Source organism: Strigops habroptila, chromosome 10 (genome assembly GCF_004027225.2).
Source record: "Strigops habroptila isolate Jane chromosome 10, bStrHab1.2.pri, whole genome shotgun sequence".
In the NCBI taxonomy this organism is placed as follows: domain Eukaryota; kingdom Metazoa; phylum Chordata; class Aves; order Psittaciformes; family Psittacidae; genus Strigops; species Strigops habroptila.
The window spans coordinates 1,549,966-1,661,326 of NC_046359.1; the positions used below are offsets into that span (position 1 = coordinate 1,549,966).

General features: G+C 39.8%; 1 protein-coding gene across 4 annotated transcripts; it reads right to left on the reverse strand.

The window, feature by feature from the left end:
• Positions 1–7,952: 7,952 nt before the first annotated feature.
• SNX9 (sorting nexin 9) lies at positions 7,953–105,246 on the reverse strand. 4 transcript variants are annotated; one of them, XM_030498869.1, is made up of 18 exons: positions 105,134–105,246; positions 51,959–52,045; positions 49,533–49,607; positions 48,521–48,643; positions 34,219–34,402; positions 33,290–33,443; positions 31,781–31,865; positions 30,823–30,948; positions 30,406–30,523; positions 27,460–27,590; positions 25,916–26,019; positions 23,571–23,674; positions 20,768–20,845; positions 15,242–15,318; positions 14,483–14,572; positions 12,929–13,043; positions 11,280–11,371; positions 7,953–10,001 (listed from the first exon to the last, which is right to left on the reverse strand). In XM_030498869.1, the coding sequence occupies exons 2-18, from the start codon at positions 52,034–52,036 to the stop codon at positions 9,954–9,956; spliced, it is 1,782 nt and encodes a 593-aa protein (XP_030354729.1). In that variant the 5' UTR covers positions 52,037–52,045; positions 105,134–105,246; the 3' UTR covers positions 7,953–9,953. The 4 variants fall into 4 exon arrangements, with proteins under 4 accessions (XP_030354729.1, XP_030354730.1, XP_030354728.1 ...); XM_030498870.1 differs by lacking the exon at positions 105,134–105,246 and adding an exon at positions 94,729–94,993; XM_030498868.1 differs by lacking the exon at positions 105,134–105,246 and adding an exon at positions 71,633–72,231 and having other exon boundaries at positions 33,290–33,440.
• Between the last annotated feature and the right edge of the window lie 6,115 nt (positions 105,247–111,361).

Below are 111,361 nucleotides of genomic sequence, written 5' to 3' on the forward strand. Positions count from 1 at the left end.
TACTGCTTAATATCTACACAGAGAGTGATGCAGCATGTATGTTGGCAATTTTTACCAGTGAGCATATGACTTGACTTATCTTCGGACAAATTGTGCACACCTCTGTTGAACATCAACAGTGAAAGCAGGGTTCATGATTACCCCATATCAGGGGATATGGTTTTGATGGGGTGGAAAAGGTCTTCCTGTAGCTCGGTAACCAACTATAGAGAAAACACTAGAAAGAGGCAATCCCAGATTGCCTGTTGTGGGGTTTCTCTAGTCCACAGTGGCTTCCATTGTCACAGCCAGGGTACTGCAAGATACTGCCTGATTCAGCAAAGTCATTCTTACCTTCATTCTTAAGAAAGAATTGAACTGTTCTGTTGATGCACAATAATTGTAAGAAGGAAGAATAGAGTTTTCCTGGTTGCTCAGAATCTGTGAGTTTCATTGTTGAGATATTATAGCTAACCAGAAACGGATGAATACAAGGGTGGAAAAAGCGAGTGTACAACAGAAAGCTGATTATGATATAGAAAATGAACCTGAAAGCTGAATAATTTAAAAGAATAAAAACCATCCTTGTATTTTTTAGACTACCCAAGTTGTAAAAAATTTGGAAAACTTGATGAGAAAATGCAGTTGGTCAAGTCACAGCAGGGTTATATATATATATATGGACAATTTTGATGGTGCAGTACACTTTATTTATTGAGGAAAATGTTAGCTTCTGATCCCTCTTACTATGATTCATTTGTAAATGAATTCTGTTAACATAAGAATCTTTGGTTATTTTGTCCTATTGGGTAATAAAGACTACACATTAGAAAAAAAAGGAGCATATGGTGTAAATGAGACCTATAATGAGACATTTAAAAATAAGGAGTGGGAAGAGAGAGCAGGGAGAATGGAGTTTCCAAGCTCAATTCATAACTCTAATTAATATTAATTTATTTCAAACTTATTGAACTAGAGTAGGCCCTCAGTGTGATCAGACATTCAAGGGAGAGTATCTTCTATGGAGTTCAGCATCAAGCATTAGTAGGAGTTGTTTGAACATTCATAAGGATAATAGAGCATGTTAATTTTCAGTGTCGGCTACTTATAGCATTTTATAATAGGATTTTGTTAGTTAGGTGAGCACATGTTCTGCCTTCTCAGAAATACACATATAACAACTACAAAGGCTGCTATCTTCAAGCAGTCTCACATTCCAGTTCTGTTTTTAAACACAGTGTGTGGCAGCAGTGATCTGTGCCATTAGCCTGGTAGAACACAGCAGCTATCTAGCAACCAGCACCACCACTCCACAACTATTGAGAAAAGTAGCCTTATAGCTCTACAATAAGTAGGTTGATGTCTCCCAGACCTTCAATATAATCCCAAACCCCAGTTCTCGTATGGGAAACATTCCCTAAGTGTAAAGTGCAGGATTTATTTGTTGCATCTTTCTGAAGATACATGATTTCCACCTAGTGCCTTTGATAATGGGCCACTGGTTGAATGCCAGATAGTAACCCACACAAGAAAAAAGGATTCAGTAATCCTCTCACAGCAACCCAAACTGTCTTGCACACATAGATTTGCATTTCTATTCTCACATGTCAACATTTTTTCCATTTTAGTGGTTTCCAGTGCAGCATATGTAGTGCTTTTAAATTGAAATTAGGCTTGCTTCTCTGATTTCATTTTATAAACAGATGCTGTGTGGTATTGTGTCTCCTCATGCATTAGAAAGCCCTGTCCACTAATTTTCAGATTGGCACTCGCTTTCTTTGTCTTTTAAAAAGATGGATGCAATGACAACTTTCCAATGCTGCTCTTACAGAGTAGCTATCTTGAATAATATTCCCTGCATATTTTGGTAGGAGTTCTCTCTTTACTCCTTCCAGAAATTTGAGATAGACTTTGTCTGGTCATGGAGATTTATTGCAAACTACATGGAAAGGCCAGAACTGGTGCAGATCTTTTCCACATGGAAACACTGATGCACAGAGTTCATAGCATGCCTGAATAAAAGCAGAGATGCTCTGTGAGTATAAAATGCCTTTTAGAAGACAGAGTAACTAAACTCAAGTTTAATCTTAGAAGATGCTGCTCAGAAAGCTGCCCTGATACAGGAACAGAAGTCCTGGATGGGCCAGGATACAACATATTGAAGAGAAAGCATTATAAAATGACTACTCTTAAGGAATCTGCTGCCTTAAGAGACAGATTTATGCATGTTGAGTTATTAGTTTATTTTTTTCTGATTGTCTGCACTGGAACTGTTGCCTAGTGCTGGCTTATTGAGTTTAACTTGGTGATGGCTGGAGTCCCACAGGAAAAAACTCTTAACGTATCCTGGGGCAGATTTCTAGTGCTGGTTACTGGCTGTGCCAGAAGCCAGCTATGGTGACTTAAGGCCATTTTATTAGACACTAGCACTAGATCATTGCAATATAAAACTAGCAGCTCGCTCAGAGTGGAGCTGTGCCAGACAGAACCTACAAACACAGCTTTTCTGAACTCAAGTCTTGTCACAGGGACATGCCCTCCATCCGCTCTGAAACCACTGCAGTCCCTGCAAGCTGCCCTTTTCTCATGCTGATTTTACACTACATTCCAATAGATCCCAACTCCTGCAGCCATCCTGCAGATTTATTTTACAGGACAGCAGCCTTTGGATAGCAACCTTCTCCTACTGATTGCAAATTTGGTTTAAATTTTGGAAGACTTTCATAAACACTTGCGTCGTGGTTTTGTTTGTTTGGGGTTTTTTCCTTTCTGCCAAGCATTAAGACTGTGTTTATAAGCAGCAGATAGACTGGCACTAGTTGTTACCTTGGTAAAATTTATCTATTGCCAAGTAAGCATAAACATATGAGGGATGAAGTGTTCTACAGAAAAAGTCCTTGCTGTAAGTTGGGTAGGTGTGATTTGGAAAAGTGATTTGGAAAAGCCAGAAAAGTGTCACTATTCTAACAGGGAAGACAAATGAAGAGTTTCCTTACTTCTCAACTTTCCTTGCAGGCATAACAAGTCCTGAGCGGTGCAGTCCTGGTGGGAGCAATCAGACCTGAACAGTCTGGGGCAGCGCCAAGCTTAGCAACTCCATCCTAACAGCAAGCAACCTGCTGTATATTTTGCTACTATATTACAACAGATGCTACATTTAACTTTCCACTTCCAGCAGTTGAGTTTTTAAACAAAATCTTTACTGAGCTGAAAAATACTGGTCAACTAGTTGGGAACTTGTCAACAATAGAAGACTACCCCTCACCTCTGTACGGCCCTCGCTTTTGAGGCACCTTCCTCTTTGGCTGTAGTTCAACTTGGTGAATCATTGTATTATTGGATGCACCAAACTTGACAAGATGCTGTGCTTACGGAGAATTTGGTTAAAAATAATAAATATAAATAGACGAACATTGGATAACCGGTGGTGCTCTCTTGTTCTGTGCTTCTGAAGGTCTGTGTTTCCAGCATGCCATTGGACATTATAGTAGCAGGTTTAAAAATAAGGGGGGTTCTCACATCAACATTTCAAGGGGTTTTTAGAAAAATCCATGCATCAGAAACCTTACCACTGCAAACTATCAGGAGCTCTGGAGTTAGGCATCAGCTGAAGGGGCTGAGGAGGGGGGAAAGCCCAAGGGAGGAGAAGCAGCTGGGCAGGGGTCTGGGATTACAGTTTTGAGTTTAGGTGAATTTCAGAATCAAATTGGTTCCTCAGAACTAGCAGTTGGGTTCCATTCTCAGCCCTCCTACTTTCTTGGCGTGTTACGATTCATTTGCCCTCACTTTCCCTATCAGTGAGATACAGAGAGAATACTCACAAATCCTGCTACAGGTGTTTGACAGCAAAAGGTACCTTTCCTGGCGTAAGGCAGACATTGCTCGTAGGCAGGAAGAAGTCTGAAGAAATGCAGACACTGAAACATCAGACCACAGGACGCTCCCTTGGCTAGACACCCCGAGGCAGCTGTGTTTTGGTCCCAGGGTACTTGACCTGCTTTGGTTTCGATAATGTGCAGTGCTCTTCCTCCCTTAAGCTCAGCACCATGTTCACACGCACAGCCTTTCTGTTGGTCACCCCTTCCTGTAAGCGGGGCTGCACAGCCCGCTGACTCCACACCCCCTTTCACTGATCCGAACAGGTTAAGCTCATCCTTTCCAGGTAGCCCAGCACAGAGGCGTTTTCCTAGGAGACGTTATGGCTGAACGTGTGTAAGGGCTCCAAAGCGCAGTTATTTCTGGCAGAGACCCAGCAGCTAAATAAAATTAACTTAACCACTGCCCCCTCTCTCCCTTTGGGCAAATTTTTCCAGGAAACCTTGAAAAGGAATTAAAAACCTAAAAGGAGACCTTTACTTTTATTTTTTTCTTTCTTTCTTCCCCCTCCAGAATCAGACTTTCTCTGCCTTTCCAAGCTTTTCAGACAATGTCCTTCCACTGTCCCAGCCAAGCCTCTAAGCTGGCCAACAACAAATGCTCTCTCCTGTATCCCTCGCTCCTCCCTTCCCATCTATCAGTTCTATTAGATGGCCAAAGAACCCGCCTGGTTACCTGGCTGATCCATTTTCTCAGTTTGATGCCTTTCTTCACAGACTCGACAGCCCACAGGGACTAGTACAAATGCTGCATGTCCCTATATATGTGCATACACACGTACCACTTGTCCCCTATTCCTTGCTTTTGGCGAGTACCTTTGGGAATAGTCTAATAACTACAGTTATGTAACTAACATCCAATTCAAAAGGAACCAAAGCACTCTGCAGAATCATTAGAGTTGGAAGGGACCTCTGGAGATCATCTAGTCCAAATCCCACTTAAGCCTCCACAATCTTTCTGTATTTTCTGTTATTTTTATACGCCTACCCTTTGTCATTATTCTGTGGAGATAACCTCTAAGAAACCTTTTGGAGCTAGCAACTTAGTCATATCCTTACAATTCTGCTCCATTTTATTTTTTAAATTGAAAACTATTTCTTGGAATAGAAATTCATAGAATTATTTGTTTGTTCGGGGAATGACATTTCAGAAGATAAAAATACACCAGTGAAGAGTAACAATTTTAGATTTGGATCTACTGAGATTTAATTGCAATGGAAGGCAAAGTGAATTAAAAATGACCTCAAATTGATGGATGCTATTAGCAAATCATTATAAAAAGTGAATAGTTTTTAAAGATGCTAGGTATAAGAGGAAACCTAAGAGTAGCAAAAGTCTGCTGTTAACAGAAAACATTACATATGTTACACGTTCTTGCTTCAGCCCCAGTAGAAAAATATGGGACTTACAAAGATATATTTTAATAGGAGAATACAGCCACAGGCCAGAAGAAGGGAAGAACAGTGTTTAGTAAATGTGAGAAAGCTGGCTTCAGATTGACAAGGCTGGTTCAAAGAAACTAATCGAGGAGCAAGCAGTTTTTAACTCTGTAGATGACAAGAACCTAGAGTTCAGGAAGTCCAGGAGGAAGGCAGTAGATACCGACTTTCATCAGCAAAGATAGATACTGCAAAGGTCCCAAAGCCACAACTGATGTGCAAAAAGCCATTGGGGGGGAGGCAAGAAAAAAACGCAGCAAAAAGCAACAGTTTGTTGAGAACAATCTGTGTAAATAGTCAAAGATCCTTCTTCGACTGGAGGATTAACCTACTTAAACACAGGGGGTACAGAGATACAAACAGAAGGGTTTTAGGAAGAATTTTGACAAATTTCTCACATTCAGATCTCAGAAGAAATTCAAGAGAATGTATTCTAAATGTGGTGACTACTAGGTAGGCATAAAACAAGTTGAAAACTGACACCAAAAGTCTATAAAATAATTGGAATATAACATAAATTTGTTAAAAGCAAAGCAACCTGCATGACCCCAACTAGCTCTGGATTACAAGTATGGGCGGAACCAAGTATGGGAAATTGAAAGTGTGGTCGGGAATTGTATTTTAGTTGTGATAGATGCACGAAGATCTACATACAGTATTTGGCCACTGTATGGAAGTTACGCAGCCAGGCAGGAATACAGCAAGGTGACATGGGCATAAACACCACAAACTGATGGGCCAGCAGCATGACTATTGGAAGAGCGAGAGCTACAATCCTCACCCTGGCATGTACTGACAGAACTAGTATGAGCAAGAGAACAGGCTCATTTTATGCACCCAGAGAAGAAAGGCAATACAGTTTAACATGAAGAAAAACTTCTAGTATGTAAACATTATTAGATATGTTGGTTAACTGTTCTAGTTCATGAAAACTCAAGCTCAGATGTAGTATTTCATGTGTACAAAACCTACAGAAGTGATGATGCATGCAAAGGAAAGCTTTTCAAGCAATAACATGCTGATTTACTGTGAAGTACCATGCTGGCACATTGTGGAATCTCCAAGATTCCAAGAAAACATGTATTTGTGACTCAAGTGTCCTTTAAAATAGTAAGGGTATAACTGATGGATGGGTGGGAAACTACAGGATGGGTGGATTGGTCTCCAGCCAGTGTATATGTTTCTAGTTCTATGAGGTTGTTTTTGCTGGGGATTCTTTAGACAGAAAAGGGTTTTTTTCTGCACAAGTGGTTACCTTTCCTGTTTTGCACTTGTTTGTTATTATATCAGTTATCAGTGTCACTTTTATCAAAAGAGTTATAGAAAAATATTGAAAGTATGTACAGGGAGAAAAACCAAGTGACTGAAGACCTCCCCCCAGCTTGCCTTCCTCTGGTGCACGCTCACGCGTCTCAGTGTGAAGCCCCACGAAAGGCAGGAGCAGCTGAACAGGATGCGTGCCTAGCGAGCACTTTGCCTGCTGCAGGCAGCTGCAGGCCACGAGGCTGGGGAGCACACTGGCCAATCCAGACTGGCAGAGTGGCTTGAGTACCTCAAATTAAACCACAGCACAGCACATGCATCTCTTTCTTTATGGGCTGTTAGTCTGAATTATTCTGCTGCACTAAGCAAGAATAATTTTGGCAGCAGTAAAATTGATTTATATTATTTAATCAGAATTTACAGAATAAGTATGTTATGGTAATACTTTCTCAAGTGCTTTGTCATAGAAAACAGAAATTGCTCAGTAAGGTAAAAATGTCAGTTCTCGGGCAAAGCTATAGCCTCATTACAGCATTAAAGAATACTCTAATTGCAGTAGACAGTACTCTTCCAAAAACATACCATACATTGCAAAAACACCACTGCCTGCTGCTGCAGTCTAATCCCATGTGGAATTAACTGCAGACAAGAAATACAGGTAGCATTGCCCTTTCTATAGCTACATTTTTAGTGTTGAAAAACAGTAACAGAATAAACAATCAAAATACAAAGTTAAACCCAACAGCTAGGGCGCTTGATGACTTTTACAAAGTCACTGGAATAATGCCCATGTTTGGCTCACCCTCGAAGAAAAGCATAAGCCAGGAAACAGTATTAAGGCTTTTTGATGCTCCAGAGATCAATTACTCAGCTATGACAAACAGAATTCAGGAGGGCGCTGCTCAAGTCTTACTCCAACTTGTTATTCTTGTTTTACGACTGCACCTTCAGTGTGAAGGTTTTCTGTTGCTCCCAACTCACTCAACCTAACTATGCCACTATTGATGTCCAATTTAAAAAACAAATACCAAAAGACAATCGAATTCCTATTCTGGGTCAACACCATGCCGACGCAAAGCCAGGAATACACAGTAGCACTGTGCTCTACTACTTATTTGCAGTCAGGAGGGTTCTATCGGCCATGAGCTAGACTGACCTGAATAATGAAAGCTTGCAACATATGCGTAGCCTTTGCCGGTCTGCAGTCACTAGCACTATTATACCCTTCAATTGGGATGCCCGCTTCATGGAAGACACATGGATGCTTTCTCCTTCCTCAGCTGGCCAGTGTGTGTAAGCTGATGAAAAGCTATAAGGAGGATTTGTCTCATGCTGCACCACCCTGTTAGAAAGCAACGTGACGATTTCAAACCAAGACAAAAAAAAAAAGTCTGGTGGATATACATAAATATTTATTTACCAGTTTTAACTTCATTTTACTAGAAGTCTTTTTAACAGTTTCTCTTTCGTGCCAAAATGCTGCATCTCTGACACAGTTGCTACTGACATAGCTTTCCTGCACTGGGAATGCACAGCTTACACTTAGATTCCAGAACAACCCCTTCAAGGTAAAGAGCCTTCAACTTTAGTGCATACAGAGCTATTTAAAGATTGGTAAAAAGACCCCCACCTCCCTTTCCCCCTCCCAAATCAAGAGACTGTTACAAAGAGATTTCATTACCAAAAAGTGAATATACAAATGCTAAAAAAATGCTGGCTTGAAAAGGTGATTTCAGAATTTACTGTACATATTGTAACAATTTATTATAGAAGCTGCTTCTACATGCAAGCAGATCTTACATTTGGTGTAGAACATTTATACACATTCTTTACAATTTGTACATATTTAAATGGCTGTATCAAACAACACTAAAGCTATGGAATTTTGGAAGCGAACAACTAAAACTGGGAGGAGAAAAAGACAAGGTTTATAAAATGTGAACAAAACCCGAGACACTGAAAAGCATCTAGACTTAGGCTTAGTCTGGTTTGGTTTGGTTTCAGGTTATTCAGGCAGGCCCAGATTTTCCTTCTAGCACACAAAAGTAACACCAACGCAAAACAGAATAAGGCAACTATTCAACCAGCAGACTGCACCCGTCCCTTAGAATGGCTTATTGGTAAAATGCCTTGGTTTGGTTTTTTCCTTTTGCTGAAATGTTCGTTTTCCAGGCACATTTTAGCAAATCCTGCATTTTGGCTTTTGTGCTTGCTTACGGCATGAAATGAATTACTGCAGTTGGTGCCCACTGTGAACAGGGTTGGTGGTGGCTTTTTGCTTTGAAAAGCCTAGGCCTCAAATGGCATTTCAGTCATATGAAAGAGGTCACTGGCCCACTTGATAAGAGATGATGATCAAAGCACAGAGTTTGTGTGATAACTAATGATGTTATTCGGTACTTTTGTCACCTTTTAGTTTGCATTAGAAGGTAACAAAAAGTTAACCCAAGCCAATAGCATACAATACTACTACATGAAGACCTGAGCTTAGTTGGAATTTGGGGACGTCTACTAGTTCGGGTTAGATGTAGCAGTGTCCCCTCTGCCGAAGGGCTTCAAACTCTGAGGGGTAAAAGGGAAGCTGCCCCTGTACAGCACTGAGGAACACCAGTGCCTTATGGCATAACATTGGGGAGTGTCAAAGTGCTGGTATGGAAAACTGTTTTCACGCCTTCCTGAATGGCTCATTCCCTGTTTGTACTTTGTCTTCTTACACAGTGCATAGCAAGAAAGAAAGAGCCTGACATAAGCTCTGAGGTGTTGTGCCACAAGTACAAGATTTAGTTAGAAGGAAAAAAGAGAAAAGGAAGAATGAGTGATATTTACCAGAAGTCATAATGGGAGCAGTATGCCATGGCTGCGTATGGGAAGCAAAACCTAGAACAAAGTGTTCATTCAGGAGATTATCATGAACATGTACCAGAAACATACACAAATATAATTCCTCCTGGCTACTGAATCACTAGAGAGCTGGATTGCATATAATGAGTATTAATCCTCTCAAGCTTATCTGCTTTCCCACTTAAAAGATATAAATTTGTAGATCTGATGTTGATTAAGAGTTTTTGGAAGAACACCTGATAGATGCAAGTCTGCATGAAGTCCATGGCAACATACCAGCTCAATAATTTAGAGCCCCATAACTGACAGCATTATCTGGCTGGCTTTACTTAAATAATGATACAAATGGGAGACCATTCAAGATAAGAGAACCTTATGATTTCAGCTGATAAAGTCAAATTTTAAAGAATTCTTTTTTTTTCTACAACTGATTGTTGCTGTTGGGGTTTTTTGGTGGGTTTTGGCTGGCAAAGGCTAACAAGCTTTTATTAGCATTGCCACAGAATCAGAAAAGCACTTCGGAGTTGTTCTTTATTGTTGACTATTCCTTATTCTCTACATCATAGGAAAGCGGCTGAGTGCCTGCCTCAGCTTCTGTGCAATCTGAAACAAAGAAACAGAACATATTAAATACGCAGTCACTTTATGCACAAATACACTTACAGGTTAAGAAATTAATTGTTCCCTCATTTTCTTGAAAACTGCAGTTTTTACTGCAGATTCTGTATATTATAGAATGGACTCTCAAAGCATTCCATTATAAAGGCTTTTCTTCTCATGTATACACTTTCTGCCTTGTTCATTTTGTGCTCTCACCACTCAAGTTGTGTTGGAGAAGGTATTGCAGGCTAGGCTGTCCTCTTGCCTATCAGGTTATCTAGCACTGCACTATGCAGGAGGACTACAGGCACAAAGCCGTATTTTTCATGAAATCAATTTCCCTACTGAAACAAGGCTACACATCAGAACAGAGTTCCTGTGTTCTCATGGTAGCCAGCAACATCACACGTGTGAACATGGACTTTGTCCCTCTACTGGGGGAGAGAGGACTGGTACAAGGAGACGGGTGAGGCTGCAACCAGAATTGGGATGGACTGGACAAAAGACTGAAAGAAGGTAAGGGGAAACCCATGCCTAACCCCACCAGATGTGTCAGAGAAACTGAGCAAGGTGACACGATGGGGGACCTGAATTTCTCATCCACTAAAGATACCTCTGAAGCCCCACTGGCACCTTTTACTGCTGTGAGGGGCAACCAGTTGGTTATATTACTCCTTTAAGTGATGGAAGCCAGGCTCCAGCACACTCAAACTCACATGTTTTACCAGTGTATCACATTAGAAAATTTGTTCTTGTTTTTCTTTTAAAAAAAGGAACACATGCATAAGAACAAATTTAAATAGAACCAAGGTTGTAGGTTACGTGATCAGTGTTAACACGTTAAGTTGCTTAAAGCACTCCAGTCCTGTCTACCCCAACTTGTATACATCAGGCTTTAACTTGCATAAGCTTCCCTTCATCCCCCATTCCTATGGGAGGGAAGTTTCATTCAAATGGTTTCTTGATGTACTCAGTGCAGCAGGTCTTACTGCATACGTAGTTCTAGCATTGAAAAAATAAAAGTAAAAATCAAGCTGTCAACAATAATGTTTCTCTCCACTGGTTTTTCAGTCTAATATGACAATCACGTACATAGGATAGTATCTATAGGAAAATACTATTTCAACTCATTTTTTGTTTTTATTTTTTTACATGTACAATTCTTGAAATATCTGCCCTCTGACAGAGGCTCATATAAAAAGATGAGGAAGTACTGTATTTCTTATAAAAGTGGCAGCATGGTACATGCCAGGAAAATGGCACTGAAATACTACCCCTTACCGTTTCATAGAACTGTGCCTGCTGCTCCAGATACAGACGAATGACGCTGTTGTAGTCATAAATCCGGTTACTGTGGAAGTGATTCATCTCAGCTGCAAGTAGAACCAGAAGGCAAATTATTTAAGAGAAGCATTTGTAATTAGGAACAGTTTCACTCAGTTCAGGTTAGTTACTCTGCACCAAGCTCAATGTCCAGCCCTGTCACCATAGTTACTGTTCTCATGCTTCCGACAACCTGTTTTGCCTGCAGCACTCAGGTTACGATGGAAATGCTTGTAAAATTGGTAGGGTGTGTATTACTCACTGATAAAATACGGATGTTTCCTGGATAAAGCCAGGTTCTTGTTGCAATACTCAGGTGTACAAAGATTTGATGTAAAATACAAGGAGGACTTTATCCTACTGAGGTAACTGCTCTTTCCTGAAGTGTTTCCAACAGATTTTGGCTGGACATTCAGATTTCCAAGGGTATAGATGTCAAGCTGTAAGCCACATCTGTAAATATTTAGCTCCAAAAGAGATACAGCCAGTAGCGTTTGACTCATTCTTGACTGAGGCTGTTTCAGTAGAAAACTGAGAAACAGCATTACTGAATCTATAACACCTTTCACCACTTCCTGCATCTCTTGTCAGATTGTAGTTATGGCCGAAATAAAAAATTATATATATTTTGAGATACCAGCAGCGGGAGAAGAAATATTCTAGATTGTAAGAGTTATCATAGAGGTCTCTTCTGTGATTACCACTTACACAGCACAGTCCTCTTGCACCATTGTGACCAAAAAGAAAGGGCCGGGGAGTTTTCTTGTTTGTTTCTGAAACCATTTTTGTGTGCTGCTCTGACTTTGCCCTGTAAAACACTGAGTACTCTTGCCTTTAAGTCAGCTAAAAAAGATGCAACTCCCTCAGCAATGAGTCGTCCCACTGAAGTCAGTAACAGGATGCACCTGAGGACTTGATATCCTGCAGGACTGAGCCATGACTCCTCACTTCCCCAATTTTTAAGTGCGGTGTGCGAGATCTCATATTTACAACATCTCTAACCTAAAGAGGAAAAACTGCATCCAAAGAACATGCAGGAAATAAGATCTTATGTACAGCATGAATCTCAACAGGATCATGTCTGACTAAACCATGAGTCAAAAACACACTTCTGCACACGATGAACTGCTTCCTGCATCAGGGCCCATGCTTTTTCTTTGAGACATTATCACTTCAAGAATGAAAGAATCAGCCGGGGGTGATTATTTGCATTGTGGGTTTGTTTTGTTGTTTTGGGGTGGGATTTTTTTTTTGTGGGTTTGGTTGGTTTTTTTTAAATTGCGTTTCCAAAACACGTATTTTCTGCAATATCAATATGAGATTTGAAAGAAAACAATACACAAATAACTGCAGTTTTAGGAAAATCTAAGCAGATCACATAAAAAAAAAATTAAAAAACCTAAAACAAAACACCCCCCACACCTCCCCAAAAAAAACCCCCAACAAAACCAAACAAAACAAGCAACAAACAAAAGAACAACCCCAAAAAACCAAAACAAGCTAAGCCTTGCTCTTATCACACCTGGCAGAATAAAGATTCTCTTTCAAAGTTTGTTACTTATTTCAGAGGTCTACAACATTACCATTTAGTCCAAAATTTGGTTTACCTTGTAGTGCATAAGCCATGGTGCTCACACGTTTCACCATGTTCTGTTTGTCTTGTGGCGTTATTTTACTAGTTGCAACTAATTTATCACATTCTTTCACTCTTTCTATTGCTCCCTGTAAAAATCAAATGCAGAAAGATTAAGAGTAGTCAGCTTAAACGTCTTTATAGTCATCTAAAATGCCTTTGGCCACATTTTGAGCTTGCACACTATACACATACAATGATGGTTTCTGCCTTCTCATGTTTTCACCTGGAGTTTGTTATTTCACTCTACTGATTTCAAGAGTCCCAGCAGCTTGCAAACAGTGACTTCAAACACAGGCAAGAACACAGTCACTAGGAAATTGAGCTTGGTAAATGACATGGATATTCACAGAAAGGACAAAAGGACCAAGTTTTGAAATACAGCTGACCAGCACGACAGACATCCAAAAGCCTCAAATGCCTGTAGAACCTTATTTGCACATTATACAAGATGTGACAACAAACTATGTTCCAAGAGACAACTCAATGCAATGTATAACTTTTGATTCAGGAAAATCCTTGTGTCACAAGCATATAAACAACAAGCATAAAAAGAAATGCCTCCCCCTTCACAATGTATTTATGCCAAACATTCAAGACAATTGATTTACACACCTCTTGGGAGTAGGCTTATGTTTCAAGTTTTAAAAACATTTCTTCTCCTTTTCAGGTATTTGTCCCCAAGGACATCGTAAGTGCCCTAAGAAAGACTACACAAAACTGATATGCTTTCATCTTTGTTGCTCTCATAAATATGGCCTTGCTTTATACATTTAGCACTTCAAGGGGTAAAATAAATAGATACTTGTGTACTTGTTTTATAGTTCAAAATTTTTAGTTTCCTGAAATATGTTACAGTAGGCACCTGAACAGATGGAAACCTCTAGGACCAAAAAAAGGCCAGACTATCCCAAACTAGACTCAATGGCTAAGTTCACTGGTTTATTATTTGATGACTTTCCTATTACAGAGAACAAAGGGGTTGGTTTTTGTTGCTGGTGATATTTTATTTTGGGGTTGATTTTGAGTTTTCTTGGTGTGTATTTTTTTGCCCCTCCCCTCTCAGAAGAGTTAGCTCTATTCTCTGTTTTTCAATATTAAAAAGAAACTTCTAGTCAGCGCATGATTATTTATCATGAATCAGTAAGCTAGCCACGTAAGTGTACACAAGTTTTCCCTACAATACTGGGATAGCTTAGTATCAGCTACTATGGAAGACTCAAATACTACAAATTTAAACTACTGGTATTTGTTACATTGGAACATGAAGTTAACCTGAAGAAAATAATGAAGTTTCTAGTGCTCTACTACAGCAGAAAGTCAGGGTACTGTCAAATCTGAAGTTCTAGCTTCCCTTCCCTCAAGTACTTTTTTATTTTAAACATCAACACACCAGTTTCACAGAAGCTTTCAGAGTTTCTGGAAGCAGGGCCAGGCTGCTGCATAAATGCAGCGTACCACACCACTGCTTTTGTTGCTGTAGATCCTTCTACCACCCAACCCTTAAAAGGAAAGGCTCCTCACATACCTTATGAGCTCCTATGATGTCAGGAAAGCAACCAAGAAATCCTTTATATTCATGATTTGTTTCCATCAAAAAGTGAAGATCTTTCTTCGGCTAATTAAAAAAGCATAAGCATTAGTAAAAGTATCTGTGGTGTATTAACATCAGAGAAAAGAAACTATGATGCCAAAAGAGGGTGAGGGCAACAAAAAAAAGGAACGAAAGAAGAGGAAAAAACCACCCCATACTAAGATTACTTAATTAATACTTCTTGTATGTTGCAAGTTTTTCCACATTTAAAGGAGTCCTTCTGAAAATATAAGCTTTTTGGAGTAAAACACCGAGCACCAGTTAGCAGATGCCTCTGTTCTTTGTTTTACTCAACACTAGCTTACGACATGAAGGGTTTTGCCTTGAATTTTCACTGAAGAGGAGTTACCAGTACGGTCTTATTACATGTACAAATATTCACATGGGACAGGTGAATGCCCTCAGTTGCCGACTTGGAAAACTGTTTTAAGAAGATCTGCATTTTGGAAACTAAGTTTAATACACAAAACATCAATTTATGACTTGAATACTGACACCAAGAAACACCCTCCCACCACATCCTAAGTTGACACACAGTAAAGATGAAAGCGCATTTAGAAGTATTAATAGTAATTTCATTTAAGTGGTATGCAACACTAGCAGTTATGTTTTAACAGAAAAAAGGAGTCAGAAGTGATCCAGATAGGTGATAAGTTTGTACACACTACACCAATGCATTCATAATACTCCCACCTGATCTGCTACAAGAGTGGCGATTTCCTCATAGGTTTTCCCTGCTTCTGTAATTGCTCCATTGAGATCAGATTCTCCTAAAAGTGAACATCAGTGTTCAAATTACAGCAAGTGAATTGCAGTAAGAAACTTGCCTTGCTTCAAGGCAAGTGTCTAAAATAGCTTAGTCTACATGAATAAATGCCTAGTCAGCATTTTATAGCCAGCAGGAATAAAGAAGTTAGAAAAATATTAAAGGAAAACTGTGAAGATCTCGTAGAAAACAAATACTAAAGGGACTACATAAACACTGTTCCACCACAGTACTACCACTATTCACTTCCACATTTCATAATTATATGTAGCTTAAATACACAGGTATTCCTCCACACAGGACAACAGGAAGCCTACGAGAATGGGAAAGAAAGGAGAACGAGGAGGATCACACCAGAAGATAGACTAACAAGGCTGAAGAGACAGCTGCTGTTCTGATTTTTAATAAATTATTTTTATACCTGATAAGCATAAATTTTCTATGATGCCCTATGGAGCACTGATGCTAGCCCAAAGCTCACCAATAGTCCTAGACTGTAATTGATAGGAGGTCAGAAAAGCAGGAGGCCCAACTAACATTCTTCCTGGCCAACAAGATTTCTGACCCTTTAGGGAACTCTTGGATAATATTTCCAAGCTCTGTAAGAATTGCTGGTTTTGAGAGTGAGTTTCTAACTTTGATCCTCATATGAAATAGATCCAAAGGCCCCACAAACTACACTTGAAAATACAGACATCACCACAAAGCCTAAGCTAGACACCACCACAAGCGCTCTGTATTACTGGCAGGACATGGCTATGTGGGACAAAGATGGAAACAAGCCTTACATCCTTGCTTTTTTTTCATGCCACTTCACCTTCCCAAAACACCACAGGTTTTTTCCATCCTTGTTAGCTTGTCCAAGGCAGGAAGTCAACAGTACGGAAAGCAAATTCAGGTAGAGAAAGGGGAAAGTATAATTTGCAGATGCTGAATTTCAGTTTAAGAAAAAAGAAAGATTTTTCTCATCCTTTCAGACACATCTCAAGATTAAGCCACAGTTAGTCTCTTATGAACACTTTGTATTCATTCTATAGACATTGATCAGTGTCCTAATTCAAAATCAACCAACATTGATTTCATTAATGATTAAATTGAACATTAAAGTATCTTCCTTTACTACAACATACAAATATATGTTAGAGATTTATTAGGCAGGGTTCCTTCACTTTAGAATGTCCTAAAGGAAAGAAAAGGTAATGATTGAATGTTGCTTCAGTTCTATTAATCAAATCTTACTTTCGATTAGACTGGTTTCATAAAGGCAAAAGCTTCGAGGGAAAGCTACTGATCCTAAGAACCAGTAAGTCCAGCAACAAAAACACTACTAAAAAAACCCCAGGTATTTTTCTTCTTTTGAGCCTGTGTGGATAAAATAAAACCAACATGAAATGCCGTTGTGAGATCCAAAAGGTATGTAACTCTGAAGATATCCTCACACTGTTGTAAAGCAATAAAAAAATTACAGGGAGTTCAATTTCATTATTTCAGAATTCCTCACATCTGCTCAGAAGTAACCTTGAGTAACTTTGAAGTAACTGCTGCTTAGATAACTGACTCCTGTATTTTGGAACAAAACATCGCATGGCTTTAATTAAGAGTCAGAAGCCAGGTTGGTCTAGATGTTGCTGTTCATTTCATAATGTTATAAAAGATTATGACTTTCCTATCTGAGCAGAAAGAAGGAGGAAGAGTATTGTATTTGAGCAGAAAGAGAATCCTCCCCTTGTATGCAAAGCTCACTCAAGGGATCTTCACAGATCGGAGCTTCAAAGAATCTGGACAAACCCTCCCAGCACTGATCCTCTTTCATTTGGGAGCAGCAGGGAACAATTCCAGCTTGTAGAAGACACAGGGTGCATTAAGAGTTACTACTACCAGCAGAGGCATTCACACTCCTCCAAAAATGGGGCTAAGGGATTGCATACTTAAAAGTTGTTCCAGGCAGTAGATCCCAGCAACAGACAGGAACACAAGTGGTAAAATGGTAAAAGAATATCAGCTTCTCTTCATTCTGAATCCTTTTGTTCTACAAGCTCTTTTCCAGGTAGTGCCAGGGCAGCCTTAGAGTCAGATTTCATCTCTCACCTGCTGAGAGTTCTAATACATGTTATCCTCCAAGTTCTAATACATGTTATCAGCAGTGTCATGCCATGCTCAGTCAGTCACTCCCTACACCAGGCCACCTTGCCAGAGAATTCCAGCAGCAGATTGCTCCCAATCACTGTTGTCAGCACAGGTTTTGGTCAGAGTTTTGTTACTTGGACAGCGCTGAGTTTCTAGCATTCTCAGCTTCTGAACCAATGTGAAGCTGCAAATGGGCTTCATAACTCAAGCCATGAAAGCTGAGCTGGGTCCCAGTGCAAGGATATACCAGGACGTCAGGGGTTCTTTAATCAATGGAAAAGCAGAAAGCCCCATGTGCTGGTGACATTTATAACAAATTTAGGGCAGTGTGCATTATGTATAAGATGTAAAACTATGAGGAGTCTTCTGGAGATGCATCTCTTGGCAGTTCAACTGCTTAGTAAATGCCAGTGATTATCACCTCTGAGGGAATACACCAGGCACATTGAGGCAACTAACAGTCTGTAAGGCTTGACCGGTACAGCAGAATTTTTTTTGTCAAGAAGTGCTTTGGATTTGTTTTCTTTTCTTTCAAAGCACGTTTTAACAGAATCCAGGAGTAGGAAAAAGATCTGATGTACTAGGAAACTATTTAACAAGTACACCTCAGACTGATAATGTTCAGCACACAAGCAGCTTGAAAGGCAAGATATGCTTGTTGCTAGCTGGCAGAATAGTGAAACTTGCCATGTAACTGCCTAACAAGATTCCTGAGGGGTGATGTAGGATTAGGAGATCTTACTATCGTTGAATGGCATACCACAGACTATTCATGTTTTCTTAATATAGGAACAAGACTCGCCCAGATTTGGCGCCGCAAAAGAGAAGCCATGCTATTTAAGGTTGTGTACCCAAAAGCGTCATATGATGCAATAAGATTGGTAACATAGTGCCAGGCTGCAAGACACTTCCAGGCGTATGCTGGAACTGCCCAATATGCGTTTTTGGACCAGGATCATACTTCCAAACTACATGTTCTTCAAACTGATTTGACAGTACATAGGCCCATGGCCAAGTTAAATGAGAATCTCTCAATGTGTCCTTAATAGTTTTAAAGATACCCTTGTCTCTGCAAATATTGGGGGCAGACTCTTAATATGCACTGTGGCTGGAAACTAACTGATAAGGCTCACTCTGCAGCATAAGAAAAAGAGATTGAGTGAGTCAAATTAACAAGTGCATCTTGCCTGGTGCCATCTTAAACATTTTAGGCTGGAAATCAGAAGAGAAGGCAGTAGTAATTCACCACACAATGCTTTGCAGAGCAAGCAGGCAGCACTTGAAAGAGGTAAAGACAGTAGATACATCCCATCCAAACTGTTCAAATGAACCATCTAACAACGTATTTAGTATGTCAGAAATCAGCTACCAGAAGCTGCAAATATTCATGTCATCAAATCAGTTGTTGCAATCTTCAGTGGCCTATATGCTTAAACTTCCAGAACTCGTTAAAAAAAGATGAAGAGATTCAGCTCCCAACAGACACTGAATCGAGTGCCTTTAAGTATGGCTGAAGGTCCTGTTCCTCTTCACTCATAGTCTAGAAAAATCATAACCCACACTCAGCCTAGCTCGTACTGCTTCATACTTCTTTTAAATATTGGGATCGGGAAAGCTGCACCCTATCAGTTTAATTCCAGGTGCTTACATCTCTTGCATAGAGTCTGCTTAATCCACAGACCTGTACCTGAGGCAGCCAGCAAATTAAATTGTACATGAACAGCAGGCAGAACAGACTGAGGGCAGCAGTGATCAAGTAATTTAAAGTAACACATGCACTGCACTTATTCTCTTTTCCTGGGAACTCAAATTAAAAAGCAAATAATCCCATATATTATTAATCATGAAAAAGAAAAAAAAAAAGAAAAAACCACTGGTGTACCAGTTGTTCAAACAAGCAAAACATATGGAATCAGGACAAAGGCATCAGAGCATTTTCCTCAGCAAGATACCAGGGTACAACCAGGTACATCTGGGCCAACAACAGAAGAGAAACAGCCTTGCCCAGTTCCCAAACATCACGGGATCTATTTTTTCATACCATTTGAAGATGCTGGAAATCAAACTGAAGCTTTCATTTGTAAGGCTGATCTGCAATTTTGCATCCTAGCTTTAAGCCATACTGCTTCCCTTTACCCTGGCAAAAGAACGTGTGTTATAGTTCAAGCAATTTTCAATCTTTTCTCAAGAATTCTTGCAACAGGTTGTATGAAGCAAGGATTTCTGGTTTTTCAACCCCTGCTAAGAACACATAACTATGCAAATCCCCTACTTGGTTCTCACATCCAAAAGTAACTTTTCAGGCATATGATATGCTCCAATTCTAACTAAGCAGTTGTCCTGTTGAAGTACAGGACAAAGATGAGAATATCTCCAGTGTTTCCAGCAGCAGAGAACCTGAGTTTCAGAAGTGGTTGCATTTTAACACATGGTATATGGGGTAAAAAGCCTTAAGAGTACAAAGCAAGAGACAGATGAGTAGTCAGAGAGTAAGTACTGGTCTACTAAAAGTCTTAAGATGGAAATATTTCAGAGAGTCTCTATGCTGTAATATTTAAGGTTTTGTAACAGAGCAATTTTGCTGTTAAGTCTAAGGAAAAAAGTACATTTGATAAGAAAATCCCAGAGAAAATGGACTCAATAAGCTGCCTCTGGGATACAAATAAATATTTTCCAGTTACCTGGAAAACATCAGCAGAACATCAAAGCAGAATTTTAAGTCTGACCTAAAGACTACATCTTAGGAGAACTGTGAGCAATTGATGCCCTCCTTTTCCCTCCCACAACTTTCATACCTAACTTGACAGGCTCTATTTTTGGGCTCTTGAGGAGAAGAAAAAGTGAAGGACAAGAAAAGGCTACAGTAGCCAACCCTCGAGCCCACATAATGGTATACAAGAATCTTGTAATAAGTTTTCCATTCATGTGGAGTTGTTGTTTTCATTAAGTCACACGATAGTTCTGTGACAGATATTTTCAAGGCCGCATTTTCTCCCGTTTCCTTTGATCTCACAAAGAATGCTACAGCTACAGCATGTTCTGTCAGTCAGGCCAGTGATCAGATTATATATTAATGAGATTAAGCTAAACTCCTCCACCACCAACAACCCGCCACATGATTATACAGTGAGAGAAAACAAGATGGCAGACTAAAATATAAAAAACCCTGTAATATACACAGGGAAGCAAGTTTTAAATATTTTTTCCAGAATCATGTTCGATATCTAAAGTTCAGAAAGGAAAGCATTAAGATCTCTTACAAATGTAGAATGATGTAATCAAAATATCTTTTCTTAAGTAAAGTCCAAATGAAGCTATAGATGTACCTTGGTATCCACTAGTGCTGAAGACCAGTGCCAGGCTCTGCAATGCTTTTCCTATCTTCTGGTATTCCTTGGGTAGTGCTAAAAGTGGGAAAGGATGGAGAAGAGAGGGAAACAGAAGAAAAAACCCACAAGGGTAAGTGAGACTAAATCTGTAGCATTTCCAAAACTTGACAGAAGCAGATGTCAAAAAAACCAACAAAGTTTTACATTTCCTTTAGTGAAGCATTTACAACCACATTCTTACCCCCTCCCCTGCTACAGATGTTCTAAAACTGGATAAAGCAATTGCAATCCAGATTCTTGAAAGCCACAAAGAGTTAGGGAAACAGTGTGTGACTGCTATAAAAAGGGAAAAGAAAAAAATATCTCACTGTACTCATAGCTCAGTCCTCCTATGCATACAGTGAGGTGTTTTTCTCCCCCTCATGAGCAGAATTTATCCTCCAGTGGGGAAATGCTGCAGTGATATGTAGACTAGATCTCATTAATATTTTAAGGAAGGAGATTATTATACAGACCTATAATACCTAAACTCTCCTCAAATCATGGATTTTTTTATTTAAAGGCACTAGAAGCCAAAATTATCTAGGGATAAAAATTGATGCAAGCATCTGAATAATAAAATTGTGTTTTATAATCTATTTATTCAAAATGTATGCATAAATTGCTTCCTCACAATGAAGTCAATGAGCTGTGATTTTTGAATGTGTTCATTACCACTTTGAATATCATCACCCCAGAGGCCTAAACAGCAATCTGAAAAGCAAAAGCAATTCTTTATAAGCTACCTATGCTAGCAGAAAAGACACAAACCCACAAGCAGATGTGCTTTTTGTTGTCAAATATTTGTATTCAGAGAGTACACTGCCCAGGTAACCAGCAGTTTTTTAGTTGTGTAATCCCACACAATATGATCTTCCCAGAGGAAGAAAAAAAAAACACCCCAAAAAAGCCACCACCAAACAAAAAACCACACCACAGAAAACAACACTTCCAAACCAATCCCCCCCAACCATGTAATTTTATTGATTATCTTTGAGCAAGCTTTTGCCCAGAAGCTAGGTTATTTCTGACAACTAGTATACCATTCAGAGTACTAGAGTTTTGTTATCAGCCATTAACTCGTTACTGAATTCCTAGCGGAAACTTCAGCAAAGCACATTTGGTTTCTTATCCCTTGCATTTAAAATGTTTCCACTGTCAGTCACTTTAAATATCATAGAATGTAACACACATAACTATTGCTCAAAAAGTGCCAAAAATACTTCTGACTAGGAGCTGAAGGGAACTTAAAACCTAAGAGACTACTGAAAATCTTCAGGTTTGCATGTCCCAATTGACCAGTCTACTTTTTCTATTCAGTATGAATGTCTGGAAAGTTAAAAGTTAAAATTTTTAGCACAATCACGTGACTTACTACATTTATGTTAACTAATAGCTTTAAGTATTAAAAGAGTCATTCATTCTATACCCAAAGCACTAGTGTTGTAAGTTTAGGGAGATTTTAGCAGTGAACAGAATACTGACTTTTTTTCTGTAAGCACGAGTCACAGCAAGTCCTAAACTACTGTGGGTTTGATCGTTGCTTCTGTAACTGCAAAGCAATGCTATTTTTCTAGTCTCTTCTGAGCGACCTTATTACTTCTCCCTCAGTACTATTTCCTAGTGAAGTGAGATCTGTACAGTGTTAAAGCTGTGCCCCGTGATAGACTATTTTTGACCAGCAGGAGGGTCAGTGAAATGTAGAAGGAAACCCTCTTATTCAAAGCAGTGAAACATAAATAATTTAAAGCTCACATCCAGCAGAGGCTAAGGTCCAAATGTAATCACTACCAGAAGAGACTGGGCTTCTATACTTCCCACTCCCTCTGGTTAGCTGCAGATATTCAACTGCAGTGTTAGATTAGAAAGCAGCAAAGAGATAACTCAGGTGCATGTACTCCCCAGTCTGGGGACAATGTGTTTTTTCTCTTTTACAGGAGTTAAAATGAGAGGAAAAAAACCCCCAAAAAACAAAAAACAAAACCAAAAACAACACCAAAGAAAAAATGGAGGAGCTTTGAGGAGATTTATGTGATAGGTCTTTAGTCGCCAGACACTACAGCCTGCCCTGAAGTGTTTCTTATTATGATCCTCAGCTGTAGTACCTGCTTCCTTTCAATAGCTGCCTTGTGGTGGCCACAAACACTGAACACTGCTGTGGACTAGGAAATTAGAGCCCAGGCAGAGTCATAGGGACTTGGTGTGAAGTTCTGCAACCCTAAATATCTGTGGGAAGGAAGAGAAGATAGGAGAAAAAGAATTGGGCTAAAGATTAAGTTAGAATCAGGTAGGTTTTTCTTTTCTCTATTTTTTTTTTTTTTAACTCATGTCATTTTTAAATCACTCCTCCTGGCATGCAAGAGTCCTAAATAAGGGGTTAATAAAATGCAATGATTCATGATTTCATTGGATAGGTATACTTTGCCCATGTCACTAAAATGTAGATAAATGACTAATATATGAGAACATGTCCAACAAAGGCTTTAGCTGGATTACTAGAATGATTGAATATTTTTAATGCTATGGGCAGGGACCAGATATTTCTGTTATGAGAGAAAAAAAACCCACCCCAACCAAAAACATAAACAAAAAACTTGCACAATTTATATTCTCAGACACTGAAAGCAACCAGAATGCCACACAAGTCTCGTGATAATTTAGGATTTCCTTTAGCTTTAAAAAGGTGCCTTGAATTATAAACACCACCATCACAGAGAAAAGCAACACAGAAACGACTGCTTAGTTCAGAAGAGACACTTACGCCCTGTACACCTCTTCCAGTGCTCTTGTCCCACTGTCAGCAGCTCTCTAACTCCATCATCCATTGCTTTGGTGAACCTACCCACTGCATCACATTTCTGTTCTCTGTGGCATTTGGAAAAAGCAAAAACAAAAAGCAGTTAAACAGATGCGTTAAGCCAGCTTTAAACACAATACTGAAATGTTTAGTAGTGTCACTAGGTCTTAAAAAAAAAAAAAAATAATTAGAGAAATAAATTAATTCCTTGAAATCTCTGCCAATTCATCGAGGTCAGAATTTCCTTCTTCAGATATAGGCAATTTTCATTCTATTTCCCCCCCGTTCTGTTAAATACATGGTACTGGACTACCACGCTTACTAGAGTTACTCTCAAAAAAAAAGCTACCAGCCAAATATCCTCCCTAGTGAGACAAAACAACACAACAGGAAAAACTAATTTGAGGAAAACGCATCCCTAGACCACTTAAATAGAAGGATCCCACATTGATATGAAACGAGATGTTAGAGCAACAGATGTAGCAAAATTCATAGCACAATGAACAAATACAAAGAAAATAATTGTTCCAGATATGTTGTTAAGAGTCTAAAATAGGCAAATAAAAATTAATATAGCAGTTCCTCTAGGGAAATACATATGCATAACTTTATATAATATAGACAATACTGTGTGTTCAGTTCTGTCACAGAGAGGGGGAAAAAAAAAAAGCGATGTTCAGAAGAGAATTCTGAATTTTTACCCCTCTTTAAGCATGTTTTCATGCAGCTATCAAAGCTTCCCATTAACATAGCACTGCATATACAGCAATGCTTTGTGAACTCCACAGAAGAAAAACAGACACATATTTTCCAATTCTCAATGAGAATTACTCAAACTGCATCAGATCTTACAAATGCTCTCAGCCAAAGCCTGTGTGAGACAGCTCTCACAGCAAGGCAACCTAAGTGACTCCCAAGAGCCAGTGCAGCAGCCCTGAAGAACCAAAGAACTATTCAACAAGCTGGTCTGCCCACTTCCAGGACTAACATGGCTTTCAAAACTGTGTTCATACAGACTTTTACCAGCACCCCGAGACATTCCCAGGCACTAGAACGCCACTGACAGGGATGTCTGAGGGGTTACAGCCACTCCTGCAATGCTTGGAGATAGATCCCCAGAACAAGCCCAGGCTGCCAGCCCCAGCCCGGGAGACGGTACCCTCTGGTGAGTGTTCCATGCAAGCTGCTTGCCTACCCCTCACCCTGTTTGGGGACAAACTCTTTAGCAGACCATATGCTGGTTGTTCCCTGCCAGGGTTCTGTATATAAGACAGTCTCACTCTCTGCTGCACCCTATGTACAAAATGCTCTGTCTGGTTCACCCCTTCAGCTTTTATACCACTGGGATATATAACACACATCACTTTAAAAAAGTAGTCAAGTTTGAAATTCTCATGTTTGAAGTGGAAGTGACCTAAAAAAGCCCATCTTTTTTACTAGAACAGAACTGCTACAAACAGCTATTATATCCATCTTAATATGCACTGTATCACTTGGATAAAGCCTACGCTGGGACATTTCCAGGTGTAGGTACGCTACAGCTTTGCTACTACAAGCTTTTCAATCTAGTTTATTCACAGCTTCAGACACAAACCATTATCCAAGTTTCTATGTTCTACAGCAACAAGGAAAGCATGTCATGCATACTACATACCTTATAAGAAAAAAATGACTAAGCCTAAAGGAGTGAAATAAAGGCTGCAGAGTAAATCCAGTCTTTCACTCTATGAAGCCAAAAGGTGTACCATCAAGAGAACTATACATAAAAACTTCCAGATGAATACTCCAAAAATGTTGTAAACTCAATTAAAATGAGATTTGATAATTTAAATTTTTAATAGCTTTCCATGGATTCCAGATATTAGAATCATACTCTATGTGCATTATATACAAGTATTCTACAGAAGCATTGTTCTCCTTGATGGTCTACCTACAGTTATCCTAAGCTACTTAGTAAGTCTAGCACACTTTGGAAGTGTTTACAATTGAAGGATTAAAGATCAAAATATACTTCCATACCAATATAAAACAACACTCCATAGGACCTGCCAGTACTTTCTCGTCTACTAGTTTTGCATAAATTGTTTTAAGATCAGTATTCAGCCACTGAAGTCAAGAGGCATCACATGGAATTACACCAAGTTTTGGAGGAATTGATATGAAAATCTCACACTCAAACAATTTTTCAGCTCTGCCTTGACAAATACCTCTTCAAATCCACGAATGTATGTGCACGCTTACTATTCTAGTTTTATATTAGCTTGGTATATCCACATGCATAAAGTCCATGCAAAAAGAAACCACCTTACATTTCTACCATGTCCAAGTCAGGAGCTTCTGGTTCCATCGTGGAAAAGATCAGGACTCCCACAGTTTCATCTTTTTCTGCCTTCCGCTTTCCAGTTTTCCACTCCTTGAGGAGGAAAAAACCCCCAAACAAACAAAAAACCCATCAAAGTTTGTCCACCACTGTTCATGCATGTACTTAAGCAGTAAATGAAATGTTGAGAAGTGTTATCCAATAGACCACCCAGAAATTAAAACCCTTTAAATGGAAGTTTCATCAGAGCCAAGATTTCTTAAAGCCTTCACATCTCCTCCTTGTGCACTTTGTTTTCTAGATTCTGGCGTCATCAGACCTTTCTTGTATATTACTGAAATACAGTGTAAGAGCAATTATATTCAAGCTGTCTGTGTAAATGTAATAGCGCTGGTATCAGAAGTTACTTAAGAAAATCATGAGACTATTATGCAATTTTTATCATAAGTTCTTAGTGTTAACAGATAAAGTTAGAAATTTCACACGTATTGCTACATCTATTCTGTTTGTATCAGTTCACAGGTTACATACTAAGAACTGCTGACTAGCTAGCACAATTATTCAACTCTCCACTGGCCATCCAAATAGCACTTTACTAAGATTGCTAGTTATTATGTTATTAAGCCTCTACTTACAGGATCACAGAATAATTCCGGTTGGAAGTGACCTCACGTTTGTAGTCTAACCTCCTAGTCAAAAATGATCATACGTGACCTTAGTTACTCATGGCTTTATCCACCCTGGTCTTAAAATCCTTCAAGGTTCATTTACTTTTTCAGCAAAATCTATGCGAGTTCAGAAGTAAGACTGTTTTGAGGAGAAAGCAGCAGAGTTTCCCTGTTTATTTCCTCATCAACAGATACCAAAATCAGTAACAGAGCTGGAGCTCAGTCATGAAGAAAATGTTATTTACTGTAGGTGAAGATATTAAAACCTCTTTAAAAAAGCATAAGAAAATGCTGGGGGAGGGAGAAGCAGGGGAATAAAAAAAGGTCTGGTTATATCAGGTAAGACTGCAGCATAATGCTATCACAACTTATTCTAGTGAAAATTGTGGGTTGTTTTTTTTGGGGAGAGTAAGGAGGTGGTGTGCTTGTGTGTGTTTTTAAATATAATACAGGATTAGATGCATCCTAGATCTGCTACAAAGTAGCTTCTGTTATGAAGGCAGTATCAGAGGACCACAGTGATTAATAAATCCAACAGAGACAGAGCAGGGCACAGCCTAAAGAGTTGTTATAATTGTTCCTATTCTGCTGGAAGACACAAATGGTCCTTAAGAGACTAGCAACAAAGCTACTTTAAAGAGCACATCCCTGTTGGAATGGCATATAGCATTTCACACAAGCAACTTTATGCCTCATTTTGATCAATCAGCTCAGTTAATAAACCCAGCAGATTTTGGCTCGTCACTACTGCCCACAGGGGGGCAGACACATGGAGGCTACAACGCTGAACTCCCAGTTCAAAGGGGATGGTGAGGGTGGGGAGCAATTCTTCAGTCTTAGTCTGCGTGTGACCTTTATTTCCTACCTTCTCATCTCGGAAATTGAGAAACTGCTGGAAAACTTCACTTTCTGAGACAACGGGATGGCGACACATCCTCGTCATCCAAGCTTGCAGTCTCTCCATGCGCATTTTGATAAATTCCTCTTCAAAGCGCCCTGTTATACATTGAACAATAATTGTTACATTTCTACTCTAGTACTCTCAGCTTTTTTTTTTCCCCTCAATTTAACTTAAAATAGAAGCTGTAATTCATCTGGTGAGTTATTATCCGTTTAATGACTCAGAACTTACAAGAAGGAAATATGCTGACAAATCAGAAGAACCTTAAATTACACTTTATTGATTACTGACCAAGAGTACTCCTCCATTTTAAAATAGCCAGGAAGTATTAAAAAAAAACCATAACACACACACACACATAAATCAATTTTTGGAAAAAAAACCAAACCAAAAACCTAATAAACTTTCAGATAGAAAAGTTAGGTATTCAGATGACCTAAGAGAAGCTAGGCATAGGCTTGAAATGCAGATATTTTTCTGACAGTCTAGTAAATCTTTTGGTCAATTGTCTTTCTCTCTCCCAAAAACGACAGAGAAAATGAAACTACTTACTTTCCAAGTTGTCATGTCCTTGCTAACAAAGCACTGAAATTAGAAATCTCAAAAATATTTGAAACTGGACTGCTCAAATACAAATCACTGATTCAAAAAGCAGCACCTTCCATAAATATATTTCTATATAGGTAAATTAATGTGTTGGGAAAAAACCCTCAAAAAATCTTAGTAAATTTTATGTATAAACCAGTTACAATACATACATGTAAGACTGATTTTTTTGGTAGTGAAGAGATTTTAAACACAAACTATTTTAAAAGTAACTTTTCTTTTTTTTTTAAACCAGTAGTGCATCATCACTGTCTATTCTTAAGAACCTTTTAGCTTTAGCACAAACTGTGCCTTCTTGAGAGTGTTTTCCAATAAAAAAAAATGCATGACATCAGACTTCTTAAGCATACAGTGAATAGGATGTATTTGAAAGGAATGAGAGATTCCTCCAGCACCCCACTCTTCTAATTTCCATAGCAGTGCAAATGACAAACCTTGAACGTGTGTACTCCTTCAATATAACTCTACTCTATAGTTACTATGGCAGCAGCTCCACAAGGTTGAGTATTTTATGTGGGCATTTAGGTGGGTGTTGTTGTTTTTTTTTAATTGCAAATATGGGAACTCTCAAGACTAGTAGGTAAAGAGCCCAACTAGTGAAAAATGAAGTTTGGTTATGGGTGCATTTTATCCATGGTAAAATGCAAATTTTTTACTGCAAATTACCTAGGAAAAAAAAATTTAACCCTTCCATCTCCCCTCAAAAAATCAACTACTGTGGAAGAGACATTCTATAACCTTCAGTAATACTTGTTCCATCTTTACCCCACACTGAAATCTCAACAGCATTCCTGCAAGGAACGCAAAGAAACACAACAGTAATTTGGAAGTTATGTACTGGTCATTAGGCATATCATCATCAGTAAAAGCATGATCTTGAGCAAAGTCAGTCTATGTGTAGAGCCTTGCTTTGCCAAGATCAATGGACAAAAATACTTCTCTAGACAGTCTTCAGAAAGAAGCTTCTTTAGCACAATGAAAGATAAGCACCATCTTTTTCTAGTTTCTCACTCCAGAAAATGAGGCATGCTTTTTTTTATTTTTGGCATGAGGCAAACTATTCTTTCACACAGACTCCAGAAGACAGAAATCCACAAGCAAGGTTTAACTGTGATGCCAAAGTCAAAACTTTAAGATATAGTTACGATGAATTCTAGAGACCCCATCAGGTCTTCTGGTTTCCTTTTAGTCCACATGCATGGTTTAAATAAAAGTATTGGCAAATTCTAAACATGAGGCTAAGGGAAGGAAGTCCCTTCCTCACTTTTCAGTTTCCTTGGCATTTATCCCAGCAACTACATCAATGCTTAGCTTTCTTCAAACACAGCAGAGCTGTGGCATTTCAGTGATGCACGCAGCCATGTGGTTGGCAACGTTCCGGCTTTTGTATGTTTGTTTTAGACTGGTTGTCTTAAAGGCTGTATACAAATCTTGCCAGAAAACACACAAGTGGAAATAGGCAAAAGTAATGCATTTTCCTCATATACAGGTGTCCATTCTTTTCTTCACATGCACTCGGGCATACTGTTGTGTGGCAAGGAAGCCAGAGACTACTGAAAATGCACAATCATTGCCATAATCAATTGCAATGACTGAACTCATGAGCATTTAAAGGGTCCTATCACACTTTTCTTGAAGTCAGAACAGAAGATTTCCATAAGCTTCAGAGAGTTTAGTCAAGCTGAACTGATATCAAACCAGAGCAGAATGTTACACAAATGAAAGATGCTTTTTAAAATCAAGTGTGAAATCAAGCAACAGGAGAAACAGCTGCAACATTTTACTTGTGAGTAAAAAAACCCCAGTTTGTCAGGGTTTTTTACTCACAGGAGCTTTGCTCCAGGAGCTCCTACAAAGTAACACAATCAAATGTAAAAAACACCTCCAAGCCCAAAACCTCACCAAACACCACCCCCCACAAAAAAAGCCCTCAAAAAAACTATTTCTCCAGATAATCAGCAAGTATGGAACGTAGGTATTTATCTCTTCTCTCCAATAATAAATATTCTCTTCTGTAGTAACTAGGGATTTTTCTAGTTTGGTTTTGGTTTTAATTACTTCTGTTTTTAAATCACCGGACTAGATAATTAAACCTGAGTTCTGAAATTATGCTTTTAGTGCTGACATTTTATTATCAGTAGACCATCACAACTCATCATAAACTTTGAATGGTGAAAGGTTGGGGTCTTTTTGATACCTTCTTTAAAAATAATGGGAAAAACAAAGAGTAAGAAATAACTGAACCTTGTCAAAAAGTGATCTCCTTATTTCCCATCCCATGAATTCGCAACTGGGAACAATTACCTGTTACTTGCTTGTCTGGAAGAGAAGGGATTGGAATGGCTAATCCAAATTTAACCAGGAGACGCTCATACAACCAGTCAAAGTGCTTGTATCTGTGGTTGACAGACCGATTAGTGTTCTGCAAGAGAAACGTAACTCTGAACTTGTGACAGGCATTTACAGATAGTGACATGAAACAAGTGTGACCAGAATAGTAAATACATGGAATGTAAATAAGATTTATGATTCAGAGCCTTGAATCTGTAATTACAGAAGAACTTGAAATGACAGAACAAAGTAACTCTTTGGGAGAAAAAACATGGTGACAACCATGACTTACTATTATAACACTGCAACCAAGTCACACTAACTGTATTACTTATATGTAAAAATGACCCACATTTGCAAGACAGAAGATCCTGTTTCAGATACACTTACAGTGCAGGTCAGCTGATATTCAATGTAGCTCTTGAGACCATACATTTTAGAACCTTTTTTGGGATCTGCCACCACGCAATCAAATGTAGAGGTAGGATAAACCCACATTGGGCCATAATCACCAATCTGTAAGAAATTGCAAGTATTTTTAAATATATCAAGTTGTAACACCTGCAAACAAGGAGACAAATACTTTCTCTCTAATCAGTGGAAACTCTCAAGTGAAAATTGAGAGATCGATAGCCAGAAAATTGAGGGGTTTCTTGCAGCCAGAGATGATTGACCACAGTTGTGTTTATCTTCTGTATTTCACATTTCTTCCCAAATAGCAAAGGAGTGGTGAATTCTAAGGTTTTCTACTTGCACTACATTTCACTAGAACAGCATGTATCCAGAAGAGGGTTTTATAGATAAGTTGACCTGACCATCATGACTGAATACTGCAAATCTTTATGAATGTAGTTGCTGTTTATTAGATAGCTAGCTAGATAACCAAAAGACAATGTAATGCATTCGCTTTTCCTCTGAAAAAGGCTTATTTTCATGATCACAAGTAATATAGATCCAGCATGAGGAAAAAAAAAGTTCCAAAAATAGTAATTAAATCAGCACACTTAAAAGAAAGAAGGTTTTAAGACTTTACGCTGAAAAATTCCTCAATGATAAAATGTAGTCTACCGCAACTTCAAAACACTTAAATGGTATGTGATTGGGGTTTTTTTACTACAGTTCTATTTCTAATTATATGTTCAGTATCAGTTTCTTCTGACCCAAATACATATAGCAACCCTGAGGCTGAAAGTTAAATTGGGGAAAAAGGAAAGGGCGGGGAGGACTAAAAAAAGCCCCCGAAACCCCCGAACGCAACAATCCATAAAAAACCCAAAACAAAAACCCCCAAACCTAAAGCAAAACACACCACCCACACACAAAAACTACACACACACCCCCAACTTACAATTATGGGAATTTTCTCTTTGGGTTTTGCTAGCTGCTTTGCCAACAGATACTGCTCCATCCCAGGTTTTGCAAATCCAGGAAATCTAACAATAAAACAAAAGGATACATTTATTCTGTATTTTTCTTCATTTGACATATGCAGAATTACCTGCCATCGCAGGAAAAAAACCCTTAGTATTTCTCAAGTATAGAAAAGAATTGATACGGATTACTTGAACAACCAACAATTTGTCCTGAAAAAGCAAAAGAGTTTTAGGGGCTGACAGCCAGCTTTTATTTGTGTAATACAGCCTCCTTCTTCAAGGCAAAGTAGTTATCTTTGCCCTGCAGCCCATCAGAACAAACGTAACAGGAGGACACAAAAGAACATCTGCCACTCCTCTGCAGTCCACCCACTCTGGAAATGCACACACAGAGACCCTCATGCATGCCACCCTGCCATTTCAGATTATGAGGATTCAATCACTGAAAGGATGACAAACTGCAGATTTATCAAGTGCTTTTAAACATGAGTTATGTTAAATAATTTATCCACCAATTACAGAGAAAAACTACTGTAACGTTCTTAAAGTCTGCATAAAACATTATATAAAAAGCAAACGGCGGTCCTCCTAATTAGGAAGACGCTTAGCCCTTAAAGTACTGCCAAGCTATTACCTGCTTGCACAGACATGAGGAGTAGAGTAGGACTTACTTCACAGACAGATAATGCTCTTAAATAAGGTATGCTTATACTGGTTATACTAAATGGTTTTGCACTATGTCGATGTACGGTTGCAGACCTGGACAAAACGTCCCCTGATGAACAAAATAATGACTAGCCACACAGAGCCAGTTGATTTTAGTTACATACCCAAGGAGACCATTATGCTACAATACTTTTCCACTCTGCTTTCATCCACTTAAAGATTATGAAACAGCAGCTTCTCAGAATAACATAGTTTTAGAGTAAACAAACATTAAGTTGTAACATGAGATAATGCTAGTATAAGCCTGACAATGCTTCATGCTTCTGGAAGATTTTTATTTCTAACTCAAGCTTTCTGTGGCTCAAGAATCAACGTGGGTAACACACGAACACAGGAGAGCAGAATTTTTTCCTATTCCAAGCGACAAAAAAGTGCTCATGAACTCTGGGGCAGCAGCTCTGATCAGTCTCTCTGTACGGACAAGCCATCGATCACCTTTCATTTTCACTAAGCACGCACATAGTGTTAAAGACAGTTAAATTTTAAAGACCAGTAGGTCCAGAAGTTCAGATTTTGTAAAAGTGTCATTTGCCTGTATAATACCTCCTAAAATTACACAGCTTTGTCATGTACTTTCAGGCTTTCATGGATCTGTGGTGTCTGATCACACAGGGAGAATGCCAAACTACAAACTCATCTCCTCTTCTACCCCAAAACTGTAGTATTTACATAGAAGGTTGAATGGCCACACATTTAAACATCTTGAAAAATTCCAATTCTCTTCAATATATACACATTTGCCCTCCATCTTCCATTACTTGTTAAGTGGTAACTTCATAGCGGCTGCACGAGAATTTCCACGCTGGACTCCCCCAGCCTCTGATGCGTCAGTCTCCTTGTAACTGAGGTAAGACGGTGAAGCTGATTTTGGGTCATCCCAGTCATCATCCCACTCATCGTCATCAGCAGCTGTTGAAGCACAGGAGAGGGCAGGGGGGTAGGGAAAGGAGAAAGTTAAATATTTTATCTTCAAAAGCAGAAGCAGCTACCTCAGGACTCGTACGCAAATAACCGATGAGGCAAATATATTAAGATCTAGTTCAGCCTTCTGTTTTATGATTCCTCCACAACTACAACCAACTCCTCCACCAATACAACCTGCAAAACACTACACTAGAAATCCACTGGGGGAGAGACGGGAAAAAAAAAAATAAATAAAAAGAAAGAAGAGATGCTGGTATGTTAAGATGAATTCAATAGATGAATTCCATATTCACTGACTCCAGGTTAGCATTCCCCAGCTGTATGTTCTCCTCGTAATTTAGGCTTTTACTACAAAAATGTAGAGAAGCCTTCTGAAAGGCTAGCCACTTCCTAAAATTAAGGATTTAAGAAACTACTTCTTCAAAGGCCCGAGGGCACAAATTCAAAAGTGTTTAAAAGCTCCAGTGATGCAAGCGGAACAACATGCCTCAGAATAGATCACGTATGCACAAGACTTTGGCTTGCCATGTTTCCATACAAATTTGAGAGTTTGAGGTGTCTGTTACTGTGGGTCTGATTTAATTTTATTTAAAAAGCCTATTATTTTAGTGTTCAGTTTACCCACGTGGCAATGTTCTACTAGGAAACTGGTTTTGTTTTTAAAATAAGCCATTTTTCTATAGTTAGGAAAGATTAAGCAATTCTTACCTCTACTGTCCACCTACTCTAATTTATTCAAAAATAAAGAGCATTATTAGTGCACCTGGTCCTTGATATGCCTGTGGATGACCAAACGCTGCTGCCGCCTCCCAGTTATTTGAAGCACTGTTTCTCTGGCTAGCTGCACTTTCAGGTTTTGTTGCCCAGCTGTCAACAGCGTTTCCGTTATCCCAGTTCCCAGACTTCCCAACGTTCCAGCTGGACCAAGGATCATTGTCATTGTTTGCCTACATTGTATAAAGACAAAAGTAAAGAAGAAACTGCTGAAGAAATGAGCGAAGACCACATACTTCCTGAAGTCTGATTTCCTGCTGATAGAACATGAGTTTGCATTCAGCACTTGTTTGATTTAGGAGCAGCTGCCAAATCTTACATTCCCAGCCACACAACTCTTAAATACAGTACGCACCTAGATGAACTGATCAGCTTTCCAGCAATGTGACATCAATGCATACTAATAAGCGTGTTACACCTCCTCAGGGAAATTAAACTATTTCTTCCAACAGTGCTAGGAAAAGCTCTTACTCATGGTTATTATTTTACACCAACACCATAAGCATGGTGCATATGAACTATTAATTACATAAAGCCATGGACTAATTAAGCACATTAAAAAAAAAAAAAACCCTCAAAAATCAAGGATTACTTTTTTCCAAATGCTTATTTTATCAAACTCAGATTAGTGGCTACACTAAAAGCAAATCATAAATTGCCCACCCACACCATCACTCTTGTTGTGACAGTTAGGGCCAGCAACCTGCTCAGCTTCCCTGTCAGAGCTTAACGCACTCACAGTGAAGACGAGGGAAGGAAGCAAACATCTGCCAAGGAACAGTCTGGCATCTCCCTGTAGACCTACTCTCTCAGCATAAGCTTCTGGTGAAGGTAATCACACATACCCTTCTCCTGATGCTGTTGTGGAGGTGGAAACCTCAGTGCAAGACTGTAGAGCAGACATATGTCTAACTACTGCATCAATTTGTCGAGTTCATCTGTCAGTAAGTTGGATTAATAGCTTAGCATGCTCCTCAGATCCTTGATTTTAACACTACACTTTGAAAAAGAATTGACTACTTAAGTGCAGTCTGCTCCAGACTGAGTGCAGAGACTAAGAAAAACTGCACACAAATCAAAACCCACACACCCAAAGCATAGGAGGAAGAGGAGGAGAAGGGGAAGGAAGGCAAAACAAAGCCTACAAAGCTTGCCGTGTTCAGTAGAGGGAAAAACTGGGTTTTTTAAAGGAAAGTCTCAAAACCTACAGAAGCCAGTGCATAGTTTTAAATCATGAAACATCATATAAAAAAAGAGATACCAAATATAAATTAATTTCTATTAAACTAGAACATGCACATGAATCTTGGAACATACGCCAGTACAGAAAATTTAATAAAATTCTCACTAAAAAACAAATTATTCTCCGAAAAAAGTGTTCAATAAGTTTGTTTCTTAAACAAAAAAGGTACAGCTACTCCACGTTCAATTCTTCTCCACTAAAAAGCCTCTCCTCTCATTTCAACTTTGAGATACTATTTTGGACTAAGAGCTCTTGCTTTGGTTTTTCTTACAATGAAATTATTTGACAGATTTTACAGAGACTATCAAACCTTTAAGACTTGAAAATGCTGTTGATATCATATAACACCTGTTCTTTAGGTCCAGAATCCCCAGGATCTGGAAATTAAGACCAAGCCCCCAAGCTGGGGGGAAATCACCATTGAGAAGACTCACAACAGTCAGTGGGTCTCTTGGAATTGATGGAGTGAGAGACATTATGAGGACAGCTTCTATACTGATAGTTTGGGAGACTTTTTTTATTTCTTTTTATTTTTTAAGATGAAACTGATGCAAGAACAAACACTACTCCCTAAGGGAGTAATATCATTGATGTCTACCTAATTCTTGGACAGTACTACACTCTCAGTGTACAAAGAAGTTGCTGGTAGTTTATCCCAGCCTGCTCTTCCTATGATGTTCACCAGTTAAGAGTTCTGTAAAGAGGAATAACCATGCAAAGATAATAAACTCTGACTGACGGCATGCTAAATTAAAACAGATACACTGGAGCCCAACTACATGGAACAGCATCCCTTGCTCCTAACATAGCTTAGAGCACCTAGAGAAGAATAGTTTGCATAATATTCATTTGCCTGTACTTCTGCAATGTATGTTGTGCTGATCACTGGCAAGTGAAACATGAGAAGTGGGATGATTGCTAAAAGGCTGAGCAAAGTTTTCCTCTTTACGAACTACAGTTCTTGTGAAATCTGGTACATGGGTGGGTGGCAAAGAAACCCTAAGATCTCCTGCAAAACAAGGGGGAGGCAGTAATATTAATACTGGGTACGCTATTAAAGAATGACAAGAGCCATCATCAAAGTTACAGACAACTGCTGACGTACGCTAAATTCTGTAGCAAGGGAAAATGGATTACTTGAATTGCCCTCTCAGATGCCTTATCTCTATCTATGTATAAAGAAGCACTATTCAAATCAGAAAATTTTACTTCTGAGGTGTCCAAGAAAGCTCTGGGGTAAACTCTTGCCCCTAGGTATATCACCCATATGCTGCAAAAAGGGTGGGATACATTATTCCCACTCAGCTCCTTTCAGCCAAAGGGTCCACATTTCTTTCTGAAGCACTGGAGAAGAGGTTAGGAGGTGAATTAGGAATGTGCATATAGACAACACCCCTCAAAGAGCATTTACAGGTCCCCTTTCATAGAATCAACTAGGTCCAACCAATCTTTGTTCAAACATTCACCTACCTGCATACACACTGTGGACACATCTAAGCGGTAGCAGATGTGGAGAAGGGTTCAGGAACCAGGCCTGCCATCCTTAAGGTCCATAGCACGGTGGAGGACCAAGTAAAGACACAGCATTTATTAAAATGGTAACCTCAACTCCAGTCAGGAGTTCCATGAATCTCAGCAGCTGACAGATTCCAAACAAGAAGCCATTCATGTGGCTTAGCTTGGGTTGAACGAACTCTAATTAAGCCAGCAAGTATTTTGTAAGTGATTAAATTGCATGTTCTCTCACCTTTAGTTTTCCATAACTGAAGTTGATAATCCTCTGATCTCCCTCTAATCAGCACCAAAAAAAAAGTCCTTGCAAGAAGCTGCTATTATTTAGTCAACATGACTTGATACAGCACACCCAATATCCAAGTATGAAAGCAATCTCAGAGCAAACACACCAAAATGCATGCCACACCACACATAATTAAGAAACTAATCAGCCTTCAAATGAAACATTGCACCTCTTCGCTCCTTCAGGTAATATCAAACCAATACACTGAGATTAAATTAAAGGATAAACTCCTTAAAGGCAGTTGATTTTCCTTTTTGTAGACTACTATAGACTTGCTCGCTCTTACTGATCTAGAAGGCGGCTATTTGGGGAACAGACAACAGAGGGAACACATTACTAAATATTTTAGAAGTCTTCCATTAAGGGCAGATTCAAACTCACTATAGAAACAGATCATTACTAGTGGGGGACTGGGGGAGTAGAAGTCTAGTATTTTTATAAAGATCTAATAATAGTTGAATGAGGGAAAAAAATCCACCACGATAGGAAAATCCTCAGCTTGGGGGTGGAACATCAGTATCTTTACCAAATAAATATAATGAATCACATAGGAAGAAATTATATCTTTGCTGTTTTCCAGAGAATACAGAGTTATAGGCAGTAAAGCTAAGGTAAGTCAATGAGGTGTCTCTCTGCCCTGACTAAAAATCTTTTATTGACCTCTTAGCCAAGTAAGTTGTTTCTGGCAGACTCCTTCCTCATATTAATGGATGCTCCTGATGGAGGCATAGATCCATTTCTACTCCTGAGGGACAAAAGCCAAAACAAACATGATGTTCAAATGCTAAAATTAAGTTGAGCACCTAAAAAGACCTAGGTAACTGTGCCATGAAAAATTAAGACCTCCAACTGCAAGAAATACACCTTGAAAACTACTCTTACAGACAGAAGCTGTGCTGAAGCAGAAAGTAGAGAAAGTAAGTCTGATTAGATCAAGGGAAGCCCAGGACAGCCAAATCCGCAGTGAAAAGTGTTACACTTTTGAAGAGGGATTGAGAAAACACAGACAGCACAGAGAAATGCCAGAAAATACACGAAAAGTCATGGTGGCTCAGCTGAATAGCCCACAGGAATGAACATACCTCTCCAGTTTTACTGTTGCCTTAGTTACCTGCACAGAGACAAAGCCTTAGGCATTGCACTAAATTACACTCAGGCATTACACTAAATTCAAGTTCTTTGCAGAACAGCCTTTGAATAGATATATTTAAAAAATTAAGTAAATATAGAACAGTCACCTAAAAATCAAGCTGTTTTCCACCAGGAAGAAATGTGAAGGGCTAAAAGCCTGCTCTGCAGCAATCACAGAACTGCAGTCACTGTGATGTATTTACCATAGAACAAGTGTGCACATTAGCAGATGAAGTAGCTGCCATGCCCATGATACTTTATGGCCAAGCTTTCTTTCTGGTATATCATTACCTTAGCACTGTGGTCCTGAGCACTTCTTTCACTTTAAGGGAAGGTCCTCTTTTCTACTGTACAACTTAAACATGTTTTCTCCTTAAAGAAATCCTCTAAGAAAAGCAAAAGCAGAGATGGGCTAGACTTTAAGGGATAGCCAACCTTACAGACTCACAGAATAGAATGTTCCTGTGGATAAATACATGAAAGCAACAGGAAAGAGGACCTCCAGAAGCAGCTGGCAAGGGAGCAGTAGCAATGCTATTTAAGGAACCCATTTGTTTCTCAGCTGCTCCTGACATCTTGCTTCCTTCCAGAGGAAACCACCATCTAGAACCTCTACTTCCAGCCCCACTCCCCCCTTCATAAAATAGTCTCTGCAAAGGAGCTAGGCTCTGCCTGCTAACAAACCACATACAGCCAGGGCACACTCACTGGACTCTCCTTGCTTTCAGCACACATAAAACTTAAACCACCGGTGGAAGAACCGCGTTACTTCCACGAAGAGCAGAACAGTTCTTCCATTTTTTCACAGCCAAAGCAGACTAGAGGTGCATTGTTTCTGCACTGTGTAGGCACAGGATTTCCATCTATTAACTCCTGATTCAGCTCAAAAAAACCCCATGTCTGAAATACGAAATTGTCTTTTAGAAAGATACATATTAAGAATATTCCGTGACGGGATGAGGGGAGGGAAATCACATATCTATTGTTACCCTCATGGCTTAAAAATGATTTTTTTTTTAAGTTTGCTTAGTTTCAAGTTTCAGCCATTAAAAAAAAATCTGTATGTATGTTTATGCAGTGGTGCTCTCTCAGGCTTCTGTTTTTACACCTGCACATGTAAATGGCAATCAAGTCACCACTTCATATCCTTGTCTTCTCTTGAGCTGATTTCAATCCCCAATGGTTTCTTCTCAAAACACAGATGAGAAATTTAAAATAGTTTTCCAAGCAGCAGTCACAGCAATGCCAGAAACTGAAGAAAGACTCCCTGCTCCTCTCTGATGTTCTCTAGACATCCTAGTATCAGGCCACAAAGATTAAACAAGGCTTTATCCTTCCTTTTTGTGAAACGCACTCTAATTTTGTCTGGGAACAGGACAGGGATTTCCCTTGTTGCCTTTTTTTTTTTTTTTGGTGGAAGAGTTTAAAGAGCATTAATGGTTAAGGCTTTTCAGCTCACCACTTTCAGTTACAAATGCCTGTGATTCCATCTTAAAAGAAAAAATAAGGAAGGAAACTATATACTGCAGTAAGCCCCCTCCTGTGGTGAAGGGGATCATGCAACACATGTGCCCCATGCCACTCTAACTGTGCAAGCAAGTAGAAACACTCACAGAAGGGCATTATCAAGTATTCTTTATGTAGTCAATGCCAAACTACTAGACCACAAGGCTACCTCATGAAGAAATCAAATGAAAACACAGCTACAAGAAAAAAGAGCATGCAAACACTGTAAATTGTGGAAAATTGATTATTTCAATAGTCAGATTTTGTCTGAGGGCAGGAGTGCAGATAAAGCTGAGGAACGAGCACACTACTGCAGTTTAACAACTTGCTGCTCAAACCTTTGTGTTCCATTGGGACGCCCACAAAAAAACCCAAGACAACTCCATAGTTGGAATTGGTACAATCACTGTCACATGTTGGACAGTTACTTTTTAATACGTCAATGCGATTCATTTCAAAGCAAGCAAGCCATGGTTTCCAGTACTGTACTAACTCACTGTGTGGCACTTCAGTTAAGCAAGCATTGGTCACAAATTCCTGTTACCAGTCTGAACGCAGTATTGAAATTGAAAGGGGGGGAGAGGAGAAGAGTTGCTTTCAAATTACATGTTGGCAAGGAGGATGTTTTAGTGTCATTATCTGCATTATCTATAAGAGGAACTAGAAGTTACTAATCATGAAAGCCAAACTAGCATAAAATACTCTGGGTATTTTTTTCTCCCCCCACTTTTTTTTTTTTAAACTTCTAAACAGTTCTAACCCACCAGTTTTGCTCGTAGTTTTTATGTGTCTTTTGCACTATGCCCTTCTAGACATAACTTATGCACACATACAGGCAACTTTACACTTTATCTTACAAACATACACATTTTTGCAGAGTTAAGGTTTATTAATCAATGAAGTAATAATTTCCAAAATCCATAACCAACTTTAATTGTAACTTCCATGGGGAACCTACCTGCTTATTTTATAAGGTAACTTATCATACTGGTTTAACAAGACAAACTGGACTTAACCAAACATGAGTGAGTCACATTTCCCACGATAATACTTCTACTTTACTGCACACACAGCAAAGTCAGAGAATGGAAATGCTGTTACAGCAACATATTAACATACATGTCAAAATTTCCACATAAGTAGAACAGTGTACTCTTAAGACCACTGTATTTATTTTCTTCAATCTTAACATTTATTGCTCCTCATAGCAGTTCAGAGTGGGGGGAAGTTCTGGTATGCAAATTTAAAAATGAATTTGCCTTTCCAGCACTAAGTTGCAAAGAGTGGAAAAGATACAACATAAAGCTTTAGGAATAGCTTCTTTAGTGTCCTCCTTATGCACGTTCAACAACTGACATCTACGCAGCAGCCCCAGCTTCTGCACACCAAACTACATGCTTCCACTATTTATTCACCCTGCCTTTGCACAAGTCACACAGTTTTCTGAAGGGAAAGGGTTTTCTACACACAAGACAGTTCATTTATTTTCATATCCTTCAACAACTGTGTAGTAGTTTCTCTTTTACTGAAACTATCCTGAGAGATTTCACATTTACCACTGGATAAAACAATACAAACACGAGAGGGTTATGCTGGTTGCTTCCCGTGCCTACTCATGAAGCCTTACAGCTCTGCCCACAACATAGCTGAAGACATGAAACACGGATTCACTAAGATCACACTGGAATTAACTGACAAATCTGCAATTCACAAAAAACAAACTCTCAGGATACTTATTTTATCCAGAAGTAGGAAGAGCTGTACAGTCATCTTCATACAAAAGTAACCTTGGCAGTGGCTAGAGAATCAGCGTCAAGAAAAGGGAACAAACTCCTCTACAAACGCAACTTATAAAAATAGCTCTTGCAGCTAACCATATCTTAAATACTGTGAAGCCACATCTACAGCTCTTGCGTCAACATAGCTGGTGATACACTTCCATTCTGAAACAGACAGGCAGTACTCCACTTGAGTTTCATGTATACATTTTTAATACTAGTTTTCTATTCCATTATTCTATTCTATTTCTATAGAAAAAAAGGCTAGACTTCAAGCTCTAGAGAGGAAGGAAAGGAGGAAAAAAACATCTGGGCTAAAATAAATAATGTACTGAAATTTATAGCATTTCTATCCTATGTTCAAACATGCATGTTACCCATGTAACTAGTCAGACTACATTATGGCTAACTGTACATACAGTTTGTTTGCAGACCACTAGAGATTTAAAAGTTTTAGCTTCTTAATAAGGAGAAATAGTTTGGGCCAATACAGTTGTAATTTAGATTTAATTTAGATGAAATTTAAGTAACTCTGATAATCACTATTGTTAAAATGGAAAGCTAGTATTTGTTCACAACTTAAAACATTTTAAATGAGATAAATGAAAAACCAGCTCAAGTTGTGGTTTAGAATGGAGAGAGAGAACATTGCTGTTACAACAGCAGTTTCTGAAGCTGGTACACATGCAAAATAAATGCAAGTACACCTGTGACTTGAGAAGCACTAGTCTTGATCCCCAACAATAAAACAGACAAAAAAAATCCCAACAGTTGGAGGATACCACTCAGTATGACTTTTACATTAATGTTTGTATTTCCACACATACTTTTAATTATGAAGGCTCTAAATGCCACCAAGCTAACAACTTCTTAACTGCAATGAGAAACACTACGTAGAAGTGTGAAACAGTATATCCATTGTTGCAACAGCCCCTGTAAGCAACTCAGCATCAAATACTACAAGAGAATAATACATTGCTCATTTTTCATCAGAAATGAGAAAATGTGTTCAGTATATTTCAAGATGTTTATGTGCCATAATTTAGATTCATTTCAGTGCTATTATTGTCAGCATTATTCTAATACCACAAGAGTTTACAGGTAACTAACTAATATATATATAGATATGCAATTCTAACAAACAGAAAAAACATAAGTGCTGATATACTTACTCACTGGTTGTTCCAAATGACAGTCTAAAATTAGCACCATGCATTGCTGCTCAAAGGAACAGCAGATTGACAGAGAAGAAAGATTTCTCATTCCTCTGTCCAAGGGCTAAAAGGTCAAAACAAGTCCCATACAAAAGCCATATAACAGCCTCCATCTTTGACAACTAAATATTACTTAAATTGCATTTTGTGGAATAATTTTTAAGACTTTTCACATTAAACCACACATTTGTGGGCAGATTTAACATTAAATTTTATCTGTTTTTCTGAGTGTAAAAATAGTCACCTTGAGTAATTTTTTTCTCTTGTTTGTGTATAATTAGCTTCATTGCTTCCTCTGATTGTTTTAATCTCCCCGCTATCTTCTATGGGTAGCTCTTTAAAAGAGCAGCTGCAAACTCAACCAAGGCAGGTGTTGCTGGGACACTACTGCTACAAGGAATCAGTTGAGGAAGAGGAAGAGTGCCAAGGGTCATGCAGAATTCTCCTCCTGAGGAAGTACCTCTGTGCCCCTTTTCTACTGTCACTTTATATCTGTGTCAAACCAAAGTAAGGCACACCACCAAAGTGCTGCTGTGGTCATCTTGTCTTTCTCAGTGAAGAAAATGAATCAATAGCAGCTCTTTAATTATCACTTATTAATTACTTTTCAGGAGATTATTTACTGAACAACAATAAAAAACCTTCTTAGAAAGGGACAGGCAGGAAGTAAGGCAGTGTTTGAGCTGATGAGGTTTTCTTAACACCAAAAAGTTACGAATTCCACAGTAGGAAACCAAAAGCCTCTTGTTTGAGGGAAGGATGTAGACAGATGGAAGAAGGTAGTTTTATTTTGAGAGAGAGAGATGCATGTGTAGAAACTGATCTGGGAAAACTGGAATGATTTAGGGTTCTGTATTACATGCAGTACTGCACTGCCATCATTCCCCTAGACCTATTGGGGCACATGAAGATATGCCAGCAAAATTACAATATATAAAGCTAAAAAAAGAAATTTGTTGAAATTTTTTAAAGCCCTCTCAGAAGCACACTGCCATTTGAGATATATTCTCAAACTGATAACCAGTTCAGAACTTTACAAATAAAACTAAGACAGAAAGAGAGTTACAGACCAAGTCTGCATGCAAATATAACTGGTTGTACTGGTTTTGACTGGGAAAGAGCTAACTTTCTTCAAAGTAGCTGGTATGGGGATATGTTTTGCATTTGTGCTGGAAGCAGTGTTGATAACACAGGGATGTTTTACTTGTTGCTGAACAGTGCTTGCACAGTGTCAAGGCCTTCTCTGTTTCTCACTGTGCCCCAGCCAGCAAGCAGATTGAGAGGGTCCACAGCAATACCATATGGCATCATGCTCAGCAGTAAGTGCTAAGGGGAAGAAGGAAGAAGGGGAAATGTTCAGAGTTATGGCATTTGTCTTCCCAAGTAACCATTACATATGACAAAGCCCTGCTTTCCTGGAGATGGCTAAACACCTGCCTGCTGGTGGGAAGTAGCGAGTAAATTCCCTGTTTTGCTTTGCTTGCATGTGTGGCTTTTTACCTGTTAAGCTGTCTTTATCTCAACCCAGAGTTTTCTCACTTTTATTCTTCCAATTCTCCACTCCACTGGGATGGGGGAGAGAAGTGAGTGGCTGGGTGGGGCTGAGCTGTCTACCAGGGTTAAACCACAAGACCGTGGTTTAACTGGTCTCTTAAAAAAGAAAACCAAAAAGCCCCACACTCACACATTTCAACTTGACAGATGTAGCACTGACAGACTATGCAACAATTTGGGTCTTTTTTTTTTTTTTTAACTTACTGTTATAAGAATTAAAACATCTTTTGACTTACTGAAATTGGGGAGCAGGGGTGTTGTGCAATTACATGTATGCTAAGTGACTTCATATTTACAGAAAGTACTTTCTTCAGCACAGCAGTAGCAAGAAAAATCCCAAAACATCCTGTTTATTTAAAATAAAGTGCTTTTATGAAGTCTTGTTGTAATAAACCTCTACACCCTCATGCTACTATAAAATAGAATAGATAGCATAAAAGGTCTGCATTTAGGAATGCAGTTTTTTCTTATTCAATCCACCAGAAAACATCTATGAACATTTTAGTTTCCAGTGCTGTGCCACCTCCAGCATCAATTCTCTTTACATTGACAAATAATCTGCCATTTTATTCTGTTTTATTTAAGATGAAGTGCTTTATATATTGACTTAGTCACTCATTAAAGCACTTGAAAAGAGTAAGTCAATTGCTTGCAACTGTGCATCTGAACACGAATCCCAAGTGCCTGGGCAAAGTCATATTAAACAATGTAATGCAGAGGAATACATCTAGGAGAAGGGTCATACCCACAAAGCAGAAGATTGTACTTGTATAAGCAATGGCTCTAAAATAGGTGTGCAGGGGATGAACAACTCAGTATAACCTTGTGAAGCAATATTACAGGAATCAAAGGGATCTTCCACTGCATCAGGCTTTTCTACACCAGAACAGCACTGTCAACCTGTTTCACATCATCCAATGTACACGTTTGTCCTGGGTTCAGCTACAGCAGTCATTTTTTCTCCTTCTTAGTAGCTGGTGCAGTGCTGTGTTTTTGACTTCCAACCTGGGAACAACGCTGATAACACCGACGGTTTTAGTTGTTGCTAAGTAATGTTTACCCTGACCAAGGACTTTCTCAGTCTCATGCTTTGCCAGGGAGGAGGGGAAGCTGGGAGGAAGCAGACACAGGACACCTGACCCAAACTGGCCAAAGGGGTATTCCATACCACAGCACGTCATGCCCAGTATATAAACTGGGGGGAGCTACCCGGAAGGCCCAGATCGCTGCTGGGGGTGGGCTGGGTATCGGTCAGCGGGTGGTGAGCAATTGTATCCTCTCCCCTTGTTATTTCCCTTATCATTATTGTTATTGGTGGTAGCAGTAGTGGTTTTGTATCATACCTTAGTTACTGGACTGCTCTTATCTCAACCCATGGGAGTTACATTCTTCTGATTCTCCTCCCCACCCCTCCAGGAGCGGGGGGAGGAAGAAGCAGGGGAACAAGCGAGCGGCTGCGTGGTTCCGAGCTACCGGCTGGGCTTAAACCACAACAACATTACAGAAAAGTCATAAGATCAAAGAGACTGCAGAAGAAAGCTTTTCTTCTGAGGGCAGAAAAAGTGTCTTACACCAGATAGAACAAACAGATAGAATTTCTTACTCAAGAGGACAATTAGCCATAGAATTTTGCAAGGAGAAGATACCATGCACTAGAGAGCCCTGTGATCTGGGAGAAAGGCCTAACACCAGAAAGTGGAAGCAGGCTGCTCAGTATACAAATTAAATTCACATTAGCAATAAACCACTGGAAGAAAGTATCAGATCTGTGTCAGAAGCTGAAGAAAGCAGTCTTCAAATCAAGATCTGCAGTTTTTCTAGAAAATATATATCATCAAACAGCAGTTACTGAACTCAGTTAAAGAAAAAACCAAAACAAACCCAAACAAAACAAAAAAACAAACAAACAAAACTCCAACAAATGTGAGAAAATAGAAATAATTTATGACATAAAATCCTGACCATGAAACAGGATGGTTCCTGCTACAAAAACAAAACAAAAACGAAACAAAAACAAACCACCAACGAAAGAAAACAGGAAAACAAGAGACCCAAACACACTAGCCTGAGGAAATTTCCCCCGCATCTTGCATGGCCTTGGCCACATTCAGGTGCATGCTCTCCTCCTCTCTCTCTTCTATTAATGTTAGCAATATAGTTTTACTATAATACACTCTGGTACACTGTTTCTCCTGACTGTCTCACACAGCATTTGAGGGAAAATGGAGAATAGGACGCTTGTAAGAGTAAGGCACTGACACAGAGGAGACAAGCTGTTTGCCTCAAGTTACTTCTTTCCAAAGCTTTTTATGAAGAAACTGCAATTTGTGTGTATCACAGGGCCAGTAAACTGCTGATCCTGTGTAAACTGTAAAGTGACTATATTTTCAAGCTTTTTCCTCCTCTAGAAATGCAACTTCCAAAACTAGGTTGCCATAGTAATTCTCTATCATTTATAATATAATAGATACCTTAATTTTAACCTTCCCCCCTATACAGGCGAGGACTTTTTTCTTCCCTTCTCCAGGCACAAGTACCTTGTGTTAAGCACAGATCAAGCTCTGACAGATACCTCTACTACCATTCAAAATATTCTGTTTATTATCTTAGTAAGTAATTCATCCTAGATCAAATTAAGTCCTATGATTCTCTTCCTTCAAAAAGATGAATTAGCTACTGCAAATATTTCAAGCTTCCCCAAAAGTAAAGTTTAGCCAGAAACTCTGTAGGAGGCAAAATTACATCAAGTGTAACAGACAGAGCAGAAGAAATGAGGTTCCCACGCTACCTTCAAATTACTGCAGGTTTACTGAGAGTAAATGAACCTATAATCAATGTTCTTGCCTCAGTCTGACATGAGAAATTCATGAGGCATTTAAAGAGTTCTGTGTTTAGCCTAAATATTAACTGGGCATCAATAAAAAAAAAATTAGTTATAAACATTGAGACAGAAACTGCTGGGGTCTGGAGTTCTCACTATTTGTGTGATTACAAAAATACATTGTCTGAATAAAAGAAACCACAAATCAAGCACTATACAGTTTATGAACTGTTACATTCACTGTCATACAAAAATGCTCCATGTAGAGTTTTCAAGAGATCTCACTTCGTGACAAAGTCCCCTGGTGAAAGTTACAATTAAGAAAACTTGTAACTGATATTTAACTGACCCACAAACCAGGTGCGTGTCCCCAGCTGCTACAGTAAGTAAAGCATTTACTTTCCAAAACAAAAAGACCTTCACATGCTGATGTTGGAAAAAGCAGATTTTGTACTTCTGTTGACCTGTGGACTTTGAAATGTTTCACTCTTCCTACATGTGCGACATGCAGCAGTCTGTAGACCATAATATACAGCTTGTGTTTAAGATAATGTATGTCCTCCGATTTCTAATCTGAAACTAAATATTTGCTGCTTAACGAACTGACACACCAGGCAAAAAGCTAGGAATGGGGGGGGGGGTGGGTGTGTGTGGGGGTGTGTGTGGAGAAAAGCGTTCTTCCAGCAAAACCAAAATCAACCTCTTCTCCACCAACTGCGGACAACGCGTGAACTTGCTTCATCTTTTTCAATCAAAGAAGCAACCCTCGTTCAAATTCTGGAAAAGATGTATATCCATTCAGTCTGGCTGCTGATGCATAGTCCACTCAATTGTAGTGGACATTTAAAACAAACAAACAAAAACAAACAAAAAAGAAACCCTTAAGCTTTGATTCCTTTAAAAAGTTGGCATACTAACACAAATATCTTGAAAATAAAGTAATTCACTAGCACACTTACTGATGTACAGAGACTGAGGAAGTCACAGATTTAGATGACTGCAGACTGGAAAGAATAAAACTGCTCTATTTCTGATAATGTTAGGAGTACAAAATTTTCCAGCAGTGACAGTGTCTGAACAGTCACACATCATGAATAGTCAACAAAAGTACTCCCTAATGAACACACAATTATTTTAATTAGTACTTTTTATGAGGGTTCACATATATGGTACAGCACAACTAAAGAATGCAAGCACTTAAGTCAACAAAACTTGCCATACTCCACTGAAAAGCCACGAGACATACCTGATTACTGCTTTTTGCAGCAGAGTTGGTCTGAGCTGTATTTGAAGAAAGGGAATCAAAAAAGGCTTGGTCAGCTAATGAGTTACCACAGGTAATTCCATCTTTTGCACCTTCGGTTATAATCTGAAAAAGTAGCAAAATATTTTTCATGCTTCCATTAACCAAATGATGATTTGGGACAGCAACTTTGGAGAACCAAAAGCTAGTAGACCATGAGCTAGGCACCTGAAGACAAATACGGTCATGTGAGCCAGCATCATCTCCTCCTCTCCCCTCACACACACACCTTTTTAATGAACACGGCACTGGTGAAGGAAGGGAGGGACGTGCCACAAGAGGAGGCCGCAGGAATTACAGCCAGAGTCTTCACCCCACTGGCAATCTGCAGGCATATAGACACTGGGCTCTCCAAGAGTGAAATGGATTCCAGTCTTTGCATTGAAACCCCCACTCCATTCCCACCCCCATATTACTCATCTTTGAAACAAAGAGCAGATCAACACACACCAAAGAGACAGCACAGGCCCTCAGGAAAAATATAAACTGAGTAGTCTCTGGATTTAGGAAACTACATCCTGAGCCCCAGAAATAGAATTCCATTCCAGAGATTTATGAGCATGTGGCAAATCAGCCACAGCAACACCAGTGTAAACACGGATTACTCATTTCACTTCCATATCTGTATCTTCAGATAGGAAAACAAAATAATTATTGGACCACGAGGCCCCCGAACCCAGCAGCAGACTAAAATAGCTCATGTTCTGCAGGTCACCAGTATTCACTATAGATAAACTCCTGTTGTATTTCTTGGGAAACAACTAAAAAGCACAGTAGCTTGGATGGCATGTTTGCACTGGTCTCCAAAGCCAGCTACAGCTGCTCAATAAGATTATATAGTCTAAGCTTTAACACTGGAACTTTTATGTTTGAGCAGTACAGTCAGATCAGCGAACCAGAGGATAGCCTTTTCAGTAGTTCTGCTTTCTTCGTGCAGAGCAGTGTAGTCACTTACCTCAACATAATCTGTTGGAACAAGTCCTCTTTCACCTTGGCTGTTTTTTCCTTCTAACCAGCCTCCACCAACATCCTAGAAGAAGTAATAATATAGAAATAATTTTGCTAGACAGATCCCACAGCATGCTTTAAACAGCTCAGGAGGAAGCACTGCCTTGCTGTCAAATGCAATGTTCAAAATACAGTTACAACTGCATGACCAAAAACAAATTCACTTAAATCTGCTGAAACAGCAGATACTTATTTATATAGAACACAGACTGTTCTTGCTTCACACAGCTACTGTTGACTTTACATTTAACAAACATAAGGGTGGAAAAAGGTTGATTTTCAGCACTTCATGAAACCAGTCAATTGTCTGGACACAGATTGCATCAAAACACAGCTACTAGCATGCCAATTCCAAAGCATTACTTTTAATCAACAGATTATAAGGAAACAAGACCCAAAGAATTAAGCTATTGATAATATCTGTAAAATCTCTGCTTCACTTAGTGAAGATGCAGAGGTGTGTGGTGAATGAGAGCTATAACCCACAAAAATATTAAGGAGAATCTCAAGATTGAGAGGCACATGCCATGCAAGATCTGGAGACACTCTAGTTTACACTGAATTTCAGAGGCAGATCTCACGCTATTAGTTTGGAAAGAACCAAGACAGCCCACCTTTGATCTCAGTGGGACATCCTGTTATTTGGCTGTTGTTGGTTTTTTTTTTTTAAACAAATATTCTACATACACTAGCAGTTCAGCAAAGTCAATTCCAGGACAACTTTATCAGCAATAAGCCTGTTCTGTTTTAAATCAAGCTGTTCCTTAAACACATTGTTACATGTCAAGCTAACTCACAGCTGAAAATTGGAACCATGTATGCTAGACAGCAATTATGGAATTCCGGGTTTTCTTAATTTGCCTTTTAATAGATGTATTTGTTTATTCATTATCTTGTTCTTGGAAATTTTAGGTAATCCTGCACATAGTAAGGAGAAGCCTGCTTATTTATTCAAGATTTTAAACAGTAAAGATCAATCAGTTATTAAAATAACAAATTAATTTCCTTTTTCTCATGTACCTGAAAGCTTACACTTAAGAACACAAGCAACTAGACACCTCAGATTATAAATTCAACTAGCTTGATTAACTGCAAGAGCAATGACATCTTGAGCCAGAAGTCACATTTGCAGTGCTACACTTCAGAGAGTGATCATCAGTGGACTTTCATCAGTTATGCTATTGCCATCTAAACTTATCACATCAAAGAAGATCAAGAGCAGTTGTGGCAGTCCATCTCACAGGTTCAATCATAGACAGCAAAAACTAGAAGTCTTATTTGCTTTTAAGTAACCTTAACACACAGATGTCTTGTTCAGCAAGAACTAGCTTAAAAGCGGTAAACTATTTCTTTAGTCCTGCTTTTGTGAAACAGCATTGAACTCCCAAACTAACTTAAGATATTACCTCTGCAACAGCATAGCATACTATACAAGAAAGTGCTGGTTCTATTAAATACCTTCTTCAAATATTTAAGGTCAGTGAAACTAAAAATTATCAGGAATATACATGACTAGGCTCTTCAAAGAATTAGTTTATTCTGCAGAACCCATGCTTCCTATACAACCAGATAAATAAAACCTAGCATCAAGATCAGATGGGTTTTGTCTGTATATGTTTTAAAAGGACAGTCTATTCACTCTGCCATATCACTACACAAAAATCAAAATCAGAATCAACTAACACTTACCTTGTTACCAAGGGTAAGAATTATACAAGACAATAAAAGTGCACTCAAATTCAAATTGCACACAAATCAAATGTCAGTGCTCAAAAGTACTATTAATTTATGAAATTAGTATTTTCACCAGTATTTTCACCAGTCCTTCCCTGTACCTTGTCCATATTGCTTTAATAATGAAAGGATGCACAAATTTAGTAACAAATTTTTGTCCTAAGTTCTTTGAATAAACTTGGAATGCTGAAGTTGTTGAATAAGAAACTCAAAACCAAGAAGGGACCTGGCATGTCAGATTTAAATGCAAGTGGCAAGCACCTGGAAGATTACATAGACACAAAATGTGGAACATCAGGCATATAAAAAACTATAACACATTCAGCTATAAAGGCTACCACCATCATTAGCTCCTTCCTCTGCCTTGTCACTCAGCTCTGTTTTGAGGGGAACAAAGCTGAATAAATTCTTAAGTGTGTAGGCACAATCCAAGAGGGCCCCTGTCCTTCAAAACTGTCCACTGCATTTGTTTCCACAAAACTATTTGAAAATTCTTTGTATTTAGTTTATTCACTGATTTTTCAGAGGAGGATAGCCAGGGCTTTCATCACATGTCACCTAGAAACCGTTTTCTTCCACCTACTAGAATTAGGTCAAGAAAGCACACTGAAGCCTTGATTCCAGCTCAAGTTTTCTTACCGGGTTGGTAATTACGATGATCTCTCCTTCACTGACTGTCAGCTCGTTGTTTCCAGGCTCAGCAGCAAAATCATACATAACACGAGCCTGTATGTGAAAAAGAATATAGCTGTGAGCTTTCCAGCTTCTTTAGAAAAGATTTTATGAATCCAGTATCAGCACAACTTATTCTTAAGTAGCAGAAATAGTAAGTGGAGTAAGGCTGGATGTACAAAGAGCAACTCAGCATGCAGGAAACTAACATTTCCTAAATTTGAACTCCAAACTGAACACCAACACAAACTTTATAAGACGAAAATCTCCTGTGGAGCTTGTTAGAGATGATCATTATCGCTCAACAAAGTGAAGTGAAAGGTCCTACACCTGGGTTGGGACAATCCCAGGCACAGCTACACATTGGGCAGAGAAGTGATTCAGAGCAGCCCTGCGGAGAAGGACTTGGGGGTGTTGGTCGATGAGAAACTAAACAAGAGCCAGCTTCAGTGTGTGCTCACAGCCCAGAAAGCCAACCGTATCCTGGGCTGCATCAGAAGAAGCAAAGGAGGTGATCCTGCCCCTGTACTTTGCTCTTGTGAGACCCCACTTGGAGCACTGTGTGCACTCCTGGTTTCCTCAACACAAGAAGGACATGGAGCTGTTGGAGCAAGTCCAGAGGATGATAAGGGGGCTGGAGCACCTCCCATATGAAGACAGGCTGAGAAAACTGGGGCTGTTCAGCCTGGAGAAGAGAAGGCTGCATGGAGACCTCATAGCAGCCTTCTAGTATCTGAAGGGGGCCTATAAGGATGCCAGAGAGGGACTCTTCATCAGGGACTATAGCAATAGGACAAGGGGCAGTGGGTTTAAACTTAAACATTAGATATAAGGTTAGACATAAGGAGGAAGTTCTTTACTGTGAGGGCAGTGAGGCACTGGAACAGGTTGCCCAAGGGAGTTGTGAATGCTCCATCCCTGGCAATGTTCAAGGCCAGGCTGAATGGAGCCTTGGGCAACATGGTCTAGTGTGAGGCATCCCTGCCCATGGCAGGGGGGTTGGAACTAGATGATCTTAAGGTCCTTTCCAACTCAAACCATTCTATGGTTCTGTGATTATTTTCCAGGAGGATTCACAGTTTAAGACTGGCTGTTCTCTGCCATGTCCAGAACTATCTGTACAACATTTCCAGGAAAGGAAGGAAAGGCTTCTAACTTTAGCAAACAATCCAATTAATTCTCCCCCTCCCCTGTCCTCCCCAATAAGACATTCCAACTCCAATTTGGGTAAAGGGAACTGTTTCAGAGAGCAAGCAATTCAGAAAAACAAGTAACTGCAGATGCAAGTAACCACTGCTGTACATAAAAAATTATATGTAAATTGTTTTGAAATTCTCTGTACACAGGAGGAACTACGCAAATGCACAAACAGTGAGAGAAGGCCTGTTATAAAACCAACCTCATTTACACAAAAGCTTTGCTATGTACTAACTACTACACTACATAAAGAAATGTTCTGTTTGAAACGCTGACAAAGTTGTCTAACATTTAAAGAATGGTTCTACTTCTTTATACAAAGAATTATGACATGGTCTAAAATTATATTCCCAAACATCTTTTAATTGTCTGCTATTAAATTCCTTTCCAATCTAAAAGCAGAGAAACCTCTCAGGAATTACAAAGCGACTATATTTATTTTCTCATAAACTGTTGAAATGGATTCAGAGAGAAGCCACATGTGTTTTCCCCTTGACTCTTAAAAGAAGATCTAGAATAAAAGTTTTAGGTTTTCATTTAAACTTATATATATTATATTAGATAAAACTTTATCTAATAATATAAAAACTCTATCTAATAATATATCTAATAATATAAAAGTTTTATATTAGATAAAACTTTAAACCTGACCACAATAAGCCCTTTATCTAAGCTTCTCTTCCCCTGAAAGCACATTCATCACACTAGCAGAACTTATAAGTTTAACACCTTATTATTTACACCTCAAGTCTTTATGTGCCCCAGAAGTAATGAATAGATTATTTTATCTGATTGATGCCAATGCTGAAATATCAAAGAACAGCAGAAAGAAAAGCTAGACTACAGGTCAGAAAAGGAAAACAGAAGAAGTACATATTTTAATAGACAATACTGACAGCTATAACAAAAACATCAATACTCAATGTAGATCACATCATAGCCCTTATTTCTCCAGCTCGTATAGAATTAAGAGCAGCAGAAAACTTACTTCAGGAAATACACCAATTTCTCAAGCACATCTTGAAAAAGGCAAGGCTATGGTCATAAGACATAAGACATACACTTCAGTTACCTAAACTCTTACATAAGCAGGCTTTGCTCATGTAAATTAAAAACTAAAACCAAGAAAAACCATTTTATATTGGCGTTACTAATAACATCAGACACTGTGCACAGCAATGAGGTCCTTCTTGTGCTTGGGAGGTCAGGGGGAAGGCAAAAAAACCCAAACAAACCTAAAACCTACTTGTTTCTGCCATAAAGATGACAGCAAAATCATGATTTCTGCTGAAAGCAAGCTATGTGATAGGAAAAAACCAAGTACCAGAAGATAGACATTAACCATCAAACCTTGCCTGCCTCAAAACTGCAGGGTCTTATGATCCCCATTTAGACATCCCTCTTTCTGACATAAAATCAGAAAAAGCACAACTTCCCCTCCTCCCTCCCGGGTACCATGTGGAAATACTTCTGGCTGGTCAACAAATACTTTAAGTCAGCGTAAATAAAAATAGAGCCAAGCAAAAATTTGTATGTTGTAGTTCAACTGACAAAGCTAATCTGAACCACGCACACAACAAATCAAACCCTTGGTCTTCTCCACTAGAGAAGCACAACATTGCAGAAAACCATGTCCCCCAAATTCTCTGAACGCTTCCTTGCATGAAAGCTTCTCACTCTGAACTGAGGCTTTCAGCACTTCCAGATCATGCCATGCAAAACTAAGATAAAGAAAACCGTTTTCAATAATAACAGTTTTCTTTGCAGCAGTAAAGCAGGCCTCCATGCAAATATAAGAATAAGCTGCCTTACTTTCCTTAAAAAGTAAACTGAAGACAAGCAGCATACCTTTTGAAATACAAGAACATTTATATAGGGGTGTAAAAAGTGTCACCCTCCAGACTTCTCACCTCAGCAGTAGTAGGTGTTAAACATGTCCTTTTTACAGCAGGTCACCAATACTTATCCAGGTCCTGCAAGCCAATTTAACAACGCTCAGATGCTAAGTACCTGAAACACGGTTAAAGCAGCTTTCTTAACCAGGGAGCCTTCTCAGCTTTCAAGTAGTACACCATAGAATGAAGTTCTTGCTTTTATCCATGGGAATGATGTGTGTTCACAGGACACAGGCTGATTTTACCAGCCTTCAGGAAAACTAGCAAAACATGCCACAGTAATGACCAGACTGGAAAGGTAAGATATATTTATGTGTAATAATAGAACAGATACAAATACTAGGTTCTCCAGAAGCAGCAGGGAAATAAAGTTACTCAAAAATCTGGAAGTATTCAGACTGTAGGGAAGGAAAACCAAGAGAGATACACAGAATTTAATAAAGTCATTGTGCCAAAGCCTATCTATTCACCCGCTCCAGATGCCTGTTTCACATGTTAAAAAAAGTAGAAAAGCAGAGAAAAGTTACAAACAAATTTTTTTTTGCCTTATTGCAGTTTAAAGAAATTGAAAATACATAAAAAGATTCACAATACTGCAGAAATAAATTATTACAGAATATTAAGCATTTGAGCACATCTGTAACCTGATCCATATACTGATGTCTCAAATACATTCCTCAGATTTTTTGGCTGGTACTCTCTATATCACTTGCATTTCTGGGCTCATCTGCCTAGTTTGGGAATTAAGTACCTAAGAACTCATGACAAGTGAGTTTTGATGCTGCTCTCCTACTGTTGAGATTTAATGGGACAAGGAGTATAAACTCCACAAATTCCAAAGTAAGTGAAACTAAGTGCCTAATTGTTTTCCCTGAATTTAATAAGTGTATTCTTAAAATGAAAAACCCTCTAGCCTTTCCTTGGGCAGAGGCATCAGCCCCAACCCTATTTAAATTCTTGACATTCAGTTACAAACTACTATAAAAAGGAAAAAGGTTTGGTTTTGCAATGAATTTTTTCCTACTTACTAGCCACAAATATTATACCCAAGCAGCAGATCTGGCTTAGAGTTAGATCTTTACCACTTACACAAAATAGCATTCAGGCATGGAAAGAAGAAAGCAAGAAAAGGATTTTAGCTCCCAGGCACTGCAATTCATGCATCAAATATTAGGTCTAAGCTTAAGAACATTATGAATATTTATAAAATGGGAATCTCTGACAAATTCCAAAGATCACAGAATGAAGACCAAAGGCAACTTCTAAACACTGGGTAAAAAAAACAAAACAAAACAAAAAACCAACACAACCCACACCACAAAAAAACAGAAAAAACCAAGACTTGTTAAAATAACTGTTGTGCTTCATATTTACTTCTGATCATATGTAAAAGGATCAAATAATCCAAGAACTAGAGGAAGTTCAGATTCAAACATTGTGCTAGCGTAATAAAAGCCATTGCTTCATTTACAGACTATCGCAAATACGCCATACAAGTAAGAATTATTAATCTATTAGCTATAAGAAAATTAGTTTCTTTTACTGGCTGCATGTAATTCTTCCTTCTCACCCCCCCAAAGATACAACTGGTTCTGGATTTTGAAGTTGTTTCGTCAGATCCTTTGAGAAAAAGGACTGCTAACCCAAAAAGTTTAAACACCTTTCATTGACCAGAAAGCAGACCTACTCATTATACTGTACACCTCCTGCCTCCCTTTGCTCAGATGGTAGCAGCTTCCTGCACATCCATTGGGAGTTTGCAACACATCCAGACATTCACCTTGTGCTCCCTTGTGTGAGAAAAGGCCACCACAAATTAAAGCAGAACCCCACACAATGCATGCCAAGGAGGAATGGGCTCTCTGACCCCCAGCATCTCTGAAGCTCTAGCATATACTACAGTTTCTCTGCAATGAGAGGAAGCCAGCAGTCCTCTACAAGCTGAGAACTGGGGGGAACCAGTAAGAATTCCTCCTTATTAAAGGAAAATGAGCTTTTCAGCAGTATGTATGGGTATAGATGTTTAGAATGTAATAAGGTGAAAAAAATAGAAAGGAAAGCAGTAATTCTCAGTGTTACAGGGGCATTCTTTGCAGCCAGTTCTACCTGCCATAGTTACACATCAGGCCTTCAATTTCCAAATTTACAAATTTACTGACTTATTACAGTGTGAAACCTCTAAACTTCCAGAAATTCTAAGAACTGCTACCAGTCACCATTACTATCTCTTAGAATGATAGCAGTAATTGTGCCTAAGCATATTAAACCACAAAAGATTCTTCACATTGAAAAGCAGTACATATATTAGCAAAAGTATTATTTCTTGGCAGACCTGGAACAGACCTAGCTTTTCTGCATTACTTACTTCTGAGTTGAGTACTTCCCCACTCTTCCCAAAATATTAAAAAAAGGGAGGGAAAAAAATTAACCAAGAGATTTGTGAACTTATTTCTGCAAGCAGGCATAAGACTATGCAACCATACCTGTCAGTGTGTCAAGACTCTTAGCATAAACTAAGTGGAAAGGAAGGTGGCTAGCAAAAGTCATGAAAATAAAATTCCAGTGAAGGATTACTTTATCACTACACTAAGTTACTAGGAGAGTATCCAAGATCTCTGCAGACATCCTGATGGACTGACTTTTCCATATTTCCCCCAGAATCTTGAAAGAGGTGATAAAAGCAACAGAAGCACCTATTTCTCTTAAGACACTGTCTTTTCTAAGATGTTTCACTTTAGAGATGCTAGGCTCACATGGAAAACCAACTTACTCCCAAGTCTGACAACCCTGATGTGCACACACTTGCATTACAGCTCACCTGCAGCAGGCCAGCTCTTTCATGGAGCAGCAGGACAATGAAAACCACTGTGCATCCCTCACTAGCCCTGAGCATACAGACTGACAGCTAAGGCACATCAGTTGTGCTCACAGCAGCTTTTAGAATAGCTTCTTTGTCTAAACCTTTGTTGATAAGAATGATTAACGACCCACATAGAACAATTACTAGTTTTTGTTGACTGACTCTTTTGAAGCAAAATGTTTTTGTAATGCTGGACTTCCTGATGCAGAACTGCTGCATTATAATAAAGGTATGCTTCAGAGCACTAAAAATGAAGAAGCCACTTAAAAATTGGACACACTTTGAAAACACTTTTCCTACAGACAGGATTTTGTTGCATGAGAAAGAACTCTTGTGTTACGCCATAGATTGATCTGTTTCAGCTGTGTGTTAAAATTTAGGAAACTTGTACCACAATGGCTTCTCTTCAACAGCTGGCAGTGGCATATAGTATAAAGGAAATATCCATAAAAGGTTCATAGCATGAAATTCCCATAATAAATGCATGCCTTCCTTTTAGCAGTTAGCAATTCAGTGCATCAGCCATCCAGCACTGCTCTTTTCAAGGCACAGGGATTCGCAGGTTTAATTTGCTTGATGTCAGTGTCTCAGAAAGACATTTGCTGTATCACTGCAGCAAGGAGGGTGACACCTTCCAGCTTCATGCCTCACCTCCAGTTTCCTGTCCTACTGTTGCTGGTGGTGGCAGTTCCCAGATTCACAGGAGGAGATTAAAAAGAGGAACAAATTCCGTTTTGTTTTTCAAAGTAAATGGGGCAGATAAATCTTTTCAGAGAAACCTGCATCCCACTAGAGAGGCAAAAACCACCATTTGGGAAGCCTTCTAAAATGTTTTTATTAAAAATTTGATCATTAGCATCAGATTTTTGTTGCTTTTATTTTTTTATTTAATTTTTTTTTAGCTAGGACTCCCCTTCAGAACTCAAGTCCTTAAATTTTAAATATGTTTGACAGCAAGCAGACCTGAACTGTTCTGCTAGGACAGCAGCTAAAGCTTTTAGCTGGAATGAAAAACAAAGGGCTTTTGGTCAAATAACTCCAGTAACACTTCCATTATGAATAAACTTCGGAGAGGTTTGCTACAAAAACTGTATTAGGTAGTACAAATATTCTTCAGTAGGTCTTACAAACGTAAGCCTTTGAAATCAGCTTCTTGAGAAACACTGATAAGCAGTAAGTTGACTACATCTGGAAACACAGAACAGTAAAACGCATTTTGTGTCTTCACAGACATTTTATTCATTTTATTCATTTTCTACCACAAGTTTTTTGGATGTGGGTCTGGTTTTTTGTGGGTTGTTACATTTTTGGGGGAGAGGTTTTTTTTGTTTGGTTTGGGTTTTGGTTGGTTGGATTTTGGGTTGGGGGCGGGGGGAGGTGTTTGTCTATTTGTTTGGTTTGGTTTTGTTATCTCTCTCCCAGAATTGTTTTTCCCACCAATATTGTTTTTAGAAATAAAATGTCTTTTAAAGGGCAGTTCGAAGAGAACAAAACAGAAATAGCAGGTTGGGATCCCAGGATTAAAGAAATTGAGGAAGCCGAAATAAAAGAATAAAGACAAAAACCAGCTGCAAATCAGTAAGTTCAGAAATTGGCAGTATCTTTTGATTACATCCAAAAGAACAGTTCAAAATGAAGTATTTAATCTAAAAAGTGGCAATACTCTGCAAACAAAAGGGAATTGAGATTATTTTTGCATTTTTGGTTCTGTACTGTTTGATCTTTCACAGCAACTTGCCCTGTGATTACCATCTAATACTGGTTTTGAGGTAGTCTAGAACAACTGCAAGACATCTGACTTACCAGCTTTAAAGCCCTAGCTGCCTTCATTACCTCAGCGAAGCTAACACAAATGATGTAGGTAGGGTAGGCAAGGCTCCAAGTGACAGTTTAACCATTGTTTCACCATTCACAGCCTACCTTAAGTCACCCATTTTAATCAATGAATCTTTGAAAAAAAACCTCTCAGTAAGTCGAAACACATGCCAAGTCCCACTGTGGATATTACTAAGGGTACTGAGAAGGTTAAAACGACTAGTGTCCAAAGGGCTCAGAACACATAGGCACGAGTCCCACCACTTCTTTCCCATCTCAGAGCACTGAGGACACTACCTTTCTTCCAAAGTGGAGATCATTTAGATAGACTTAACCTTTCCCCCCACCCTTTATCCTGAAAGCCAAACGCATCCAAAAGCCACTAAAAACTCCAAGACTGAAGAGATTTTCACTGCAGCTGCTGCAACATCTGCAGCTATGATTTGACCAAAAAAAGAAAAAAAAAATAAAAATTACTCTTCATTTTAGCTTCTCCATGACAACTGTACCAGCCTGCTAGGCAAAGTGTACATTTGCATAGCCTATGCAGAAATATCAAGTGTCTCTTCAAGTCCCTATGTCTCTCAGCCTGGAGAAGCAGCTACCTTCCGGAAAGAAATCTCTACATGTTCCTCTCACAGGCATTCCTATGAGACAAGAAGCCTACTAGCCTGAAGAAACTGAACCATCCCTTCAAACTGGTTTTATATTATGATTTTATTAAATAATAGGTAAAAACTAAAATTCACTTGTCTAATAATCTCCCTTTAGTATTACACTTCTTTTATAACACAACCGTCTTGTTGCTTTCAGCAACATCAGAATTAAAACAAACTCATCCAAAAAGTGAAACCAAGTTCAGTCCAGAACACCGCTTTTGGACTAAAAGAGGTCAAAATACTCAGGTACCATTACTCCAAGTCCCTCACCAGCTGTAACTGCTAGATCCTCACATTACTCTACAATTTCACATTAAAAATGTGTCTCTTGACCTTCTGGCTCACTTTCTTCTCAGCAGTTTTTCAACACTAAACTACTTTCAATAGCCTGCAGCTAGTCATTTGAAGTCAACACCACTGACCATAAGCACATTAAAAGCAAATTAAATACAAATAAAAAGGTAAGAAACAGACTTGCATCATTTCTTCCAGCTAATAAAACATGCTTGCTGACAGAGGAGAAGCAGAACAGGGAGCTCCTCTTCAGCCTCAGAAGCTGCATGTGCTTACAATACTTCAGGCAGGTATTTAATTAAGTATTCACTATCTCATATTGCAAGAAAATGGTTAACAACACATGAGGAGTTTCCAAAAAGCACAAAACTTTGAAGTGTTTACAGGGTAAAGGACAGCAATGAAATACCTGATTACCACCAACATGCACATGGCCTGAACTACTGGCACTTCCAGAATTAGAATAAAGGTGTAATAAGCTTACCTCTAAATAATTTTTGTATGATTTTATGTAATAAAGAAGTGATTAGGCAAGTTTTCAAGTGTTAAAAGAGACTTAGAAATGTTTTCTCTAGTAATAAAGACAATGACTTATTAGCCTCTTCACAGCAACTCAGGCTTTCCTCAGTGAGGACAGATTAGCTCTTCTGCTCTACCACACAGGACTTCACTGTCTTGCTGAAAATCACTTCTTGGTCAGGAGAGAAGACCTGAACTCTGTTCAGGCTAGTCCAGCTCATTTTTGGTGATGTATCTTATTTTTGTTTTAAAGAACATGAGCTTTCTACGTAGCTGTCTACCTGTAAGCAAACATTACCACATACCAAAGCACACTGAAACACACTCCTGGATAGCATTACAGGCAGCATGCACACTAAGAACTTGCATTTGAGTGAATTCCTACACATCAGGAGACCCCTGTTCAGCTCAGGCATCTAGGACTAAAAATTACTGATGCAGTATGAGGACTAAAATGGTTATAAGATGAAGATCTCTCAGAAGTGCTAAAAATAAGAGATGCTAAAATCTTTAGGTATTAAAGCAAATTATAGCTTCTTTCCATGCAGTTACAAATCAGGTGGGTAGATAACCACTGCCACAGAGCATGAAAAAAGCAAAGAGAAACTGCGGTATTTTCCATGTTTACAACAGTGCTTAAGAATTTTAAAGTCTGTGGATTATCTGTAAGCAGCTCAGTAGTTTTAAAAAGCAGCATTCAAATTCTCATATTTTCAAAAGAACCGTCACACACTAACTTGTGGTGTTGATACAGACTTATTTACAGGGCAAACCAAATAACAGAAGCAATACAGAAGCAAGGGAAATTCAGTCGCAGAAATACATGCAACGCACCCATGTGATTTAGAGATGTTTCCAAATACTGACTCAGATACTCCTGTGAATCAGATCTGAGCTTTCAGTTGGGTTAAGCACCTGGAGTTTTTTCTTGTTTAAAATATTACTTATAAACCAGTTATCAGTTATTATCAATGTACTGCAAAACCTTTAAATATGAGTGAAGAGCTCCAATGATACCAGAAGATCTTTTTCAGAATCAATTTACTGCACTGCTCCAGGTGCCCAGAGTTCCCCATATTTTTCTTTCTTAATACCAGACTTATTCCAGGTCCCCAAATAGACAAGGGACAAAATTATTTCAAATTTGAGAAGATTAATTCCAGGTACACCAGGACATACAGCTGCAGAAAGTATAGCACGGGATGATGTTTACAGATGCTAGGCAGGATACATTTATCTCAATCATGATTAAAATCTCTGCCTAGGTTAGTCATTACTGTCTCTCTGAAATCAAACTGCAACACTTGAAACTGTCTGCCGAACCAGTATTTAACTGAGTGTTTCAGTAGTCTGACGCACCGAGTCCCCGGATGCTTGCCTCAAACTTCAGGGTGATCAGTATTGTACCTGCGCAGTCCTGTCCCCAAAGAACAAAGCCAGGAAGTGGTGAAGGTTTCAGAAAAAGCCTAGAGCCTTTGCCAGAAAAATGGCCACATTGTGACCTACTCATTAAGACAGCTTGTAGCCACACAACAGCACTGCCTCAATGGGAGCGGAGATCAGGAAAAACAGTAATTATCCCAGTAATTGGAGAGGCACAAAGCTTTGCTAAAGTTATCTAATGAATTTCAAGTCTTTTCAGACTCACCATACTATTACAGGTTGTGCATTTCAATGTACCAGCAAAGGCCAGTCTAGAGCAAATGAAAAACTAGCAAAGCAAACTACTTGCATGTTAAAATGATGCTACTTCAGATAAAGCTTGACCTGGTAAAATACAGAATGGAATAGTCGTACTACTTTGAAGTCTCAAACACTGGTAATATTAATAGGAAAACAACTGTTCAATGTCATGCTATCTGAAGACAGCTAGGAAGGAATCTAAAATGCAGCAGACCACATCCTCATGTGGACTTCTGCTAAATTCTCTGTTACTTGAGAAACCAACATTAATCAATATACGAATATTTTAGGATCTCTTAGCCCTTTTTAGAAACACTACTTCATGAAAGCCCAATAACTGAACCATTTCTATGTTTATTTTATGAAGACAAGTGAGGAAGCTATTATACTAACATAAATGGATTATCATTTTATCAGATGAAGCTTCTTGACTCTAGACATGGCCAAAGTTCAGGGTTTCGGGGTTCTAATGTATCCAAGCCTACAGCTATTTTATGCTTTTCTGCAGCTCAAATATGCAAAGCTCAGTCATTAGACCTGGCCAAAGAATACCCAGCACTTGAACTGGACTGGGCACCTGCAATTTAATGCAGTAATTTAATGCAACGTGAACACTGGCGGTATTGCTCTATCCCACTTTAAGTCAAAAAACCCCTACCAAACCAGCACCACTACCACCCCCATCCCCTACCCCTCCCTCCCCCCAAAAAAATAGAGCTAATGAATGCCAAAACTGGATTAAGTGATACAACATTTCAAGTTTCTCCTTTACAAACTCCATCTTTCATTGATTTCAACTGAACAACACACAAACTTTTCTACCAGCAACCTTTACAGCAACAGAAAGCATCAAAGAAGTCAGAAAGTTTGAACTTCTGCTTCCTTAGAAATTACTAGAAAAATTGGCAGCTTGACAAAATGCAACAGAGCTGTTACTATAAAAACTACAATTCAACCACCATATACGAGCTTCCAAGAATATGGTCTAGTTATTTGCATCAAGGAAGATGCTTAATTTTGTATTCCATAAGCAACCATTTTCAGAAGACAAATAGAGGGCTATTAAGGGAGGAAATTACAGTACCGCTGAAAAAACTGTGCTGTAACTAGGTAAGCACTAATTACATTCTATTACCATATGTTATTGCAATATTCGATTAGTGAATGAAATCTTAGCCCTCCCCCCTCTCCCCCCCCAAGAATTAATATAGTGAAGGAAATAAAACATTTAACCCTAATTCTGAAAACTGATGAAGTTGTAGGACAAAATGACATGGCTCATCAGCCATTGCCTTAAGGTTGCAGACAGATGAATTGTATAGGCTCTCCAGGGAATCCCAGGATTTAAGTCAGGACTAACAGGAACAATAAATGTAACAGCCTTATATCAATCACCTTTCTTTTGGAAACCACACATATAATCATAACCAATATAAATTAAAAAAATCCTCATACAGAAGAGAACCAGTTTAAAGCTATCCTAAGAGGATTTTTATAGTTGTTCTTGAAAATTAGCCATTTTGTTGTATTCGCCAGGAAAACACATACTTTGCTTGAATTCAACTAGAATCGAGAGGACAACTTATTTTTGCTCTGAACATTGAGAGCTGCAGTCTCAGAAGGCTGGGAAAAGCAAAGCAAGTCCAAAACCCACTGTGTATAAACAGAGATACCATATGAATGCACAAAATAAAAGCACAACAGTTTTCTTGCCAAGGAGCAGCAGATGGCAACTCAGACCAGAAGTCAGCAACACAACGATAAGTCATGAGAACATGCCCATCAACCAGTTGTACACCAGTCCCACTCTTTACAAGGGTGGGACTGAATGATTTACCTGGGCAAGTCCCACTTACAGAAACCCCAGGTCAGGCATGGTTGCCCATCCCCAGAAGCAGCTGTTTTGCTTGGACTCCCAGAGGACCTCCCTCAAGCTGCACTGCCAATCTTCCTACCACCTACTCCTCGCTCCAGCCACCTATTTTGCACATTGGAAACCCCTCCTATACAGTGGCTTCCTTTAAGGGGCAGGGCCAGGGGAAAGAACTGTTGTAAAATACAGGAGGAAATTAAGAGGTTTTACTAACAACAACAAAATTGTTCACATGCACAAAGTCACTGGTTTGACTTTACTCAGCACACTTACTATATAAGCACACACGCTCGTACTAGCAGTGCCCAGGATGGCTCACATGCCCTTCATACCATGCCATATCCTGAATGTCCCCTCGCAACTACAGAACAGCTGGATCAGCCTGTGTAAAGCCAGCTCCCTACAAGAAGAGTTGTCCCTCATGCCTTTCTCTTACTGGGGGTCTCACAGAGGACTATCTGTCAAAGTTCAATGATTCTGACCTTAACTGCCTCTCCCTCACCCCAGCCCTACCCTACAGATGTTTCTTACCAATAGTTCAAAGAGGAAAAACTCCTTTGGGGGGGGGGGTGGAAGGAAAAAAAAAAAAGCCAAACTGATAAGGCTCAGAGCTTAAATTTTCCAGTAAACAATACGCACATACTTTTTTCCTCCTCAGTAAGTAACACTTATACTATGCTTACTGGACTACTACAAGACTGCTTGGTTTTTTGAACTTTGTGTTACTTGGGAAGCTCCTTTCCACTCATAAATCGCTGAGCAAGCAGGAATACAACTAAAGAAAGTAAAAGCACAACCTCTGATTCTCAGAGAAGCATAAAGTGAATGTGAATGACCTTGTAATTGTAAAACGTGCTTTAAAATAGATTAGCTATTAGTTAGCTTTAAATGCTGAACACTAATAGTTATTTACTTTAAGTAATTTCAGATAGCTAAATGTTGATCTGTCCTACTGCAGTGCTGGCTGAAACAAATCACTCCCAGTATTTTACAGTCTCCATTACCTGCTTTTGTAATGTTTTACAAGACTGCTTCCAACACCAATGTCAGAATTACTAGTAAATTTAATACAGGAGGGAACCCATATATTTAAAACTGTAAAGGTCTCGTATTATTTTTCCCTTTGTAATCTCTGTAAACTCTGAAATTTGGCAGATGTCCTAATCAAATAAAGAGGTTTTTATAAACACAAGAATGTGTGGACATTCCATGTTTCAAGGGCTTTTTCAAGACCTGAAAATCAGAGCTTCTAAATGAGGAATACAATTCACAGAGGAAAACCTTGAAAGAATGGAGTAAAATAAACATTTTTATAAAGCCACAGTTAACTGTAAAGACTTCTTGCTGAAATACTACTGGTATATGGAGAAATACTATCAGAGTGAAAATCTGAATTGCTGGATCTATAAACCATATGAAGCTTACGCCATCTGATACCAGACTTCCTTCTCTTTAGCTACTGTAATCACGTTTTCAGATGACAACCTCTGGTAATGAGTCTCTGATGACTCAACGACTAGGTGCTTAAAATAACTTTGAAAAACTGAGTCAGAGGAATCATTACGCAAGCATAGCATCATACAGACTATCACCAGTTTACCAGCACAGATATGAGAAGCCTTGCACTAGTAATTGCTGCAATGCAACATAACCCACTTATCACAAAACTTTAGAAAGATCATACCGTCAGACAGCAAAACAAAAGAACAGGAAAACCTGTAGCTTAATAAAATAAGACTGTATCAGCTCTTATGTTCATCCGAACATCTCACTCCAGGTCAGGAACCTGCAGTAAATTTGCATTACCTGATACTTCCACCTTCTATAGCCATCTTGTTGCCCCTTAAAAAAAGAAAAACAAACAAAAAGCAAACAAAAAACCCCAAACCAACCACCACACCAAAATAATCCGAAAAGTCCAAATTTTCACATCTACTTAATTACAGCTTAAAAAAATCCCCCAACTCTTCGTATAATTGAGACCATAAAACGCAAAATTCTTACTTCACTTTTAGTTTTGTTCCACCACATCTTACATATATAAATCAACTGTAATCTCATTCTTCTTATTACATCTTGCTTTGCTGAATTTAAATAGTGGAACATGATGAATGGATTATGAAGTAATCTGCATAGTAGAAGTTCATTTCAACTCACAGATGTATTAAGATTTATTAACAGAATATTCTCTTAAGACGCAACTGCCTGGAAAAGCTTACTTTCAAAGTTATGACAATACAGAAGGCAGACTTCCAGAACACGAAGTTTGCGTATTTTGGAGGGTTTATCACAGAGGGAGCTTCATTTCCCAGCTGCAAATAGAACAAAGAATTGTTTCTGCCTGATTCATAATGCAAACATACAAACAGCTTCATCACGGCACAAAATGAGACTTCTTTACACTAGTAAGAGCAATAGAAAATTGAAAAGAAATGTGAAAGAAGCATACACACTTAAGCAAAATAATCTTTATTTGAAGTCTAATGTGTTATTTTTTCCTACTTGAAATTTTAATATATAAATCATGATTTCCCTCACCACAACTACTAGAACCATGCTAAATTCAACTATACTTGGTTAGGGACATTCACAAGAGATAATGCAACATGATGAGATGGACAAAAAAAAGCCTTGAACAACATGCTTTGGAAGTATTGCTAAGCTATACCTTCCTTTAAGAACAGTATATTCAGCTTAAGTTTTCATTTCAAGGCACTTTTTCCCACAAAAAAGGGCCCAGTCCTTCAAACAGAACCAGATACCTCGGGTCCTAAACTAGACAAAATGTTGAACAATTAAGAATATAACAGTAGGATACAGGTGTCCCTGAAGTTACAAAGAAAAATTTGTTGTTATTAACACTAACGAGGGCCCAACCTCACGAAGATTATCAATACCTGCCTTGTGAAATACCTAGCTTGCAAAAGTAACATCACCAACTTCAGTATTACTCCTATAAATCAGTGTTTATTGGCTCCTAGTTCCAACTTCAACTGCTAAACTAAAGCCCTCACCACACATTAGCAGCACAGATTCCAAAAGAATTGTCTTGACTACCAGTGTGCACATAACCTATCAACTTTTTAATATCATCACCTCCTTCTGAAATTAGGACTCCACGAATGGCAAAACATCAGTCTTTTCAACAAAACAGCTTGCCTACATTTTAAAACAATAAGTAACTCCAAAAATAAACCGAGGTAGGGAGCACGTTATTTAAAAGCCAGCATATCACTTCCTGACATTTCCAGCTCTCCCTATTCAGCAAAACTCGAAAACAAACGAAAGGGCATGAATAAAGCTGGGACTTTGCAAACTCTAGTGGGGAAAGAAGAGGAAAGGCCAGAGAAGTCAAGAAGGTACAAACAAAAGAAAGAGAATCTCATCTGTGTCCTTTGCAACTATCACAAACACATTTACAACATTGCATTTTCTTTGTGACTGGGTTTTGAATATTTTTTTTAAGCTTTATTCTTTTAGGCTCAGGCACTTTTTGCCTCCTTTTGTAATGCACAGTTGAAAATAAGGAATTAGTAAGCTCAAATCTGCTTCTGAAGGAAGCATCCAAAATAAAGTATCCAGCTTAATGCCTCAGTTCTTAAATGTGGATATGAAATTCCCTACCTCTGAAGTCAGGTTCACTTAAATTACTGTAAAACTTTGAAGTTAGCATCTCTTCAACTATCCTCGTTTTGATTTTTTTTTTTCCCCTTGCTTCAATTTTTAGAGCATATGACCTTGAGCAAGCCTTTAGGGAATCACAAAATCCACTACCAAGATACAGTAAGGATTTGGCCAACCAAAGACTACCACCTTCATATCCTCCATCTCCCATTTATATCTCCATCCTTTACCATGAAAGTCTCCCACTCCCAATTTTACCACCCCACCTAACCTTCTGCATCAGCTCTGAGCAAACTTTCAGCCACTGTACCTTCCTAGAACTGGAGAAAATGGCCCCACTGTTTCTGTTCAGCTAATCTTGCCACTTCAGCAACTTAGAGAAGCTCAAAGACTGGCCTGGCAAGTCAACTCCTGGATGTAAAGACAGCACAGGATGAGTAGCAAGGAAGGAGAAGGAGCAATGCTTATTGCTAGCTCAGCTCACAGCATCAGACACAGAGTACTTACGGCCTACTGACATGTTTCAACAAAAGACTCCCTATCAAGCTGCAAGTTACAAATGTGCTAGGAAAGCATCAGTGAAGGCCTTTTTGTACTAACACAGTTCTTTCCCCTAAAAGCTTTTACTTTTTACTTCAGGAAGAAATCCAGTGAGGCTGAATGGTACAGGGAAGATCCAAGCAGATTAAACAGAACAGACAGCAAGTTACACAACTGTAGACCATGTCTTCATATTGGAAAACTCTAGGAACATAATGGCTGTGGTTTATCAAAGTGGGAGGCAAGAAGACTGGCCAGGGTTCACAAGCTAACTGTGGAAGTACTCCCTATTTCCTCTCCATACCCAGGCAACCTCACACTTTGATACAAGCATTTGTAAATCTTGTAGACAAAAGGATAAAACTGGAAACAGAAGCTGGGCAAAAATTTAGATCCAGAATAAAGAAGTGCCAATAGCAAGAGTTGATGGTTTAAAAAAAAGAAAAAAGACAAGACAGACAGACAAGACTTTCCATCCCTGAAAGTGTTCAAATAAAGACTGAATTTTCCCCAGCCCTTCTTGGAAAGTATATTCAAGTTTAAACAGGAATTAATTCAGGAAGCGCTAATAGCCTGTGCAGTGCAGGCCAGGCCTGACTGTCAGTCGTCCCTATCAGCTATATGGGATTTGACACCATTAAAGTCTGAGAAATTCACACTCCAGATAACTAATTATAGTAAAGTTTTGTTAACTTTTTCACATACAACATAAATACACTTTGCATATTTCTTTTCAAAATAAGCTATTTTGGAAGGAGGAAAGAAGTTTATTTGCCATTTAAAAAACAAAATTTACTTCCCAAGTGAAATGCTGACTGGTTAGTTGGCCAAACTCCTAAAAAGTGTTTCTGGAGTAAGTTACTCCCTTAGAATTAAAAAAAAATGTATCCTTTACTATAGCTGACATTTACACAAGTTTAACAAGTTAAAATCCCAAACAAGGCAATTCACAAAGAGGGACCTATCTCCTGGGTGAAGCTCACAGAAAATAAAGCAAGCTTCTCTGCAGTACTGCTCTCAGTTACCAGCACAGTAAAATAATAACAATAAAATACCAATTCTTTGCTGACTATCACTTCCCAATTTTAACCTTCAAGTTAATTACTAAAACTTGCAACATGTAGGATGAAAAATCTTGCACCACCTGATTTCAAGCTAGTCCTGGTTAGGAAGTTAGAAATTATACACCCTTCAGTCTCAGACTATAACAACTCCAAAAAATTAGTTAAAGAAATGCAAAGTAAGTTCTCAAACGTGTGATCAAAACAGCTTCATGTGTTTGGCACAGAACACAGGATCCCATGAAGATACTGCACCTCAAAGTGAGGAGAGAAATGGTAAACTGCTTTTGGACAGCATCAGGACCTAGGACTTGGCATACTGTGCATTATGTAGTCTATGTGCACACAGAAGTAATTTTCTTGCTATCTACAATAGCTAGGTTGATTCACATTATTCATACACATTCCACAAATCAGTGGAAACCACCAATATTAAAACTGAGACCATCAACAATATTCTAAAACTCAACCGGGCATAAAGTTCACTATGTTAATATTTCTTAAACCGCCTAAGTGATTTTGAAGCCTAAAACCAACTTCTCTGTGCTGCTGGAAAAGTTTACTAAAACATGAGTAAGCATGAACTGAAATGGTTACAGAGGCAGCTACTTACACATTAAATTTGACACATTCAAGATGCAGAATTTCTCCAGTACTGAGAAGTGCAACACAAGCAGTGTACTGTATGAGAACTGCCTCAATAAAAGGAAGTTTTTGAACTGCTGGCCAAGTTTATGGAATCAGATGACTCAAAGCATTACTTCAAATACCAAAAAAGCTTTCTGCGATATTTAGACAACTTACAGATGACATTTACTGGTGGATGTTAACTCACACCTACACAAGCAGAGATGCTTTCAACAACCAATATAGTAAATAAATATTGTTAATTTAGAAAGAGACCAGTTTCGGACAGGATGAGCTAATTTCGACTGTCGCATTAATAGCAGATACTGTTGAAGAACTCAACAAAATAATTTCACTTCCTGCTTTTCTTTGTAATTGTAAAATCAGACCCTACTATTAAGAGGTCGCACCCTACAGCCTCGGGGCTGTAGACACAACACACCCACCGCCCAGATGCCACTCGAGGGGGGCTGCACTCGCCGCCCTGACGCGACGGGGCGGCCGGGGCGCGGGGCCCGCCGGCGGCAGAGGCCTCTCCCGCCACGGCCGCGGTTGCCGGCCAGCGCCGACCCACAGGGCACGGTGGAAGCGGAACAGCAGCCCTCGGCCTCCGGAGGCTTTTCGACCCTGCAGTCGCTCCGGGAGAGCCGGGGAGCGGCGGGATGAGGAGGGCAGACTGCGGGGCAGAAATAGAGCAGAAAACAACTTTCCCCTGCCCCAGATTCAGCGCTACCCCACCGAGCCCTCCGCGCCGCTCGGAGGGGCCGGGCAGCGGCGGCGAGGCCCGAGCGCGGCAGGAGCGGGCGGCCCCCTTCTTCCTTCCCGCGGCCGGCGGCAAGGGGCAGGCCCCGGGGAGGGGACTGGCTCCCCCGACCCGCAGCCCGTCCCGCCCGCCGAGCCCCTCCACCGGGCCTGCTCGACGCCCGGGGTCTCGGCGCAGGCGGCGCCCCGGAGCCGTCTCACGACCCCCCGGGCCGCGCCGGGGGCTGCTCACCTTGGTGGCCATGGCGCTGCCGGTGCGGGCTGGGCTGCTGGTCTCCCCTCCCCGCCGCGGGCCGCGGCTGCTCGGTCGGTGTGTCCGGCCCGCCCGCCGCCGCTGGGCCGCGCAGGCGGCTCCTCCTCAGCGTCCCCCGGTCGCCGCCGCCTGGGGGCCGTTGGGCGGCTCAGCAGCAAGCCCCGGCGCTGGGCAGGCGGGGGCTGGTGTAGCCGCACGGCGCTGCCCCCTCCACACCCCCCTGCACGCCTCCGCCCCGGCCGCCCCTTCCCCCGGCACGGCTCGGCTCGGCGCGACATCCGGGGGGGTGGCGGGGCTGTTTGTCCCCACCGCTCCGTCAGGGCCGGAGGGGGGGACCCGCGGCGCGGCGGGGAGCCCCGGGGGAGCCGCCCCGGTGGGTCCCCGGGTGCGGGCGGGGGACCGGCCCGACCTCCCCCACTCCCGGTGCCTTCAGTGGCTTCGCTGTCAGCGTTTGTCCTCAAATTCCCGCTCGCGTGGGGGAGAGAGCCCACAGGAAGACGTTATCTGTCCCTCGGTTGCTTTTGACCAGAAATTTGGAAGTAACTGTAGAGCAAGGAAAGCCATTTTCCCTCGGCCAGGCTCACTCTGCAGCTCTTAGTGGGATGTGTGTCGTCCCTGACCTCCCATTTCAGCCGGGCCTTAGTGTACAGCAGTTATTAACAGAAGAAAATAACATCAAGGAGCTGGTCAGGGTCAGTAGCATTCCTGTTAGGCGCTCTGCAACCTTCTCATAAAAAAGAACTGTGACCCCACTTGATTTCCAGCCTGCGGGAGAGATGCGGTGGGAGGCTGAAGTAAAGGGGATGGGAAAATGTAACAGCAGTGATCGTGCAAGGTACTGCACAATCAGAAAATAACAACTTCTCATCTGGATATGTATAGTGGTTGGCCTGGAACAAGGAGGTCCTTCCTTTCTGTAGAAGGAAACACATGGTGTAATTGTCAGGGCTGTCCAGGAGAGTCTGAAGAGGCAGAAAGGCTGTTGGGAAGCTGCGTTACTCTTTACACCTGCATTTCCTTGTCCATGAAAATTACAAACTTCTCTTCTGCTATTACTATCGCTTCCCAGTGTGACAGATTTATTAAAAGAGAAAAATATGTTCACAGCTGGAAAAAAATTCCAAGTAGCACCAGCGAAATAGTTTCTATGGAGGGTGAGGATGAGGAATTAAGAGGAACTGACTGTTCAGTCACCACCACTTTTTGAGTGATTGAACTGATTGAGTTTTCAAACTCCTTTATTGCAGCTTTTAACTTTTTCAGAATTCAGTTAAATACAATTATTCCAACTTTTTGTTCTTTAAAACAGGAGTATCTAAAGTGAAATCTTTGTGTGTGGCCCACAAACGTCCCTTTATGATACCACCTGTAAGTTGAGGTATTGTATTAAGGATCAGTTTTACCGTGTGCTCTCTCCCAGACTGGTGTTTCAGTCACTGTAGTAGCAAAACTCTGAAGTGAGCTTTGCCTCTGTACTAAGGGATCCTGTTCTTCCACCTTCTTGCTAACAGTCTTTCCAACATCGTATGTGTTAATCTGGTCACCTAGTGAGCATCTTATAAGAAGGATAGAGGTGTGAAATCAAGTGGCCCAGTGTTGTCTTGTTCAGGAATCCCCAACCGATAGGTATGCAATCCTCTACCCCTTCACCAGATGCTGTGTTTTGCAATGTGATTTATAATAAACTTTTGCGTAAGCTCGAGTCTGTGTCATTCTTTACCTGCAATCAGAACAACTGCCAGAAAAGCTCAGTCTGCAGCTCCCAACCAGTATGCTTTTAGCAGAGCACTGCTTGGCAAGTTTGAGGAATGAAGGAAACATTAACATTTCTTTCAGGGTGAGAGAATGTTCCAGGAAAATTCTTTTTTATGGGATCCTTCCAATACTGTTTGCAATTAATTGCCCTTAATTCTTGTGCTAACAAAGACATTCTTAGGAATCACTTTGGATTGCAAGTAAACATATCTTCTTAGCTGCAAGTTTTATTGTTGCTTAACACAAAAGGCCAAATACCAACAAACTGCTAATGAAACCACCTAAAAATTCCCAAATTTTCTAAAACAATTTTCTGCTACCAAGCTGAGTCCTAGTTAATTAGATGTTTGCTTAGCACTAGACATATGAGAAATCTCAGTGGCTTCAGCAGGGTTATTTACATACTTAAGTATTTGATAGGTTGGAAGTTGAGTGCTCTGCGTGGAGCTTATCAGCTGGCTCATTATTCACTTTGTACTATAGCCTCAATGCATGCTGTAATAGTTAAATATCTCCACCTCAGAAAAAACCCAGCAAGCAATAACAGAAGAAAATCCCTTACCCAGCACCAAAGTGACCTTTTTTTAATGTTCTCTACAGACACATTTGTCTGCAGTAGTTCCCATGAACAAGGGCTGCAGCAGAGTTCAGTGAGAAGTGATCTGTCGCAGACCCTCATCAAATTAAAAGCTCCTGCCAATGGTATTATGCAAATTTGTTAATTAAAGATGGACTCTCAGAAAGGACATGGAGAACATTCGCCAAATACTGTTCTCTGCTGGGCAAGGCCTGCCTGTAGCTTCAAGATGAGGGAAAGTCAGTGCCCTTGTTCGTTCTGACTTACATAAGCTTTGGAATGATAAAGAAAAATAAGGTTATTCAGATAACCTTCAAGCTGAAAACCATCTGGAGAAAGAACCGTGGTTTGCATTTCTATGCTATTGTTCTCAGGAGTCCCTTGAGGTGGTGTACCTTGGATTTCTCCCTGCTAGCAGGCTGTGCTAGATACATTTCTGGTTTTAAGAAGGGGTAGAGATTTCACATTTCTAGAGCCTTAAAAAGAACTGTTTAAGCAATGTCTTAGTTTATGAATCAAAAATAGCTCTAGTGTATTCTTCATCTTCAAAAGGCATGTCTGTACAGATTCACCTACCTCTTTCCATGAGGTTCTTTGGGTGTCATTGTGTTTCCTCTCAGATGACCAGTGTTCCTGTTTCAGAGTTGGGTTAACACTATTTCTTTGGTGTTTCTGAGAAGTTTGCCAGAGGACATAGATAAAATATTGCTCCCTTCTATCTTCTCTCTCCTTCCCGCCTCCAAAATTGGACGGAAAACAACAGGAGCTGCCACATCCATGAAACCTAATGTTTATCTGCAGAGAGCAGCAGGGGAGCAGCTGCTGAATACCGTTCGTGCATCACTCTGTACAGCATGGCATTATTTGCAAATCCCATCTGAAAAATATACTTAATGAAACATGTTCTGAGGAAAAAATACAATTATTTTCCTTTCTTTTATGTTGGGAGTCTTGGGCAGAAAAGATGTGAACTCTTGAATCATGTGGTATTTGCACCAAAGCACAATAGCCTCTCATTTACCCAGGACTTTACGTGGCAGTTTAAAATGGTGCTCAAGAGATTACAGACACAATTTTCAACCTTATTCTGCACATAGTGCTGGAAGATCGCTATCAAATGAGTAAGACAGCTGATCCTGTAATACCGTAGGTATTCCCTGGTTCATAAAAGCTGTTTTAGAAAAATGCACTCAAAATTGCACCCAAATTCCTCCAAGTTTTTCAGTTTCTGAATTTGTCTCTGAATAAGCGGTTCTGACATAAACTGTGCTTCATGCATTTGCTTTTGACTTAAGGATTTTGTCTCCTTAGAGCTGGTAATTAAATGTCATTATTATCTGAACTTTAGTGTGCTATGTGGCCTTTTTGAAGGTAAGTTCTGATTTCACATAGTTACATTTTTAATCAACACAGATCTAAGATTGGTTTTGTGCTGTGCATGAATATGCTGTTTTCTTTAAACTAGAATAAAAGTGCAATGCTATGCCATGCTAAATTCTGTACTCTGAGGGTGTTGTATTTTTTTTTAACACATCTCTGTGAAGCCAACAGTTTTAAGTCATAGTGGACTGCCAGGGCTCAATTTTCTCTTTAAAAATCCATAAAGACAGCTGCTGAGCACTGAAGATGTAAAAAAGCTACATAGGAAAAGAACTGGGGGTGTTCCAGAGACTGAATGATGTTGCAATGTGCTTTTGGACACTGACAATTTTTTGAGAGCTCTTTTTTCCTTTTTTTGTGAAGCTGATTGCAAAGGTCATGTTTCAGTGCAAATTTGATCACACTCAGGGATAGGGGGATTTGTGGATTGAACACCTAGTGCAGATCTTTTGGATGAGCACTATGGCTGCAACATGAGGAGGGTGCTTGGTCATGATGATTTGTTCTTTCTTTAGATAATAGTGTGTGAAACAACTTCTTTGTCTCCCTTTTCTTCTTTAAGCATACAAATGTTTTGACCAATTCTAGTATCTTTTTGTCTGCCTTTACAGCAGAATAATCAATCAGTAAAAGATGTATCTTTTTTTAGCAGTATAAGCTTTGGAAAAAATGATACAATAAATCGTGCTTTCTTGTGCAAGAAGTAAAACAGATTTCCCGAAACACCTAACACTAATGTAATTCGTACTTTTTGCATTCCCTTCTGACCTGTACACTGATTGATAGTGTAATATATATGCCTATATCTGAGCTAGGATACATGTGCATGCATATGTATCATGCACTTTAGTTGCTTTGCATTTGGATTTTTTGTTCATATTCATCTGGGTTTCAATGCAAGAGCTGCTGAGGTCAATAGGTTTTGAACTCAGCTTTCCTGAAAAATAGAATACAGTTTAGCAAAACAAATATTTTAGAAGGTATAAATGTTTCCATTTTGCTGTTTGCTAGCTTTAGCAAAAGTGACGTACCATTAGCACTATTGATTCTTTCTGCTACTGACCCTTTCCATCTGGACTGCTGACTGCCTGTGGCGTATTTCCATTTTTTCCTATCGTGGTGGAAGGGCTCTGCCAGCTGCCATAATCTGCCATCTCAGGGGACTGCAGTCTCAACAATCAAAGCAACAGAAGTGTGATCTGCTGTGTACTTTGATTAAATGTACAGGTACATCTATGACGAGTTCCTGTCAACAGTAAGAAGCCATTGCACCCAAGCTGTCTTCCGACACAAGATTGCTAATCGTACTAATGATGTAATTAATTATTCTTTCCAGTCATGTCTAGATGATGGTGCAGTTATTCATCCTCACTGAGTAGCTCATTGAGGAGAAAGCTACAGAAGGCTGTAGGACTAACCTGATGGATTTGAGCCCTCTTGCTCCTGTCTCTGAGCCTCTATAGAGAGTAGCAGTGGCACGCTATGAGTCTGCCAGTGTAGCACCAAGCTGCAGTTTTCACCAAGCTTAATGAAAGTGGGATCTAATCTATGGGCACTTGACGTATATTGCATTTACATCCAAATTAACAGCATGGTCAGTATCAAACCATCATAAGGCATGCTTTGCTCTGCATTGTGATAGTGATCATGCAAACTTGCAGACCCTATGGATGAATGCTATTTGTCATGAGTGTATGCTTTTTACAGTAAAAACACTAATTTAAGTGCTCTCCTTCATAAGAATAAGAATTATCGTTTTACTGACCTGACCAAAATGGATCCCAAATGTGTTGCATCCATGGTTTAATGTTTGCTTTCCAGTGTTCCAGAACACAGCATTCGCAATTTTTTCCCCAGGATACAGACAGATGTTTTGGAATAATGTGATTCTGAGTTTTCAAACTGCTTGGTTTTGTCCAATTCTAACAGATTTATTACTTCATCACTTTTTGTGTGTGTGTGTTTTCATTATGGTGATTTGGGGGGATTTCGGGGTTTCTAGCTGACTCTGTTTCTATACACAAGAAATTCAGTCTTGTAGCATTTATATGATGAGTTCATCAAAAGACTAAACCAGGCCTTAGTGTCCTTTACCCCTTAAATCTTGTTTTGAACCACTGTTTCCTTTAGAAATAATTGGTAATGAAATTATTTCATATAAAGAAGCTGCTGATCAGCAGCCCCCACAGCATTCATCAGCCCACCTTGAATGCAGGTCAAGGTGACAAGAACTGCTCCAAAGCAAATGCAAAGCAATATAAATTTCCAGGAGCTATTGTTCATCTGCATTTTCTCTAGTAGGGTTAAGGTGTCTGGCAGCTAGAGGAAGAGTTATGAGGCCTCTTTCTAGTGCACGTACATTTCTCTCTCATGTCAACCCATGTTACATCTCCAGTGCATAAACTGTCGTCTAGCCCAGACAAGCACAAAAGGGGATAAAGGGAGAAAGTAAAAGCTTTCACGAATTTCATTATACTCTAACTAGATGTAGTCCTTTTATATAGTTTTTCCTGTCTTGAAGAAGGAGCTTGGAATATTGAGGTCCCTTTTTAACCCTACTTTTTGCAATTTGCTTTTGCAAGTTGCAGCCAGTGAAGACCATGCTCTCCTAGTAAAGGGATAATGTACAACAGAAGAAAAAGCAAAGCCTGTGGCTAGATGCTGGGCCACAAAAGAGGCTTTGTAGGCTGCATACCTTGCATTGCTGCTGAGGAAATTATGTGACTGTGGGCAGGTCAGAAAATTTCAAGTATCTATGTTTTTTTTTTCTTTGTAATGACTGCCTCAGATTAGGTTTTGCAAAAAAGCATTTTTCTTTGGTTGCAGGGCACAGGAGCATTCACTAGTAAGAGTATTAAAGAGTTGACAGTTCCATGATATGTTATAGGACTAGGCATTCAAGTAATTTCGAAAAATCCACTATTACTCACCAGACCAATAAGTATACTCAATTTATTACCAGCGCTAAAATAAAAATGATACCTTAGGGATTTGAGTGCTTCATCTCTTTCTGCATGTGAGTATTAAGATGTTCAAACTAACTGACGCTTCTTTTCTTCAGACTACCAGAAACAGCCGTAGAGGTAGCTCTAGCTACCCTGGAAAGCCAGATGTCCAAAAATCTACAAATATTTCCTGGAAATCTGACCCTTGCAGCTGAGGTTAAAGAGAGAAGACAGAGGGGAGTAAATTCTGCAGCTCCCTTTTCCAGAGTACAGATTTTCTTATTTTTGTTGGTGGAGGGTAAAATTTGAAGCTTGCTTCAATGAGGAGCTCTGAATGCATTCTGTAAATTGAGAGTTCCTCTTTAAGTTCACAGAATATTGTTGTCCAAACTGTTTGAACTGAAGGGGAACATAGCAGATGCAGCACTCGGTCATGTGCCTTGCTTGTGGTTAGCCACACAAAGCCAATTTTTTCAGATGCTAAGCTCTACTCTTTTTTTTTTTTTCCATTTTTGACAAAAAAGACTGAACACAGCTGCTCTTGACATCAAAAACAGCCACTGAAGAAACAAAAAAGCACTATGCTATCCAACTAACAGCTGACATTTAGAGTCAATCACAGAGAGTTTACCTAAGTGCTGAGGACAAAAAGAGGACCTGCTGTACCAGAAAGTACCTTTTGGCATTGGGTTGAACTCCACCTGCACTTTTTTTCAGCAATATCATATCATTCCACTTGTTTCTAGTCATGTGTTTGCCCAAAAGGCGTTCTTTATCAGAAGGTTGCTGGTGTCTGCCTGTCCTTGATACATCACTCCAAGATTTTTACAAGCATAAAATACTGCTACAGACAATATTGTTGCAGAAGAGTGAAACTGAAAGGATACCCCTTTAAAGATAATGATAACAAATGGAAGAGGAAAGGTGATTGTAATATGACATTTTAAAAAAAACCAACCCAAACAGCACAACACAAACCCCTTGAGCACCGCGGTGTGCCACAAAACCTACTAATATTGCTATTTTTGTTTTGTGAATCTTCTATTTCCAAGCTTTGTTTTCCATCATCAACATGCAGCATCCACCCTTTTTTCCCCCCAGATGTTTTGGAGCACTATGACTGCAAGCTCTACCTGCATATTCTCCTTCCAATTCTCAATTTATCACTTCACTACATTTCTTTGTCTATGTTTTTATCAAGGCATTTTGGGGCCTTCAGGCTGAAGGAATTTAGTTGGCAGTTTAACTCCCAGATAGCATGAGAAGTTTTTCCCATAATATTACTTCAGTAATTGGCTTGGTTGCAGACAACATCATTACTGTGGATGATTTTTCTCCCTGCAAACATCCTGATTGATTTTTCCGGACTGGAAATTTAATTCTGGATATTAAATGTCCAGAAATATTTCTGAGTCCCCTGAACAACTTTGCTGGCAGCTACCTTCACTCTCCTCACAGTGAGGCTCTCCCGACCATGACAATCGCCCCATGGTGCCCTGCTGCTGCTGCGGATGCTGGGGTGTGAGATCGGCTGTACTATACTTCTATAGCTTTACCATGGCAGTCCCTGGACATCCTAATTACAATCATGGCCCTCTCTGTGAGGGGCTGTACCCACACTGAACATATTCCCTGCCTTTCCAATAGCCAGCTAGTCTGCCATGCTTCCTAACCACCTCCTTCTTTGGCTTGCAGGGGAAGTTGAAAGCTCTAACACCAGACCCAGAGGTTTCTTTTCCCTTGAATGTCTAAGAACAGTCAAATTGAAGAGTCTCCTAGCACTTTTTCAGGCCCTCAGTGTCTCTCTGGAGAGGAAAGCCCCTTGTCACTGCAGACCACCTAAGTCAGTGAGGTGGTGGCAACACTGATAAAAATCAGGGCTTTCGCTCATCCCGGTCCCTATAGTGGGTTTCTAATCTGCTAAGCTGTTTTCCCCAACACAGAAACCCCTTTCTGATGGCATGCCCTGGGCTACTTATTCTACTGCTAACCCCTTCACTGCTCCCTAGCAGTCCCCAGCCAAACCCTACTGAGCTTCAGCTGCGACCCCAGCTGGCAACAACCATTTGTTGTTGTTTTTTCTCAGGCTGCATCTGCTTAGAAGCTTCCTTGCACAAAAGCAGTTGTAACTTCAGATTTCTCCTTGAGGACAGACGATTTATAGATTTAAACTCCCCAGCCTCTCAGTCGCATGACTTGGAAGAGGATGGGAACAGGCAGAGAGAAACTCCTGCAAAAAAGTTGTTCACCTGGAGCTAAGAGATGCTCCCTGAGACAGACACATCCATTCAAGTGTGTCCTATGCCCAATATGATAGACAGGTGTGCTTCCTTTAAACAAAGAGGATTGTTCCTTTAACTCAACCATCAGAAATACCCTGATCTGATCAAGCAGGGATATCTCCCATCCATATAGATTTTGTGATTCCCTTTGCACCAGCTGACTGCCTAGAAACATCTCTGCAGCCAAATCTGCAGTGGTTTCCCCTGCAGCAATTGGCGCTGGCTCGCCATCCTCAGCCAAATGCCTCTGGCTGTGTTACAGCCTTGGATTTTTTATTCTGAGAAATTTTTCTCTTTTTTTTTTTTTTTTTGTAAGATGTAGAGTCCTCCTTTTGAGTCTTTTGTCTGAAGAGAAATCTTGACTTCTATTATATTTGATTACTGGGGATATGAGAAGGAACCTTTCAGGCTGTTTTCAGTTGCATTCCTCTGACAACATGCCTCCTTCAGGTATCCCTATTAGCCAGCAGTTTTTGCTTCAAGTATCTTTCCAAAATAACCGACCCTGATTGATAGCTGTTATTCCTACCAGTTGGCTTCTGGGACATGAATGCCAGCAGACTGTTCTGAATAACCTAATAGCATTTATTGTTTTTCCTACCTGCTTTAGCAGAGTCCAGGTTTCACAATGTCAAAATACTCTGAATGTTATCATCCTGTGGAAAAGTTAAACCAGCAGATTCTGCTGTGGGCTTATAGTAAGCCAGCCAAGCGAGGAGAAGTGGTGCAGTCTGGTTTTAAACCATCAGTAGAAGAATTGCTACACAATGAAAGTCTCTGTTGGCCCAGTGACAACCTGAATCCGCAGAGGGTTGGGGCCTGTCACGGATGCTGCTGCTGCTGCACTTTGCTCTCTAGGGCTTGTTCTCTGCTGCCAGTGGCAAAAGCACACAGGGAAGTGCCCTGGCTGCATTAGGGACTGAAGGTTGTTTTAAAATAAAGGTTGAAAAATTAGTATATTTTCTGTATGTTCAACTTTGTACCACTGTTCTTGTACCACTATTTGACCATTCTTTCTCTTAAGCAGAAAGTTGTCTCCACTGATAAAGGATGTCACACTGTAAGTGTGCCTCTGTTTAGGTCAAATTGGTTTCTTATTAGTCAAACAAGAAGAGAACCATTTATTTTACTGTGTAATCCCATGGTAGAACAGCTCATGGGGTTGTCCATCACTTCAGCATAAGAGGTCCCAGCAATGGCTACTAATTCTCCTTTCTGATGCCACATAGTCACAAAATCTCTGGAACTGGCACACTGCTGTTGCTCTGAACATCAAACCATGCAGAATATACCTGTGCTAATACTAGCAAAACAGAACTAAGCCTCTACACTACTCTTACCACCAGAAATTGCAGAGGTTTGCCAGTCTTCTGTGCTGCCTGTACTGGTAGGAGAAATGCAATCGTATACAATGGTAAACCCTCAGATTGCTCTCTGGCTCCATTTTGGCCCATGCTAACTAATGCCCTCCTAAACTACTCACTGGCATAGTTTGAGAACAATAATGTTATGGAGACCGTTCCCAATAGGCAGTTTAAGGCAGCCATGCTGTTGTGGAAGCTGACTGTTTGCCAGCACAGATGTGAGCTGTGCCATGCCAATCAGCCTTGGTGTCTGGGAACATTCCCATGCACACCTGATTTACTAGGGTATATACTTACTTTACTAGCATGTACTAGCGTAGAGAGCCTACAGTACTAGAGATCCTGACTGTGAAAACACAGCAATAAGATTGGGTTTAGACAAGGCATAGAATAAGGATCTTGAATACTCTCCGTGTTTTGCAAGAGTATAGATGAAACTGCTCACATCTCACATGTTTTCCTGTTCAACTAGCCCCATTTTGACTACTACAAATTCTTCCAAATAATGCTAAGTAATAAAGTTAGGGAATAAGTGAGATTCGTCTAATCCTCTGTGTAGTTTGAAAGACAAAACTGAAATGGGTGCTTATGCTATGGGTCTGAGAGGGTAATTAGCTTGGAAATCAATGTGTATAAACATGCAGGATCCTATTGGACTGGGTGGAGATGCTGGATTCAGCAAATGAAAGACTTCAGGTTTGTGAACCGAAGGCTACAAGCAACAGGAACAAAGTGTGGAAACAAACAACATGCCTTAGGGTTTCTGAAGACCAAGATGGGTACAGGACTTTAATTAGCAAAGTGAACATGTGTACTACAAAATGTCCTATGCTTCCATAATAATTCAGAATTGCTGTTGGAAGTGGTGTACATTTATTTTTGAACACACATTGTTTAGTAGATAAGAGTATACTTGCCAAAGCCTATGCAAAAAGCTGGAAAATGATTTTACAAAGATATCCTCCTTTGTTATTCATTACAAAGGAATAAATTTGTAATAAATTTAAAAGGAATAAATTTGTTTTAAATTACAAAGGAATGCTAATTGTCACATTTTGATTACAAAGCTTGACTAGGATGAACTAACACATGAAATAACTTAAAATAGCTTTTCAGTCATTTCTTTGGTGAACTGAGCTTTGAGACCTGCATGATTGAGTAGGGAAGCCTGAACAATTTGTTTTAACTAAGATGACTTTCATAAATTTGCAGAGCTGGTTTTTAGAAGATGCTGGTTGTGGGGGTTTTTTTGGAGAAGCTTAAAAATACCGACACTAAATTCAGGTAAATGAACAATGATATCTGATAGTGACATGGTATTTTTGTAAAAAAAATGTCCCTGCTTATAAGATTTTGAGACTTCTCATCTTCAAATTCCTTATAAGCCAAGAAATTTTCCCTAACACTCTATGAAAACACATTCTTAGCTGAAATCTTTGAATCTGTGAGTATTGCTGCTGGATTTACATTTTCAAAAGCTATTCCACTGATAGAAATGCACAGGAAAACTTAACATGCAATTACTTAGATATAAGGGAGAATAATATACTCAAGCAATAAAGGAAATCTTTATATTCAGGCTACCAAAATAAACAGGGTAATATTAATGTTTAGTAAAATGGGGAGGAAATCATAGATCAGAATCAAGCAAGTATTATCTATTTTGGGTAACAGAAGGGTAAGTCACAGCCTAATGGGAAAGGAAGAAAATGCTGATTCCTTACTATAAAACTTGGCATGATGTCTTTGTTAAACAATGTGCTTACAATCCCATAGCATAACATTTCCTTTTACATATGTTTGAAAGCAGGACAGGATGGGGGGTGAGGTTTCAGAAGATGGGAAGAAAGGCTGTACAAATGCCAATTTTAAATAGAGAAAAAAGGGGGAAGCAGCTAATTATAGTCTTTTCAGCAGGAGGAAACCACTTGGAAGAGTCTTGGCCCTTTGGGAGAGATTGGGAAGCGAGGTAGCTGTCAGAATGGCTTTACAGCTGAGTGGTCCCAGCAGACAAAGAGCATCTGTCTAGGCAAGGAAAGGAGGTCACATTTAAAAGCAAGCTAGATTGGGTAGAGACAAAGAGTGATCCTAATCTCTTAGATACGTTAAACCTGTTTTAAGTAGCATCTACTATTGGTCTATTTGTGGGTGGGGGTGTTAAGAGCATCTTTTTAAACATAACCTGTTTTCCTCATCTGGGTAGAGACAAAATGAATATTTTTTTTTTTTTCCTTTGAAAGGGAAACAAACAAACAAACAAAAAAACCCAACCAACCCCTACCAGGCAAACTGGTAACTTGTGTGGGAAACAGATACATTGGAATGGGTTTCAGTCCGGCTTTTTAGTAATGTATTTCAAAGAAGATAAAGTAAAGATTAAATCTTAAAAAAACCTGGTAATGATGCTTGATCTGAGGGAGATGTTCTGCAGGAGGCCAGGAGGGAGCACAGCTCAGAGATAGTCACTGGGCCTTGACCCAAAATATTTCACACCTAGGAGGAAGTCTCCTGTTTCAGGCTTTGAAAAGAGCTTTATTTGGGCTACCAAACATCACAACAGGTAATAGGGAGCCTAATAACTCCATACTGGCAGTCTGCTATCCTTTCGCAGTACCTTTCTTCCTGAGTCGCTAAGGTATTTTAGCTTACACCACCCAGCGAGGAAGTTAAATAACACTGTTTCCTACTAGTTAACCCAGGTGCAGAGAAGTTATGGACAAGACTGTAACCTTTGCTCAGGTTGGTGATTGCTCACTTGTGTGTCTTACTCATAGCAGTCATTGGGACTGCTCATGTGTTTTAAATGCTCATCAACATGAGTAAGAATGATACTGCCCAGCCCAAATGACTGGTACACAAGGTTATATGGAAAGCACGTGCAAGAGCTGGCAGTAGTCTCCCGACTCCAGCACCTCTGCTGATCAAATAGGCAAAAGTTCAACAGTATTAAAATATGAAGTCATCTACTGCAGTAAAATCTAATTGCAAGAGGTAACACACGAATAAAAGAGCAGGAAAAAAGGACCGATGGACAAGCATCACCCAAAATTGTAGACCCTGTATACAATCAAAATTCAGTCCACAAAGTCCTCTCTGTGACATTAGCAGTTTTATTGGGTGCAGGAGCTGGTCTCACAGACGCTACAGCCAAAGAAAGACTTTTGAGTGCAGATGTCCATGGACCAGAGGAAGAGAAGCCAGATGTTTTCCTATTTTTAATGAGTTAAAATGTAGGTGGATGGAGTCTACCTCTGAATAAAAGTCCTTGGTTCTGACCTAGGAAAGATCACTAACTGGGTCTATGAAGCAAACATAGCCTAATGCACAGTATGAATTGTGTAATATTTTATGATAATATTGGATTGTTATGTTTCCCAAACAGAAAGTTTCTATAGGACTTCATACTCCCAGGGACTGCAGAACTTTTAAGTGGGAGAAAAATATTGCAAAAGTGACCATATTTACAGTCAAAGTGCTAACAGATTGAGGGTGGTTTAGCCAAGGAGTTGTAGCTACTTCACAACATGCCCTCTATCAGCTCCACCCTTCCAGCCATTTCTTTTGACTTGTGGAAGATAAATTGTCCCTGCAAAAGACGATGCTCCTGGACCAGATCTGCTCCTCTCTTGCCACTGAAAATTCCAGAGCCAGCATGAAGGCAGCAGCTTTTTATCAGGGTCATGTCTAAGAGGGAGAATTACAGGATGGCACAGAGTCAGCACAGCATGCTAGTTTCCATTCTCCCTGTTCTCAAGTGCAAAGGGTGTTTCCAAGTTGATGGTAATGATTTCTTGAGGAGGCTTTTAAAACTCAGATGTGTTTTTGTCCTATGTGAGACTGAAACAAAGCAATATTATTTGTGAGATAAATGCTAATCGTTCACCAGAAAAACCTCTGCCAAGTTCCAAAAATCTTTTGACTTTGCTTGAGCTGATGGAACATGTACATTTGAATTTATAAAAGCAGAGAGAGTTTTTTACTACAGGAAATTTCTTTTTGCCCTTAAAATAGCAGTTCAAGACAAAATAAAACTTCTTACATTCTCGCAAACTTCAGGAAATCATAAACTGCTGTCTTTTGGGGATTTTTTTGTTCATGTCTCATTTTTCAGCTCTTCATAACAGCATAAATATAGCTGAAATATTAAACTTTTATTTGTGGAGACTTTAGAGCCTGGTCAGAAGAGAAGTTCTTGAATTAACTCCATTCAGCAGTTTACTGGCATTGACACTACTCAAATAATCTTAAACCACACTCTGCTCAAGTCTACGCTCTTAATGATGATTCTTAAAACTAGACATTATGTGGTCCTTTTTCTAGCCCAAGAGACCTTGCACAGATTTATCTGGATACTGGGAACCCTCACATAGTTTTAGTCTCAACAAAGCTTGGGTCACGTAGAGAGGCTACACAGCACGGTGCAATTTTCCAAACAGAAACAGGCTAATGCAAGTAAATGGTATATTTTCTCGGATGCAAGAAGATAATTTTAGAAGGATTTCACAAGGTGGAGTCTAATGTAATACCTAATTCTAATATTTCATTAATAAAAACAATTACCATGTTCCTGACTCACATCCCTTTACTGACCATGGACAAGCTTTGGATCAAGCCTTATGTGAGCCACAAGTCAGAACTATTGTTGGGCAGATAGATTAACCTCTTCTCATTGATAGGAGCATGACATGGTGCAATAAGCAGGCAGTCGCTGCCTGCCAACATGCAGAGACATCTTATGATATTTAAATTGATTGCCCTCTAAACCACCAGTTTTGCAGGCGGCTTCAGTATTAGGTTGTTGCTGCCCGTGGACTTTCCTACATGGCAGTCTGGGAGGTATACTGGGCTAAGTCCTGTATTTTCTGACTTCTCACAGTTCCTGTAACAGTGAGTGGGAGCAGTGATTTGTCAGGTTTTAATGCAGTTTCCCTCCACTGCCCTCCCCAGCCAGCCCTCTCCAGGGGGAGAACTGCTATGCTGCAGCAACAGCAGTTCTGCCCAGACAACAGAAACTTCTGTGAGCAACGAGGTCGTGGAAACTCATGACAGCCAAATCCTTGTTTACAGCACCAAAACCTACAAGGTGGTGGCCACCACTACTGTTACAGTGATGTCTGTATGTGTGTTCTCCTGGAGCACAGGAATACTGTTTATGTAGGGACAGCTAGTTGTTACTTGCTATGCTAGCTTGTCACTATTTCTTTGCTTTTTCAGTGACTTATTTTTGAAGGTACACAAGATAGTATTTTTTACAGAATGTCATGGAGACCTATTGTATAAGCATACTCAGCTACCCATACTTTGGTCAAAAATTCATAGGCACTTTAAAAACTCTGGAGCATGTTAAGGCTTCTTAGGCATTTTGTTCAAATATTACAGTTTTAAGAGGGATACTCCATTCTGTGATCACAGGAAGATAACTGAATCCATCCTTAACGTAACTGCATTGGTTTTTATGGTGCTACAAAAAAGTTATATTTGAACACAAGTCTTCAAAACTAAATCTGAAAACTGAATGTCTCTCCATCAGGGCTTCAGAATAGCAAAGAAGGGGAAAAGCCTTCATGGATTTTTTTCCAGTCACTGTGCCTTTACAACTTTGTTTCAGTGCAGTTTGAATTACTCTTCTATTGAAGGTAGCATATATAATTATAAATTTGATGAGCTGGATGCTAACACAACACTCATCTGCTCTCAGATGTATAAAAAAGCTGTGCATTTCTGTCTTGACAAATTGTTATTTAATCCTAACCTTACAGTTAAGCCCTAGCTGTGTGCTCTGCGTTGCTGACCCGCTGCCTTTCTGCTTTAGAAAGGCACCTGATATGTGCCAGCGAGCTTGTTGTCGAGGTCACTTCCACTCTGGCCAATATCCTCCCTGTCACCTGAAGGCTCACACCCAGAAAAATACTCAGTGATTCATCACCCCAGCCTGGAAAGGCTGAATTACCCACTCAGGGTAATTTCATCAGCTGCTTTGGTCTGGATTGTAGGCAACTTCCTTTTCTCAGCTCTTTAACTCTGATGGGCCAGCAGGCATTTAATTGACTCTGTGCTACTCATTATTTACATATCTTCCCTACATATGGGTGCATCGTGTGTGTGCATGTGCGTGCATGTGTTTTAGTGACTTTCTTCAGGGAGTGAGTCATACTCTTCTGCTAAATCATTCCTCCACCACTGTCAGCCAATAAGGTCTATTTACACTATTCATATGCAATAGCCACAAATAAGAACAGCATGGTAAGTCAGGAGGACCTTGAAGAACATAGTGACAAGATCATGTCTCTGAGAGGCAATCTATACTGGAGCAATGCAAATGTGCATGTTTGGTGTCTCTACGGTTTCTAGTGCTGATCTTCATTTGCAAAACAACGTCAGCTGTTCCCTGCTTCTTCTCTTGTACTCTCATTCCTACAGGGAGACCTGCTAAAGAAAATGACTCAATAAACACAAGTAAAGGCAGAATTGACTCCATATAGATTTCCTATGTGGAATATCTGACTACTTTTTCCAATGTAGTATAAACTCTCCAAATAAACCCAAAGTTACTTTTCAAATAAGCTCAGCTTATATGCAGGCATTAAATGAAAAGATTTTCAGAAGAATTTGCAGTCAGTGCATAGAAATTTTAGAAAAGCTAGCCCTTGATAGTTGCTATGGTGCATATCACAAATACTTTGGAGGAAGCAGCAATTGTTAAACACTCTAGGAATATATACGATTTAGATTATAATTAGATTTACATCAGGAGGAATAGATTTAACACAGTTTTTTGGGCAAAAGTCAACATCTTTTTCCCTAAAATCACATAGAAACTATCAAGGTTGCATCCAGTGGAGGCAATGAGAACATATACCAACACAATCTAATTTTGAATCTCACCCTAATGACCTACACACCTTTAATCAGCTCTCACCGCTGTATCTGTGTGCATCTGTTTCAGACTGGGTTTATGCATAATGACTAACTGATTTTTAAAAAGATGTTCAAAGAAGTGCTTCACAATTACCTCTGCATGTGTAAAAGTGCCTCAGAACAGCCCTGACTTACAAATTACATCATTAGATCCAAACAGGAGCAAAATTCAGGATGTTTGATAAAATATTTCTTTTTCACAAGCCAGTGAAGGAAATTCAGTGTCAGTCCCATCCTGAGAAGATGGATGGTATCCTGCAATTAAGAGGCCTCTATTCTACAAAAAGGCATTTCCCTTTCCTACCTTCTCCACTCATCAGAACTGCGTTGCTTACTTGGGGGAAAAAGAATTGAGAGATGAGGTTATTTTTTGAAGAACATAATGCTAAACTTCGATTGCTAAACCCCTTGTCTGCCTTAGAGTGATATGCCAGAGGGATCAGGAAGTAACTGTTATCATGATATTGTTACAGAGGTGGCAAAACATACTGTGGAGACAGATGGACTCAGTCTGAGGCAACTTTTATTTTGCTGTCCTCTGGAACAGCTGAGGACATTCCCTTGCACTGTGTGTAATGGACCAACTCACTCATTCCCTAGAACAAATCATGCAGAAGCAAGGGCTGCTGTACTGAAGTAGCTCCTCTTGTTTCTTCAGAAGAGTTGTGAAACCACTTCATGCTGGATCTAAAAGCAATACTCTTTGCTGTCCCCCTAATGCTTCTGTCTCACATAAATTATTAAACAACACACATGGGCACTAACATACAGCATCTCATACAGCTTTGATTTGCTGTATTCTTCTGCTCTGTATCCCCAGCTGCTCACTGGAGATTGAATTTCCTGAAAACTGGTTCCTACATTTTTTATCTTGCCACAATACATCACAACCAGGAGAATCAGCCCCTTGCACGCTATGCAGAATCCCTTGTCAGGCCACCTGCCCCAATCTCAGCAGATCAGAGTAGCCAAAGCAGCCTGGCATCCTGAAAATGTGCTGTTAAGACCGCACTTTGCATTATTTGTGAAAGAAGTGCAGTATCTTTTATGAAATAAATCTTGCCACAACTGTCAGCACTCACTAGATCTGCTGGAGTATGGCTGCAATTACTAAATTTATTTTTAGAAGCAGGTGATTATGATTATTGACATGTTAAGCAATTGACATGCTAAACATTCACCTTAAGAGTTAGTTTTCCCACTGAAGAACTGAGCATGATTTCTGTCTGACAGAAGGATCACAAATACTTAAGGATACCATTATTCTGGTATCTAAGTCCTAAGACAAATGGTACCCTATATACTAGGAAGCATTTTCAGCTCGTTTTACAAAATTGTGTGCCCATGCCATGCTGACATGAATTTCTTTGAATTAGGTATGCTGGAGATCACATTCTGTGTTTGAAATGACGTCATTCTCCTCACCTTGACTCTTCCTCTTCTAGCTGCATTCTCAGATTTCCTCAGACTTTATACTTTGTTATGCATTTGAGAAGTTTTGATAAGCCATTTTCCTCTGGTTATGTAGAGTGCAGATTATAGTGAAAACACTACAGATAGACCTATACAAGGTCTGAAAAAACCAGTCGCACAGAAGGCCAGCTGGAAAGAAAAAGCTGAGTTACAGGAAAAGCAGCTGTATTTGATCTGAAGACGGATGGTCAAGGGGGACAGGAATTTCCATCTTGGATGCAAGGAAACAAAAGTATTTTTGGGTAGAAGTTACAACATGTATTGTCTGAACACTGGAGACCCTTTAAACAGATACTGAAAGTATCAGTATATCAGGTAATACATACCGTCACATTTAAATGCATCCTAAAAATGGTAACAGTCTCCTGGTTTTGCTTAATCAAAATGCTTCATATTTTATTTGGTTTTGATGTCCAGCAGTTGATGTTTTTAATCAGATGCATGCAGCTGGATGTGACTCGTTTCAGACCAACATTTTCCATTTGCCTCACATTAGTCACTTTTGGGAAAGATCAGCTTTCTGGGACTTCAGACCATTCGTTCAAGGGTCATCTTTTACTGACATTGGGTCTGTTTAGACAGAGGCTTTTTGACACAAATATTGCGTAAAGCATATATATAGCACAACACCCTCCGTGACTGTCAGCTCAGTGACAGAACTGGATGCTTCTGCCAAACAAAGGCAGGAAACAGTCAAAAGTATCTTGGAAGAAAAAGGCAGGAGGACAAAGAAGTAACCTTTTAGTCACCTCATAGTGTCCGGGCCATGAATACAAGCAACCTAGCTTTATTTAATTCAAGTATCACACTATCCTCTGACAAATTAACTAGATTTAAATAAGTTACACATTAAAAACATAAAGTAATAAAGTTTTTAAACTTTATCGACACATCGCATGACACTGTAAGAAAATTATTTCCAATATTGCCATTCACTGCATTTTAAGGTCTATTGCTCTTTCCATGAGCAACTTTCTCACCGAGAGGATGTATTTCAGTTGTACAAGCTCCAATCTGGACTGAAAACTGGCATCAAACCATCTGGATCCATAAAGCTAATAATGATCAAAAGTATGCAATGCTTTCAGAAGAGCTATGTTCATCTATCGTGTTAACACTGTAACACATTTTCCTCTCCTTGTGCTGTTACAAGGGGTGGCCCAGGAAAGTGCTCAGTACTTTGAAGCAAAGTGGATCTTGAGTGGTGTCTCGTGAGTTCCCCTGTCCTCAGACATCTCCAAATCACGGAGGTTGGAGGAGTTCACAGCGTGCTCCACCGCCAGCCTTCTGCGGGTGCACGCGAATCCTCTCCCTCCCCAGGTACAGCCCCTCTGGCGGTCCCAGGGAAGGCTGTCATGCCACAGCACGCTAAGCCTGAGGTGATCCTCTCCTGCCCAGCCGTGCCAGCCTTGCGGCCATGCTCCTCCATGCAGCACAAAGCAGCTGCAGTGCAGGAGAGGATCTGGCTCTGCAATTTATGGCAGGGGTGCACACTGAACTCCTTTTCAGAGCACTAGGCGCAGACAGACGAGGTTGTGTTCACTCGCACACAAGCGAGTATTTATTTCGTCCTCTGCAGACTGTCTCTCTAGCAGGCGCCCGCCTCAGCTTCCCGTCTCCTTGAGCAGGAGAGAAAACACAGGAGCAGAAGCCAAGGACTCCTGAATTCCAGTTCAGCTGCTGGTGTTGACTCATTGTTTGGCCTTACTTTGTCATTTAACCTCTCTGCCTTTAGTTCTCTTGCTGAAAAAGGACAAAGAAGCTGGATTTGACTAGGCAAGACAGCTCTCCCCAGGAAACAAACAGCATGGGGAAGCACTTTGGAGAGCAGAGGCAGCTCTCTCCCCAAGGCAGCTGGCCCTCAACAGAGCAAAGTACAAGAAGCAGAGCTGGACTGTGATGTGTAATACGCTACGGCTAATCTTTAACCTCTGAAAAGTATTTATTTCCTGAGCTCCAGTAGTGCAGCTCCCTGCACCCCGTGTAACGTAGACACCGAGGTATTCTCTGTCTCCCAGTTGTAACAAAGGAAGTCATGGTTTACCTCCGCTTACCAACAGTTCGGAGAGGGTGGCTGGTTGCCACATTCCCCTTGGAAAGAGGTCACAGAAGATGCTGCAGGTAGGACTAATAGGCCAAGCTTTGGACACAAAGAGGCATTTGAAGGAAGAGAACTGTTCTGCCTCAGAACATACCTGAGTGTCCTTGCTAACTGCGATGGACCTTGTAGATACCCATCATAACACCAACAAATCTACTGCATGAGAGATGAAAAGTAGTGCTGCCTGAATGGCCAAACCAATACAGAATGAAGATCTGGGTCAGTGTGTTGTAGCCTGGAGAATTTCTCCTAGCAAAATTTCATGGCAAAATTTATATTCCATGACCTTTGGTAAGGGTTCTTAACTACCACGTGTTCCACACATAATATGACTAGCAGTATCATGTCATGGTTTTATGATTAACAGCAATGAAGATTCAGTTTGGGTTTTGTTGGTTGTTTTTTTTTTTTCCCCTAGGTTTTAAATTTCTGACATGGTGGCATTTCTTCCTCAGTCATAAAAAATAAGACTAGAAGTTGTCATTTATCATTTGGCTGCAGAAGCTGAAGCTTAGCAAAGCAACCCATGGCTTTTGACAAAAGCATGAAAGCTGGCAAAACAAGAATCTGCCAACACAGGCACTTGCCAATATTAACAGATAGAAGAGATAGGAAAATATTTCAAAGCACTAGTGAAGAAGCTGAAATGCTCTTTAATTGAGGGGTGTCTTTATTTATCAGTTCAGCCAGGATGGAGATGGAACAGGGAGCTAAGCAGTTCTGGCCAACACAGCTGAGCTTGAATATCTGCCAGGGCACCAACTGACCAGCTGCTTTATAATTCCTATTGCTCTTGCAGGGAGGCAGCAGTGAAGCACCCAGCAAGGGTAGAAATCAGAACCTGGGCATGTGTGCGCCCTCGCAGAGCACCATCCGTAGACTCCCATCTACAAGGCAAGGGGCTGTGCTGGGGTCTTGCTCTGGGGAGGAAGTGCAGTTGAGGTGGGCCAGGAACAGAAGAATTGACTTCTTTTTTCACCTCCAAAAGAGGTCAAGCAGAGTTCAGAAGAAGCAACTCAATCCAGTAAATTATTCAATCCAGTTGGCCTTGGAAGGCTTACTTAGAGTCCCTGCTCCAACATGGCCTAAATTAGATGCTTCACAGGAAGTCCACAATGGAATTTAAACCACAGCCACCTATTTATGTGCCTCCATTCCTACCAGAATCACCAAAGCAGGTAGAAGGTGCCTACCATCTTTGCACAGCTGGTCTTTACTACCTGGGTGTGACTGTGCTGGCAGAGAAGCAAAGGCACAAGCAGTCCATCTTCAAGACTTGAAGGGAGGTGACTGAAAAGCACAACCATACTTTGCACCTTAGCACAGGGCCACAGGCAGACTGTGCACATGTAAGGTGAAGCATGCCACCAACCAGTCTGCCAGCATGTACCCTGGGCTAGTTGCAAGAACACAAACTGTTCAGACACGGCAGTGACAGGTACTGTACCAGCACCTCAGGCAAAAGTAACATCCCACCCCGACAGCTAAATATCCCAAGGCAGCAGCAGCTCAGAGAGTTGAAATGGGGGAAAGTTCCTACATGGAAGCATAGAGCCCACTACTAGCTCTTGTAAAGACCCAGGTTTTGCCACGCTCGGGAAGGTTACTCTGGTACATCAGTTCCCGCCCCAGCAAGGGACTGTGGTACACTCTGCTGGCAGAGATCTCATCCCTTAACTTCCCCCAGGCCTCTTTTTGCAGAAGGTTTGATCTGGTCTTAAGTAGCATCTCAGATCTCACACTTTAGCAAAGAGAAGCCAAAGCATGCTGATTAAAAACCTGATTAAAAGATATTTCAATGACTAATGTGTCACATGGAGAGATAACTCACTATCTGTTTCACAATTAGGGTATGGGCAAGCTGTTCTTCACAGAGGCTATACTGCACTGAAGTGATTTAATTAATACCATGCCTGCAGTAACGGGTTACGTGTATTAAATCACATTAATTTTACATGAAAAATCATACTATATATACTATCCTATAAATTCATATACTCATATCAAACACATGCATAATTATATGAAACAAGCTGCAATCTGGAATATGAATGTTGTCCAGCCTCATGCGGAAGGGCATTCTGCTTCACAGTGGGTTTGCAATCTGTTAGGACTCAGGTTGGCTCTGAAGTGGTAGTTACTTAATAGAGCTTAACATTTGGGAAGGCGATTGCACATAGTCAGGCTGAAGCAGGAGAGGACAGCAAAAAGTCTGGCAGGCAGAAAACTGAAACTCCAGACTCAAAAGTAAAGCAAAATGGGGTATATTAATGATCCTACCTTGTTAATCTGAGGTTCTCTGTTGCAAATACACCCTGAAGAGACAATACACCAACTGCACCTTTAGAAGACAGAATATACAGCATGATCAATCCCCTTTTATTGTCTACAGCTTGTCATCTAGAGAAGGCAGAATCCAAAATACTTTCACTGTTAAATAAGTGAGCATGGCTTTCTTTACTGTCTTTACAGAAAGCCCGAGCATTTCTCCCAGAGCCTGTTGTGATCAGCCTTGGTCAATCTTTCTTGCCCTTCTGATCAGGGGGTCTTATTTCACTAAAAGAAGGCACAAGGGGAGAGGAAAGGAAAAGCATGGGCATAATTAAAGCTCTCTGGAATACAACCGCATTAGCTGGAACCCCTGTGGGTTTACAGAAATATACTCTAAAAGCAAACAACCCATCAAAGGCTGAGCACAGGGCCTGAGTGACAGATACTGGCTTCTGCCACTGCTGCACAAATATCAGGAGGCCAGAAGTCAAAACGACATGCATGGAGGCACTCACTGTAGCTTCCAGTGCAGGCACTATGAAAGTGTCCTGCAAGAAGTGATCTGTCTGCTTTATGGTGAAAAGTGCTCTATGGAGAGCTTAATGTATGTTCTCTCAGCCTCTGCTGAAGAAGGTTTTATACATTTAAATGCACACTTTGATGGCTAAAGAACCACAGTTAATTGTACTGCCAGGCAGCTGCACAAAAGGAACCCCCTGTTCACCTCTGCAGCCCAGGTAGCATAAAAGGAGTTTTGATGGGGTTTGCCTGGGGGCAAATCTCAAGAACAGAGATTGATGCTTAACACTTATTTTTTCCTAAGTGACTTAACTGGATGCAAGTCCTGAAGGAAGCTGTTTCTGGAGACGGCCCAGGGTGTCCTGAGCTATTCTTCTGAATGGGAAGAGCTGAGAAATCTGTATATGGTCTGTAAGGACTCCTGCTCTCAAGAACTGGCCCTGCATGTGTCTATCTGTAAGCAAATTACAGTAAGCCTAAATTCAGTGATGAACTAGTGATGAACTAGTACCATAAACGAACCTTGGACAAGCAATGCATCTATTTGCTTTACTTCTGAAGGCAATGGGGAAAAAAAAACCCACAACAAAACAACAAAACCAAAACACAACCCAAATACCAAAAAAAATAAAAACCAAACCAAAACCCACCAACAAAACCAGAGTTTTAATATGGAGATCAAAAGTGAGGGACTAAAGTTTAAAAAGTTATTTTTAGGGAGACAGTGTGTATTGAGTAGTTAGGGAAACCCACGACCACACATATCACAAGTGCCAAGATCTTAGTAGGAATCAAAAGCATTGGAATTTTCTAGGGATACACAAAATCACCCTTTTTTTTTTTTTTCTTTTTAAAAAAAAAATGAACACCATCATCCTGGATGTTATTAAATAGCTAAAAATCATCAGGCTTCACATCTCAGGCCTGCATGTCCTGGAAAAGATTATTTCCTTGCTGCTCATGGCAGGATGTAGTGCATCTTCCTCCTGGCCATTGCAAACAAATGTGACTGGTTGGTCTAGTTCTACGCTGTATTTGTCATTAAGTCTAAAGAAGAGGCAAAGTTTAAATTTGTAACTTATAGTAACACATAGTTCTACTTCTGAAACTTGCTCTGACTTCCTATTTTATTACTTGTACAGAGACATCTTAAACTGATTAAAATATCCTGATTAATAAGGAAATAAAGAAATTAACCAGTTTCAGGAACCTTTTCATGTGAAACCAGCCCTGACTGAATTAGCCTAAATGATTTATTAGGACACTACAAGATGCCACCTCTGCTGCTCTCAAGGAATTAAATCAGAATAAATATGTAAATTCAGTTTGTTTTGAACAGATTCGATCTACTAGTTGATTTTTGGGGAAGAGGACTATGCTATTCTTCAAAACTTTTCTACATGACAGCTTTTTAATTTCAGTGAAAGAGCAAGATAAAACCTGATTTTTTCCTGAAGTTTGCTGAAATTAACTTAATTTAGGAAAGTTCTTTGCTGTTCACTGTCATTTTCAGTAGGAAAGAAGTTATTAATTTTTGGTTTCGTAAGGTAATTTGTATAGAGCAAATGCTTCAGAATGAAATAGAATTCACTGAGCTGCTGGCATCTTTTCTTGTTCATCTGGGCACTGGGAGAGCAGTTGCAAGCCAAGCAGATACAGCTGGTCCTCATTCCCCTGTGTCTATTGTAGGCATATATCACTGCCAGCAGCTGACTGAAGTCACAACTCCTCCTCTCTTTTCAAGCTATTATATTATCAAAAGAACCCAAACAATCAATCAATAATAATAATAAATAAAATAATAATAAATAAAATAATAAAAGCTACAACCTGGAAAATTGTCATTCAAACTTCAATATGATTTAAAAATGGACTGAAAATAACATGTATCTTCCATTCAAAGTTGTAGTAATTTTATATAACATGAAGGTATCTGAATCATCTGGAAATGTGGGTTGAAAGGATAAAAGAAGTAAGACTCTGTTAAGGATATAGACCTGTGTACCATGCAGAAATGCAGATCAGAGAAAATAATGTTTTTCATACTCTTAGGAGGTAATAATGACAATCTACAAGGCCAGTAACAAGGAGAGCTACAGCATAGGCACATGTTCAGCTCTGGATAACCATGAAGGTGTGGGAGAAGTCATAGTTACTGGCATACTTAGAAACTTGCTCTCCACATTGGGGATGGTTAGATCTAGACTGCAAAGGAAGGAAGCTGGAGGGCCACTTGTCTTCCCTTTCCTATTTTGCATCTTCTACGGCCAGTCTTGGCATTATGGCAATACCATTTTATCACTGCTTCTCAACTCTCTCAGCAAAGAAGTCTGCCAGACATTAGTGAATATAGTTGATCTATGCCAACAATGAGATATATTCATTCAGGTCACAGTCCAAATATGAAAAGTCAGAATATTTCCTCTGCTCTTCCAACCCTATGTGCTTAAAAGGGGACTCTAGCTTGCATGGTCACTGCTTTGAACTACTCTGGCAGCACTAAAAAGCTCTAGGTATAATGTCATTGCAAGGTCTCCACACTGGAGGGTAAATCTCCAGTGGCATCATGACTGTGTAGCATCTGCACTGTGTTCCTCTTGGATGAGGAAGCCTGGATCCTTGTACTCTGCCAGCTCTTTACTGCTGCACTAGATTCCTGAAGATATAATCAGCTAAGCCTGGGCTGCTGTGATGTGTAGGGCACCAACCTGCTACTCACAGGGTGGCAGAACTTGCATCTGTCACGGGCTGGGGCAGCAGAGAGTTTGAAGTCACTTTTGCACAGTCTCCCACCACAGCTGCACAATCTAGCCTATGATTATCATGTAAGACTCATCTCTTTTGCACTGTGGTATAAGCAATAAGGACTCCATAAACACTGTTTCAGGATCTGGAAGGTGGCAGCAACATGCCTCAGAAAAGTGCTTCCCTGATGCCTTGGAGAGGCAGTGGGGGGACGAGAAACAAGATTTAGCTTTTCAACGTCTTGGCATGTTTGAACCTCAGCAACCTGAAGGACAGATTTATAATGAAGTCAACAGAGCTGCACCGAGATCCTCTGAACCAGGGCTGCAACCTGTCCCCACAGATTCTCAAAGAGCAGGGACAGGTTTCAGCTCAGCTGCCTACACTGAAGACACTGGAGAAACATTGCCTGGGACAGCCTGGCAGAGCCAGAGGTTTTCAGTTCTGTTCATAGACCGTGAAAATAACTGCTCTCCCTTCTCCTAGTGACTGATACCATCCCTGTGACAATAACAGCCATTTGTTTCTTACCAAGGTAATAAATCTAACAGAAATTTAAAAACTGGTCTTCTTTTAAGTTCAGTGCAGCAACCACGGCAGCAGCAAACAAGAACAGTTCATAGTTTCTTATTTTATGGACGACTAAAGTTCAAAACTTACTAAAGTTCAAAAATTGTAGGCAGTCTGAGAAATAGAGTTTGGAAACCATTAGACCTTATTCTCTTGATAGCTTAGCTATCATTAGCTCTCCCTGTACAGCATTTAACATACGGCCCAAGTTACCGCAAACTTTCTTTCAGCAGTGAAACATAGGAAATGTATTCCTCCTAAGAAATATGCTGCCACTTGCACATACTAAATACATACGGTAAATGCTTGTGTGAAAAATATTTGATCCATATCAATTCCATAATGCAGTATACTTAAACCACACCACAGTACAGTTACTCCATAGACCTAGAACACCTGGGGACTGCAAAACATGATAAACCTGAACCCCAGAATTCTCAAATTCAAAATCATTGGTATGTGTTTTCATTGTAGTAAGTATATTTAACTAAACATAACTCTTCTCTAGGGAGAAAGGGAGGGAGCAAGAAGCCACATTTTATGTATGAGGAAATAGAAGATTAAGCAAAATTGCTTTTCTGCCTGGGAACTGCATCTTTGTATTGTAACACAACATTAGCTCCCAAGATGAACCTAACCAGTTTGTAGAACATTTGGTACAGTAAACATGATGACAATAAACAACTTACAAGTTAGCGATCAAGCTTCCCGAGTCCTACGACTCAGTCACTAAACGTAAGTCTGCACAGCACACTTACTCCAGATGCTTTACTGACTGAACGTAAAGATTAATTATCCTATGATTACTGTGCAGATGTGCCTTAAATAGTTCCCAACCTTACAGAAAACTGTTAGTACTATTGCCTTCTATTTAGAACAGGGCTTTCACCGCTTTCCAATTTACAAGAAGAAACACAGCCTGAAAGATCATGAGGTTTGAGGGTTTGTGAAGTATCAATTTCCACAGCAATGGTTATTATAATTTTTCTTTCCTACTTTTTAAAAATTATTATTCCCTGTGTAATCTCTAGCTTGAGCCAAGTGGCCAGTTCAGAGCTCTGATTTTTCCAGGTCAATAATTTCTGACGTCTTTTACTTTCACCTCTGCTCGCTGAGACATCAGTCTTCAAAAGCACTTTTCTACCTAGTGCTGAGTCGAACCAGAGCCCAACTTGCAGTCTAGGCTCTGCCTTCCACACTTCTTTTTTCCTCTGCAACTATCTGTTCTTACCCCATCAAGCCATTTGTAAATAATAATGGAAATTACTTTGGAAAAGACTGAACTGTTGGAAATGTAGTTGCCTGTTTAGGGCAGGAGGTGCATGTACCCGAAGTTTCTTGCCTACACATCTTTCACCCCCTCCTTAGAGCTCCCTTTCAAATCCTTTAAATGCCCTAATAGCACTGCATGAACCACAGCATACGGCATGTCCTACCTGCCAGTGATGAGTAGCAACCTTCTCACCCTATGCAGCCTCTCATCAAACAAAGGACATGAGTAACACTGCTGAATTCAAGCTCTGTGATAAATAAATGAATGCAGCAATAAATCTCTCTCGTAGAAGCAAGCTGCATCTCCAGCATGGGAAGGGAGGGAGCTAAGGACCCTTGTTTGTGTGCTCAGAGGAAGAATGATCACAGCTGGGACAGCCGAGCCCCAGGATATTGCACACCAGAACAGCAGACTCGGCACTTAGTGGAGCATTACTGAGGAGCACTGGTATTCCCCATGACTGAGAAGGAAGCCTGAGGGACTAACTGAACATTATAAATCCACAAACGCATTGTAACTGGTGGGTGGCTTAAAATTCCATATTATGTTGCATTTGGCTAGGTATTTGCTATTGCTGTGGTTTTGTCTGGGGTGAAAGCCTGGGAAGGGCTGGTTTTAAGGTCCTTTCCCCAGAAGTATCAGGAGGCAGCTGCTGGAGGGTAAACTCTGTTTACTCCATATGCTGAGCAAGCAGAACTCACATGTAGAAGTGAAGCAGGCTCCATATATCCAAATGATTTCAGCACAACACATCCTAAAGTGCGGAATCATGTACAAATAACCTCCTTACCTAGACTTAAAACAGGTATCAGTTCATCCCTGTAGAAATACAAGATATGCTCCTCCTTTTCTCCCTTCCCTATGTTCTCCCTTCTCTTCCCCCATCAGTTTCCGAACAGACTACCACTTCTGAACAAGGAAAAGACATGACACTCATGTTATACGCAGAATGAGATAATCAATGCGTGGTCAGACCATCACACAAATACTTCACACAAATATCCCTTTTCCAGAGCACAGGAACTACCAAGACCATATACACAATCCATCCAGCTTTGTAGCTTTTCCGAGAGCGCTTTAGCTGAGAGTAACCGACAGAGATGTACCAGCGTACTGCCTCTCCTGTCACTGTGCAGTGTTGTCTTATGTAAGACTTACATGATCATTGCCAACAGACTCTCATTAGTGAGAAATGAAGTCCTGGAAAATGAAGTCCTCCACAATAGCTGCGTTCTACTGAAATTTCATCACAACCGCATGACGAAGACAAGATTTCTTTCCAAAGAATCATACCAGTTGTCTTACGAATTTTGGATAAGCTGGCATAAATAGACTGTCACAATGCACCCACTAAGTTATTTAAAATTTCCATCATCTTCCCTATGCTTTCAGGCAAGTCAGTAGGATCTAAGTGCTTGTCCAGCTTTTCTTCACCTCTATTGCAGCTTAGGAAAAAAAAAAAAAATCAAAATCAAATCAAATTCAGTAAGATGTTCCAAATCATCTCTAAGTTGTTCCATTAAAGACCTTTCCAAGCAGAATTAATCAAGCCTCACAAGCCTCCATAAATAACTACAGTTACTCCTTTTTAACAGAACAGCTGCAAGTGTCTCATGGAAACAGTGAAGCACACGGCTCAAGCAAGAAAAGCTGGCTGGATAGCAGTTCTTCTGTAAAGAATTTAGGGCTCAGAGCCTCAGATTTGGCTTTCCACATGCCTTGCACCTTAGGGGGTGCTGCTGGCCTGGTGAGAGCTGGGAGAAGGGGAATGAGCATGGCCAAGGAGCTGGAGCCCCACCAGGGTGAACCAATGGCGTGTTAGCCCAAGCTGCCAGTGCTGAGAAAAGCCGTCTGCCCAACAAGGCCCTAATGGCCAGACTAATGGCAATGAGTTACCTTGCAGGAGATGCAATTTAGACACTAAGAAAACGTGCCTGATGGTGAGGCTACTGAAGCAACAGAAGGTGTGAGCCTAGAGAGGTTGTAAAACCTCCCTCATTACACACTGTATAAGCAAAAATGGTTCAGGTGTTACAGAAACAGGTATTTGTATGTGTTGGGACACAAGGATGGGTGAGATGCTTTCAGGGGCCCTTCCAGCAATTTAACCTGAGGTTTAACACTTTCAACCCATATCTTTTGCTTTCTGTGAAACATAATCTTCTGCAGTACTAATACCAGCTTAACAATTTTAGTGGGCCACACACCTGTCATTTAGTTTCCTCACAGTGAAAATGAGGGTGGAAAACAAAACCCCACTCTTACAAACTACATTTCACTTCCTCATAGAGCTAAACTTTCAGTTCCCAGAGCCTAGGACATGGGTTAAATGAGAACAAATTACCCCAGTTTTGAGACTGGGAGGCTTCAAGCAGAAAAAAATCAGCTAATTTCCTGGGAGACACAAAGGCTTCTCACTTTCTTGGAAATAATAAAAGACACATAAAAACTCCAAATCCCAGAATTTAATGAGGGCAACATTAAAACAGTAAATGAGAGAGGGAGGATAGCAAAATGTAGTAAGTTTACTAGTTCACAGGTGCATGTAACTCCCGTCACTGCAGAGTACTGGTACAAACACTATCTGCCAAGGATTGAATCGCTGTTGCCTCAGATTAATGTTTTACAAGAACAGTTGAGTAAATAGGTTTACATTGATGCCAGATTACAAAATGTTGTAATTAAATTAGAAACCATTACATTTTCTGTAGGACTGAACAGGCACATCACTGAACTCAACTGCACTGAAACAAGCAGTTATTCTGAAAGAAAAAACAAACATTTGTTTTTATAATCCAGTAACTTTTAACTGCTTCAATGTAACACTACAATTAAACAAGGTTGTTACTGTTCCTAATGCCTTCTAGACCTCTGTGCATAATCCTTCATCCCTGACATTACCGAATACAGAGTGATGAACATTGAACAATGATGAAAGAAAAAATATTACAAGCAGCAGATTTGCTCTAATACTGGGTGAATCATGTTTCTTTTTGTATGTGCCTGTTCACTCAAGTGTTAAGTATTTTCTGAATTATAGAACACATAACGTAGCTTCATCCCTTCTGGAAAGACAGGTATTAAATCATTTATAGGTTTAGCCACTTACACAAAGTACTCTGCTATCTCGAAGCTTTCAGCAGACTTTCAAATGAGCTTCACAGGAGTTACTTCAGATAAAATTCAGAAACACTGGGGAGCTGCAGAAGTACACTGGAAGAAGCTCTATTTTATGGCATACTTTCTTTGATCAGGAAAACAAAACCAGATATTAGTCAGCATTAGACATACATGGCTGAAAGTCCAAGCTATAGTGGACTTTCATGTGAAGAAAATCAAAGCATAAAACAAAATTGTATGGATGGTGTAGAAGAGTTTTCTAAGAAAAAATAGACTTAAGCAATCATCCTGAGGTTGCGTGTGTGCATGCAGGCGTGCATCCTCCTAATAACCTCGAAGCTACCAGAGAATGATGACAACAAGCTGCTGTATGGAGGGGTGTAGGTGCGTGTTCAGTTCATGTGCTGGGAGCAGGGCTGGCATTCAGCGAGCCTGAGGCAGGCTGGAGGGCTGACAGGATCCCTGTGAAGTTCAGCAAGGACCAACGCAGAGCCTGGCAGCTGGACCACAATAACCCTCTGCAGCGATACGACGAGTGACAAGAATCACAGAAAATATGAGTCTTGGGCAGGAGGTTCATACTCCAAGGCCTTCAAGTGAAGAGGAGATGACAATATATTCTTCCATCTCCTAGCTTAGACTCAAAATTAGTGTCTTTCCAATTTAGGAAGCAATTACAGACACTGACCACAGTAGTGCTGACAAGCGATCTTTAACTGCACATGGCAAAGGTGAGTGTGGCCAGAAAAAAAGACTACTTAAAAAGCCCAGAAATGGCTCCCATGAGCCCCATGGCAGCTCTTTTGCCATGTGAACTGAATGTGGCTTTTTGTCTGTTTTTGAAATATATTTCATTGACAACCTATTGCAATCTCATTATTCCCCTATTCTTTGATAAGTATGCAACTGTGGGGAAAACATTTTTCAGTTCATGCAACAGCAGAAAAAGTTAACATTTATCTGCTCACTTGATCATAAATACATCTGTGTCTTTGTTATACCTCTAAATTCCTATGTTCACTAAGGAAACTTAGAAAGCAAGGGGGAAAAAAAAGCATATGAAGTCTCAAAGAGAAGATGTGACATTTGAGACCCAGTGGAAGGCTGCAGACCTCACCGTCTTACAGCTTAAGACCTGAACATGCAAAACTGTTCATACTGAAACTTTGTTTATAGATGATCCAACAAGAAACCAAGAGAGGAAACTGCTTAATGTTCCTTTAGAAGAAACTTCCTAGTAGAATATCCTCCTTATGACAAATCAGAAAACCAAAGCGGGGCAGAGCAACATCCAGAATTGCCACCTAGAAGAAGAAACTACAGGAGAACTTGTAGAGGTTAAGTATTCATGCAACTCAAATGACAGAAAAGAAGCCCAAAAATATTTCCTGTTCCTTGGGGAGAACTGCAACTAATTGCATTGTCCATTAGAAAAAGATTTACCATTGAGCATAATGAAGCAAAACACTGCCTAAATCTGTGAGGACAGAAAAAACACCTCAGATTCTACACCACTGTCTTTGGACAGCACCCTGGCTCTGTGAAGTCAGCACAGCACCTTGGTGGACATCAAACCTGGATATTTGTTCTATTGTTGATTTGGGTTATTCATTCTCCGATATAATAGACAGTGTTGAAAAGCTATGTTTAAAAAAAAAACCAACCAGACTTTCTACACACAAGAATAGTACCCTGTTCCTTTTATCTTTTACCTTGTTCAAAAAATATGTCTCACTTAATTACAAAAGTCTATGTGTATCAAAAAATAATGTTACACCAACACTGTATTTGCCATTTATGTACCCCTGAAAAGGTAAAAACTAAATACATACAAATCCTTTAAGTGGGGCTGGGTCAGAGATTTTGTCCTCTGAGCTGTATTTTTCTTATTGGAAGTTCCATGCCTTATCTAAACTTACCAGCACCTAAACAGAAATTTCACACAAAGACACACATATACTTATATTTCTAAATTACTTGAAAATTGTAAAATTAATCTTAATAACTAATAATTTTACACTGCATGTTCTTTACAGCATGTTAGCACTCAAACATTTTAGTTATATAAACCTGCCTAATTATAACCCTGGAGAATGATTTGAAAAGCTCTTTTTTTTTTGAGAGCGCTACTATTCTTTAAACTGTAATATGTCAGCAAGCGAGAACCAGCACCTGGCTCCTACTTACCAGTCCACTTCAGGGCAATGGTCAGACCCAGCTACCAGTCAGCATGGGTTGTGCAGATGAGCAGCACACAAGGCTGCAGCTGGGAACAGATAACCTGCTGGTGCCTGTGCAAGTCCTGCAGGTTACCACCAAACCACAGAGCAGCAAAACAAAACTCATTAGTCTCGGGTATGGCTGAGTCCCCGAGTGGGGAAATGGAGAAAATTGCTTTTTGTATCAAAGATAAGCCCCTTTTTTTTTTTTTTCCCCTATGAGAAATAAACAAAAGCCAGCTTCAGAAAAAGCACGAGAGAAATTCCTGTTTTGAGACTGATTACTTACAGTGTGTTTGAGTACAGAATTCTTGGTATGAACAATACAAAAAATAAAAAATGTTTATAATGCAGATGTTCAAGCACCGATAAAACAAATAGCATGCTGGGTCAACAGCTAAAATCTAGAGTAAGGCAAAGTACTAACAAGTTGTAATTTTCAGGCCTGTACGTGTGCTTAGTTTGCAGACAGACATCAAGAATCATATAGCATGCTCTATGCAGCATCCTCCACTTCCTCATAACATATATGCAATGCTTCTGTCACTGTACTGGTGCTATTATCAACTTGTTGATGTATATCTCAGTGGAAAGACACCAAATTAAAGACTTTGAGGCTCCCTCTTTAAACTGCTATTGCTTTATATTCCCACTAATACTAGTAACCACAGACAAGTATCAGTTTGTATGAATGTGATACTACTCATATGAGACTAGATAACATCTAACACACTACAGCATGTTTCTATTTTCTCTAATGCAATCTGATGTTCTTTCCTTACAGTCAGTGAGAGAAATGCATATCTTTAAGACATTTTATGTATGTATTCTAATCAGTGCTGTGCTCCTTTACTTACCCTTGAAAAAACATGTTAATAAAATTCTGTAGGATGCTATTGTCATTACAGCCAGTGGAAACGTGTAGGAAAAAGAAATGCAACCATCAGTCTCAAACCATGAACCCATTCCTCAGGCATCAGGATCACTAATTATTATATGTCAAGAATGTAGGATCAGAGCAACTGACTATTGAGCAGATAGGAGAGGAACAAAACCTGCCATAATTCAGAAACGACATCATAAATAAAACAATACATTCTTTAATCTCCTCAAATAGATCAGCACAAATTAAAACAAAGCCTTACCAGCAGAAGCCACCTTTTTATAATAATTCATGTTAAGGCTCATGAACTAATGAAACTGATATGTACATGAAATCAGGCCCTAAGATTTCCAGAAAGCAGGCTGTCAGAGTGAATGAGCAGCTTACGGAGGTACGTGATGCTACTGAACACACATCCCTGAAGTGCATGTGATTTAGTCTTGCACTCGACAAAATTCCAGGAGCATTTTCTGGGCACACTGTTAATGCCTTCCTCATTTAAGAATTACTTTTTTTTTTTTTATTATTTTAAGGAAACATCCTATATATTCACAAAAGCTGATTTTGACAGACACTGGGTATTTTGATACTTTTTTTTTTTTTTAAATAAGGAAGAGCACACCTTCAGCATCATGAACCAGAGGAACAATACAAGTTTGTTGGGCTAGATTTCCCTGTGGTTACATCTATTTTCACAAGTAGTGAGCTTGATATGCATAGATTTCTGTAACAAGACATTTGGTGCTGACAACTTAATGGCCGCACTGTTTGTTTGTGTCTTAAAGATAGAAACTCTGGACTAGCTCTAGTCGGGTCCTCTTAGCATTTCAATTGCACTAGGTATGCTGCTGGTATCTATCTTCTGGTTTATTTTATATTTAAAGGAAGTCTAGTTTGTATTACAAGACTGCTCCATAATATGAGCTGAAGTGCTAAGCAGAGATAAAAGGAAAATTAATTTCAGAGTGTAATAAAATACTAATATGGATACATACAGAACCAAAGGCCAGAAGAGATTCAGGCCCAGGCATTTAGTCAAAGAGTTCTGGATATAAGCCTCACCCATATATGTCTTTCCCATAACCTATTTTATCATGTCAACACAAATTTTTTATAATTTCTTTTTCTCAGCCTGGTTTCCTATGCAAGTGCATGGTCAGTGTGTGTCTCTGTCTCCATGCCCCTAAATAAGAATGTATTTCAATCAAATTATACAGAAAGGTCTTGAAAGTAAAAAAACTCTTGTGCTTTTCATGAAAATGAGCATCTGAGACGCTCCTTCTGCTCCTGTGTGCCTGCTGTGCCCTCCAGGAACACTCCCTGGTGAGCTCAATGACAGCCTTAGTTTCAAGAGCATCCCCGCGTGAAAGAGCAGTAGGAAGCTGGGCTTGTTTTGTTGCAGGCTGAGGGTTTCTCAGGGGCTGCAGAAGGAAGGGAAGTGGCGCACCAGGGTGCTGGTAATCACATAGAAGGGTGGGGTGACCAAGGGGGTAAAGGCTGAGTCAGATGCATCTATCTGCCAGACTGGAGGATCCTGAACTCATTTGGCCCAGCATTTTCTGAGGAGGTGAGGAAACAGGAGGATGGAATGCAAAAGATGATACCCCGAAATGGAAAACAGGAATTTTCTCTGCTTCTTTTTCATATCAGAATCTGTAATCTAGAGCAAGTAATTTCATACCAACTGCACTAGTTCTATTACTATTGTGCAGTAATAGACAATGTGACACAAGTACTAAAAAATAGTATCAGTTTAGGGTTTTTTTTTTTCCAATTTATGTAAACCGTTTTTAGTATTCCTGACTCATTCTATCAGAAGTTTGATTATTAAATAATTAAAAAAAGAAAAGGTATGATGTATTACAGAATACTGATTTAGGGATGGAAGAGGATGTTAATCTCTGGCATAGGAGAAAAAGTACTCAAGAGTAAGGTAAGAATATTAGAAACAGCTGCTACTCATGCGATTATGGAATAAAGCATTTAACCTTGTTTTCTTCTTCAAATATAACTATAATAAAAGATAGACATTGTGAATATGAAAACAGTAGGACTCTGCGATGTTCTTTAAATACTTCAATAGAGATGAAAAGTCATATAGATAATAAATTAAATACTAAATACATAAACATGCTATTAAAGATTAAACACCATTTGTGTTCCAAAAGGTTTTTCAATTGAAGTTTTCAGAATCCGTGGAAACTTCAGAACCTTGTTTTTTGCTTCAATTTAGGAAGGAAACCAAGTACACAAAAATATTGAGTATCTTCTGCACGCTAGAAACTTAGCCAGTTGGTCAGCACTACTGAGCATGCTTTTAATTTTCTGTGGCCTACCCAGAAAGAAACCTAGCACTTTGTAAAAAGAGAGGAAAAAAAAGAAAGCTTATCCTGCTGTGGATAAACTAGGATTTCAGCCAGGAGCTCCACCCTTCCTATTCCAGCCAATGGCCACAATCAGCTGCCATGCTATAACAAGGCATGTAGCAGGAATTAGAAATCTCATAACCAATTTTCTTTTTATTGCAACAAAGGTGTGGTTCACCTGCAAACTATGTGTGCTGGTTTCGGCTGCGGTAGTTAATTCTCTTCATGATAGCTGGTATGGGGCTAAGTTTTGGATTTGTGCTGAAAACAGTGCTGACAACACAGGGATGTTTTAGTTATTGCTGAACAATGCTTGCACACAGTCAAGGCCTTTTCTGCTTGCCACCCCTGGTGACAAACTGTGTGAACCCTTTGTACCCTACTGCTCACTCTCCTGACAGTGTAGGAGGCTCAGGAAATGAGTCTTAGAATTTTAACACTTTGCTACCAAAAACCTCATGCTTAGCGAACACATATGCAACAGGAATCACTTACTTGTACCATTTATACAAACACTTCCAGTGCCACCACCTTCATCGTTCTGTGAAGTTCATTCCCTAACAAGTACAACATCCACATTGTCCACTTTATCTTCCACTTCCCAACTGGCGGTCCCCAGCGCAATCAGATCCCTGCAGATTGCTATGGACAGACTATAGAGCGTAATGCCAAAGTGAGATACTTTTGAGCCTGCTAATTCATAGCCTTTTCTCAATTGTACATGGTGCTTTCAAGAAGAGCTCAAGAAAGGCTCCAAGCATTCTCACACCACAGACAGCTCAGCCAAGTTGACTAAGGTGGTCCCTCTGTCTCCTTTCTATAACCTAAATGCACACAGGTTAAGTCCCAGCAGCTGTTACCAGCTTCAGGTTTGGGAAGATTTAAATTATAATGGGGTTAAAATTAGCTTTGTTTTCCAAGTTTTCAGAAGAGGCAATGTAGCTGAAGTTGGAAGAGCATAAAATACATCAAGATAACACTGACATTAACATTTTATTGTCAGTGGAACTGACTACAGTATATACTGCAAAGTAAATGTATCTCTGTAGGACAGATCTTTTTGGTTTGTAAACAAAGTTTATGTAGCCCGTAGTCTTAGTATCTATTTGCACACCAGTCACAGAAGCTCCGACTGAATTGCAGGTTTCAGGACCAATTGGTGAGACTCCTCCTTAGGAAAACACTCTTAGTTAAAATAAGCAAATTTAATGAAGGCATCACCAAGAAACACAGAACCGTACACCATTCATTTCCCCAGTGCCACAGCACTTCTGGTGTGGAAATATAGAATGCTAAAACAATTATCAGTATAGAAATGCAAAATGCTAAAGCAATTACCATTTTTAGCATGGTTAATATCTTAAGCTTCCCATCAAGTTCAAAGGGACCAAGATTTCACTTTTTTTTTTTTTATATTTACAGGTGTATTTTCAAAACAGAAGTAGGAAAACATATTAGGGGAGGGGAGCTTGAGGGCAGACCAACTCCTCACATTTTTCTTATAATCTTATAGTTGCTTTCTCTCAAAGCTTGACCTTATTTATCTTACTTTTTTCTCCAGAATTTTTAAGAAATTTCTCACAAACATATTTGAATACCAGTAAGCTATTTTTTTTTTAATTTTGCTTGATTAATATTGACAGCTGTCCTCTCCCCCCCACCATGTGGCTTTTTTGTTTATACACCCCCCTCCCCCCCCCAGCTTACAGGTAATTCTTTTCCTCCATGTCACCTACTAATCTTCTCCCTTCTGCTTTCACTCAGTCTTCTCCCTTTCATCTTATTATTCTTGTCCTCTCCAACCTTAGAAACAAACTTCTATTTTATCTTCTGATAACATGGGAAAGTTGTTCTGCTCCTCACCCTGCATTGTCTGTGACGAGCTTTCAAATTCTTTAGTTGAATGTTAGCAGATAGTTGCCTTCTGGTGATAGAACTGTTCTTACTCCATCAGCTCAGAATTAATCTAGATTTGCACAGATTTAAACAGTTCACTTAATCTCACAAGTCTTTTGGAAGTCCAGGCAGTGCACTCAGCCAGATGTCTTCACAGGCAGACAATGAAACCCAGGAAGCCCTGGGTTGGATCCCAAAAACTAGGACAGTTCTAGTTTAAGTGAACTAAATCTATATGCAACTGCCTAAAACACATTCCACTCATATTTTGGGCCTAAGGATATCTGAAAGTGCGCTGAAATACACTACCTCCTTTCACTTCAGCCACTAAAATCACTCAGGCAGCAACTGATTTCTAAAACGTCAGGCTGGCCCATGGCCGAGCACACCATGTTCATCTTCAGGGTGCCACTGCTGGTAAGAGGAGGAAGGGAAAAACAAACAAACAAACAAACAAACAAAAATCCCCAAACAACAAAACCCCATGACAGTTCCCACATATAATTTAAACCAGAAGAGAACCAAAGTAAAGATTAGATCCCTCAATAACATTGGTGAGTTGTTCTTCAAGCTGTACTGAATTTGGGAACTAAAAGACAAACAGAAGCTCAGTTTGGTTAGTTCTGCAGAGATGTTCCTTCGTTTAGTGTTTTGAACATTAGGCAATAATTTACTTACCGTGAATTATTATACTTATTGCATAGATTTAAACAAATACAAAATCTGCAGTATCACAATTTGGTCACCTCGCTTGTAACACATACTGCTAAGCCACAGGTCTTTGGGTTTATGAGATCAGTTTGCTGCTTCTAGGATCATTCACTAGGATCAACTGCAAAACAGCTAATCTTCTATCCAGAGATTATTTTTAATGAATGTATTAACTACTTTATGCAGAAATACATCTGTCTATATCACCAGTTAACATGAACAGATTAAAAGTTGATAAAGGATGCACTGTAATACAAAAATACAATAATATTGACATTTATTACATTACCGTTTAACCGATATGAATATAAACCCCCCTTTTAAAATAGAAATGTCTTTT

What these genes read in the sequence shown, in the direction of transcription:
- SNX9 (XM_030498867.1), bottom strand. An exon ending in ACAGGCATATCAAGGACCAG is followed by an intron (nt 33,444 to 34,218) that starts GTGCACTAATAA and finishes CCTGTGCTTCAA; the next exon opens with CAGCTGCTGATGACGATGAG. An exon ending in CAGCACTAGTGGATACCAAG is followed by an intron (nt 15,319 to 20,767) that starts GTACATCTATAG and finishes GTTCACTTTTAG; the next exon opens with GAGAATCTGATCTCAATGGA.